Source organism: Adiantum capillus-veneris, chromosome 1, assembly GCF_014529385.1.
Source record: "Adiantum capillus-veneris isolate H3 chromosome 1, ASM1452938v2, whole genome shotgun sequence".
Taxonomy (NCBI): Eukaryota; Viridiplantae; Streptophyta; class Polypodiopsida; order Polypodiales; family Pteridaceae; genus Adiantum; species Adiantum capillus-veneris.
Genome location: NC_140931.1, coordinates 92107210 through 92251388, shown reverse-complemented (window position 1 = coordinate 92251388; position 144179 = coordinate 92107210). Strand labels below are relative to the sequence as shown.

At 43.4% G+C, this 144179-nt stretch overlaps 1 protein-coding gene across 2 annotated transcripts; it reads left to right on the top strand.

Annotated features, from left to right (window-relative positions):
• Positions 1–66082: 66082 nt before the first annotated feature.
• LOC147465184 (uncharacterized) lies at positions 66083–133435 on the top strand. 2 transcript variants are annotated; one of them, XM_086511263.1, is made up of 6 exons: positions 66083–66294; positions 91491–91597; positions 91816–91885; positions 132550–132647; positions 132722–132850; positions 132949–133435. In XM_086511263.1, exons 1-6 carry the CDS (start codon positions 66228–66230, stop codon positions 133054–133056), a joined length of 579 nt encoding a protein of 192 aa, XP_086367389.1. In that variant the 5' UTR covers positions 66083–66227; the 3' UTR covers positions 133057–133435. The 2 variants fall into 2 exon arrangements, with proteins under 2 accessions (XP_086367389.1, XP_086367380.1); XM_086511254.1 differs by having other exon boundaries at positions 66085–66294; positions 91479–91597.
• Positions 133436–144179: the final 10744 nt, after the last annotated feature.

Sequence of the window (144179 nt, the reverse complement as noted above, 5' to 3'; positions counted from 1 at the left end):
CCATACAATCAGCACAACCAGCCGATGATCACACACCAACGTATCTCCGCTTGGTAGCCATACATATGGCACACAACTTTGGCCAGTGTATTGGCCTCGTACATGCCTCTAACGACACCTATCTAACATCCATCGATAGACGATGGATCTCCTATCATCGGCAAGTTGTGCCATACAATTGGCACAACCAGCCGATGGCCACACATTTACTTATCTCCACATGGAAACCATACATGTGGCATCGGCCAGTCTCTCGGCCCCAAACATGCCTCTGATGGCACCTATCCGACATCCATCGATGAGAAATGCTAGCACCCGCAACTTCAAGTTCTCCACGGCCTAGTCATCGACAACCACCTATGACAACCACATTTGATCGACATCGGCCTCTCTGCTCACCTACATGCACGTTCTCCAATAGCATCTGAAGCACATTTGGAGATACCTTAAGGGTACAACAAGCAAGTTCTTATGTTGTGGGAATAATGATGCAACCATAGGGGTTACACGGATGTGGACTATTTGGATATTCAAAGATCCACATCTGGCTATGCATTCCTATTTGCTAAATAAGCCATGTCATAGAGATTGTCTCCAAGATTGCACTTTTTCCTCCACTACAGAGGTCAAGTATGTTGCACTTTTTGGTGCTAACAAGGAAGGTGTATGGTTAGCTCATCTAGTGGGAGACCTTGGCATTTATCCGACTCTAGTGTTGCATTGTGATAGTCAGAGTGCTATTGCATTAGTGAAGAACCCTGTGTTCCACTCCAAATAAAAGCACATAGAGGTCATGTGATATGGGACATGTTGGCTAACAAGCACATCAAGATAGTCAAGTCTCGTATGGATGACAACCTTGTAGATGCTCTCACAAAGAGTCTAGCCTCATAGCAGTTTGCACATTGCATTGAGATTATGGGTGTAGAGTGAAGCCATTGGAATGCTTCATGGTTGTACATACATAGGCCACTTAGGCCACTTGGCCTTCAAGTGGGAGTTTTTTTGGATTTATGCCAACTATCCAGAGGCCCATTACTAACATATCATTACTAACTCATTTATTCTATACTTGAATATAGAATAAGAAGCATGAGAGGATAACACACTCTTTGTGCTTCACCCACTCCATGCTCTCCATCCTCACATAGTACTAAACTCACGCATCCATGCACATTCACTCTTCACCATGATTGTGACTACGACCTCTTTGCCTATAATAACAACCACTAGACATTTACGCATCGCCATGCCCACTAGAACCAAGAGATTGACATTGTATCTCTTTGGTGAAAAATTTGCTAGTAACATCATTGAATGCAAGTTTCCCGCTACATGCAAAGTTACTTATGGTTGTGTTAAACGTATCCCATGATGATGACAAAGAGCATAGCAAGAAGGTGGATTTCATCTTATCATCAAAATTGAATCCCTTTGAAGGTAAAAAGCTCTTGAACTCATGCAAATGAGAACTAACATTGATACCCTCTTTCATGTTTAAATGTATAAGTTTCTTCATTAGAAACACTTTGTTTGAAGCACTTTTACCATTCCATGCTTAGCATAAAGACTCCCATAAATCTTTCGCATTGGTATTGTCCATAATAGTGAAGAATATGGATTCACCAAGGTGCAAGCAAATAGTCACTCTAGCATGAGCATCAAGCTCCTCATATTGATCATTAGTGTAAGCATGCTCTTTCAATGATGATGTAAGACACTATTTGATCAAGATGTCTACCATGCATCGTTTCCAAATCATGAAGTTGTGCCATCAAACTTCTTGATGTAATATTAATCTTTCTCAAAAGAACCAACCATAGCTGCCAAGACCAAATACAAGAGAATCAAACTTTGGATTTATGAAAAAAATTCAACAAAGTCTAGTTTGCATGGAGAACAAAATCTCAACAATAGCTCAACAATATATCAAGCAAAAGAATAAAAACTAGGCATAAACTGCAAATCTCACTGACAAATGATTGCCAATATGGCATCAAAGCACCTCCCCTCTATACATAGCCTATGGTGAGGATACCAAAATAGGGAACTCCTACAACCTATATCACCAAAGGTATCTCAACATTTGAGAATACCCTAGCACAGTAAAACCTCACGTAGGACCTCCAAAAAGCTAAGCAGACACAAAACACTAGCGATAGTCTTAGAAAGGGCTCTTTTGGTCCGAGTTTATGCCCAGTTGCAAATCTTCCGCCCATTGCATATTAAAATGTTGCAAGACCTTGTGGATATACATTTCATTAGACAACTCTAGTATTCCACATTTTTTATCCCTCTCGATATGCATAACAAGAAAGTGACTTGCATCTCCCAATCCTTCATAGAAAACTACATGCTAAGTGACTTCTTCAAGACGGCAATCTTATCTTTATACTTCCCATGCCAATGAACATATCATCGACATAAAGTATCAAGATAATAACCATCATTTAACTTTTGTCTATACAAGCAGTGATCTTCTTGGCTCCATATATAACCTTGGGACCGCATGTGCTTGTCAAATTTTTGTATCACTACCTTGAGCCATGTTGTAGGCCATACAATGCTATATCCTCATGAAAGAAAGTCATTCACATCCATCTGGATAAGTTCCATGTCCTCAGTGGTGGCTACTAGTCCAAGCACAAGATGTAATGTAGTCATCTTAACTACTAGAGAGAAAATGTCATCAAATTCCACATCTTTCTTCTGCTTGAATCCCTTAGTAGCCAATCTAGATTTGTACTTAGGCTCGGGATCTTCTCCCGTGTACTTCTTCTTATACACCCATTTGCAAGGCAAGGCTTGTTTACCCTTTGGCAACTTTGTCAGCTTCCAAGTCTCATTTGCCCAAATCGAGTTATACTTCAATTGCATTGCCTGCTCCCACTCATGACATCTTCTATCTGAATAGCCTCTTCGTAGCATGTAGGCTCTCCACAATTAGTGACCGACAAATATTCTAACCTTAGTTGAAAACACTTAGGGGCATGAGAGACTCACATAGATCTCCTCATTGCTTGATTGTTAGACTTTTGTCTCTCTGGAACACTACTAGTGTGGGTACCTCATTAGTAGACAAAGCTATTTGTTTGATCTCACTTGAGGCTACATCCTCGAATCTGACCTTGCAATACTCAACCTCCTTGACAAGCTATCTATGCATCTTTGATGACTCATTGAAAGATAACTTGTGAGCTACAAATGACCTTTCTGGATTCCAAGTGCCAAAGATGATAGCCCATCTCTCCATTTACACCATTCCGATAAAGATGCATTTGTGTGATTTGGGTCAAGCTTCTTGCATTGATCTTTAAGGACATGTGAGAATGACTCACACACAAATACACATAATATGTCATAGTTTGGCTTCTTGCCAATCCACCTCTCTTGCAAAATCTTATTGTTCAATGGCGTACTAGGCAAGGAATTGATGATGTAAATTGTTGTCATAAAATAGCCTCTCCCCAAAACTCTGGTGGTAAGCTTGCCATAGACAACATGGTTGTGAGTCTCTCTTGATTTGTCATATGCATATGCTCAACAATGCTATTCTGAGTAGGTGTGTATGGCATCGTAAATTGTCATCTAATGCCTCTTTTGCAACAAAAATTCTTGAACTCATTGGAAACGTACTCTCCCCCATTGTAGTGTGCAAAGCCTTCAGCTTCTTGCCTACACATGAATATAACTATTTAGGAGAGGGTTACTTCTATGCTAATCATGGTAAATTTATCGCAAGAGTTTTGGGGAGACGTTGCCATGACAACGATGCATATAATCAATAGGTTTCCTAGTACACCATTGAAGTACAAGATTTCACACGAGATGTGGACATGCAAGAAGCCAATAATGATAAGTTAGTGTTTGGGTGTGAGGCATTCTCACATGTGCCTAAAGAGCTTAGAAAAGAGTTGGACCCCAAGTCACACAAAGGCATCTTCATTGGCTATGGTGCAAATGGAAAAATGGGTTATCATCTCTAGGACCCAGAATCTCAAGGAGTTATTCATAGCTCACAAGTGATCCTTAATGAATCAAAGATGCATAGATAGCCTATGAAAAAGATTGAGTATAAATCGCAAAGTCAAATTGATGGATGTAGCCTCAAGTCTTGTTACGCAAACAACTTAGTCTACTAGTGATGTACCTACCACTAGTAATGCTCAAGAGAGAGCTAATGGTGCTCCTAAGAGAGCAGAGTCTAGCAGTCAAGCAGTAGTGAGATCTTGATATGTCTCTCGTGTCCCTGAGCATTTTCAACCAGGGTTAGACTATTTGTTGGTCACTGATTGTGGAGAGCCTACATGTTACCAAGAGTCTATTGAGATGGAAGATAGTGTGAAGTGGGAGTAGGCAATGCAATATGAGTATAGCTCAATAATGGCAAATGAATCTTGAGAATTGACAGAGTTGTCACAGGGAAAACAAGCCTTGCCTTGCAAATGGGTGTATAAGAAGGAGACCCCAAGCCTAAGTATAAGGCTAGATTGGTTGCTAAGGGTTTCAAGCAAAAGAAAGGCATGGATTTTGATGAGATTTTCTCTCCAATAGTCAAGATGACTACATTGTGTCTTGTGTTTGAACTAGTAGCCATTGAGGACATGGAACTTGTCTAGATGGACGTGAAGACGGATTTTGTTCACGGGGATCTTGATGAGGATGTTTACATGAAACAGCCAGAGGGTTTTGAAGTCAAACTTGAGGAGCCTACTAGTGCATAACTAGTGTGTAGATTGCGTAAGAAATTTTATGGACTAAAGTAGGGCTCAAATGGTGCATGAAGTTCAATAAGTACATGCAATCCCAAGGTTACGTAAGGAGCCGGGAAGATCATTGCTTGTATACCACAAAGCTGAACGATGGTTCACTTATTATCATGATACTTTATGTTGCTGATATGCTCATTACCAAAAAGTCTAAACACAAGATTTCCATCTTGAAGAAGTCACTTAGCATGCAGTTTGCTATGAAAATTTGGGAGATGGAAGTCACTTTCTTGGTATGCGTGTCAAGAGGGATAGAAAACATAGAATAGTGGAGTTGTCACACAAAATGTATATCCACAAGGTCTTGCAACATTTTAATATGCAAGGGGGAAAGGCTACATTGAGTACCCCAATGAAGGCATATGAAAAACTTAGCAAGAATAATGCTCCCAAGTCTAATGTTGAGAAAGCAAAAAAGGCCCATATTCCTCAGTAGTAGAACCACTTCCTTTGCCAAAGGAGTTGATTGTCAATAATGGTATGAATTTGAATTGCGATGACAAGAACATCCCTGTAATCCCCTCGGCTGTTTGGTTCAAGGTCAGGTAGCATTATTTACTGCCATAATCTAGCGTCCTGCCACATGAGTGTCGGGGTGATCATCTCATGCGCGAGGTTTTCTACCACCTCATCTGGAGTGATCATGAGAGGAGGGCAGCCAATTCCAACACTTTCAATTCACATTGCAGAAATTCTTTGTGCGAGGGGTCTTTGACTTTTGAGATCCAGTGCTGAATTTCATCCTTGGCCGAATCCGAAATGGATGTCGTGGCTAGATCTGCAAATTCCTGCATTGCTTTTCCAGTGCTTGTAGTTGGCACATCTGTTTGGTGAGCTTCGAATGTGCATTTCTCCAATCCTCCTTCTTGCTCAAAGTCCACTGGGGCTGTTTGTTGAGGCTTTGCTTGAATTGCTTTCAGAGTCTCCAAGTCCCCTCTTGCCTCTGTCAACTGCTTCCTCAATTCTTCAATTTCCTCGTCTTTGGATTTTTGCAGTACCCTATGTCCTGCTATCATGATTTGTCTATCATACTTTTCCTGAGCAAGGGACTAGACCTTTAACCTCTCGATTCAAGGAGGTTGATCTAGCATTCATGGTTGAGGAGGTGGGTGTCTCTTGTATGGCTAAAAGCTGGGTCAGAGTCCTGTTGACCACAATGTATGACTCTTGCAGCTTTTCATTATGTTCCCTTTCTTTGGTTAGTTATCTTCCTCCCTTGTGAGTAAGTTCCTTCCCTTGTGAGTTATCTTCCTCTTCCTTGGTCCTAGTGGATTCGTCAGATGATTCGAGATCATCTTTGCCTCTTCTTTCTCTCTTAGCTCCATCTTTTGTTTGAGCTCGTTTTGGATACGTTACCGCATGCCACTAGCAATCTCTTGATTCTCCTGGGCTTGTTGTCTTTTTTGCTACTTGATCTGTTCCAGAGTTGTTGTCTGCATACATAGCAACGGAATGTTTTCTTCTTCTTCTTCTTCTTTCTCATCATCAGCTTCTGTTCCTTGACTTCTTTTGTCTTCATGCTTCTCTTGGCGGATCCATTCCCTCAGCACCTATGATTCTTCCATTATTCTCTTGGCTTAAGTAATTGGGATGGCCTTTGCCGCGCGGGTAGTTCTCTTCTTCAATCTTGTATATCCTAGGGAGAACTGACTGTCATGCTCCTCTTCTAAAGATTGGTACTCTGAAGAGGTATCTCTTTGTTGGGACCTAGCTTCCTAGCTACTCGGAGCATTCGACTTTGTTTTTTTGCTGTTAGTGTCCTTTCTGGTTTCACTTTGCCTTGTTTGCTTAGCTTTTGGTTTTGGCCTCATGGATGGTTCGGTGTTAACCGTCATGCACATTCCTATCACCTACAACGGATGCCATATTATTTATTTGGTAGAGTCAGGTACCGGGCTTGTCGGTCCAATAGGAAAAGGGTAAGAGTGATCGCCGATGAGAGGTGCACTCTAACAAGAACATTCAAGGGATTAGTTGGCTAAGCATGGGCGCCCAAGTGTGAATGGGGCGAGCTCATATAAAAGTCAACTAAACCTAAAATTCACTCATTCTCTCATTTGTGCAATTGAAGAGTGCTCTTGCTCCATCTCCATCTTCTTCTTCTTCATCTCCTTGTGTGTGTGTGTGTGCGTGTGTATGCGTGAGAGAGAGAGAGGGGGAGAGAGAGAGAGAGAGAGTGTGCGATCGAGCATTGTGGCGGCACGACGGCGGCGAGGCGGTTGAGCACGGCATAGCGGCGTCTCCCTCTTCTTCGCGGCGAGGAATCCTCCACGCAGCAAGCGTAGAGCGGTGAGTGACACACCATCGCCATCTTTGAGCTCACTAGTTTAGGCTTTTTGTGTGCTTGGAGCCATTTGTGGCTCGCACACAGTGTATCGGCAAGTTCCTTGCATTGACACATGTGACAGACGCGCACATTTTTGGCGCCGTTGCCGGGAATGCCATACACTAAGCTTGAATGGCACTCTGTGCTTCTTTTGTGGTGCAATTTCAATTGTAGGAAGGGTAGGGAAGGAAGGTGTGTGTGTTGAGAAGAAGGATTTTGAATTGCTACTGTGTATTTCTTTGTTAATGAAGTTTTGAAAGGTTACTGTGTTTTCTCTGTGATAAGGTCTTAGTATTAAGGTTATTAGTTTTGTGTAATGCAAAGTACAGTAAGTAGGAAGTAGATCTGTGAGAGCTAACGAACTGTGTTAATGTGTAACAACAGGTGTATTAGTTGTAAGAAGGTAGGTAGAGTGTGTGCGTGCTCGCGTGCAGGCCGCAGCGACCTTATCCAAAAAAAAATTAAAAAAAGTAAAAAATTTTAAAGGTATGACCAGGATCGGGAATATCCCCCAGACCTAAGCCCAAGCTCACACTCAGGCTCAGGCCTCAGTCGCCCTTTAAAATTACGTATTTTAGCTTCACACATAGCTGAAAAATCGACTTTTTTGAGGACCAACGGAGCTTCAGGTGACCGAACGTTGTGCTGTAAAGCACACTGCAACCCTCTAAGTGATATACTCGTTTTGAGCTATCACACACTTTAATCAAAAAACTGATCATTCAAGAACATTAAAAAACATAAAAAAACGAGTGAAAATGGACGCCAAAAAAAGTAAGCGGTTAACCTTCGAGGTTATTCGCCGACGCTTGTAGGGTGTCAAAGGCATGTGCATCTGCGCTCTGGTCGTGTACTAGAGATGGAGCAACTAGAGAGAATTTCGACTTACGCGAGTTCTCAATATCCACCTACCTTAGGTTCCGGGCCCTCGGCGGGGACCCAAGGTAGTACAAACCCAGACCCGAACATAGCGGCTAGTGACTCTTCCTCTGACTACGACATCATGCAGGGTTTCCCAATGCATTATCCCGATAGCTTAAGACAAGACATGCATGCCATGGGCCCACGGTCCGGGCCGAGCGTGCTTAGCCGCTTGAAGGAAACCTTTAGTAGAGCCACTCGCTCCGAACATGGAGCTAATGATGTAAATGTGGGGGGTGGGGAAATAAATTCTCCATTCATGACCAACGTAGACCCTATTCCCTTAGAGAATGTGCACGTGAGTACTTCATTCATTGCACCTCCTGACTCTTCAGAGCTATTCCCCTCCGAGGTCATATTATCCGATGGTAGAAGCCTTGCCGAAGTGCAAGAGGTTGAGCGATATATCCTTGCAACAAGGGAAAAGGAAATCGAGAGCTTATGCAAGGCAGAGCAACGAAGAGAGTTAAAAGCGAAAGCCCCTATATCAATATCCTTGCTAAGAGAGCAATCAAGTGCTCTTGATTTAGCAACCGCTAAGGGCCAACCCCTAGAAAGCAACATTGCATCTAGCTCAAAGGACACCTCTAGCACCTCAAGCTTAGATGGAGCGTTCCTAAATGAGAACTGGGAGAACAAACTACAAATGGAAATTCTAACCAACCTATACATAGGTCACACCTATCACATGGTTGGTTAGATGTCCTACAATCCACAACGGGTGCTACTAGTGTGGAGGATCAACAACAAAGAGTTTGTGAGGTCATCCAAAGGGTCATTGAGTTAGAGAGACAGAAGAAGAGGATCAACATGCCTTCAACGGGTCTCATGAGATTCTTGGATACAAGGAAGGCTAAACAACCAACCTTATCGCAAATGGAGACTCCCTCGATAAGTCCGATGGATCCCCCATATGTTGTTTCGCCAGGGGTCTCGGTGCAATCCGAGCCCACAAGTGATAGTTTTACCTTTCCAAGTCTAGTTCATCTTTCCCTTGATGACACCACGGCTACCATGCCTACCCCAATGATGGGCATGCGGAGAAACACGCCATGGACCTCATTTGTTAGTAAAGCACCACTACATGGTAGCTCAATGCCTGCAACAGTACCTACAAGTGTGTACCAATCGTATGCACCTATGGATCATCACAGTCATGTAGTCCCTACCCCTCCCATTGTTTCAACAACCTATGCTCCACAACCACAACACCCAAGTTCTTATTTCCATGGGACTATACCGGCTAGCATTAGCATGTCACATACGACGTCTGCTATGCCTAGGGCCACACATATGAACCTTGGGCCACCACATGGCACAACATCGTACCCAACGTGGAACCCAAGGGCTTCCTATGCGCCAAGTCCAATGCCAATACCTACTCCACATGTAGTCTCTGGAGCGCCTTCACCCACGATGCCTGATCACTTAGGTGACTTGGCAACATTTGCTCAAGCTATTGGTCGATCTATTGCTGAGAATATGCGTAACATGCCTGATAGAGATCCTAGAAGTAAGGCAGTACAAATAGCCAAGCTCACACAAAAATTTAGTGGAGACGGGGATGTGAGAAAGCATATCAAAGTGCTTGAACAAATATGGGATTCTCTAGGAGAACACAATGACCTGCATAAGATTAATGCTTTAAGCCTAACCTTAAGTGGGAAAGCAGGGGATTGGTATAGAACCCTAAGGGTGGAAGAAAAAAAGATTTACCCTACTCTTAGTAGACTGTTCTTGAAAGAATACATACGAGAGGGAGTGCTTTGGGGAGTAGCCTCTCAACTCCAGAAAGCCCAACGAGAGGAAGGAGAGTCGGTGAGAAACTTTATTAGTCGCTTGAAGCATTTGAATTCTCATTGTAATCCAAATGAGCGCTTCAATAATAATCAATTTCTTGATAGATTCATTAGGGGATTACGACATGAGGATATCTACAATGGCCTAGTCATTAGAGGTATCACCATTTGGGAAGCAGTCACCACCAATGCGATCCAATTGGAGGATAATTTAATGATTCAAGGAGAAAGAGTGTCTGTTGAGACTAAATCTATTAGCTCGCAAGCATCAGGGCATCAGCCAATGACCTTATAGCCTATTGCTAAGGAGCCAAAGATATCTGAGATGACTTTAGCAGATCTCACCAAGGCTATTCAAGAGAGTCTTAGAGATAATCGTGCTCCGCAAAACAATCATATGTATCCAAGAAGGGAGCAACAATGGTGCTCAGTATGCTATGGACCGCATAGTACCAGTGAATGCCCTACGTTTAGAGTAAAATTCAATGGGAACTGCAATGCCTGTGGGAGGTATGGTCATCAAGCTAAGGATTGCATAGTATTTAAGCGCACGATGGCCAATAGACCAACCTTAGCATGGACAGACACACCTTGAGTGCCTGCATTGATGCCGGCCCCCGGGGGTTTCACTCTATATACAAAATGGGATGCCATGTGCGGGCAAACAACTTTGATAAAACCCCTATATACGACCCATATTAAGGAACATGACCCCCCTTTTTACGCTTATACAACAATCAATGAAGAATACTACCATACCCCTATCTTACATGTAAAATTTAGGTCTCACATTATCTAACTAAGTAAAACTATTCAAAGAGTGTGTAGCATAGCGAATGGCAATGCACTACGGAACCACTTCTATTGATCACTAGATGTATCCTCAATGTCTCTTAGCTGGACTTTCAAACTATGTGCCCAATCATCCTGCACTCTGTCTATTTGTCCAATTCTGACCCATCCAAAGCTGGTGTAAATCAACCCTTGGCCTGCTCCAAATCAGCCCTTATCTATGATCGACTTGATGCAAAATTTGATGTGTGACCTAATAAAAAACTTTCCGAAAATTCATCCGAGTTATAGTGCACACCGGTGACCAATTGTTACAAGTAATCAATGCAGTTCAGGGTCCCCCCCCCCCCGTAAATATGATACCCCCCTTCGTTATTTTTAAGCTTGGGAGGTAAATTATTCGGGGCCTTCCCCTAACTTATACGCTTATGTAACTTGTACAAAAACCCCCCTCCTCTGCACTTACGTGGTGAAGTAAGTTTTCCATGGTGAATCCCCCGAGTACCGGCCCCACCTCTTGAACAACCAGCACAACACATGGTCCCTAGGGCCCAAAATGTTGTTCAAACAACACCCTTACCACCTCCAGTGCTAGGACCGCAACCACCACATCCGAGAATCACTTCTTTGAATCAAGTGGGTTGTGAGTCATCTAGTGATTATTTGGAAGGCTGTGAGGAAGATATGGACCCTAATATTTCCTATGGGATGGATGTGCTTGAAGAAAGTCCACAATACCACATGGAGGACTATTGGGGACAATTCAAACCTGTATATCAAGTAGCTACTCTTGCGGCAAGAGGCCAAAATATCAATTACACTGCTAAGAGACCACCTCTTCAATGCTATGAGTGTGGAGGTCCACATCGTGTAGCCGAGTGTCCTATTAGGCTACAAAAGAACGCCACGCTAATGCAAACCAATCAAGCGAGCACATCTACAATGCCGATACTCATGTGTAATCGATGTGGCATAGATCATTTGATTGCCCAATGTCCAGATAATCCAAATGCACCAAAGATCACGCCATTAAACTTGATTGAGGTTATCGAGGAGCCATCACAAAGTACACTTGTGGTACCAGTAAACGTACTCACACGATCGATGCTCCAAAAACAAAATTATATTCTTGAGGAAAGAGACGCAGCATCAATTGCCCAATCTCAGAAGAAGAAGAAAACTCGAAGGAAGAGATCGCAAAAGGCAGCGAAGTCAGACCCCAGTTCCAAGACCAACATCGGGACTGGTGACGACCCTGTATAAATGAACGACGCTGAAGAGGATTCTGATTTAGGTGAAACTATGGAGACCAAAACGACCACTAAGATAGAAACCAACAAGGAAGATCTTCATGAGCCACAATGGCCAGGATCCAAGAAGAAGATAGGAACTTATCCAAACCCTGCAGAGGAGATCGAGCGAGTCAAGCAATCAAGGAGTTTGGTAGAAGATACCCAAAGGGATCTAGAACCAGCACCTAGCCAGATCCAGATTACAGACACCGTTTTCCCTACGCAACACAACCTCACCAAGTCCATAGACCCTTAGCAATACCTAGTGTCATCCAAGAAGAAAGTGACTTACAGTCATGGGAAAGTGGGCGTACTCATTTCTTGATGTAAAGAATGTTTACAGAGGGACTACTTGATCCTATCAAAGAAATGGAGATCCCATCTTCCGCACATCAAGGGACTGAAGTCCAAAAGGTGTCGTTAAACATTGCCAAATTGATGGAATTCATGTCTTCAGAAGTTAGAACCACCATCATGTCCAAACTATATAAAGACCCTGAGCTAGTCTCAGCTCTTCGAGCCTTCCTCAATGGAGAACTGAAGTTTGGGCTACCACAATTTGCACAGATGGATGGAGCTGGGGAGATGCCAATAGAGGAGGAACACTTAGATCCACAACCCAACCTAGATGAGAACCTTGTTATAGAAATACATGTTAACAAGTTGGGAAAATACTTTGAGGGTGATGAATCCAATGCAACCATACTACTAAGGGATTAACTGTGAAGGGAATCCTTGATGGTGGCGCTGGGGTTAGCATTGTGACTAAAACCTGCTGGCAAACTATGGGAAGACCTCACCTTGCGACCACAACCATAGTAGTGAAGATGGCCAATGGGTCTATTGTTAAACCTATTGGGATGCTAGAAGATCTCAAGATCAAGGTCTTTGAACATAAAATAAGAGTTACCTTCATTGTTATGGATTTCTCCAAGCACAGTATGGCATCGGAGATGATCTTAGGACATCCTTTCATGAGGGAAGCAAAAATGGTGCATGACTGCTCTAAAAACCATGTCTACTTGCAGTTCCAAGAGTCTGTTATTTGAATAGATCTTGTAACTGGTCGAGCACATCCTCTAGGAAATAGGTCATAATTGATCATAGATCTGACACCACAGTTCACTCAGCCCCATTGCAGTATTGTTACACGTGTAAAGAGGACACTAATGTTGGGCAAGATTCTCCTTATATGGATGACTGAGTCAGACAATGTGGATTGGGTCCACCTAGCAGCAACCATAGACACTTGTGGAAACAGGGGGACAACACCTGAGGGGGATGAAATGCCCATACCCTTAAATATGCTACAAGCAATGCATATAGCTTCTGACAAGACTCATCCAATATAACGAAGAAAAAATACAAGTGGGTCCCTAAAGCTTCTTTAGCGACCATAGCTAGTGCTAAAAAATAGAAGCCTTGTAAGAAACGTCCAACTCGCCCCAAAAAATGTAAGGAAACGTGGCGTTGGATTCCTCAACGACTATTGGAAGCCCAAGGCTACTATCAAGGAAATGATCAAATCTGGGTGCCAAAACATAGATTGTGTTCTTATCTGTCACCTGACCCATGTGTGCCCAATCTTGTAGCTCCAAAACAAATTGACGATCATGGAAAGAAACAAATTACAAAATGCTACACACCCGCTCTAGAGCTAGTTTGGGTACCGAAGAAAGAACAATTTGTTCCACCTAGCTCAGGAAGGGGGGAGTCCCATGAAGGTTCTAGATCCTCATGTAATGCATCCATAGAGGTAAAAGCTTCTCCACATCCTCCACCTACAATAGTGCACCTCCATAAAGCTACAAAGGAATCCACACCTCCTAGTGTTCAAGTATCAACTGATGAACCACTTCAAGCTCGATCCTGGGCGAGTACCTTACCACCCTTGCAACTCGACGAGGCACCTAAGGTAATAGAAAACTATTGGCAGAAATCCTCACCTATTACCAACTGGAACATTTGGTATCAAAGGGTGACGAGCACATTTCAAACGGTATGATTTACCCAATGAAGGGGGGAGTGTTTGCTGACAATCATCATTCACTCACTCTCCTCTCAACCTTCCTTCCTGACCTCTCAATCCCCCAATCTTAGGGAATGTATATATAAAGCCTTATACTCACAAAAAACAAAAATAATAAAGAGCAAGAGCAATTAGCAAACGAATGTGCACAATAAAAGTCAAAACATTGACCAGACCTACACATTCACATCCGGTACACTGAAAGAGAAACCTATGTCATCAAACACCTTTGATCCTCATCACGCAAGTGATGGAGGGTAGGTAAGATTAGTATGATAGGAGTGTTTCTGTTTTAGAGTTTAGTGATTAGCAAAGTTCTTTTTTCCCACTGATGTGCCTCCTAGAGGTATTCTTTGTGTTTCATAGTGTGTACATTAGGATTCGGACCTTCATGGAATCTTTCTCTCGTTCACACTTCAAATCAAGCACAACCATCAACACAAACAGGTGTTTCTTGTCCATTAGCATTGCCCCTTATCTTTTTGCATCCATGTTTGTCTGCTTTGATTGTAATTGGTAGCATAATATTCAACGCATTTGCTTAGTATCAAACATTAAATTCAATGTAATTTTTTGTCATAACCACTTGTCTAGGTTTAAAAATCAAGCAGTCCGACTAAGCTAGTTTGACCAAGCTAGGTGTTAAAAATCTTCTCTTAGTACCATGGGGAATGCCTTCCTAATAATCAATGGTTACTTAGGTTCTTAATCCGATTTAGGCAGCATTGTGTGAAATGTACTAGGGCTTTCTAGTGGGCTTAGCCCCTATTGACCTTTAGCTTAAGTATTATAAAGGGAGTTTACTAGTGTGATGAGCCTGGGGAGGGTAACAGTGTTATATGACCTCCCAAAGTTCAAAATTAAAATGCTGAAAACGAAAAAAAAAAATCAAAGTGCCACAATATAAAATCTAAAGTGGAAAGAGAAATCTTAGCTTGATTTGGTACTTCACTCACATGTATCGCCTATGGTACTAGAGCCTAGAGGTTCCCACTGTGGGCGCCTTTCCTTGAAAGCAAAAAACCCAAGGCATACAAAATAAGCACACACATCAAAATTGAAACAATATGAAAAGACTTTGGGGGGTCAAAGAAAAGGAAATAAGTCAGGTGATGATTTCATGAGCAATTTCTTTTATCGTAGCTTAACTACAAGGTCTTCTAGGTATAGCCTCTAGTCAGCCCTCGGACATGAAATACTTGGCTCTCACGATTAAACAACTCAATTGACCAGAGAAAATTGAGAAGATTGCCCATGGTATTAATAGTCAATCTTTAGTGCCTTTCGACCGTTGAATTAGCGACCCCGAACTTGTTTAGTTTTTTACCTTCCCAACTGTTTATGCATTTGATTGTATTGTAATTTAATGTTTATCGCTGACAAATGGTTTAGAATTATGCTACCAATCAATTTGTCTGCCTAAAATTGCATATGCTTTTTAATTATATATCAGAATGCAATTACTACACCAATGTTGTTTGATTTTGCAGTGACTGAAGAAGGCTAAGGACATTCATCTCAAATGCTCTTCCACCTCGATGAACGAGCTTCAACTCAATAGCTTCCGAGGATGAAATCTACATCACGAAGGGGGGCATGTTAACCGTCATGCACATTTCTATCACCTACAACAGATGCCATATTATTTATTTGGTAAAGTCAGTTACCGGGCTTGTCGGTCCAATAGGAAATGGGTAAGAGTGATCGCCGATGAGAGGCGCACTCTAACTGGAACATTCAAGGCATTAGTTGGCTAAGCATGGGCACCCAAGTGTGAATGGGGCAAGCTCATATAAAAGTCAACTAAACCTAAAATTCACTCATTCTCTCATTTGTGCAATTGAAGAGTGCTCTTGCTCCATCTCCATCTTCTTCTTCTTCATCTCCTTGTGTGTGTGTATGCGTGAGAGAGAGAGAGAGAGGGAGAGAGAGAGAGAGAGAGAGTGCAATCGAGCATTGCGGCGGCACGACGGCGAGGCGGTTGAGCTGGGCGTAGTGGCGTCTCCCTCTTCTTCACGGCGAGGAATCCTCCATGACAGCAAGCATAGAGCGGTGAGTGACACACCATCGCCATCTTTCAGCTTACTAGTTTAGGTTTGTTGTGTGCTTGGAGCCATTTGTGGCTCACACAGTGTATCGGAAAGTTCCTTGCATTGACACGTGCGATCGACGTGCACATTCGACCATAGGTCTTACAGCTCTTTTAGATTTGTAAATCAAATCTATCTGTGCTTTTTCGGGTGGTAGATCATCAATGATCCCTAATGCTTGATAGAAAATTCCAGTCAGCATTGGTCCCGCATTCATGTAGGTCTTGCTTTTTTGGCTCCCCTTTAGATTTGCTTTGACGATATTGTCGAGGAGATAATATTCGAAGTTGCAGCTGACCACTCTTCTCTCCGCTAAGCCCATAGCCATTACTACTGCCATGTGCAAAAGCGGTTTCGTGTATCTTGGTGGCTTTTGTACGTTGAAGTGTCCCGATATGAGGCGCAATGGCAATTCGGTTTCTGAGTAGATCAAATCCTAATATGTCAACTTGTGGCCTCTTTGCTTCAGGAAAGCTTTGTCGTTGTCTATTGCTTTTGTCTTTTGCAATAGATTGTGTGTCCCTTGCTGCAGATGGAGAGCTTCATTAATTATTTTTGTTGTGATCTTAACCTTGATTGTTGCCCCATCTTTGTCAGTCAGAACGGCTTCCCCATTGTACTAAATTGAGCTTATGAGTTCATGAGCTCGTCTAAAGTCCGTTCCCCAAGGCGGTAATCGTAGGAAGCTATCCAATTGTAGGCATCTGCCCCCTGCTTGAATTTCTGGCTTTTGGTGCAGTGTCCACATTTCCCTTGGGAAGATAGTGGTCTTCACTATTTCTCCATCGGCGGCTAGAAATATTTCGATAAATATGTTAGCCGATATTGCTTCGAGCACCTGTTCAATGATATGAGCCTTCTCATTTGAGGAGATATCTATTATCTCATAAGGTGCAGCTTCCCACTCCCTTTGTGCTTTCCTTTGAGGAATCATGTGGTCAGTTAAGCATTGCAAACAAAATTTAGCAACTGATCGGAACTGTCGAAAAGTTGAAGAAAACGCAAACTTTGACCATAAAATGAAAAATGAACATTACTTTGTCAAAACTATCCCAAATTTGATCAAATTTCACTAGTGCATCTAGGATTACTATAAGCACAAGGGTATAGTGTAATAGGTACATGGATTACGATCCATGTATGACAAAATTTTTAAAATCTGATGATACCATCTAGTAGGGTTCATCTAGATGGTGCCTTGGTCCAAAAATTTTGGGATTTGGATCATTGGTTTGGTCCTTAGGCTAATTTTTGGAAATCTTTTGTAGACTTAGAGAAATTTGGCATTTTGAAGTGCATTTTGGAATTCACATGGCTTGAAACTTCATGGCTTGGATTTTTTGAACATACTTGGTATGGATTTTCCTTTGGTTGGGTAAAAAGGTACATGGATCACAATCCATGTTGGGAGGAATTTTGATACAGTTTCTTGGCACATATGTTCCCATAGGTCTTCCTAGTATACCAATGAAATATTTTCAATTTTGGACATGTTTTTTCTTAGTTACCCCATTTCCTACTTTATGGCCATGTTTTTCCGTCTTGACCATATATGTTTTTTGGAACCACTATTGGACACATACTTTGCCTCATATATGTTATTGCCTCGATTCTCGATGATTTGTGCCTGTAATTCACAGCTTTGCCTAGCTCACTATCGATATCCACCAGAATCTAAATCCATCAGAGGGGAAAATTTGATCCAGGCAAATTGCACCACTTTCGAGGTAATCTTTTGCTTGGTTTTGATCCTAAAAACACCTTTAAGTTACATCTCCTTGATGATAAGCTTTGAGGAGAGTGTGAAGCTTCCCAATTGGCTAAAGCAGCAAATGAAAACTCCTCAAGAACTCTGCTCCTAGCCCTACTCCATGAGTTTTTTTCTGGAAGCATACCATTTTTTTCCTTTCCATGAGTTTTTGTTGGAATCATACCATTTTTCTTTGAAAATGGCCAAAAGACCATTTGCAGACTTACGGTAGCAACCCAATGAGGATTTGATGATTTTAAGAGCAATTTTTGTGATTATTTTTGTAGCAGCTGTCATATTTTTGCATCCCCAGCCTAGTGAACCACTCCTGCCCTGAATTTTGGCAAAAAGGTACATGGATCGCGATCCATGTTGGGAAGCATTTTGCAATTCCAGCTAGAGGAGGTTGTTCCTGGCCACCTGTGGAGGCTTCTGTATAAATTTTTCTAAATTTAGGGTTTGAGAAACATGGATTGCAATCCATGTTCCACCACCTTTTGCAGATGTTTTTGCCCTGCCTGATTCTGCCAGCTACTAGGGCTCTACTGATGAAAGGTTTTTGGTTTTGGGTGAGTTTTGAAGTCCCCCAATGGTCATGACAGTTTGTAGATTGTGTGACTTTGTATTACTCTGATCTGTTGTTTTGGCAATGTTGATGTAGTATGGGGCATACATACATGTTCTTGTAGGTTGAATGATCATAGCTCTCGGATCCGGTGTAGTAAGAGCTACCGAGGTAGTCGCAGTGGGCAGAAACAAAGCCAAAAACCCTATGCTTCTCTCTCTCTCTCTCTCTCTCTCTCTCTCTCTCTCTCTCTCTCTCTCTCTCTCTCTCTCTCTCTCTCTCTCTCTCTCTCTCTCTCTCTAAATGCAAATGAGCTTATGTTGCCCCATTTGACTATATGTTCCTAGTCTACCTGGAATGCCCCATTCATACTTACCTCCATTGATCATATCTTGTTGTTCATGTCACCTACGGTTTGAACCGTTCTTCATTCTGATCTTCTGCCAACAAATGACGTTCAATCTGCAGTTCTGATCCTTTAGAAGTTGGCTCAAAATTCATCGTGTGTCAAATCTTTTTATATTTAACATGATCGAAGTCCTTCCTTTGAAGTTTCGGCGTTTCCTTTCAAAAGTCAATTCTGACTTTCCTGGCTCGCGTTTCAATTTTTGTTGATTATGTATCGTTTTTTTCTTTTTAGTAAAAGAAAATTATTTATAATTATTATTGGTTGGCCAAAAATTAGCCAAAATTAGTGTAATCTCTCATACATACATATTCTTAGCCCGGTATTAGATGGTGTCGGTATGGCTCATTATTTTTTTCGCTAAGAGTTTATAATAAGGCTTTGAAAAGCTTGTTTTAAAGAAAAAGAAAAGAAATGATATGATAATAATATATACAAAATGATAATCCTACTGCATTTTTCCCCCTTCCTAGTGTGAGTCATCCCAAACGAACATGTGTTGAAGTGCATTGGAACAAAGAATGTGTCTATGCATAGTCGTATAGTGTGGCTCTATGATGCGAATGGAGGATATGCATGGGGAAACAAAATTTTGTGCAAGAGAAGGGTGATGACAACATGTTCAGTGGCTGATGATGGCGAGGTTACATTGAAGCTGTGTGATCCCAACAGTAGTAATTGTAGAAGACGCGCCCTGTGTTTGATGGTGACCTACAGAAGTTGTGATCCTGCTTCTTGTTTTGATTGAGGGCTTGGTTTTGGTCGCCACTCAAATTGCTTTGGTGTGCTTTTCCTTGAAGAGGCATCTTGTGAGAGAGTTTGTTTTATTTTCCATACCCACTTAACGTCTTTTGGTTGTCGATGTTGATGTTGGGTTGGCCTAGGTTGCCTGACAAAAGCCTTGGGCAGTTTGTCGAGGTCGGATTTCTATTGGGGCAATGTAGGCTGACTTGTATTGCTTTGTCTTTTTGGTATCTACAATTTTTCCGGATTGGTTTGTGTGATGGAATTTTTAACCCATATTTTCCTGACCACGGTTAGAGATATCAATGAATTGGAGCAAGTAGTGATTGTAGAGGTTCCCATACATGGTCTGTTTGTACAAAGGGTGTGGCGAAAGATTGGTCCTCTTGTCTGAGCTGCAAGGTATTGTCTTGCCAGTTTGGTGTGGCTTGATAAGTGCGCATCCACAACACTCCCAGAATAACTGCTTCATTAAGATCCTAGTCCTCGACCACATAAAATTGATGAGGATAAATTGTTCCATCAACAGTGATGGTAAATTTACGTGTCCTAAACTGTCCATTGTGCCTTCCTTTGCCACTTTGAACCCCATCATGTTTGGAATTAGAGGTTCCCTTGTGAGTTTTCTGAAAGTGGAGAAGTTAACAACATTAGCTCTACCCCAGTTTCCACAAATGCTCGCTCGTAGTGCCATCAGCAAGTTGTAACCTAATGTGTAGATCCATGCCACCTAACCATGTAGCCTCCACTTGTATGGATGCTATCGGAATAGTATTGATACAATCATTCTGTTGTGCATTTCTCTGAAAGTTTGCTTGCTCCTTGCGCTTTAATATTCTAATTTTGGCTTCCTATTGTGCTTGTTCCTGAATGTCATGTGCTTGACTTCTGTGCTGATCTGCTGCATGTATTGTTTCTAGTTCTTCTTGAGTCAGCGGAAGAAGATATTTCTTTAATCTGTAGCTACTCGTTCAATTAGGCATCTCCTCACCTGCTAATGTTGTAGGCTTGATGGTGTCGCTTTGTGATATATCATGTATTACAAAAGGTCCCATCCCTCGCTTTTTGAGTTTTTTGGAGTGTTGTTTGAGGGTATAGTTAAAATGTAATCCCCTTTTTGGAACTCCTTGCCAATCACATGTTGATCATGGAAAGCCTTCATTTGTTTTTTTTTAGCATATATCCCAACTATTGCTCTCATTCTGGTTTCATCTAATTGCTCCATGGTGTCTAGTCTTTTTGATAGCTCGAGGCCCGTCCACCCTAATTGTGTTGCAACTCATAGGGTTTTTATTAAGAATTCCATGGGTAGAATCGCATTAATCCCGAACACCAGGTTAAAGGGAGCCGTCCCGATGGAAGTTTTAAAAGATACTCTATAAGCCCATAGTGTAGTGTGTAACTTTTGATCCCAATCATTTCGTGAGTCACTGACTATTTTGGTGAGTATCATGCATAAGATTTTATTGGTACTCTCCGCTTGCTCGTTAGCTTGCGGGTGATAGGGTTCTGATTTGTGATGGACAACCATGAATTCATCAAGGAGGCTTTCAATGACGTTGTTTAGAAAGTGCGTTCTCCTATCGCTCACTATTTCTATGGGTAGACCATATCTTGTAAAGATATTTTTGAAAAGGAACTGAGCTGTCGTTCGTGCATAATTTTTCTATGTGGCATTCGCTTCCGCCCATTTTGTCATGTATTCTGTTGGTACTATGATGTATTGTGTGTGCGACCTGTATCCTGGAGGTATGATGGGACCAATAAAGTTGATGCCTCATTTGGCAAAAGCGCATACCCCCATCATTGGCCTTAATGGCATTTCATCTCTCTATAGTAGGGGTGGTTTTGTGCATTGACATTCATCACATTGTTTGACATAGGTCTCTGCATCCCTAAATAGGGTTGGCCAGCATATGCCTAAGTGTAGCACTAGCTTTGCCGTTTTATCAGCAGAAAAATATCCTCTTGGCTCACTTGAATGCCCTTGTTCTAAGATAACGTAATATTCGCTTTTCGTAGCACACAATCGTAGTCGTCTTTTCCCCGCCTATACAGTTGGTTGGTAATTAGCAGATACTGTTTGGCCTCTTCTTCTACAGTTTTCATTCTTGCCTTCACCCATCCCTCAGGGAAGGTCTTGTTTCTTAAGTACTCATTTATGTGAGTACTCCATTTGGATGCGTGTACTACTCGAAACAGGATGGCTGTGGGATTCTGCCGCACGTATCGAAGCAAGGAACTTGCCTAGCACTGTGTGCGAGCCACAGATGGCTCCTAGCACGCAACTAGCCTAAATTAGTAAGCCCAAAGATGACAATGTTGTGTCACTCACCGCTCTACGCTTGCTGTCATTTTCGTGGAGGATTCCTCGCCACGAAGAAGAGGAAGCCGCCGCTGCTCCGCGCTCAACCGCCTCGCCGCCATCATGCCGCTGCAATGCTCTCTCTCTCTCTCTCTCTCTCTCTCTCTCTCTCTCTCTCTCTCTCTCTCTCTCTCTCTCTCTCTCTCTCTCAAGAGCACACACACACACACTAGTATGCAAAGGAGATGGAGCAAGAGCACTCTTTTTGCATTGCACAAATGAGAGAATGAGGTATTTTAGGCTTAGATTGACTTTTATATGGGCTTGCCCGTTCACATTTGGGCACTCACACTTAGCAAATCTTACCTAAACATTATAGGTTCCAGTTTTAGAGTGCGCCTCTCATCGGTGATCACTCTTAACCATTCCTACCTGACCGACAAGACCGGCCAATAACATAATACACTACTAGTGGGTCCATCAAGCCCGGCCCATGGTGACATAAAAGGTGGTCACTTGGTGGTAACATTCCCCCCTTCCTGATGTAGATTCCACCCTCGGAAGCTAGTGAGAGAAAGCACGTTTTGTCCATGTTGTAGAGCATCTGGATTTGAATCTGCAAGGCAAAGTCATTGTTTTATGCAAGTGGAATTATATGGCAATAAATCATTAGAGGAATGTAAAGTACATGTGGAAATGAGTAAATGCAAGATTTATGAAATGCTAAACCGTCATTAAGGACAAATAAATTGCACTTAGATGAAATAGATTAATCAAGAGTTTTGGGCTTATGGGTGAGTTTATCAATTAGTTAGCTATGATTAAGGTTAAAACAACTACTCTAGTACTAGCTAAGCTAAGAAGATTATCTAAATGCAAGATTCTCTAATTGTGCTTCTTAGCTTTTATTAGCCAACTAGCTCTCACAACTCCAAACAAAAGCTTGAAATTTTAACTGTAAGCTCGATGGAAATCTTTTAAATGTCACTTTTTTTTCTTTTTTTTTTGGCTCACAATCATTTGACGTGTGTGCTTATTTTGTATGTCCGGGGCTTTTTGCTTCTCAAGGAAAAGCGCCCACACTGAAAACCTCTAGGGCTCTAGTACCATAAACAATATATGTGAGTGAAGTACCAAATCAAGCCAGGATTTCTCTTCCAGCATAAGCTTTTTCATTTGTGGCACTTATGTTTTTTGCTTCCATTTCCTTAGTATTCTCACTAATGTCTTTTGTTGTTTAAGTGAGCAAGCTTCTCTATGTCTAAAGCATTCCTAAGGTCTCAAACACTCAGATAATTTTATCAACTAGGTCTAGTGGTCAAGTAAATGAGTTAACCTAAAGTCACAGTCTCCTAATCTCAAGGCTCATCTATAAGATTAAAATCTAGTTCAATCAGCTTAAGCAAAGATAAATTTATACATCTATAATGGCAGATAACAAACATAACTATTACAATCAAACAAACCATGAAAAACCACAATTAGCAATTATACATATCCAGTAGTAGTACACCTCGATGTATGGATTTGCTCATTCGTTGAAGCAGATGTCCTCAGCCATGTGGATGGAAATCCATATAAGTCCTACATAACAATATCAAACAACAAGGCACTATACCTCTAGGAGGCATGTCAGTGTGAAAAAATTAAAACTCCTAGAAAAAAAACTCAAAACACAATCCAGACCCCTAACCTACCTATCTGTCATCCCTTTTAGAATCAAGGAAAGAGGATATTAAATAAATCGGGTGGCATCCCTAAGGCTACGCCTCCATCCTCATCATCTAGATAAACGAAATCATTTTTCATGAGGCCATAGTCTTCTTCGGTCTCTATTATTTCTTCTTCGTCATCCTCTTGCACAAGTGTATTAATCAAGAACTTGGCTATACGTGGATACTCATCTTGTGCAAAAGAATAAGCATGTGCCACTAGAGAAACATTCGGTACTGGGTATGATCACTAGTTATCCATAGACGTATCAGCCATTCTAACTCCTCAAAATTTCTCTCACGCACAAGTCTCTCTACCAAATCCCATTTGCAACAAAGTACATGGTAACAGATGTGAAACACTTGAGAAAAATAAAAAGGGAACCTTTCATCAAAAATAGAAGCGCATGCCTCTGGTGAACTAGCCATCTCTGAGAATATAAATAGATTTGGTTAGGTCTTTAAAACATAAAAGTTGTTTTCGTATGCTGCTTGATGTGACATGGTGAATTTGGACTTAGGTGTAGGATCTGATAGGGTGCTCTCTTGTTGTTAGTCACTCTTGCTCTTTTACTATTTGTTATTATTATTATATTTGCTAGAACTAGTATAAGGCTACGTATATACAGTCCCTCAATTGCAGAGTTCAGATTTAATGGAAGAAAATTTAATAGGATGGGGATCCAAAATATTGATGTGAGTGAGGACTCCCCCCTTCCTTGGGTTAGTCATATTGTTTGAAATGTGCTCGTCACCCTTTGAAACCAATTGTTCCAGTTGGTAATAGGTGAGGATTTTTGCCATTAGTTTTCTATTCCCTTAGGTGCATCATCGAGTTGCAAGGGTGGTAAGGTACACTCCCAGGATCGAACTTGAAGTGGTTCATCAGGTGATTCTTTAACACTGGGAGGTGTGCATTCCTTTGTAGCTTCATGGAGGTCCACTATTGTAGGTGGAGGATGTGGAGAAGCTTTTACCTCTATGGATGCATTACATGAGGAGCTAGAAGCTTCATGGGACTCCCCCCTTCCTGAGCTAGGTGGAATAATTTGGTTTTGCCTTGGAACCCAAACTAGCTCTGGAATAAGTGTGTAGCATTCTATGATCTTTCCTTTTCCACGGTCTGCCATTGGCTTTGGAGTTACAGTGATTGACTCACATGGTTTTTTAGGTGATAGGGAAAGACACAGTTTACGTTTAGGTACCCAAATTTGATCATTTCCATCATAGTAGCCTTGGGCTTCTAATAGTCATTTTGGAATTCATCGTGATTTGGTCTTGACTCTCCTAGAGCGCGCTCTTGGTTTTCCATGAGAAATTTTTCGTGAAATGGATGGAAGGGTTGAGGTATCTGGAAGTAAGGCCTTGGGGACCCGTTGATATGTACTCTTAGGTCGTGCAGGTTGAATACTTGCAATATTGCTGCTTGCTGCAACTACAAGTGTTGAAGTGCTAGGTTCATGGGCAGCCAACAAGGACGAGTTAACCTCTTTGGTTTGTGAATCTTAGCTATCCTGCAACTTCACTAGAGTCTGCAACATAGGTGACTTTCCTTCAATGATAGGGTAAGAGTTGGTGGTCACGTCATGACACTACCAGTACCCCAATCAATAGTGCATTTGGTTGCCAACATCCAAGTGCTCCAAGGTTTATATTGCCCTCCATAGCTCCGCGAGGATGACTAGAAATCTCTGAACTACGCTTCCATTGTCATAGACCCCAAGGGTCTAAAGGACTCCAAGAATAGTAGTTTTCTTTTTATTAATACCCTTGACTTGCATCGTACTCTCGGATAGGGCTGATTTTCCTAATTGACACCAAACTCCATAGGATAAAAAATTGTGTTTAGCTCCCGTATCTACTAAGTCATTATATAGCACTTTCCCATAGGGACTATTTAGCTCAATTGGATATCGTATGGGTGGCTCGGTTTCTAATGAATCGTCATCAGTGTCCTCAAAAATTGCCTGCATGATTCCCAGATCAGCCTCTCGTTGACGTCTAAGACGTTGCTGTTCTCGAGCCTCAACTCTTGCTTGAATTTTTTAAAGCTCTATTGGTTCCTTGGCAACCTTTTTTTGATGGCTGGCTTGCAACTCTTCTTGGCTTAGAGGATCATAATATCTTTTGAATTTACTCCCATTAAGGAACCCAATGGTTCCAACTCCATCTAGAGTCTCCACACAAAGGGTACCTTGTGGGGAAATTTCACACACTCAATATGGTCCCTGTTGGAATTAGGGTTGCAGAGAAACACACACAGCTTGGAGAAGACGAAGGAAACTCAAGGCACACAATAGAGAGTATATTACTTAGTGTGCAATGGAAAGATAGATAGCCCTAGAGTGATGGGCGTATATACAATGCACGGGGGAAAAAACCTCCTAAAGAGGGAAAAAATGCCCCGGCGGTCCTAGTGTGTTCACACACATCACTACCACATGTATATGGTAACAAATCCCCCCTGGAGTGATGCGGTGAACGAGAGCTGGCACATGAGTAAAGGGAAGTGCCATGCCCTGAGGACAGGATCAGTCCACAAAGGGGAGTAAGCCCAAAGCTTTGCGGAAAGCTTCAAGCTTCTCACGAGACAATGCCTTTGTGAAAAGATCTGCAAGGTTGTCCTGTGTTGGCACATAAGCCAAGCTGATCTCTCCTGCTGAGAGCCTCTCCCTGACATAGTGGTAATGCACCTCAATGTGCTTTGTGCGAGCATGAAAAACTGGGTTCCTCGCAACTGCCAATGCGCTCTGACTGTCAGTGTAGATAGTGTTGGCAGTGTCCTGTCCAACACCCAAGTCAGCCATAAGGCGTCTGAGCCATACACACTCAACCGTAGCTGTGAAGACTGCCCTGTACTCAGCCTCACAACTCGAAGTGGCCACAGTAGGTTGCTTCTTGCTCAACCATGATATACAGGAACTGCCAAGCATGAAACAAAAACCACTTGTGGACACTCGCGTGTCAAAACAACCAGCCCAATCTGAGTCCGAAAAAGCATGTAAGTCTGGCGGCAATGATCCCCCCTTGGGATAAAACAAGCCAAGATGTAAAGTGCCACTGAGGTAGCGGAAAATCCTCTTGACAGCCTGCCAATGCTTAGACCCTGGGCTATGCATAAATCTGCTGACCTGCGAGACTGCAAACTGAATATCTGGCCTCGTGTTGCATACATAAATGAGGCAGCCAACAGCAGTTTGGTAAAGAGTGACATCAGCAGGATCGCCAGCATCATGTAGACTCAACTTCAAACCTGTTTCCATGGGAGTGGCAATAGGTTTGCAATCCTCAAGTCCAAACTTACATAGCAATGTCTCTATGTAACTTTTCTGACACAAGGCAATACCACCATCACACTGCTTAAACTGTATACCCAAGTAATGATGCAACAGCCCCAAATCTTTCATCTTGAAAGTAGCATTCAAATCAGCCTTAAATTCAGCAATATGTCTCTCATTTGGTCCAGTGATCAGCAAATCATCAACATAAAGAACCACAATGAGAAATACATCATCCTCACGCTTTACATACAATGTGCTTTCTGTTGGACTGTTACGAAAGCCTCGTTTAACCAAATGAGTGTCAGCTTTCTCATACCAAGCACGAGGAGATTGCTTCAACCCATACAAAGCCTTCTTACATTTGCACACTTTGTCCTCTTGTCCTTTTATGACAAAACCGCGAGGCTGCGTTACATAAACTTCCTCAAATATGTCACCATTCAAGAAAGCAGTAACAATGTCTGATTGATGTACATCCCAACCAAAATGAGCTGCCAATGCACATAGAAAACGCACAGTAGTCATACGACAAGTGGGAGCAAAAGTCTCTTCATAATCTATGCCTTTTTGTTGTGCATAACCCTTTGCAACAAGTCGAGCCTTATGGCGATCGATCTCACCATCCGGCTTGCGCTTCAACTTGTAAACCCACTTCGTACCAATGGCCTTTTTGCCAGGAGGCAAATCACATAAAGTCCATGTGTCATTCTCTATAAGTGCATCATATTCTGATTTCATGGCAGCAATCCAATTTTCTGAATTCTGTGCTTCATCAAAGGACAGAGGCTCCTCAACATCATGTAAACTAGACACAGCCAAAGCATAACAATCTGATGCATAAGATGCATGGCGAGAGCCTGAACGAGTACGACTAGATAAAGGTGCATCCAATTTAGTGTCACGCAAAGTGTGCACCAGCCATTTTGGCATACCTCTAGCCTGCTCATTTTCAGCCCTTTCCTCATCAAGTACATCATGTACATCTGCATCAGTAATAGGCTGTTCTAAAACATTTTCAGAAACCCCCATAGGCTGTACATTTGCCTCATTGGAACTTACATTTGTATTTCCACCACTGAAAAGAGGCAACAAAGTGTCATAAATGTCCTGTGAGCTTACATTACTGTCTCTAGTACATGACAGCAAGGGTTGAACAGAATCTTCCACAAACACTACATCCCGTGAAACCAGAATACGTTTTGTTTGCGGATGATACAACCTGTAACCGTTGCTTTCAGCACTATAACCAACAAAAATACATTTGACAGCCTTATCATCCAATTTTCTGCGCTGCACTTGTGGCACCAAAGCATATGCCAAACAGCCAAAAACACGCATGTGCTCAATAGAAGGTTTTCTATCATGCCATGCTTCATATGGAGTAATAGACTGCAAAGCTTTCGTAGGACACCTGTTAAGTACATAAGTGGCACACATGATGGCCTCAAGCCAAAAAGAATGCGGCAAAGCTTGACTTTTGACCATACATCGTGCCATTTCCGTTAGTGACCTATTTTTCCTCTCAGCAACACCATTTTGCTGAGGTGTATAAGGCACTGTACATTGGCGTTTTATCCCACGACTAGCCAGAAATGCATTAAATTCATGAGACATATACTCCCCCCCTCGATCGGAACGGAGGGTGCCCATAGTACATTTTGAGACATTTTCAGCCATAGCCAAAAATTGTTTGAAGCACATAAAAACTTCGGACTTCGCTTTAAGCGAAAATACCCACGCATGCCTGGAGTAATCATCAATGAAAGTCACGAAGTACAGGTAATTGCCCAAGGACGGAGTTTGCATGGGCCCACAAACGTCACTATGCACAAGCTGCAACCTGCATGTAGCCCTAACTGAACCATCCTTTGGAAACTTAGAACGCTGCATTTTACCCAGAATACAGCCTTCACAAACATGTTTGATAGGTGCTTCAAGAGGCGGCAAAGAAGCAACCATATCAGATTTCTGCAAACGCAGCAAACTGGCAAAATTCAGATGACCAAAACGTGCATGCCAAAGTTTTGCATCTGAAATAGCCCTTGAATCTGCAACAGCATTTGCAAAATTTTGTCCACACTTGTCATACAAAGTGAGCTTATACAGCCCACGGCACAAAAGCCCAGATGCAACAATTTCATCACCAAAATTGAGATCATGAACTGTACATCTGTCATCCACAAATTTGACTACAAGTCCAAGTCTAGCAAGTGCGGATACAGACAATAGATTCTTCTTGATCCCAGGTACATAAAGTGCATCAACAAGTGTGAAGGAACTGCCATTAGCAGCAGTGAGCACAATCTTTCCAACTCCCTAAACTGGATAAGAGGCGTTGTTGGCACAAGTGACTGAATTCCCATGAGGGACAGACTCGAGAGAGGTAAACAATTCACGATGTGAGGTAATGTGCTTTGTAGCACCACTGTCGAAATACCACACATGTGAATCTGCAGCAACTGACAAGCATGCATCATGGACAGCAGGATTGTAAGTGCACTCTGCGCTAAAAGCCCATTCTGCATCAACATCAGCATCACAATCTCCTTTCACAGAAGACTCAACAATGGCTGCATTTGTAGTGGAACCAGCATTTGCAATGGAACCACCCTCTTTCTTCTTAGCCTCTTTGGCCTTCAACTTAGGACACGACTTGATCAAGTGATCATTGGCTTTACAATAATGGCAACGCATCTTCTTTTTGCCCTTATCACCAGAATTGCCAGACGAAGTGCTGCCAGCAGAAGCATTAGGAACAGAATTTTTGCCACTCGCAGTAGAACCATAAGAAGTGGCTGCATTACTGTTACCACCCTTTCTTTGAGAAGCAATAAAAGCCTGTTCAACTGCACGCTGCCTAGTCCTGTTTTTTCTAGAAAGTGACTCTTGCAACAGCAATGTGCATAATGCATCAAACTTGACAACTTCAGGATTTCCTTGGGTCATCAGTCTCCAAGTACTAGCAAAAGTCTGGTAGGAATCTGGTAAGGCATCAAGAACAGTCTGCACAAGGGAACTGTCAGAAATGACTTCACCTGCAGAAATGAGTTGCTCATTGATATCCTTGACACTAGCAAGGAAAGTTTCCATATCATCTTCCTCATGCATAATCTTCGACTCTAGCTCTTTACGCAGCAAAGCAATTTTAGCCTCATTGCGGCTTGCATAAAGACCTGCTAGAATATCCCAAGCCTGTTTTGCAGATTTTGCTGAACGGATGTGAGGAATAATGGTGCGCTTCACAGACAACGCAATCAATGCATGAGCCTGCGCATCCTTAACATCCCAACGAGCTTGTTCTGCTGTAGGCAAAACAACTCTAACAGCTGCAATCCTTGCAGCAAGACCTGCAACATCCTCAACATCGCCTACATCTTCAGAACCAGGACGTACATCAATGCCCTGCACAATGTTCCAGACACCTTTTGACACAAGAACATGTTGCATCATATAAGCCCACATAGGGTAGTTGTCCCCATCCAACCTGTCCTCAGCAGCAAACATCTTGAACACATCTGTGTTGTTGTTGTCAGCCATGGTAAATGCTGCACCTGATGTGAAAACTGCCCGAAAATAGGAGAAATGGAGCGGGAACAACTTGTGCTATATAGCACAAACCGTAGAAGACTATAAGGCACGTGTTATGCAGAAAATGGCACTGACAGAAAATCTGCACAAAATGACGAAATAGCCTGTGCAGTACTGCCCGTAATGGAAACGGAGGCCGAAATGAGCCCAAATCAAAATTCTGAGCAGACCAAGCTCTTCGAGTTCTCCCAAAATATTTGTTGACCTGCGAACGCTTGCCAAAGCTCACTGAAATCGGAGAAAGTGAGCAGGCGTGTGCTGGAGCAGCTGGCGACTAAGCCCGGGAGGACGTGACCTGCTCTGATACCAATTGTTGGAATTAGGGTTGCAGAGAAACACACACAGCTTGGAGAAGACGAAGGAAACTCAAGGCACACAATAGAGAGTATATTACTTAGTGTGCAATGGAAAGATAGATAGCCCTAGAGTGATGGGCGTATATACAATGCACGGGGGAAAAAACCTCCTAAAGAGGGAAAAAATGCCCCGGCGGTCCTAGTGTGTTCACACACATCACTACCACATGTATATGGTAACAGTCCCTTACCAACGTATTTCAATTTTTTTCTTTTTGTTACATACCCCATACATAAGAACTTTATCACCGACCTTGATGTCTTTATCTTTTAAATGGCTATCAAATCACTTCTTTCTTCTATCCTTCTCTAGGGCATTTTGCACAGCTAATTATCTCTCTTCATCTAGCCTTTCAAGGATTATAATCGCTCAACTAAGGGTTTACCATTCCAACCTTCTTGAGAAGCTACTCGAAGACTAGGAATGACAAACTCCCATGGCATAACCGCTTCTTGGCCATACACCATCTTAAATGGTGTGCAGTTAATGGCAACTTTGTACGCAGTACAATAAGCCCATAAAGCTTATGTAAGCTTTAGGTCCCAAAATCAGTGCGATGGGCCTCAATTGTTTTTGTCAAAATGGAGATGAGAGTTTTATTGGTACTCTTAGCTTGGCCATTTTCTTGGGGATAATAGGGTGTAGACTTGTGGTGAGATATCATGAAGTTTGATGTGAGTTCTTTTATTACTTTATCTATAAAATGAGTTCCATTATCACTCAAAAGTTCAAAGGGGCATCCAAAACGTGTGATAATGTTCTCGAAGAGGCACTTAGCTGTTGTTTTTGCATCAATCTTCATTTGGTTACATAGTCGGTAACCACAAGATATATCGTGTTTGCGTGTTACGTGCAATCGAACTAATCGGTCCTACAAAGTCTAAGCCCCACTTTTCAAATGGCTGGGTTACCTTGATGGGATGTAGAGGCATCCAATCCTTTCTTTGTGGCTTCTTGAATCGTTGGCATTCATCACATCCCTTTGCAAAAAGTGATGCATCCTTAAACAGAGTGGGCCACCAATACCGTCACTGTAATATTTTTCGGGCAGTCAACTCTCCAGAAAAGTCACCACCTGCTACGCCCATGTGTACCTCTTGTAGAATATACAAATACTCATCCTCGCGGGCACAGCGTCTAAGAACATCATCCTTTCCTCTCTTATAAAGAGTTCCAGCCATTAAGCAATAGGGTTCGCATCCTTTGATTAACTTTCGAGCTATATCTTTTTGCAGCTCTTTGGGTGGAAAACCTTTAAATAAGAAGTTAACAATCTTTTCACTCCATTCAGGCATTGTCTCAATAATAAACAAAGCAGTATCAAGCAATTCATCATCAACCCCCGTAGGAGCTTCACCATTAGGGATACGAGATGTTTGATCAGCCATGACATGTTTCCTCCCAAGCCTCACAACAACGGTGAAGTCAAACTCAAGAAGAATTAACAACCATCGTGTCATTCGACCTGTGGAACATGGCTTGTTTACCAAATATAGCAATGCTTGATGATCAACATAAAACACAAACCTAGTAGCAAGAAGGTAATAACGAAATTTCTTTACTGCATAAATCATAGCTAGACCTTCTCACTCTGTAGTAGTGTAGTTTATCTCGGCATCATTTAATTGTCGACTTGCAAAGCTAATAGGGTAGTCCAGTTTATGTTCTCCTAGTTGAGTTAGAACACACCCAATAGCAAAGTTTGATACATCAATATGCACATGGAAAAGTATATTTCAATCAGGTGTTCGCACGATTGGAGCACTTGTCAGGGCCTTCTTTAATAACTCATAAGAATGATCACACTCCGGTCCAGTGAAACTCAATAAGAAGCTTGTACAATGGACGCGCTATCTCCACAAAGTTTAAAATAAACCGTCCATAATAACCAACATGGCCCATGAATCTTTGAATTCCTTTAAAGTTTGTAGGTGGTGGCAAATCGGCAATGGCTTTAATCTTCCTTCATTTGTGGAAATCCCGTTCTTGGACACTATATGCCCTAGAATGACTCCACACTTAACCCAAAATTGGCATTTGAAAGGGTTCAATGAGATGTGATAAAATCTGCATCTTTCAAATATTTTTCGTAGACATAATAAATGCTTCTCCCAAGAAGAATCAACACAAAGGTTGTCTAGGAAAGCTTCACAAAAGCCCCTTAGAAATTCTTTAAACACAGTGTTTATTAACCGTTGGAATGTAGCAGGGGCATTTTTAAAGCCAAAAGCCATAACACGAAATGCAAACACTTCAAACTTTGTGATAAAAGCAGTTTTAGCTTGGTCCTCTAATGCAATCGTGATTTGATTGTAACCAAAGTACCCATCTAAAAAGCTATAAGCTTCCTTGCCCGCAACTCTTTCAAGCACATGTTGTGAATTTGGCAAGGGGTAATGATCTCTCCTAGTGGCTACATTAACCTTCTTGAGGTCCACGCACACTCTTAGTTTCCCATTATTTTTTTGCACAATGACTATCGGAGAAACCCATTCAGAGTGCTCAATAGGGTATATGAATCCACATTGGATAAGTTTTTCAATCTCCTCGTGTACAATTTTTGCGTACTTAGGATTCACTGGATAGGGTATTGCTGGACGGGTTTACAATGCTGATCATGAAAATTGTTTTTTGCACCACAGAAGGTGGAACGCCCTTCATGTCATGATATGTTCAAGCAAAGATATCCTTGTATTCCTTGAGGAGCTCCTTAAGTACAGCCTCTTCAGTTTCAATAAGGTCTTGAGCAATAAAGACTAGTTTAGATTCCTCCCTGGTTCTGCTAATTCTATCTCTTTAACTACCACTGGACCATCATAGACTCCACTGCTTCCATCGGTAGGCATTCGTTGAGCTTTGGCGTACATAAACTTTTTGCTCCCCCATGGTGTAGGATTTAAAATGTTCAGGAGCCGGATGTAAGTCAGTAGGTTCTTGTTCTGATAGGGACCTTTCCTTTAGGTGTGCCTCCTTTTGTTGTTGAGCTAACTCTTGGTTTTGTCGTCTTACGGTTCGAGTCAATTTCGGTTTGGTAATCTCCAATTGGGCAAGGTCAATGGGTTGCGAGATACACCACCTGACACTCTAGAGATGTTCGCCCCAATTGTCTACTAGCTTTCGATGAGCATCACATGCCCCTACATAGCTAATCCATTCTGCAATAGATCTTTCTTTGTTTATCTTGGCTCTCACATTTGCTTGATATCGTCGCCTCTTATATGACCTTCATTTCTTATTGAGGTTTTGATTTTGGTAAACGTTTGAACCCAACTCGCCTGATAGGTCTTCAATTGTATCCTCTTCACTCTCCGATAAATTACCATAGACGTTTGTACTAGGCCTTGAGTGTTTAGTTCCTAGACTTGGTTCAGTGGTTGTTTCCTCTGTCTCTAAATCAATTTCTCCCTGAGATTTTGCATTTGAGGTGTATTGGTCTGAATCCTTAGAGGAATCATCAGTTTCACTCTCAGGTAGGTGTGCCTCTCTTTTATCATTAGAGGTTACATGCACTACACCTAACATGTTTACTGGTACAATTTGTGGTATCTCTTCCCCATCTAGTGTTACCCAGGTTGTTCCTCTAATTCCCCATGTATCTATAGTTGTTGCTAGGTGTACCCAATCAACGTTGTCCGACTCAGCCATTCCGGATAGGATATTCATATAAGGAGAGTCTCCCCCAATATATGTGTCTTCGTTACATGTGTAACACTATTGCAATGGGGTCGAGTGAATTGTGGTGTCCGATCAATTGTCAATGATAAATTTATTCCCTAAAGGATGTGTTCGACCGCTTAAATGATCAACTCGAATGACAGAGTCCTGGAACTGTTAACTAAACGTGGTTTTTGGACCAGTCATGCACATTTTTGCTTCCCTCATAAATGGATGCTCTAAGATCATCTCAAATGACATAGGATGCTTGGAGAAATCCATAACAATGAAAGTATGCCTTACCCTGTGTCCCAGGACCTTGATCTTGAGATCTTTTAGCATTCCAATAGGTGTAATGATAGATCCATTAGCCATTTTTACCACTACACTTGTGACTTCAAGGTGAGGTCTCCCCATAGACTCCCAACAACTCTTTATTACAATGCTGACTCCCGCACCACCATCAAGGACTCCCTTCACAATTAATCCTTTAGTAGTGATTGGTAGGGTTGCATTAGATTTATCACCTTCAAAGTATTGCCCCAACTTGTTAACGGTTATTTCAATTACAGATTCATGTCGCTCCAGGTCAGGTGGTGGTGCTAAATGTTCCTCATCATTCATTATCGAGTCAGGGTTCATATGTGCAAACTGGGATAACCTGGCCTGTAATTCACCATTCAGAAACACTCGAAGTAATAGGAATAACTTTGGATCTTTGTATAACTTAGATATGATAGTGGTGCAAATTTCTGAGGACATGAAATCCATCAGCTTGGCAACATTTAATGGCATCTTGTGGGACGTAGGACCCTGACAAGAGAATGGTGAAGATGGAATCTCCACTTCCTCAAGGGGGTCGTGCATTCCCTCACTAAACATTCTCTCTAGTAGGAAAGGTGTATGTCCACTTTCAGATGTCCTACCCTCACTCTCTTCCTGCATGATAATGGGTATGGCTAATGGCTTCCTGTTCTTGTGAGGTTGAACTTGTGTGAGGAAGACTTTGTTTGACATCTTAATATGCTTGGGTTCCAACTCTAATTCTTGTTGATTTTCTTCCACCAAACCCCTCAATTGTTGGATTCATTCAATTTTTGATGTTGGGTTTGGATAGGTTCTGATATTTTTCTTGCATTTCTCCATTTTTGTCTCTCGTGACTTATCTTGGGGGTTTGCAACTGGGTGGTTTAACTTTGAACACTCTTTTGGTGTCCGTCGCAATTCCCTCTTGCTTTCCTTAGCAATGTTGAGTCAATTGATCCCCTCTCATGATCCTCCTCACTGGCTCTTGCCTTTATAGTAACAATTTTGGTCTCCATGGTCTCTATCGAATCTAAGTCATCTTCAGGGTCATTCATATACATGGGATCCTCTCTTGTCCCTATGTTAGTCTTTGAACTAGATTTTGAGCTAGAAACATTAACGGATCTCTTTCTTCGTGTTTTCTTCTTCCTTGCTCGGCCAATGGATGCAGCATCTCTCTCCTCGAGGATATAATTTTGCTTTTGGAGCATCGACCGTGTGCGTGCATTCACTACTGCTATGTTTGTAGTTTGTGGTGTCCCATCAACAATCTCTATTAAGTTCAATGGTGTGATCTTTGGTGCATTTGGATTGTTAGGACACTGTGCAATCAAATGATCTATGCCACAGCGATTATAAGTGAGTATTGGCATTGCCAATGCACTCCCTTGACTTGTTTGCATTAGTGCAGCATTCTTTTGCATTCTAATAGGACACTCAGCTACTCGATGTGGTCCACCACATTTGTAGCACTGAAGAGGTGGTCTCCTGGAAAAAATATTGATGTTTTGGCCTCTTGCCGCTAAAGCAGTAGCTTGATATACAGGTTTGATTTGTCCCCAATGGTCTTCCATGTAGTACATGGGACACTCTTCGCAATTTAAATAAGTACTAGATGAATCGCAACCTATTTGGTTCATAGGTGTAACTCTTGGATGAGGGGGTTGTGGTCCTAGCAATGGAGGTGGCAACGGTGTGGTTTGGACCACATTTTGGGTTATAAGGACTATGTGTTGTAATGACAACTATTGCTCAACATGCGGGGTAGGCATCAATGCAGGAACTCTAGGTGAGTCTGTCCAGGCCACAGGTGGTCTATTTTCCATGATGCATTTAAGCATTAAAAAATCCTTAGCTTGATGTCCATACCTACCAGACGCATTACAAGTCCCGTTAAACTTCACTATGACAGTAGGGCATTCACTTGGGCCCAAGCAAATTGAGCACCATTGTTGCTCCGTTCTTGGATACATATGAGTATTTTGTGGAGCACGATTACCCCTAAGGCTTTCTTGGATATCCTTGGTGAGATCTGCCAAAGTCATCTCAAATATGGTTTACTCTTTTACAATTGGCTTTATCTTCATTGGCTCATGCCCTGATGCTTGCGAGCTACTAGACTTTGGCTCGGCAGACACTCTCTCTCCTGCAATCATCAAATTATCTTCTAATCGGATTGCATTCCTGGTGACTGCTTCCCAAGTAGTGATACCTCTAATGACTAGGCTGTTATAGATACTTTCATGTCGTAGTCCCCTAATGAATCTATCGAGCAATTGGTTATTGTTGAATCGCTTGTTTGGATTACATCAAGAATTCAAATTCTTTAAGCGACTAATGAAGTCTCTCACAGATTCACTTTCTTCTCTTTGGGCTTTCTGGAGCTGAGAGGCTACACCCCAAAGTACTCCCTCTTGTATGTGCTCTTTCTAGAACAATCTCCTAAGAGTAGAGTAGATCTTTTTCTCTTCTACCCTTAAGGTTCTATACCAATCTCCAGCCTTCCCACTTAAGGTTATGTTAGCTCCATGTTCGGAGCGAGTGGCTCTATTAAAGGTTTTCTTCAAGTGGCTAAGCACGCTCGGCCCAGACTGTGGGTCCATGGCATGAATGTCTTGGCTTGAGCTATCAGGATTAGGCATTGGGTAACCCTCCATGACGTGGTAGTCAGAGGAAGAGTCACTAGACGCAATATGCGGGTCGTCCTGAGTGGTACTACCTTGGGTTCTCACTAAAGGTCCGAAACCTAAGGTAGAGGAATAATGAGTGCCTACATAAATGGAGACACTCTCGATGTGCTCGCCCCTAGCACACGACCAGAGCATAGGTGCATGTGACCTCGACACTCTAGAGGTGTTGGTGAGTGCCCGTGAAGGCCGCTCACCTAGTTTTTTAGGTGTTTACGATCCAATTTTTGTATTTTTGGTCCCTTTTTTTTAACCGAGCCATAGAATATGGCATATGATAGCTCAAAATGAGCATCTTGGCTAGAGGGATGTGCCGTGCTTTACAAGCCCCGATTCGGTTACGTACAACCCTCGGAATCCTAAAACTAGTCTTTTCCTAGGTGGGGAGAGGACTAGAATTAGTAAGTCCAAAGGGTGAGTGTGAAGGGGATGGTGGAGGACTTGAGAACTTGTTCCACATGCCCTCCCTTCACTTGAGATCCTAATCTTTATATATAAGGTAGTGTAAGTAGTATATCATAAGACTGAGGTCTAAGGCTTAGGCTTGGGCTTAGGCTAGTGGGGAATGATCCCGATCCCTTCCTTTTAGGATAATAATTTTTTTGTTTTAATTCCCAAATTTCTTTTTGGTCCCAAATATCACGAGCGTTTTTTTTTTTTAATTTATTTTTTTACAAACTTTTATTTTTTGTTTTTTAGTTGGGTGGTCGTTGCGCGCGTTTTCGGTGGCCTCTTTGGGTCAGACACACACTAAACCTTTACCTACTCTCCTAACTAACCTAACCTTATCTCCTCTACAGCTAACTACTCTGCTAACTACTCTTCTGACTACTAACTGACAGTGAAGCTACCTACTCTATTAACTGCTTACTCATTCACTAGCTAACACACTAACTACTAATTGTGCAAATAAATAAAAATTGTGTAAAAGCAGACATTGGCAGAAAACAAGCTATCCTCTAACTATGTGAAGACTGTGTGCAAGCAGACATTGGTAGAAAACAAGCTAACTGTTTTATCTACTTACTCATTCACTACTAACACACTAACTACTAATTGTGCAAAAGATTATGTGCAAGCAAACATTGGCAGAAAACAGAGATTATACGGGAAATAAAAACTTGCATAAAATAACTTCTTCTTCTTCCTCTTCCTCTTCCTTCCTAACACAAACACTCATAGAAGAAGCACAAAGTGCCTCTTGAGCTTACTGCAGGGCAATTCCAGCGGAGCCAAAAATGTGGGCTTTTGCCACACGTATCGAAGCAAGGAACTTGCCTAACACTGTGTGTGAGCCACAGATGGCTCCAGCATGCAGCTAGCCTAAACTAGTAAGCTGAAAGATGACAATGGCGTGTCACTCACCGCTCTACGCTTGCTGTCATGGAGGATTCCTCGCCACGAAGAAGAGGGAGTTGCCGATGCACCGCGCTCAACCATCTCACCACCGTCGTGCTGTCGCAATGCTCTCTCTCTCTCTCTCTCTCTCTCTCTCTCTCTCTCTCTCTCTCTCTCTCTCTCTCTCTCTCTCTCTCTCTCTCTCTCTCTCTCAAGGGCACAACCATATGGATTAGTGAGGCCCTAACCCCCGCCCAACTCAAGATAAAGAAGCAAGAGTTGCAAAAGGTACGAGATGCACAAGCCGCAGGTAAGTATGCCGTCTATCGTGGTGGTAGAGCCATAATCGAGGAGTTTCGCACACAAAAAGCCACCCGACATCCACTTCCTCCCCCTTAACCATCCCTATTCCCCTAATCAACATTTGTTACAATTTTGTTGTATCACCCCCCCCCCCCCCCACACACACACACACTTCTACATGGGTTATTGCAGCCATTGTACCCTTTTAGATAGAGGGCCTTTATTGTACACGTTTTATTGGTCCCATAGGTCATATTTGACCTCCAAGGACGATAATGGAATCTATCTATCTATCTATCTATCTATCTCTCTCTCTCTCTCTCTCTCTCTCTCTCTCTCTCTCTCTCTCTCTCTCTCTCGCACACACACACACACTAGTACACAAAGGAGATAGAGAAGGAGATGGAGCAAGAGCACAAATGAGAGAATGAGGTATTTTAGGTTTAGATTGACTTTTATATGGGCTTGCCCGTTCACATTTGGGTGCCCACACTTAGCCAATCTTACCTAAACATTATAGGTTCCAGTTTTAGAGTGCGCCTCTCATCGGCTATCACTCTTAACCATTCCTGCCTGACCCACAAGCCAGACCAATAACATATTACACTACTAGCGGGTCCGATAAGCCCGGCCCATGGCTACATAAAAGGTGGTCGCTTGGTGGTAACAATGGCATGTTCCACTGGAGGTTGTTTTGTACAGATATCGCATGATTTTACATATGTATGGACACTGTGTTCCATGTTTTGCCAGTAGACTCCCAGTCTCTTTAGCCATTGGCATGTTTGTGTTTTGCCATTGTGAAACCCCGTATTTTGTATATGAGCCTGTTTGAGGTAGTAGTCTGATTCTTTGGGATGTACACATAGTCTCAAAATCCCATCCTTACCGTGTTTGTACAATCGTCCTACTAAAAGCTGGAGATTTCGTGTTTGATGTATAATTGATGGTTGTCTTTCTATCTGTTATGACAGGATTGTGAGTAGAGGAATGACCTATTCACTCCACCTTGGAACCATTTCAATGTTATACAAATCTGGAAGATCATCATTGATACTCGTAGGTGCTTCCCCATGGAACAATCGTGAAAGATGATCTGCTCGTGTGTATGTGTAGTCCGCTTTTTTACGACTACCGTGAAGTCAAACTCAAGCAATAGTATAAACTAGCGAACAATTCTTCCAGTGTTGCAAGGTTTGTTTACTAGACATAGCAGTGCTTGGTGATCCACAAAGAAAACAAACTTGTTTGCAAGAACAGAGTGTCTAAATTTTTTGACAACATATTCATTCCCAGACCTTCTCTTTCCGTAGTGATATAATTTTTCTCTGCGTTGTTTAGCTGTCGACTGGAGTAGCAAATGGGAAAATCCATTTTCTTCTCTCCTGGCTAGGTTAATGTACATCCTATGGCATAGGCTCTTTAATTGTCAATTGGTTGTAGCCTGAGAACCCATCCAAAAAACTATAGGCCTCTTTCCCTGCTACCCTCTCAATAACATGACCCATTATTGGCAGTGGATAGTTGTCCTTGATGGTGGCTGCATTTACCTTTTTAAGGTTTACACAGACATGCAATTTTTCATTCTTTTTGGGTACTACCATAATAGGGGACACCCAATCAGTGTGTTCAATCTCATAGATAAACTCTGCATCTTTCAGTTTGTCTATCTCTTCCTTAATTCACTTGGCAAAAGTCTCATTGTATGTGTAAGGACGTTGTCTGCATGGTTTGGCATCACTTTCAAGGGTATCGTGTGCTAATGCAAAGACATCTTTGTATTGCCTGAGCGTACCTATCAGAAATTGCTCTTCTTTGTCAGTGAGGTCCGTGGAAATGTATGCTGGTTTAGGTTCCTCGCCTAGTTTTGCTAAGTGGATGCATTTGACTTTTTCGGGCTCATCATGTGAAATTCCTGGCTCTTTGGGATCTCTTTTGGGTTTTTGCACCACAATTTTCCTATCTTGAATAGTATACTTCCTATAGTGGGAACGTGCATCAAATTTATCATCGTTTGGTTCGTCATCAATTTCCATGTATGTTGTCTAAACTTTCTTCAAAGCTCGTTTATGTTCATTGTATTTGTTTTTGCGCTCCATTTTGGACAACTTCGTTGCTTTCTCGAAAATGCTCTTCGTTTGTGGTTTTTTCTTTTTCAGTTTTGTTTTGGTTGAGTCAGGTTTCGTGTACCTCTTTGATATCCAGTCTTTGAGGCAATCAGTTGCTTCTACTAACCTAAACTGCTGCATTTTGTCGATTAACAAAGGTACTAAGTCTTCTTTTGTCTTGTTTCGCTTGTTTATGCGTTTATTCTGATATCTACGCTATTTTGGTTCGGAAAATCATAGTAGATCACCCGTCGATCCTTTCGTTTGATGTTCTTACTTGAGCTACTAGAAAGCGTGTTGTCTGCATTGTCCTCTAATAGCTTATCCGTCGAGTCCTGGTCAAGGTCTCTTACTGAGATCTCATCCACTATGCATCGGCAATCGGCAACCCATTCCTCGTCAGGGGACTTCCAATTCTAATTTCGGATCTAGACTGACACCCAACATCTGGAATGGAATGATATCATATCCTTCCTCATCGCAGAATTTGGTGAGGGTCACCTCGTTTACACACACATCAAGAGTGGCCATGATCTGTTGACATCCAAAAGGTTCGAACATCTCCTTTGGAAAAGGCTCTAGTACATATGCCTCGTCTTGTGTTGACCTATCAAGAATGCATTCGTCCTTTTTTAAATTACCACCCTTGAAAGCTTCTCATGTCCAATGGTGAGCTTTATTCTACAGCCAAGTCCGTATTCCTCCTTCTTGGTCAATTGTGCACTTTAGTTCTTCTCTTGGGGTTCATTCTACAACTCTATAGCTATGATCTGTGACACTAATTTTTGTAGTGACAGCCTTGTTCCTTAGATATAGTCGTATCCCCAATCTTGTACCATTTTGAGCTGACCCATGAATGGTCTGCCCAATATGATATGGAAATTATTGCTCTCATCAAAATTCATAGTTGCAAACGTGTGTTCATATGAAATTCCACAAAAGATTACTACAATTTGCTCCAGGATTCCAATTGGTCTCTCCAGATAACCATCTATTAATTGAAGTTTCATTCTAGTATTTCGTAGAGCAAGTTTCCCCCATTTTTTCCACATTGCTTTGGTGGCTATGGCTATTCCGGCCCCACTTTCCAATATTGCTACCGACTTAACCTCTTTGTACTCCATCAGCAGGGTAGTTTCCTTCTTCACCTTCACAATAATCTCCTACCTTGTTCACTGTTACTGGCTCATATTTAGCTTGTTTTGAGGTTTGGGCCTTCAGTGTTTTTGGAGAAGCATTGGGTGGTGGAATTACCAACCTTATTTTTTCCAATTTTTACTAACCTCCTCCCAAAGATGAGGTCTTATCTGCACTAACTCTGACAGAGTTAGTGTACAACAGATCGGGGATGATATCAGCTCATGAAGAGTTTGGTTTCCATCATCTTAGGATTGGCCTTCCATTGAGATGGTACTTTCTTCACCTCCGATCGGTTTCATGGTTACCAATAAATGAAGGTAAAGTCTTCAATGACCGCGGTGTGCTGTTTTCCAATATCATCGTACCTGCATCACCATATAGTGATCGGATATCATTTGGGTAGAGCTCATGTTCTAGGTGGATCTCTGTGAATAGGGGCTAACAGAATGTAGCACTTCCATCTTTTCTATTCCTGATCTGCTCCCATAGCTCTTGAGGCCATTGTTCTTCCACTTCCAAAATTGGCAATGGTGCTTGCGAATGCATTCCATCTGTCATATTGGTTGCCATCCTCTTATACAATGGTGTTTCGTTTACAGAATCTGGTTGGTCTTCCTTTCTAATTCCTCACTCCTTTAACTCTTGAATTTTTTCACCAAGCGGTCGGAACTGGTGGTTCCATAAGTGCTTGAGCGGCTTGGATGAGCTCCTTACACATCTTTAGCGTCTCTTTTTCATAGCCCGGATGAGGGTTGGTATAGCCGATGGTCTTTCTACATCATTCTTTTCCTTAAGGTCTCTTTCCCTTCTCAATTGTTCCTCTATTTGCAGTAATTTGGTTTCCAGAGCCGTTTTTTCTTTCTCTCTTTTGGCTTTTATCTTGTCTCGTTTTGCCTTCTAGGATTTCCTAGGGGTTTGGACAGACAAATTTTCTTTCTCCATTTGACTGGATGGGGTGTTCCTTGCAGCCTCATGTGCTTAGGCTCTCGTTACCGCGTTTATCAGAATGGTTGGTTATGTTTCTAATCCACTTGAGCTTGGCACAATCCCGTTGTCACAATCCCGATTTTGTTCATGGTCGTTTTCCCTTTGTTATCAGGGTTTTTTGGACAGTGTGAAATGAGATGGTCAGTTGTACACCCTTCACAAAACCCAAAAATTTTAGCTCGTTCTCCTTTGTTTGGACAAATCCTTGCCCAATGATCACCGCTGCATTCATAGCATGGTCCTACAGGTGGTGGAGAAGCTTGTGGAGCCCCCATCCATCGTCCAGCTCTAGGAGGATACCCCCTAGGTTTGTAGTTCTAGTTTGCCATGAACATAAGTATAATTTCATCGACCAAGTAATGGTTTTTCGTTGGTTGTGCTATGTACGAGGGCTCATGCATCTCTTTGGGAATTATCCATGGAATTTGTCCTTTCGAAGCATATGCATTCTCGTCAAACCCCCTCTCATAGGTTTTGTCCAAATCCTCTCGATATGATAGGCAAATTGGAAAATTTTTGCACAATCTATTTCAAGCAAGCTTGTCTATCCCCTTTTTGAAGGTTTTGTTGGGCTTGGTTCAATTTTGAAGCTCTGACCATCAATTTTTTAACGTTTTAGAGTGATGGTCTTCGACACCAAAATAAGGTTTGGACAGTTTTTTCCTTTTGGCCCCTAATGATGGTGCAAACTGTTACTTAACCTACTCCTATAAACTGAAATAAATCCACAAACATAAATGAATTTAGCAGTACAAAAACGCAACAAAGTGTGTGGTGGAACGGTCTTTTTCAAGCATGGGAAAATCAAAGAACGAAATACTCTCTTGTACTTCACTCACAACTTTCTTTGCTCATAATAAGGAGTAGCACTGGCTAGTCTCATACTCCAATCTCTACTAAGCACTACACCTACGTCTAGCTGCTTTACTACCTATGTGTAAGCGATATGGGTGTCAAAAGATTTGGAAGGGATTTTTTTGTACACCGAGTCACTCACCACCTAAGGATCATTTCCCCGACAGCGGCACCAATGTTAGCAGGTCGCCACGACGGACGTCTGCAGTATAGCTTTTTGTACTAACATAATGTCAATATGCAAGGAAGCGACTCGGGATGTGGCACGAAAACTTAATGAGAGTGTCAATCTCATCAAAGTGAACTCAGAGGGCTACTCATACTACGACAAAAGCAAATCAACCACTTCCTAGTCAGAGAATCAGTTTGCGTCCAATCTCAACGCTCTAGGTCATTACGCCTTTTCGGCATCCAAACAAATTCGGAATGCAATGAAACTTAAGGAAAGGTACTACAACACCTAGGGCCACAATCCTACCAAGTTTTGCAACCATGGAAAGGTACATAAACCACAATCCATCACAAAAAATGTGCAAAAAAACTAAAACAGAACTATACAAAGATCCCCCTTAAGCATAGAAACATTTATCCATGGTCAAAACATCAAAAAACAACCATTTTAACCTTCAAATCAATGCATTTAGCTCACAAGCAATGCATCGCAAACCACAACAGAATTGAGAATGGTTATACTTAAATTGTAGAGCAAGAGACAAGGAACATAATGTGCTATTCGAAAATGAATTCTGATTACCGGTCCAAGAGAAAAGAGGATTACAACTTGTAGTAGTAGCAAGAGGTTTCTCATAGTGAACATTCAAAACTCCTTTTAAGCTAATGATATCCCTTTGTCTAAAACTAAGGGTTTTGGCTAAGGGAACTTTCCTAGGCCATTCGGCCACTTACAAGGGGTGTCGACTCAGAGAGGCTGAGAGGGTATGCCAAAATATATTACAATTACAAATCTTCATTAATTGAATTACACCACTTCGTTCAAAAAAATGAGCGAGTATTACAGGGTTTGGTGTACATCCGTCTGTTACGTGTCAGTGCACTATGTCCACCAAACAACTTTATACATAACCAAAAACATAAAACAAGCGAGAGAGCAAGAGGGACTCCTATAGATACACCTCCCGAGACAGACTACTACATGTGCACGCGGAGAGAGAGAGAGAGAGAGAGAGAGAGAGAGAGAGAGAGAGAGAGAGAGAGAGAGAGAGAATGGGTGCAATCTCTTCCCATGCAAGAGTGAGCATGTTCCTCTTGCATGTAGTTTATTTATAGGTAGAGGCAATGCTTGAAAATGATTGCATTACTTCAAACTTGGACATAAAGTTAATCATTGCTCATAAAGAGCTCGCTCTAATAATAAACTATTTATATCTCAACTTATGAATAAACCATAAAACACTAGCGGTTGACACGGAGTCCGATGATGGCAGCTTTATTCCATCAATTGCTATCGCATTGTTGTCCTGTATGTACCAATAACATTGTAATGCTCATAAAATATACCAAATAATCCATAAACAATTTATCAAAATAACAATTCCATTATATACCCCAGGGCTGAAAGGCAATTGTCCTAAATTGTGACCAAATCAAACTAACGTCAGTGGTGGCCAGCCACTGGTAGAATGGTCTAGTAATTGGTGTTGCCTAAACCGACGGATCTACACTAATGGATGTGCTACCTAAATTGGAAAATTGGCACTAATGCTACCTAAATTGGCAAATATGCATTTAGCTTTGTGTTGCCTAAATCGGCGAATCTACACCAGTGCTACCTAAATTAGCGAGTCTGTATTTAATTTTGTGTTGCCTAAAATGGTGAGTTTGCACTAATGCTACCTAAATTGGTTTAATTTTGCGTTGCCTAAATTGGTGAATCTACAGTAGTGCTGCTTAAACCGGTAGGTCTGCACTTAAAAGAAAGGCACTACCTAAATCAGCAAATATGTGTCTCTCGATGTGTGGTATGCAAGTATCAAGTGATAGTAGTGCGGATGTAGCGATGCTTGAAAGATCCATTAACACTCTTCCAAGGAATAATTTTTATATTTTACCAAATATATTTTGTATTGTTTTCATGTGCGAGTAGTGGTGAGTTCATGTTCTAGAATTATTCCAGGAGTCATAATTTATTAAGGGGGGGTCAATGTGAAAGGGGTATTGGGAATTGGTCCCTTATGTGGTCTCAGTAAACTGACATGAAAGGACTTGTGTATTTTCTAGTGTGAGGGAATGCCCAAGTGAAATGCGTTGTTGTTGATCTTTTCAAGTATTCTAAATGGGCCATAGAATATAGGGGCCAATTTTACTTTGGGACGTTTTTCTACATGTTTCAATTTTTGTTTTTCTATTCTAAGCTAGACAATATCATTTCTTTAAAAGGTATCGGTCTTCTTTTCTTGTTAGCTTGTGTTGTGTATCTTTGTTGTGCTCTTTTAATGTAGTCGGTGGATTTTTGAAAAATATTTGTGTGGTCTCTTGCTAAAGTGTTTACTGTTAGGACATCAAGGTAATAGTAGATATAGGGATAGGAGTTTCTTACCATAGACAATTTCAAAGGGTGCTTTGTTTGTGGCCGAGTGGGGTGTCTTATTGTATGCAAATTGTAGCATAGGGAGATGTTGGTCCTAATTTGTGATATTTTCATTCATGTTTGATCTAAGAAGTTCCATGATTGTGTTGTTTGTTGCTTCTATTTGGCCATTACTTTCAGGGTGGAAGGTGGATGTAAAGTCCATGGTAGATCTTAGATTTTTAGCTAGTGCAACCCAAAAGTGATTTTGCAAAAGCGGTCATCTTGGTCAAAGAGGATAACTTTAGAAAATCCATGATAAGAGAAGATGAGTTTAAGAAAGAGTTTTGCAGCTATGGTGTGGATAGGATCTTTTTGCAAGGTACAAAATACACCTGCTTGTTAAAACGGCCAACTATAGTCCAAATCATAACATTTTGAGAGGAGGTAGTGGGTAGTCTAGTGATGAAGTCCATTGGGATTTGCTCCCAAGGACTGCTAGGAATAGGGAGAGGCATTAAACGACCATAGTACTTACCATGTTGCCGCTTAACTCTTTGATATATTAAACATTTAGAAACACATTTAGTTACATCGTGCTTCATGTCACTCTAAAAGAAGTGATCTTTACATACAGCAAGTGTAGATTGTATTCCTTGATGACCCATAGAGGGTGGTGCATGCATTTTATTCATTGCTAGTTCTCTTAATGGTGTTGTGATGCATAATTTCTATTGAAAATAAAGAAATCCATTTGCCAAAGTATAATGCTCAAAAGTAAGATCATTATTTTGATGTATTTCAAACCATGTACGTGCAAAATGAGAATCCATAGCATATGTGATAGGCATAGAATTGAAGGATTGCACTTCACTTGTTGAATATGATTTAAATAAATATGCTTGATTTTATTGAAAACACAAGAACAAGTAACAAATATTGTATTGATATCAAGTTTTCTACTTAACGTGTTTGCTCTTATGTTTCCTTTTCGCAATTGGTATTAAATCATTGGGTGAAAATTTTGAATAAAGCCAGGCCATTTTATATGAAGATCTACAATGATAGATTGTGTCAATAAATGTTTAATTGCTTGTTGATCAATTTTAATGAGGACTTTAGATTCCGTAAGGCAATTTTTCCAAATGTCAAGGGCATGGACTATTGTAAATAGTTCTTTATTCTATGTGTTGTACTTGGTTTCAAATGGTTTCAATTTTCTACTTTCAAAAGCAATTGGCTGATCATTTTGCATCAAACCAGCTCCTACACCTGAACCACTTGTTTCGGTAACAACTAGAAAGAAAGGTTGTGAGAAGTCGGGCAATTGAAGGATGGATACATGGGTCAAGAGGTATTTCAAAGTGTCAAATGATTTTTGTTGTTTAGTTCCCCATTTGAATGGTATTTTTTGGTGAAGAAAAGTGGTCATGGGTGAGACAATATGGGAAAAGTTGTAGACAAATTTATGGTAGGAGCCTGCTAAGCCCAAGAATGACTTGATATCATGCATTGTTTTTGGGGTAGTACAGGTCTGAATGGTTTCAATCTTTTTAGGTCAACAAAAATGCCCGTTTAAAAATCGATGTGGCCTAAATAATCACTTTTGTTTTTTAAAAAAAGTACTTTTCTCAGGGTTTGCAAACAATTGGTTTTGACAAAGCAACTCAAAAGAAATATGAAGGTGATCCTTGTGTTTTTGTTCACTGTGGACTGAAAACTAAATTATTGTCAAAGAGCACAATAACAAAATCTTGATAATCTAGGAACATTTTATTCATCATCTTGGCAAATGTGGCAAGTGCATTAGTGAGACCAAAAGGTAACACAATATATTCATGGTGTCCAAACTGTATACAAAAAGCATTTTTTTAAATGTTATTGGGGTGCATATGTATTTGAAGGTAACCTGACCTTGAGTCAATTTTGTTGAAAATTTTAGCACCTTGTAATTGATCTAGAAGGTCATCCACACGAGGATTGGGATATAAATTTTTGACAGTGACCTTATTTAATGCTCGATAACCTATATGCATGCAAAATGTTTGGTTTTTCTACAGGACACCAAAGGGAGATAAACTAGAGCAAATGAGACCTTGTCTAAAATTTTAGTTCTTTGTTTTTCGATTTCATGCTATTATAAAGGACTATGTCTATACGGAGCTCTGTGTGGGGGTTATCTCAATTTTGTGGTCTAATTTTCCTCGTGAGGGTGGAGGTAAGGGGGGTAGTCATCAGTAAAATAATGAGAATATTGTGAAATGAAATCTTTGTGTGTATGTGTGGAAGGTGATTGGTGGTGTTCAACTTGAGTAACGCATACCATATATGCTTTCCATGTTTGCGAAGTGCACGTTTTTCTTGTGTGTGTGATATGAGAAGGAACATGGTAAGAGATGTATCAATAGAGAAAGAGATAGGGTGGCCTTTGAGAGTGAAACACATTGTGTGTGTGTGGTAATGAATTTGGGGGTTATGTTGGTGTCGAAAAGGCATGCCCAAAATATTATCAGTGGATTGCAATAGTGAGATAAAGAAATCATGCTTTTTTGTGTAATTACCAATAGTAATTTCACGAGATCTTATTTCATGAGAGTCGTTGTATCTAGTTACTTGGAAAGCACATTTTACTTCATAGGCAGATGGTGTGGTGGTTAAATTTAATTTTCTAACCAGTTTTTTAAAGTTGAAATCGTGTGAACTACCATCATCATCGTGCAAAAATAGAAACAATGGAATTTTGAATTAGCCCTGTATGACGAAGCAAAGCATGAATAGAAGTTTCCCTATTTGGTTCTTAGTTTGGCTGTGCATCTGTCCAGTAGCATATATAGTCGTCCATGTCCTTCAATTCTTCTTTGAGGTTGTGCAGGCAAGTTGTGGGTTTTTTGGGCCTATATTGGCATTGATTGGTGCAATTTGCTTCAACATGGCCATATTGGAAACACTTGACGCATCAGACATTGTTCCAATTGGCAGGGGGGTTTTGGTTATGTTGTGGGTTTGGGTTACGAGGTGTAGTGTGGGTAGGTGTAATTATGGAGTTGTGATGTGAGGGATTATTATTTTGGCGTCTGCAGGGAAAAGGGGGTGGACGGATTTGTGTGTATAATATAAGTATACCTGTTGAAATTATTGCCATTACAATTGCGTTTGTGGTTGTACTTGTCCCATTGAGTGCGTTGTTGAAAATTTGGGTAGCTGTTTTGTCGTGGGCGCTCATGGCATACCTCTTGCACGATGGAATTTATCTCTTTCTCAACATCGTGAGTGAAAGATATAGCTTCATACAATGTAGTCAATTTGAGAGAGTTCATGTTTGACTGGATGTTGTTGGGTAAACCATCTTCATACTTATGTTGGAGGGAATCAGCTAGGACTTCTTCTACCATGTAGAGAAGTAGAAGACGCTCCCAAAAATGATCAATGTAATGGGAGACATTATCTTCTTGCATCCATGAAAATTTGACCTAGGCACGACAAGCATCAAGACTATATTGAGGGGGGGGAAAGGAATCTTTTACCCACTATTGGAAGCCTTCCCAGGTTGACGATTGTTCTGAGTTTTGCAAATATGCTCCACCAAAGTGAAGCTTGACTAGATTGATGATTAGTGGCAAAGTTAATTTTGTCTTTTTTAGTGAAAGATTTGCTAGCAAAATAATCATCGAATTGAATTAACCAAGGTAGTATAATTTTACCAATTTTGTGACCATTGAACTTGAAAAAAGAAACTGATTTTTGACTTGAGCATCGAATGTGGCCTTCAGAATTTTAATCATTTGCTCATCTTTGAGGTCGAGCCCTTTTGTGGTTGCTTTCTGCCAAGAGTCAATTTGCTTCATCTAATTCTTGTTGGAGTAAATATCCCTAATGCTCAAGAGTCGGTGCCGAGAGGGGTGAATTTTTGACCCAATCAAAAGAATTAATTGCATTGGACTCCATTGCGCAGGGGGATGTTGAGAATTACATTAGTCTGCTACAAATTGTGGTCCATAGTAGAGGGTTTTTGACGAATAAGCTCAATAATTTGCTTGCCATGCCTTTGGATGGAGTAAAACAACTCGTAAGCCCACCACCAAGCGTTGTGGAGCTCCCTGTAGTGGATAGAAGATGTAAGACCTAGGACTACTAGTGAGCCTATTAAATCTCACTTGTGAAGCATAGCGATGAATCCAATTGAGAACCGCTACAATATATCATGGAACATTTAACAATGGTAATGAATCAAATGGAAATGCCATGATGTATCATGTAGATGAATCGTGTTAGCCTAGGAGTATGCCATGACATGAATATATAAACCAAAACAAATGAAATCTTTGTAAAATCCCAAGTTTGGCTTAAGGGACTGTTTGTTCGGGTAAGCCCAAATTGCGGCACCATATGGGAAAGCCCTCTAGCCACCTAGGAAAGATGAGATAATGACATGGTCCAATAGCAAGAAGATGCAACCTCTCTAGCCAATGATTGTGAAGCAATAAGCCTACTTAAGAGGCTATTCTCTAATGAATCAATTGCACTTTTGAGTTTCTATCATTTGTGTCTATACTCTACCCTAATGCTCTTGCATTTGGCATACCCTAATCCTAACCTCCATCTCTATAACCCTAACCCTAACACCATGGTAAAGCTAAGGCTCCATCGTCCATAGACTAATGTTACACCATTGGTGATTAGGAAACACGCTTCCCAACACGCATAGCACTATGCTCACGCATCCATGCATGTGCACTCTTTAAGTGGTATTAGAGCCCCAGGTTGTGGTGCTACTCCTCTGCCGGTGTTTCCCTCTTCTCGATGAGCTTCACATTGGCTACATTGGAAATGGATCAAAGCTTGGAGCTTCCATGGCTATGGAGTCATTGTGAGCTCGACAGAGCTCATGTATCAAGGTGGCAAGGGGTTGAACTCCACAAGCCACAAGGGGAGAGAGATTCAGCTTTCTGTGAGCTCTCACAGAGAGAGAGAGAGAGAGAGAGAGAGAGAGAGAGAGAGAGAGAGAGAGAGAGAGAGAGAGAGAGAGAGAGAGAGAGAGAGAGAGAGAGAGAGAGAGAGAGAGAAGCAGGTCACTCAATTCAAGACAGATTGATAACAGGTCATTATTTTGCTCATAACTTGAGTTAGAAACTCATGTTTAAATTTTTTTAACCAAAATAAAGCTCTCTTTGAGCTATATGACTTTGTAGAAGAGCTTGTCAACTGAATTGTAGCATAGGTATGTTTGAAATAAAAAACATAGAGGCCATTTTCTCAGTATAGATTGTGTATTCGAGTTGAGTAAGAGGGGATTCATCTCACCTTCAACATTGAAGACCTCAAGGACACACGTTGGAGCAAAGAGAGAGAGAGAGAGAGAGAGAGAGAGAGAGAGAGAGAGAGAGAGAGAGAGAGAGAGAGAGAGAGAGAGAGAGAGAGGATTGGACTCTCTCTGGATTGGGCTCTTGAACACTTTTGGTATTGGCAACTTCAACGTAGTGAGAGTGTAGCTCTCGGGTTGTGACTACACATAGAGAGAGAGAGAGAGAGAGAGAGAGAGAGAGAGAGAGAGAGAGAGAGAAAGAGTGAGCATAGCTCTCTAGCCTCATTACAGGTCAGAGACACGGAGATAGGGACACACATATACAGACATACATGTTGTGCTTCAGTGGAGCACGGTTATTTCTCAGCTTGAGAGATATTTTTCCATAGCCATATGTGCTATGGTTATATGTATGCCTCATGTTTTTAGATCCTGATTTTCTCTGATTGTGAGCATAGCCTTGTTGGCTCAATAGGTCTCTGACACGTATTTGATAGCTTCATAGATTAGATAGTCATGTATGTCTCTTATGGTCACATTTGAGACACAAGCTCTACAATTGGATGCATACTACCATCGCAGTCTTTAGATAGACATAGGTAGCGGCTTCTAGACTAGATACAGGTCTTTTACACGCAGTATTTTCAGTTTGATAGTTCTATGCATAGTTTTAACACTACAATGAGAGTTCCATGCGTATGGTTTTTTTTATGTGTGAAAGCACATGTTTAGTGTTGTGAGCTCTTTTGAGAGTGTTATCCCTGCAGTGATCTGTTTCGCTTGAATACCTGATGGTGCTTATTTATGTGTGCTTCCTACATTTTGCAGTGATCTATACGACTCACATATGTTGTTTTGGTGCTTATTTATGTGTGTGTCCTACATCTTGCAGTGATCTATATGATTCATGTATGTTCTGTCGTGGATACTGCCTATGTATGTTGTTGCGAGCCTATTTTGGCTTGATTTGGTAGTCATCCATTGGTAGTTATCCACCTATTTTTGAGACTCTTTTTGAAAGATCCATTTTTGAGGTGTGGCTAGTAATTGAGTTTGTTGAACCTTTTGGAGGGCCCTACATGAGGTTTTATTGAGCTAGGGTGCTCTCGGATGTACGAGACACCTTCGGTAATACAAGTTGTTGGAGATCCCCCTACATGTGGCCTCTCTATAGGACATGTATAGAGGTGTGTAGGTGCTTTTGAAGCCTAGTTGGTATTCTTTTGAGAGTGTTTTTTGAGTAGTATATGCGATTTGTGTTGAAGTTTATAGCATCTCAAGTGAGCTGCCCAATGTGATCCCAATATTTATTTTGGCTTGAGGTATTTATTTTACTTATTTGTTACTATGGGTAGAGAAATTTGCTAAGGTGACTATAAGTACGCCTAGCCCCCATTGTATAATCATCAATTCATTCCCAAGGTTGGTTGGTTCTCTCTCTCTCTCTCTCTCTCTCTCTCTCTCTCTCTCTCTCTCTCTCTCTCTCTCTCTCTCTCTGATTTAAAAGAGGACATTGCTTATTTCAAAGGCGAAGGTGATGTTATTGTATTTGGGGATATGAATGCTCGCACAAAAACATTGCAACATGATACTCAACAATTTGATATGCCATACATTTCAAGGGAGTTGGAGGAAGTTCACTTGTATGATCGTACTTCAATGGATGAGAAAGAGCCGGATCACTATGGAAAGTTACTTTTACACATGTGTAATAGCACGGGTATGCTCATTGCCAATGGTGTATCTTTGTGGAGTGGAACCAATGGATTTACATGTAGAAAACATAATGGGGACAGTGTGATTGACTATATGCTACTCTCCGAAGCCATCATGTATCACATAAATAGTTTTATGTTTGGCCAATGGACCTCATAATCCGACCATCGGACCTTATGTATTGACCTTTCATGTGAAGAAGCAACTAAGCATGATAATCTCAGCCAAAGGGAAGAGAAATTGTCGCTATGTATGGATTTCAAACTGGCACCAATGTACATTGGAATGGTTGAGCAAAAGTTATGGATGACAAAGCTTCAATATGACGCACCATTGGAAACTAAATGGGAAGCTTTCAAGAAAGTTATTTGTTCTTGTGCCGGAGAATGTTTTGTCGTAAAGCATCTCCATGGTATCAACAAAGTTAGATCACACAAAAGGTGGTTTTGTAAAGAATGTCAAGATGCTCAAAAGTCCTTGATAAAGCTTGATGCAACTATGGACAAAGATAACTATCAAAGTCATTTGCATACATACAAGGTATTGATTCAAAAGAAGAGAAGAAGATGAGAAATAAAGCAACAAATTTTTCAAGTCCAAGAAAAGGCACATGCAAGTGGAAGATTTTGGAGAAACTTGAGGGGCAAGCGGGTTGAGAATTTTGGTAACTTGAGTCTTGTGGATATGTACACACATTGTAGACAATTATATGAGCAAGAAAATGCTGAAAAAATGTCATTTTATGGTTCACTTCCATGTATGCCCTCTTTAATTACTATTGAGCATGTATGCGGTGGGCTTGAAAAGTTGGCCACTCGCAAAGCGAGAGATCTTCAAGGTATCAAGCCGAGATGATCAAATGGATGGGAGATTTTACCCATGAGTGGATGTGTAATATGTTCAACCCACTTCAACATGGTATGCCTTATGATTAGAGTACTAATTGGGTTAAGCATTTACATAAAGGAGGGGATGTAAAGAATGTAAACAACTACCAGACTATAATGATTGGGTCTCTTATGGCAAAGTTGTTTGGGTGCATAATGGAGATGAAATTGAGTGATTGGGCCGAAGAGAATGACAAGCGTGCAAAAGGACAAGTGGGTTTTTGTCGATGCCATAGCACCATTGATCATCTTCTCACTCTTCGTGTTCTCATGGAGGAAAGTCGGTTGAAAGGCAAGCAATTGTATTTTTGTTTTGTGGACTTCAAGAAAGCTTTTGATATGATTCCATGTAACAATTTGTGGATAAGGATGGAAGAACTCTTAGTGCCAAGTGAGTTTATGCTTGCAATTTCTCGAATGTATGAGAAGGTGATTTGTCAATTGCACATGGGAAGAGAAATTTCAAAAAAAATTGTAAGCACTATTGGGGTTAAACAAGGATGTCGGTTGTCACCAACTCTCTTTGGTCTATGCATCGATCAATTGGAACAAATGGTGATTGAGTTTATGCAAGAAGAAGGCATTGAAGAGGTCACCATTTGCAATGCGGTAATCATGCTTTTGTTGTATGCGGATGATGTAGTGCTTCTAGCACAAACTTTAGAAGATGCACTAAAGCTTATGGTTGTCCTTGAGAACTTTTGCTTGCATAGTAGGCTGATTGTGAATGAATCCAAAACAAAGGTTATGCTTGTGAAAATCAGCCATAAGGAGAAGTCATGCATTGTGTACAACAATGAGACACTTGAAGTTGTTGAGAGCTTAAGTACCTTGGCCTTGAGATTCCGTCCAATCACAAGTGGCATGAATGTGCTATGTGTCGCTTGGAAGCAGGAAAGAGAGCATATTATGCATTCAAGAACATGTGTAATGTGGGAAACATCAAGTTTTGGGTTCTCAAGAAGTATCTTTTCAATGCATTGGTGACACCGGTTCTTCTCTATGGAGTTGAAGTGTGGGGCGGGAGCATCTCAAAGTCTACTTGGAAAGAGTTTGAGAATGTCCAAAAGCATTTTCTTACAAACTTTCTCCAAGTTAAGACACAAACACCATATATGCTCCTACTTCTTGAGTCGGGATCTCTTCCAATTGAGGTTATGGGCACGGAAAGGGTTGTGGAGTACATGATAAAGATGTGTCAAAACCCCTCACATCGACTTCCTACAATTACATGGGAAACAAGCAAAAAAGTTCAAAAGACATAAAAGCAAGATCTTGAGCACGGGATGGATTCAAGTCATAAAGAAGTGGTTTGGGAGATGGGATGCATTACACTTGCTACATGATGCTTCAATTGACTCCCAAGTGAATGAAGTTTTTCCACAACGCCGATGTATTACGGCTTGGGAGAAATCTGGTGGGTCACGCTTCATACATTACACCACTCGTATTTCCCCCAACTACAAAGCCATGTTCTTCACTGAAAGAGGAAATTGTACTCACACTTACATGCTTGAGCCTATCCCCTTGTCAGCGATACGCACTATCATAGCCATTCGGCTTAGCTCTCATTTTCTTCGATGCGAGAAAGGGCATCGTGGCAATGGAGAAGAGTCAAATCGACTGTGCACATTATGCTCATTCCAAGTTAGAGAGTCTGAGTACCACACACTACTAGAGTGCTCAACTTTTGGTCACATCCAAACTTGCTTCTCTCACATTTTCACCCATGACTTAGACCTACACACTTTCCTCTCCCAGCCATAGTGTGGGCTCTCCATTGCGACTCTCATCACCACAATTTTGGAGCATTGAGAGTCACTCATCAGCCATACACATACTACATCACATATAGCTTTGGTCCCATAGGTTACATTTGACCTCCGAGGACGATAATAAAATCTCTCTCTCTCTCTCTCTCTCTCTCTCTCTCTCTCTCTCTCTCTCTCTCTCTCTCGTATTCCCCTTGTTGCTCTATGCTTCCACATCATTTGCTAGAGGACAGAGGCAAAGGCAAGCTTGACAAGGATGGAAGTACCAGTGCTCAATTAGCTGCCTCTGTACCCACAAGGATCAAGACTCATTGTTATAAATGTGATAAGATGCTTTGTTTGGCTCGGGAGTTTGAAGCCAAAGACAAAATCAGGAACTCAAAAAAGGACAAAGGGAAAGGCAAGCTAGATAGAGATAACGATGATAAAGAATTGATAGAGGAGATTGGCATGGCACATGTGGTGGCAGCCCACAATGGCCATAGTGCTATATTTCTAGTCAGGTGGTGGTTGTCGCAAGTAGCTTCAGCCAAAGAGGGGCTTGTGAGCAGTAGAGAGAGGCAACATGAAGCTCCCTACAAATCATTTGGAACCTTCTAATGGAGTTCAAGTTATTGGTGTTTGAACCTGTGGGTTGGAGTTCGAGTTATCGATGTTTAAACCTATGAGTTGGAGTTCAAGGCTAATGCATATGGTAGGGATCCAATTAGACGTATCTAAAACACTATGGATGAGCGCACCAATCCATTGTTGTTGGCTGGATTATGGACAACATGTGTTTCAAAGTTCATTGTCTGGAAAGTCTGGACATAATGTGCTCACAATTTATTAATGGATATTCTTGGATGTATTGTGTTGTACAATTCAATTTCTATAAGGAAACCAATGCTCAAGATGACATTCTTCTAAGGTAAAAAGTTGAGGGTAGCATAACTGAGGTGTATCATAGGTTAGCCACTTTTGGGGTGTCCACGATATCTTCTTCATCAACTTGGTCTTCCTACATATGTCCACTATGAGTTTCACAGAGGGTGTTAAAGTGTATAGCATCCCAAGTGAGCTACCGAATGTGGTCCCAATATTTATTTTGGCTTTAGGTATTTATTTTAATTATTTGTTAAACTCTCCGTATGGAAACTTTCTAAGGTGACTATATAAGTACACCTAGCCCCCATTGTATAATCATCAATTCATTTCCAAAGTTGGTTGGTTTTGTACTCTCTCTCTCTCTCTCTCTCTCTCTCTCTCTCTCTCTCTCTCTCTCTCTCTCTCTCTCTCTCTCTCCCCGTAGATTCTCCCCATTGCTCTATGCTTTTGCATCATTGACTTTGATAGTTGATGCCCTGTTAGCACTCTTTTAAAATGTATGCATTGATTTTCTTGTTTCAAGTTTGAGATTTGGCTCCCGTACAAAGGAGATTGTCAAAAAAATTGCAATTTTTTTGTCATAAATCCTTAGTCTCACTCTCCTGCGTTTGCTTTTGTCAATTATGGTTGGATCTTCTAAGGAAGAAGAGTATTATATCAAGAAGTTTTATGGCACAAACTTCACGATATGGAAGCGGCGTATGCTTGATGTCTTGGTCAATAAGGGCCTTGCAACACCATTGAAAAAGCACAGAGAGGGTGTTTACACTGATGATCAGTGGGAGGAGCTTCATACCCGTGCTTTGACAACCGTTTGTGTGCACCTTGGTGAGTCCATTTTCTTTATGCTAATGGACATGACTACTACAAAGGATTTATGAGACTCATTATGCTCAACTTGGGATGGAAAGAGTGTCTCAAATAAGGTTTTTTTTTGTAAAAGCTCATGCATTTGAATATGAAAGAAGGCAGTAGTGTCAATTCACACTTAAATGAGTTCAATAGCTTGTTTATGCAACTTACATCTAAGGGAGTCAATTTTGATGATGAAATTAAAACTATTTTCTTGCTATTTCCTTTGCCTTCGTCATGGGACACATTTAACATTGCCATTAGTAACTCTGCACCTGGTGGTAAGCTTACTTTCAATGATGTTACTAGTGATTTGCTCACGAAAGAGATTAGACGTCAATCTCTTGACACTAGTAGAGATGGCAATGCATATACAGCTAGTGATGGTCATCACAGGCAAAGAGGTCGTAGTCATAGTCACAATTGATCACAAGAATGCTCATAGCAAGAGTCGTGGATGTGACCTGCAAAACATAGAATGCTATCATTGCTAGAATAAAGGCCATTTGAAGAAATATTGCTGCATATTGCAACATGAAAAGGGTAAAGCCATTGTCAAGTTTGACCCTCCTAAGAGCAGTGTGAAGATTGAGAGGCTCAATGTAGTTGAGTCTCCACCAGCTGAGGTTGTTTCTGACGTGCAAAAGCCGTCAGATGTCTTAATTTTCATTGCTGACTTCAATCCATATGCATTATTGGCTCTTGTTGACAAGTGTTATATGCAAAATTGGATCATTGACTCAGGTGCCAATTTCCAATCCCCATAGAAATAGCTCTCCAGTTATGCTCCTATGCATGGTTTGGTCAAGCTAGGTGACTCGTATCAATTTGACATTTGTGGGATTGGAGATGTGAAGTTATGTATGCATAACGGCATTGACTTTATGCTTTGAGGTGTTAGCCATGTGCCGAAGTTGGTTAAGAGCTTAGTGTTAGCCGATCAACTTGATGATTTGGGCTAGTCTATAGGTTCTGACAATGGTTCTTGGATTATTTGCAAGAAAAATTGGTTATTTTGAAGGGACAAAAGTCTGGCTCATTGTACTCTTTGTATGTTTCTTCTATGAAAGAGGATTCCATTTATGTTGCTGAGCTGCCTTCTACTGAGTTGTGGCGTAGTTGTCTTGGTCACTATGAGTTAGAAAGAAATGAAACAATTTCAGTGTTTGGACTACTTGCTTGTCTTGAACTATTATGATTTTGGCTTGTGTGAGCATTGCATTTACGGAAAATAGACTAGGATTACCTCTTCGCCATTGAACAGAGAGTTAGGGAATCCTTTATACTTAATACATAGTGACCTATGTGGACCTATGCCACATAAATCTCTAGGGGAATTTATATTTCCTAACATTCATAGATGACTCTAATAGGAAGGTGTGGGTCTACACCTTGAAGAGGAAAGACAAAATCTTTGCTATGTTTCAAAAATTCCTTGCAATGGTAGAGAATAAATTTCAACAACTCCATTCTAAGCAGGTGTGTACGGTGTAGTAAACTATCTTCTAATGCCTCGTTTGCTATAGAAGTCCTTAGCCATAGTGGAAGCATACTCTCTCCCATCGTCACGGTGCAAAACCTTCAACTTCTTGCCTATTCTCGATCATAGCTAGGAACTTCTAGAACGTAGCAGAAAACTTTGTCTTTCCTCTTGAAGCGGTAGACCCACATCTTGCAAGTAGAGTCATCTATGAAAGTCAAGAAATATAATGCCTTCCCAGAGACTTATTCGGTGTAGGCCCACATAGATCACTATGAACCAATTCGAGAGGATTCCCTAATTTTTTATCCAATGGTGATGAGGTAAGCCTAATCTATTTCCCATATATGCAATGCTTACACAAACTAAATTGGAATAGTTTAGCACAAGGATATAGCCAAAATGTCGTAATTGCTTTATTCCTTTTTGGCTCATATGTCCAAACCGGCTATGCCACAACTCAGTAGAAGGAAACTCGGCTACATAAATAGAATTCTCTTTCACACTAGAGACATACAAAGAATACAATGAGCTAGACTTTTGGCCTTTGAGCATGACCAAGTTTCCTTTTCTGATTATCCAAGAACCATTGCAAAACATTGTAACGTATCCAAGATCATCAAGCTCTTAGTTAGCTTTGGCACATGTCTAACACCTCAAAGTATGGACTCAACTACATGACGTATACACAAATTCATATCTCCAATGCCACATATCTCAAGCTGATGACAATCACCTAGCTTAATTGAACCATGTGTAGAGGCATAACTGAAGAACCACTTCTTGTGAGGAGTAACATGAAAACTAGCCTCTGAGTCAATGATCCAATTTTGCGCATAGACTTTGTCAAGAGCTAATAACAACTCTGGACTTAAATCAGAAGTGAAGACTAGTAAATCTGACGCAAGCAACATGTTGGGAACAATATCAACATGTAGAGACTCAACAACGTTGAACTCCTCTACCTTGACACTGCCTTTAGGAGGTGCAGGACTTACGACATTGGCTTTACCCTTTTCTCTTTACAACAAACAACAATATTTTTTCATGTGTCCTTTCTTATAAAAATGGTAGCATTCAATGTTCCTCATGTCATGTACATGACTCTTGCTACAGGTATTCCTGCAATCTTGAGAACGACCGCGGCCGTTATTACGACCTCTCTACCTTTTATTGTTTTTATGACTACTTCCACTAGCCATATGTGCATCACCATGCCCACCAGTGTCAAGAGATTGACATCGGATCTCTTCTGTGAGCCAAGCACTAGTAACATCACTGAAAACAAGCTTGCCCTAAGCGAGTTACTAATGGCAATGTTAAACATATCCCATGATGCAGGTAAAGAGCATAGTAAGAATACGATTTCCATTCCATCATCAAAATTAAGCCCCTTTGATGTCAATTGTGCAGACAAGCTATTGAACTCATTTAAGTGGGAACTGACACTGCTACCTTCTTTCATGTTCAAACGCATGAGCTTCTTCATAAAGAAAACTTTGTTTGAGGCACTCTTGCCATCTCAAGCTGAGCATAATGACTCCCATTATTTCTTTGCAGTAGTCTTGTCCATAATCATAAATAAAATGAGCTCAACAGAGTATAGGAAAATGGTCGCCATAGAACGAGCATCAAGAATCCTCCCACTCATCATCACTGTAAACACCCTCTTTCAATGGAGTTGCAAGGCCCTTATTGACCAAGACATCAAGCATACATTGCTTCCATATCGTGAAGTTTGTGCCATGATACTTCTTGATATAATACTCTTCTTTCTCATCATTTCTAGCCATGACTGACAAGAGCAAATGCAAGAGAGTGAGACTAAGGATTTATAGTGAACTTTCTATGGAAATATTGACAAATTTAGATCAAAAACTCAGCAAAATTACTGCAAAGTCAATGCAAAAGAGTGCAGTAAGCAAACTAGAGGACTCGCAGGAAAAAGCCGACAGTGTCTCCTCTGTACGGAGATCAAATCTCAAGAAAAACTCAAGCTAAAATCACCACATAGAATATCAAGTGTGCTCTCTAGGCATAGACTAGCATATACTGCTCAAAAGAATTGTTGACGATTGCCAACTTGGCATCAAAGCACCTATACCGTCTATACATATCCTATGGGGAGGCTACGAATAGGGATCACTAGCAGCCTAATCCACCTCACATTGGGTAACCCGAACCCTAGTGCGAGGCTTCAAAAAATCTCATGCAGCGACCCTCACAAAAGGCTATGCAGACATGACTAGCCACAATCTTAGAAAGGGCTCTTCTGGACCGAGTTTCAAAAACGGTCGAGACTACCAAAACAAGCCAAAATTGACTCCACAAGGATGTACAATGGCAGTATTCGCAACACAATGTACATCCAAAATGTGAAATTATCACTGCAAAATTGCATGACACGCGCTCAAATAAGCGCCAATGAGTATGCAAGCAAAAGCACAAAACAGCTCATTGCGGGGGGAGTAAAGCGCTCTCATTAGAGCACAAGCACTCTCAAGTGCTTGTGCTCTCAAGTGCTAGTCACATAAGCACTCTCAAGTGCTAGTCACATACGCATAAAAAACTCCCGCTTAAACTGTAACGGTTGTCACTGCCAAAGATGCTAGCAGATTTGCTACGTTTAGAGAACCTATGGCTATCCTGTGCATGTAAAAACTATATCTGAGAGCTCTTTCTGAGAAGACAATACCACAGAGAACATACATCATGGCCAAATACGCATATGGAAATCCAAATCTTCTCTCAACAAATGCATAGATATGGTGCTAATAGCAATCTGTAACCCACCTCTCATTGTTCACAAACTGTCTTGCTCTTTATAATGCCAGAGAGCATGTAAACATCTATAGTCAATGTTTCCTAAGTCGATGCCAATGCACTGAGTGCCACTCCTTTATGGAAGAGGCACCTCACCCGTGCATGTCGATGTCGGAGGAGAAGTTGTCAATGCCTCAAGTCAAGAAAACGGGTTGTCCATGCCGAGAATCGGAGTGTGTGTGTGCCGTACTATGCACATAATCCCTCTTTCTTTTTATTAAATACCCTTTCTCTTTTTTATTGAGAGCGGGTGTATTCAAGGCCTTCAATGCTGAAATTGAGATGAAGATTTCTCTCTCTCTCTCTCTCTCTCTCTCTCTCTCTCTCTCTCTCTTCCCCCCCCCTCCACTCTCTCTCCTTTCTTACTCAACTTGAATGCACAACCTATCCTCAGAAAATAGCTTTTGTGTTTTCGATTTTAAACACACTTGCACTTCAAACCAGCTGATAAGTTCTTCTACAAAGTTGTAGAGCTCAAAGCGATCTTTGTTTTGATAAAAAAGATGTTTTGAATCGAAGTTATATAGCTCAAGTTATGAGCAAAATAGTGGCATGTTGTCAATCTTCCCTAAACCGAGTAGGTTGCTTCTCTCTCTCTTTGAGCTCACAAAAATCTCAATCTCTCACCCTTTGTGGCTCGTGGAGTTCAACCCCTTGCCACCCTGTTGCATGACCTCTATGTGTTGAGATCACAATGCCTCCATAGTCATGGAAGCTCTGAGATTTGATGTGTTGCCAATGTGAAGCTATGTTTGGATAGGTCCTCCCTCTTGCCTTTGGATGTGTCCTCCGACTGCTTGTGTCATATGAAGAACTAGAGCTAGTTGATGAATCTTCAGTCAAAGACTCACTAGAACCGGAACTTTGATTCCCTCACTGGCCCTTTTCCTTCTTAGCCTGCTGCTTAAATTTTAGAGCTTTGCACCAGATCACTAAAATGTATAATTGGTGCTGGTACCTTTTGTTCTCTAAGTTTCCCACTCAAGAGCCAAGATTACATGTGTTTCTTTGATGGAGGCTCATTCAGCTGTTTGGTTAACTCTTTAATTTTCTTTGAATAACTCCTTACTAAAATCTTATCTATTTCACAAAGGATATCCTCATCCCCTTGATTCTCACTATATTCAAGCAAGAAGGCCTCTTTAGCTTGATGTATGTCTTAAGCTTACATGCTAGATAATGATAGTATCATTTTTATGTCGCATCCTTCAGATTTTGTGGAAAGTATTATATCCAATCGTCTTCATCTATGTCCTTTAGATCAACATACTACTCAAATGCCTGAATATGAACGTCTCGATCATCCCTTCGGCTATCTTTGAAAGTAGAAAATGCTATTTTCATATCACTATTTTCATGTCTAGGTTCCACATGATCATCTAACCCGATTTCTCAACGTTTAGGCTTATCATTGTGATCTGGTTCTCTCTCTCGATGTTTGTGCTAGTCGTGATGGCCAGTATCTACCTCCCATCTCTGATTATACTCGTCATCAATATATATGATTGTATTGGCTTCCTTGATCAACTAGGTTTTGTTCGAGAATCTGATTGCCAATGTCTATGTCTTCCTGCATCGCTGGTGTCATTATTAATTTTATCTTTCCCTTTCTCAATTGAATGACGAGAGCTATTTGACTGAGAGTGTCTTTCAACTCTTTTTGAATGTTGTCTTCTGGCATTCAATGGCCCTCACCACCTCCTCAGCATCTTGAGTTTCCTCCAGTTTCCTCACCATGAAAATGCCAATGGTCATCATCGTACGAAATTATGAGACATTTCACTAACTTATTGTTAATGAAATTATGAGAGGCTCCATCATCTACCAAGATTATCACCTGGTGACCTTGGATATACATGTGGGCCAAATGTAAGTTTGCACATAGAGGCCGTGATACAACACTCATGAACCACTTTGGGATGTGTTACCTCCACATTGGAATGACAAGAAGAGGGTTCCAGGGGAAGAAATTGCACCATGTGCACCGCTTTCTCCTCACCTAGGCAACATATTTTCCCTTAGGACATTCCTTTTTTCCACGCCCAATTTCCATGCAAGTGAACCATAACTTCTCTTTCTTTTATTTTTCAAATTCCTCAATTGAAAGATGGCCCCTAGGTCCCTTGGGCTTTTTGGATGCATCAAATGAGGCTACCATGAATTCTCTTTTATTATGTGCTTGATGATTACCATGAGATGGACATGCATAGGGACTATCATGCATATGCATGTTATGCAATGAAAATTTATCATTATGATCATCGTGAATATGTGCTTGCACTATAGCTTGTGTTTTGGATCCTCGGTTTTAACATGCTTCTTAAGCTCAGGAGCTAACCCACGAATAAACCCTCGTACCTCCTAGAAGTCGTCTAAACCCTCTAACTTGAGGATAACATCCCTACAATACAAGATATATTCTAGCAGTGTCTTATGCTGCCGCATTGAACACTTATCCCATGCTAACTAATTATTTTTTTCTCATTAGTACAAAGAAATTCATTTTTGAACACATCCTCAAAAGTAGCCCATGTGTGTGGTATGACTTTCTCCTTGAGTGATTTCCAACATTTATAGGCTTTTCCTCATGGTGTCAAGCTAGTTTGTAGTGCCTTCATTTCTTATGGAGTTCGACAAAGCTAGTGAATATCATCCCATTTACTAAGGAAGATATTTATCGTATCTTCGTTGCGTTCTTTCTCCTCCCCACAAAAGACTGGTGGTTTTATATTTTTCAATAGCTCATCCAAATCTTTCTGAGTGAGAATTTGCAATTGGTCCGAACTGGAGCCATGCTCCAACACGACATGAATCAAATTTTCAAGTCTGGAGTCCAAAAATTCCTGGACAACTTACTTGCAGTGCTCGCGACCTCCTAAATTCATTAATTGTACTACTAGATCAGATAATTTAGTGACATTCTCATCCAAATATGCAAAGTCCTTTTCTAACATAGACATGCATAATTGCAGTGCCCTAAATTCTTGAAGATCAAGCAACTCTATCTGGTTGTTTGTGCCAATTGTCGTGCGGGTATTCTCTATGAGAGTATCCTGTTGTGGGAAAATGGTAGGCCTAATGGACGATGGATGCTCAAAATCAAAGATATGATGCATGCTTATGTCTAAATTCATGGTGCAATGTGATTGTGCAAGCGCTATTTTTATTACAAACGGTTGAAAAGCAACGTCTTAAATTGTGTACAACATTTCAGAGGCACCATGCCCATATCGCTCCTTGTTGCAAGCAAGCACTGCCAACAAGTGGCCATCACTGGTGAGCCAACGATGGCATTGCCCATACGTGCGCACACATGGGGAGAGCTCTATTTTAATATAGACTTAAGATAAAGCTAACAAGGTGAAAGTTCACTATGGTCTACATAATGCTATTAAGAGGAATTTAATAATAAGAGGGTTCTGTGTGACAAGAAAAATGAGAAAGCAACATTAGCATTTACAAATTTTTTTGTCATAATAAAGTATTGTACTATTTGAAAACAAAAATAACAATGATTTATTAGATTACAATATTTTTCAAAATAATAAAAAATAATGACTAAACTAATATTCAACGGCTCTCTTAAAAAGAGAGTACACAAATGTCAACACCTCTCACTAAGACCTAGAAAAAATATTAAATCTTGTTTTTGCCATGTGACACTAATCTTCAAGCTTCATCCAATGGTTCACAATTGCACCAAAAAGCCAACTCTTTACTGAGGCTCCTTATGTAGTCCAAAAAATACTTTGTATCACAATTGAACAGGCTCCACCCTATACCTCCACTCCACACTACTTGCAAACAAGCAATGTCATTCAACTACATGCAAACTCAGCGATTTTCGCCGCATGTGCGCACCATTTGAAGAGCAAGCGCTGTAGCAAGACGATTGGAATGGCATGTTGTGCTTCCAGCAGCTCCGGCACTGTAGGAAGCAAAATCGACTGGCTGCAACAAACAGGTTGCTTTCTTTTGGTATCTGCGTCATGCAGCTGCTTCTAGCATGAGCTTTTTGTAGCTGTTCTTTGCTTGTTCAAACTTGTGATATGATTTTTCTTCTTTCTGTTGACACGCTTGCTGCATGTTGTGAGGTTGAACTCTTTGCCGCCTTCGCCCTTTGCAAATAATTACTTCATTGCTCTTTGTTTTAACTTAGTGATAATGGCTTCTCTAGCTTCATGGCTTGATCAAGGTCTAGCGAAGGGATTAGGGCCTGGCTTTTCTCATAGAAGGTGCAATTTGTCCAATAATCCAATAATCTGGCTTAGATCTTCCAGCATCATGAATTATGGAGTTAGGGTCTACAAACTTGTTCCCTTCTTTGTCTAGTAGGGATACGATTGTTTTTGCACTCCCAGGGATCTCGCGCATCAGGCGCCCTCCCGTCTTCATTGCTCTGTCTTAAAGGGCATAAGGCATAAAGAACCCAAGGTTACACATGGGTTCTCGTGGAGAATCTGATAAAGATAACACCTCGTAGGGGGAGGGCAAAGAAAAGTTGAAATCCGGTGCAGGGATTGAAGAAAAGAATGAAGATTTGAGCAAATTTCGACAGAGAAGTAGAGCTCAAGATGCGTGAGGCCGTTGATGCTCCCCCCAAGTTAGGAAGAAAGCTGAAAGAAAAGCCAAGTGCAGAAAAGTGGAAACTGTACTCACAGATAGAGGTAGATAGAGCTGTTGACAGGAAGATGAACCAGACAATGAAAGGCTTGAAGCACTCTCGGAAGAAGAGAAAATCGGTGGATTTTTTCGGTTATTCGAGCCGGAAGTTGAGTTTCGACGTGGCAAGCAGATCCAAGAAACGTTCTCGTTTCGAGGATGACTTTGCCTTTAGAGAGTTTCGACAGTTTGTCGTCCTTTAGTTCCAAAGAGGATGAGAAAAGGCGGAAGAAGTGGAGAAAAAGCGAGAAAAACAGAAGTATAGAAGGCATGGAAGGTCATCTAGCAGTTCAGAGGAGGAGAGCTCGTCCTTTTCTTACGGTGACCAAAAGAGCAAGAAGACCAGGGAGTTCAAGGAAGAGGGTGTCAGGTTTGAGACGTTTTCAGGCTACTAGGTTGAGACGTTTTCAGGCTACTAGGACACTCATCGAGCCCTTGAGTTTGGACGACAGTTTGACGTCGCCTTCTCTAGAGGTCGGTTCTCAAAATACTCCAAGGTGTAAAGGGTGACATTCTACTTGAAAGGAACTGCACAGACACGGTGGTCTACTCTGCTGTTACGCAGAGAAGCACGTGCGACGTGGTTAAAATTCAAGAAAATTTTCACTTCAACTTGGATACCAGATGAAATATGAAAGAGATGTCATCACGGCATCACTTTGAGAATGACTAAGAATGATACATTGGATGACTACTGCCAGAGGTTTTGCGATACTTATCTGCCATTGTCTTTGTTTTGGAAGATTACTTTGAGAAACCAGATTGAGCGGTTTTGCTGTGGTTTGCCAAAAGAGATTGGAGAGTATTGTCTAAACCAAAAGTTTGAGTCTATGGAGAGACTTATGGGACATGCTAAGCGAGGATTCTGAATGCATGCCAGCTCATTGACTTATCCTACGGACGGGATATTATCCATCTCAACAGGGGAAGAGTTTGCTAGTGAAGAGAATGAATCAAGGGAAGATTACTTTGAGAAACCAGATTGAACAGTTTTGTTGTGGTTTGCTAAAAGAGATTTATCCTACAGACAGGATAGTATCCACCTCAACATGGCAAGAGTCTGTCAGTGAAGAGAATGATCAGGAGAACCGGATGACAGCTGATCACAGGATTCTGGAGTAATGAGAGAATCAGATGGTAGCACATCCGAGGGTTCCGACGAACGAAGGGAATCAGATGCAAGTTCATCAGAAGATTCAAGAGAAGAAAGGGGATCAAATGATAGTGCATCTCAAGGTTCCGAATCAGAATCTCAATGTGACATGAAACATTTCGTGGTTTCGGTTGTTTCGGGTTTTCGAGGTTTTGAAACATTTTGTTTCATAGCGTCAAAAACATGAAACAAGTTTCATAAACAACATTAAATTATATATTAATAAAATATGATTAATATGTATACAATGTAGCACACATGACTCTAGACTTTAATGTCCACGAGAGAGAGAGAGAGAGAGAGAGAGAGAGAGAGAGAGAGAGAGAGAGAGAGAGAGAGAGAGAGAGAGAGAGAGACGTGCTCACTGCTTAGAAGCGACTTCATGTCACAAATGCGGGCACCACGTGCCAATAGAAAAGAACAGACTGAACAACTTTAAGCACTTCAAATAACAACTGAATTGAAATGGAGAGAGAGAGAGAGAGACGACACGCGACACGGAGTGGCGGAATTCCACCCCAGAGAGTATTGGCCCCAAACCTTGGCGCCCCTTTCGGTATTTCTTTATATTACTGCTGATTCGCAAAGTACAACAGCCGGGGAGCACCTCCTTTGCAATCTGCGCGCTGAAGAGTGCCAGAGAGGGCCCTCAAGGCTCATATTTAAAGGCCCAAAGCCTAAAAGCATCAAATATGAAAAGCTGACTCCAAAAAATCACTTTCCTAAAATTTCGGGATTTCCCTAAAAATCCGACGCGAATTCCGGGACGTCCGTACATGTGCCACATCGTCATATTTTGATGTGCAAAGTCTTTTGAGTGTGTTCTGCTTTATTTTTAATGCCTTTATGCCACTTGGGGCCCCATCGGACGGGGTCCCCATAAGTTGGTAGGACTTCTTTTGTTGCTTGTTCTTCTTAGGGTTTCTAGAATTAGGGTTTGCAGGTTTTAGGGTTAGGGTTTCCAGAATTCGGGTTCAGCAGTTAGGGTTACCACGTCCTCACTCTGTGACACTTCTTCTACTGCTTCTTAGGGTTTAGGCACCTCGGCCGGCATCTGTAAGTTGGCCCCATTCTTTAGGCTTTGACACGTCAGCAATTTGTTACATCTCCCCTTCTTGAAAGAGAGTAATCGTCCGCGATTACAACATATATGCAAAACAACTCAAGTTAGCTCAAAAATTTCCGAGGGACATTCCGAGGGACAATCAATTTGCTCTTTTTATTAAGGAGTTAGCTTCTCCTTTCTGCTCTTTTGATCAAGGAGTTAGCTGCTCCTATCGGCTGTTTTGATCAAGGAGTTAGCTTCTCCTTTCGTCCAGATCGGAACTCTTGATATTCCGGCGTAGTAAAATTAGCCATCACACCCAGACCGTACTGATCTTCCTCGGGTGTCTTGATGCACTAAAATTACATACCTAGGCAATCTCATCCAATTAGGAATATTCAGTAATTGACACATCACAATGCAACACAAATGCTCACATATGCATGTTACAAGACACAACAAACAACGCCGCTGAGCACTCCTCCGAGACAAACGGTCTACGGTATGAAGCTACTCAACGACTACCTCGTCACTCCCCCCGCAAATAACCTAAGAAGGTCCGGGCCATGAGCTCAGAGGACTGTACAACCAAACGCTCCCCAGACCGCAGTCTGCGTCGCTCGGAGGTTCAAGCATACAACGAAACGCTCCCCAGGCATCGGCCTGCGTCGTTCCGAGGTTCAAACAATATCAAGACAGTATTTCTCACTCCTCCACTCGGGAGTAAAAAATCACCAATCAATGAAACCGGCATTGAAACCAAAGTCAAACATTTCAAATCGGCACCAAGACAGGTTCAAAACAGATATCATCCATTTCAAACAAATTCCAAACAAGATCACCAAACAAGATCAAACAGAACTTAAACTTAGAAAGCAATCTCGACATCAATCGAGCTCGAAAAGTCGACTGACTTTCCATCTTGAAACCTGCACCAAAAATTAGGGTTAGGTTCCTTCCATGAGGTCGTAGCCGAGCACAACATGGTCCATCAGCTCTTGGACAGACAGTGTTTCTTTGGCGGCGATGGTAGTCCCAAGAGATAGCAATCACACTAAACCTCCAAGGTCATCTGCTCGTGAAGAGACATCTACTGAGAGATGTCGAGAAATTTCAATTTATAATCTGCTAGGGTTTCCATGGCAAGCATTTCAGGATACCCCACTCTGCCAGAAGTTGCACTCCGAAGGAAGATGTCAGAAACCATATAACTTCGGGCAAAAATTTTCTTGAAAGCTTGCCAAGTACTTGGAGTCTGCTGCTTGGTAGCTATAGACATCAACATCTGCATGGCACTGCTTCTGAGAAAAACAGTGACTTGAAACAAATCTGGATCCTTCTCTTGCATGGCTTATGCCATGTAAGACATGAGCGGTGAAGACGGGAGCGCGCCCGATGCGCGATGAAGTAAGGGTGGGAGTGGCTGATACCTCAAATATAATTCAATTCCAATAGCTTTGTCTGCTCTTTTGTAGGACCGGTATGCTTTCAGAAAAGCACACGCCTGATGCTCTGATACCACTGTCACAAATGCGGGCACCACGTGCCAATAGAAAAGAACAGACTGAACAACTTTAAGCACTTCAAATAACAACTGAATTGAAATGGAGAGAGAGAGAGAGACGACACGCGACACGGAGTGGCGGAATTCCACCCCAGAGAGTATTGGCCCCAAACCTTGGCGCCCCTTTCGGTATTTCTTTATATTATTGCTGATTCGCAAAGTACAACAGCCGGGGAGCACTTCCTCTGCAATCTGCGCGCTGAAGAGTGCCAGAGAGGGCCCCCAAGGCTCATATTTAAAGGCCCAAAGCCTAAAAGCATCAAATATGAAAAGCTGACTCCAAAAAATCACTTTCCTAAAATTTCGGGATTTCCCTAAAAATCCGCCGCGAATTCCGGGACGTCCGTACAGGTGCCACATCATCATATTTTGATGTGCAAAGTCTTTTGAGTGTGTTCTGCTTTATTTTTAATGCCTTTATGCCACTTGGGGCCCCATCGGACGGGGTCCCCATAAGTTGGTAGGACTTCTTTTGTTGCTTGTTCTTCTTAGGGTTTCTAGAATTAGGGTTTGCAGGTTTTAGGGTTAGGGTTTTCAAAATTAGGGTTCAGCAGTTAGGGTTACCACGTCCTCACTCTGTGACACTTCTTCTACTGCTTCTTAGGGTTTAGGCCCCTCGGCCGGCATCTGTAAGTTGGCCCCATTCTTTAGGCTTTGACACGTCAGCAATTTGTTACACTTCAAGCGAGCACGATTAAAGAGATGTTCAGTATTGATGAAAGTTAAAACACATCCACTAGTTTCATGAATCATAACTGATGCATCATTGATTCATTTAGCAGAGTACTTCTAGTGAACAAAGTTCAAACTTAATTTTATTTCACAAACCATAAGTTTTAGGGACCACAATCATATGTTGACTGGAGCTAGACCTTAAAAAAATTGGAAAAAAAGCCCCAATTTTAAACATTTCATAAAAAATGCATGTCCGTTTCATAGGTTTCGGGGTTTCATCTGCCTGAAACGCGTTTTTATGTCACACTGGTTCCGATGATTGAGATTGACGTGCCAATGGACAGGGGAGGCTAGCGAAGCTACCCATTGGTCCTAGGGCACAAATATAGAAAGGAAAGGGAATCAACTGGTAGATCAGAGAATTCCCCAGATCCAGGTGAGGTGCCAGTGGACAGGGAGCTTGAGGAGCAACCTGAAGTGGAAGGGCTTTCTTCCGATCTTTCACTTGAGAAAAGGTGAAAAATTTGACCATCGTGCCGCCATCTTTGAAATCCTTTGGTTGGCTAAGCGTCCTGGATGTGGATAGTAGGGGTATCCATGCGGGCTCCAACCATTGTACCCAGGTGGCGGTGGTGGTAGGGAAGGTGGTGGCAACGGCAGTGGCAGAGGCTGCACCATGTTCCGAAAGACTCCCCCGATTGGAACTGAGGGCTGAGAGGGTTGCGATTAGAAGCTCTGTACTTTTTGGTGTCGAAGGAGGTGGTACCCCATGAGCATCAGAGGGGACAACATGTAGTTCAGGAATTGTTGAAACCTTTGCAGCATCGGGAGATGTTGAGGATTCCACGGAAGTATGTCTGTCAAACGATTTTTTCATTTCTTTTTTTAAGAATCTAAGTAGATCCTCGTAGACTTTTGAACTTTTGAAGGGAAAAGGGGGATATCGTACGTGGAAGAGAGAGGGCAAGTTTTGTCTAAAAATAATGAAGCAGTTCATTTTGTATTTCAATACAATCAGTCTTCTTACGGAAAGCTACAATTTTTTTATTAAAAAAATTCTCAAAACCATATTTTGGGAATTTTGAAAAAATTGAAGGTCATTACTGGGATTTTATGACAGAATATCGGGGTTGATTTCGCACAGGATGTCGCGTGCACAGAGAGAGAGAGAGAGAGAGAGAGAGAGAGAGAGAGAGAGAGAGAGAGAGAGAGAGAGAGAGAGAGAGAGAGAGAGAGAGATCAATGCAACTAGTGTCGAATAAGCTCCATGAAGACAATATCATTTGTCGGTGGCAAGACAAAGATAGTAACGAGCTCGATGTCATTTGTCTACACGCCGGACAGTGCAGCATGTTGGAGGTGGGAGGAAACTACGCATCACAAGACATGGGGGTTTCTCCATGGCGTCGGGAGCAAGCAACCATTCTACAGTCGGGACTCTCTCTCTCTCTCTCTCTCTTTCTCTCTCTCTCTCTCTCTGTCCATTGCTGGCCCGTGCATCCCTGTTGTATAGCACGCAAGGCACCCTTGATCATCGCTCAAGGATGAGCTGCAGAGCCTGGCGTGCTACAAGTCGGTTCTGTGTGTGTGTGTGTGTGTGCAGATCGACGTCTGGCGAACGCTCATCGCTTGAAGAGGATGTGGACTGTTTGGCGAGGCTGCTAAAGGTAAGGGGCAAGATCTCTCTGTGTAGGAGGTTGAAGCTAGAAGCTGAGCGTGATTGCAACGCATTGTGCCCGCCGGATGAAGTTGTGGCCATTGGAGGAACCGACACGCGCACAAAGAGGGAGAGAGGGGGCGGGATGACGAGGCAAGCAAATATTCTGCGACCATTTTGTTGCTAGTCGTGCAGAGCAAGCCAGGCTTGGGGAGGTTCCATCGATGTGCAGACTAGGACTCACACAGAGAGGGGGCTACGGATGGCAATGAGAGCATGGAGAGCGTGGGAACTGCGGTAGAAGTTAGGATTTTTGCATTGTAGAAAGTGAGAGAGAGAATCTCTCTCACTAATTAATTAATAAAGTGCATCGTAGACCCATTATGATAAGGTATATTAGTATACGCTACACGGAAGTATGTGGCAAAGCTTGTTGAGAAGAAGTTGCAGATACTCTGGAGAATCCAAAAACGCCATTGTGCTCTATTTGTTCTTTGTACTCTCTCTCTCTCTCTCTCTCTCTCTCTCTGCCTCTCTTTCATCGTGTTCAGTTTTCTCAATCGAAGTAAAGTAACCTTGTCTTTGTGCGAAGTACTAGATCTGAGCTAAAATCCTAAACCCTACCGTTGCACCTGACATTGGTATCAGAGCTCTAGATGTGCTTTGGCTTCGCGAACTCGAGGAAAGAATCAAGAACCCAAGGAACTACCTTATAATTTTTTTTCTCAAAGAAGCCTTGTGTCCCTGCCCCGGACTTATTAGCCACTCCCACCCTTAGGCCATTGTGCTCGGGTGTGCTTGTGTCTTCATCGCCATGTCTTTGAACGAAGATCAACAATGGATACACGGAAATTGAGATCTTGAGTACCAAGATTTGCTTGCCTTGTATGCGGATATGGAAGGAGTTGGAGAAAGGATCCCTAGCCCTCTTTTGCACTCGCATTCGCATATAGCGTGCATCCACTTCCGTCGACATGGAAACTTTGGATATACCTCCGAGCACCCTCACTTTCCATCTTCACCTGCTATGTTTTCACGACAGGACAATTTGAGTGGTAGTACTTGCTCGCAAGGCAGAGTCAATATCAAGGCTGGTATTCTGCGACAGTAGTAAGGCTATCTAGTAACTCGGCTGGTCAGTGTTTACATCGTAGCAGTAGCTACATCTGCAGTATCCGCAAGTGGAGGAGTTTTCATCGGTTTATGACTCCACAGGCATCAGAAGCATCGGCAGAAAGAAGTTCGGTAGTTGTGTCTCACCTTTACCAGGTGGGATATCACGTGCCCTTTGCATTGGAGCCACATGGACAAGCTACCGCTTCAGGTCATCATCGGTCTTAGTTAGCTTAGGATCTAGCATGGCATATTGTGAGCCTCTAGAAGGACATGCATGATTAGCAAGATTATAGTTGCATACCCTTACTTGCACAATACAATCACTTGAGCATATGGGCATATGAACAACCACATAAGTCATTAGTAATAAGTGACTTTGACATGACAAAAATAGAAAGTAGGCAGGGAAAATGGCTTAAAAGAGTACAAAAGAGACACTTGGCCTTGAGTTTTAGGATATCAAAACCGAGTAGCCCAAGGGTTGTCAAAGGTGACAGTGGAAGATGCAATGAAGACAAGAACTGGCTCGTGAGCCGGTGGGCACCTCGACTTTGATCTAGAACACCTGCAATACCAAACACATGAACAAGGTACACATGTGGAGAAGAGAGATCGGCGAGGTAGATAGAGACGGGACATTTGAGGATGAGAGAGAGAGATCTCTGGGAAAGGCTCTTAATGCTGATAACAATCTGCTCATACAAGTGACCAAGGGTGGTCCGGCATAGAACTGACATGCCACTGCATAGACCCGAGGTGCACACAATTGCGGCTGCTACTGACAGTGCCAACCGCTCTTGCACAGGAGACCACTGACACAGTCTCCACATGGGCATCACCTCCAACATGCTCTGAGGGCATAGATCTAGTGCATCTCCTCCTCGCTAGATCTAGATGTAAGGTGCAGCGGAAGTGAATGTGAACTTTGCTCAAGATGAGTGCTCCGAAATGTGCTCAAGGGTTCCTTTTACTTATGGAAGGAAGAGCCTTCCATTTCTTTAATGAGAGAGTGCAAGTGATCACAAACAAAGTGGATAAACACTGTGAATGAAGGTGCTAAGATTGAGATATAGAGAGAGAAGAATACGACACGAGAATGTTGTCAAACCCTCCTTCGAAGGCCCCACTCTCTATGGCGAGAGCGGTCTACTATTGATCGCACAAATCTCTACAATGCAATGGACTTGCCGCCGAAGTCGACGACTATGAGGACGACGACGACGAGACGGGCTGAAATCTGAAAACGCAAAGGGCTGAAACCTGCAAATCTATATTTGCTGAATTCTGACTCTATGTCGGTGACGACGGCGATGATGACGATGCAACGACGACGTGCTGAAAACGCAGATGCGGAAATCTGCGTTTTCCGGGCTGAAACTGCAAACTTTGATGGATTTGACCGTGCGGCGAGGATCTGCTGCCGGAAGGTGTAACAAACTTGGACACTCCAAGTCAAGAATCTACCGCGACACCACAAATAAACACTTCAAAAGAGTTCACAGTTCACAATTGATTCAACACTGGCCCGACGGAGTTCTGTGCCTAAAGATATTGGCCCCAAAGATTGGTGCCCCTTCCGGTATTTCTTTTTTATTAATCTGTGTTCAAAGTACAAGAGTGCAGGCAGGCGCTCACTCTCAGACTCTGCGTCCAGATGTCCCGAGTTATGAGTCCCTGCCTGCTTATTTAAAGAGTACAAGGGATGCCAAAAGCAGAGCCTCAAAAACTGAGAAATTAAAAGCTTTAAGTTAAAAGCATCAAGGCTCTCTCTCTCTCTCTCTCTCTCTCTCTCTCTCTCTCTCTCTCTCTCTCTCTCGCATAAAGATAAAGCGAAGGAGTTCTCTCTCTCTCTCTCAACTTGCGTGGAATAAAGCAAGGCCCAAAAGCTGCCATTAATTTGCCCACGCAAAAGTTACCGAAAAATCCGTCGTAATTCGCGGGCGTCCCCGTACTGCTGCCACGTGGCAAAGCTTCCGCAAATCGCGGGCATCCGTACTGCAGCCCGGTATAGTCAGCCACATGAGCACGTAGGGTTCCCACGCCAGCCACATCAGCATTTAGGGTTCCCACAGGGAAGAGAGTGTATGTGTAATGGGCAGCCACGTCACTAGTTTGTGACATACCCCCCTCTTGAAAGCATTGTAATCGCCCTCGATTACGCTTGCAAAACAGACAGAAGCCATAAACTGCCTAAGCAGACACTGACTATTAGTACCGACGCACTAGGAACACACATCTAGCACATGTACCAATCGACAATCACATCACACGACATCACAGGACATCACTAGACATTCATTCGGATCTTCGACCATGATTTATCGGCAATACAGTTAGCAATCGCATCTAGATCTATTCAAGACCTCATAGATGCCCGATTGACTAACCCCTATTGCAACCATGTCTATTCGAGATCATTTAGACCAAAATGCTACAGTCATTTCGTCTATCAGTTCTTGCACTTAAAAACAACTCAAGAACAAATCGGTTTTATATTCAGGAATTCCATTTCAAAAAGTCATACAGTAGAATATTGTCAGCTCTCAGTATCCCTGAAGCTCAAAGAGACATCAGTGACTCTAGTAATCTAAAAATCAAGGCATCTGTTGACAAAGGACCAGAGTAACTCCCCTCTTGTGCATCCCACTGCACCAGATTTGCGGCCAAGCTGAATTCTGGGTTCCTTTTGGAATAGACTATGCTAAACCGAAAGCTTCAAGGTAAAGTTTCACAATTTGAGATTGTCTGCTAGGTCCTCCTCCTCCATCCACTTCGCATCCAATGCAGGATAGTTCTTGAATTTAACCAAGAAACGCCTTCTGACTTTACCCTTATTCTTTCTGTCCTTATGTGCCCAAATCTGTTCAGGAACAAGGATCTCCTCGTTTTCTTCCACTTCGGGATGCTCATCGGGCTCCCCATCTTCGGGCACATCACCTTTAAAGGTTTCAAGAGACTCACATGAAATGCATTGTGAATCCTCCAAGTGTCAAGCAGTTTCAGTTGGAAGGAGACATCATTGATCTTTTCGAAGATCTGGAAAGGTCTGTAGTATCTCATACTAAGCTTTGGAAAAAGCCTCTCCTTTCTCTTTTTCTTTCTCAGGCGCGCCTTCTCAAAACGTAAGAGCACCCAATCATCCTTCTTCAATTTCAAATCGCGACGATGGCGATCTGTTGCCTTTTTCTGTCTTTCTTGAGATTTTTGCAAAGCCTCGCGGAGCTTGACAAAAGCCGTGTCCAAGTCGCGTGTATACTCATCAGCTTCAAAAATCTTATCTTTCGTGCTTAGGAAGGGTGGAACCTTCGCAGCACCTTCAATAATCTCAAATGGCGCCTTCCCCGTCGAAGAATGTATCGTGTTATTGTCGGCAAATTCCACCAAAGGTAGATACTTTTCCCATTGAGTCTCTTCTAATCCAAGATATAAAACTTTAATAAATCTATAACCACGGAATTGGCAATCTTAGATTGCCCATCACAGCGTTGTTTCCGTACGTACGTCCGGCTGCATTCAGTACCGTACGGTACTTCGTACGGATTCATAGTACGATTCCGTACGTGCAGTGCTTTAAAAAAAAATTTTGGCTGTCGGTTCCTTATCCGCCTGGTCGGATTGTTTGGGCAAGGCTTTTTATAAGCCAACCTATGCTATACCTCTTATTACCGCAACAGAGTAGTAGAAAACAGTCTCTGGAGTCTGCACAGTGTCTGCATAGAGACCAAGGAAGGGTGGAACGCCACTGATAAGGTTCTTTCCTCCCTCCCTCCCTCCCTTTGTGTTTGGAGTCTGCAAGCCTCAAGGAGGCACTCTAGAGGCCTGACCTCGCGAAAGATTGTAAGTTTTGTATTCAACTTTGAAGTGTGCGTTAATTGTGTTGCAGAGTTATCATGCCTCTTCGACCTAATCCTCTTTGGACCGAGCACACCAATGTCCTGAGAGTTGTCAACACAGGAGGCCAAGCAGGTTCAGGGACTCGCACTTGGGTGTGCAAGTACTGCGGAGAGCAGATGACCAGTACAATTACCAGGGTTTTGAAGCACCTCACTGGTATTGGCACCATTGGACATTGTGGGGGTTGCGAGGCTATCCCGCAAGCATTGAGGGATGCCTTGATTTTGGAGCATTTTCCTCCAAGATCTACTGCATCGTCACAGTCAGGGGCAGATCCTACTGCGGAGGAGGTCGATGCACGGATTAGAGATGAGCAGGAGGAGATCCTTCGAGAGTTGCACAGGGAGCTAGAGAGCGTGGATCGCCGGGTCACTAGATCTCGCTCTCGAGCTTACAGTATTCCTCTTCGCATTGCTGCTACAGATCCAAAGGTTGCACACAGAGAGAGCATTCGCAGAGGAAAGTTACCCGTTCAGCCTGCTCGTAGACGAGCCAATGAGGCTATTCGACTCATCCCAGAGTTCAGAGGCTGATGATCCAGATGAGGGTGATGCACCCCTAGCATCTGTGCCAGAGGAGAGAAAGCCCGATTATGATGATGAGGGCAATGTCTTGACAGATGGAGACATGCTCTCTGAGTCTTCATCAGCCTCTGATGATGATTTTGAGTAGTAGTGATTGCCCAGCGCTTTGGGTCTTGGGACTTGGACAGGGCTCATTTATGCTTTTTATTTTGTTGCTTGAGCCACCCAGACTCTTTATTGAGTGACTATGTTATTTTTGTATCAGGATTCAGCATTCAGTTATGTACTTTTGACTTACACTATGCCATGTGGTCTGGACTTGATTCTAGCGGTTACTTAACTTGTGGGGTGATTTTAAGTGTTTTTTGAAAGTTGTGGCTATGTTTAAGTATTGTGCAGTGTTTTTAAACTAGATAGGTTTTATATAAATTTGAAATTCTTTGTATTTTTAGCTTTTAAAAAATATACTACGAATTTTACGTACCTTATGGCCCAATCCATACGGTACAACGTACAGCACATACCGAACACGTATCGAATACTACGTACCTTACAACCTTGGCCCGTCAGTCTGCGGGTGGGAAGATGACGAGAATTGCAACTGCGTGCAAATGTTCTCCCAAATTGCCTTCCAAAACAAACTTGTAAATCTAGGGTCCTTGTCGGAGACAATCGTCTCAGGCATGCCATGTAATCTGAAAACGTGGGCCACAAACAATCTCACTAAGTGATCCGGCTTGACTGTTTTCTTCACTGGAATGAAATGAGCCTGCTTGCTAAATCGGTCAATAACAATCCAGATACCATCGTGACCATTCTGTGTTCTCGGGAGATCAAAAATGAAATCCATTGCAATACTTTCCCAAGGGCGGGTGGGTATGGGCAAAGGCTGTAACAATTTCTGTGCTTTATGCCTGTCAAACTTGACCTTCTGGCATACCAAGCACCTGCGCACAAACTCGTCCACATCCTTCTTAAGTCTCGGCCAAAAGAAGTATCTCTCTACCCCTTTCAAGGTGGTAGCAATGCCGCAGTGACCCGTAAAAGGCGGACAGTGGCATTCAGTCATAACCTTTTCCCTCAACGGCTGTGTAACGCACAACATGGTTTTCCTCATCAAGTAGCCATCCCAAATGGAATATCCCGGTACTGTCTCCCCATCCCGTATTCGTGTAAAGATATCTGCAAAATCTATATCTTTGGCATACTGATCGACCATATCCTCGAAGCTCCTATGATGAATCGCGGAAATAGCCAGAACCAACGGCTTCCGAGACGAAGCATCTGCCACCAAATTCTTCTATCCCTGAACATGGACAATTTGGAATTAAAACTATGAAAAGATGTTCGCCCACCGCATCTGCTTTTCCGATAGCTGCTTCTGTGACAAGAAGTAGCGCAAACTCTGATGGTCTGTAAAGATAGTAAAATCCGCTCCGAGTAGGTAGTGCCGCCACTGAGTAAGAGCATGGATAACTGCAAAAAGCTCTCTCATAAATGTGTGCTGTCAATTCCGGCCTTGAGAACAATCGGCTCTTGTAAGCAATGACATGGCCTTCTTGCATTAAGACCGCACCAAGACTACGACCACAAGCATCACAATATACTTCAAATGACTTCTGCAAGTCCGGCAAAGTCAAAACTGGTCCAGAGTCAATTTCTCTTACAAAGTCTGAAAGGCAATCACCTCTGTGGGTCCCCACGAGAAAGGGACTCCTTTCTGTGTCAAGATATGCAAAGGGGAAGCAACCTTTGCAAACTTTCTAATGAACCGCCTGTAGTACGAACACAATCCCAAGAAGCTTCTAACTTCATGGACATTCTTCAAATCACGCCAATCACGAATAGTCTCTATCTTGGCTGGATCCATCTGCACTCCTGCTGCTCACACAATGCGTCCCAAAAAGTCTATCTCTAGTAGAAAAAATTCACTTTTCTTCGCATTAATCAGTAACTTGTGATCTCGTAATGCCTGAAAGACCTGAAGCAGATGATCTCTATGTTCTGCCTCATTCTTGGAGAAAACAATGATATCGTCGAAGAAAGTGCCAACAAATAGCCTGTACTCTCGAAAATTCTAGTCCATCATGCAGTTAAATGGCGCGGGAGCATTGGTTAGGCCAAAAGGCATCACCTAAAACTCAAATAACCCAAAAGTCGTCCGAAAAGCTGTCTTGTAGACATCTCCCGGTGCGATTCGGATCTGATGATATTCACTTTTCAAGTCGACCCTGCTAAAGCACGAGGATCCCTAAAGTTGGTCAAGTATATCATTGATTCTAGGAATCGGAAATCTGTTCTTGATGGTGATTTTGTTGAGAGCTCTATAATCGATGCACATTCTCCAAGATCCGTCTTTCTTCAAAACCAACAACACTGGAGAGCAATATGGTGAAGTACTAGGCCGGACAAGACCCTTTCCAAGAGGTCTTTCACTTGGTTCATAATCTCTTCATTCTGGGCTCGGCTCACACGGTAAGGTGGCCGGTTCGGTGGTGTGCTTCCAGGTATCAGATCAATAGTATGATCTTCAGGACGAGCGGGTGGTAACTCGCCTGGCAGGCCCTCTAAGAAGCAATCGGCATGAGAGTGGAGAAAATCTTGGTGTTCTTTATCAAGTTCAGTTCTATCCTCATCACTCAACTCTTTCAAAAAGATCGAGTAAACAAACAGATTGGATTTCATTAACTTTGGAATGGCCGAAGCCGATACAATAGGGACAGACTCGCCCTTAAGTTTAATATCAAGTACAATTGTTCTGTCCTTCTCTGTGGTCAATGTCGCTTTCCTCGCCCGATAGTCGACCACGGCGTTGTTCTTGTGGTACCAGGGAATTCCTAAGAGGACATCACTATATTCCAAAGGCATTATGTAAAAGTCCTCATGCCCCAAATACCCCTGACAATGCAACCGAAGTTTGCCAATGACAGGTGTAATGGCTATGTCCCTGCCGGGTGCCGCTAGAACAGCCTCAGCAAGTGGTCCCATCCGATGGAGAGTGATCTCGAGCCGCGCCGCCATTCCGGTGAAATGAAGTTGGCCTTGGCTCCTCCATCAAAGAAGATTAGGGCTTCTTGGTCTTTCACTTTGCCCCAAGCTCGGCAAAGTTCTGTACTCTCGTCCAATGTGTTGAGATTGGTACCCACGCAATCTGGAACCAGTCTTGTTTTCATCTTGCCTTTTCATCCACATTCCTTAGCTGCTCTCAAACTCTCAGGCCTTTCGTCGTCCTTGTCGATCTGTTCTTTTGGTGCCTTTTTAGGGCACTTCACGGAGATATGTCCAGTTCCCCGCATCCAAAGCACTTCCCTTCCCTGATGTAGCGAGCTCTCTCTTGAGGAGTGAATTTGGGTCGTGCATCTTTCTTTTCTGGATTGCTCTTCCTCTTTCTACTTTCATTTCTCGAAGTCTGTTCGGCTCTGTGTCATGATCTCATCAGTGGGGTAGGTCAAACTGCCAGAGTGAATGGCAAAACCCCATTTTGCATGACTCATCAACTCGTGAATGGAAGCTGACTTTTGTTCCAAGTAGTGATCTCGGATCTCTGTAGGTAGACCCAAGGTAAACCGCTCAATCTGTTCCTTGAACGAGATCTTGTTTAATGAAGAGGCGGTTAGAAAAGAGCTCCAGAATCTCGTCCATTGTATCTTTCTTGGTCATCCGAAGATGGTTCCAAGCAGTTCGTATATCTCGTTCATACTCTCGAGTCAGCCAAGAAGAAATAAAAAGCCTCTTGAATTTCAACCATTTAATTGGCGCAATCTTGTTTAATAGAATCGTGGACCACTAAGTTCGAGCATTCCCCTTAGAGTAAGAGGCAGCTCTCCAAATCTTAAGAGTGCTCTGAGTAATACCCTCCCGCGAAAGCGATGTCAAACTGCTATACAAAAAACAAAGCCTTCGAAGCATCTCTATAACCAGAAAACGTGTCAAATTTAATTGGCCGTCCACCTTCCTTAAACTCTCGGACTTTCTTGCTTTTGTCTTCCAGAAAGTCATACTTGTTGGCTTTATAAAAATTCTTCTTCTTAGCATAAAAGTTGCTGTTGTCAGAGTCTGAATTGTCTGAAGACGAGTCCTCTGTAGAACTGTCACTCACGGGGCGAGATTTAGACTTCTTTGCCTGCCCTTCCGAAGCGTTGCTTCTTGCTTCGCTTTTTGCCTTTTCTGTATTCTTCGCTCGAGTCAGATGAGCTAGAAAAACTGTCAGAAGAAGACGAAAAAGAAGAAGAAGAACTGGGTACTTCTTCAAATCGAACACGTTACATGCTTCTTTTGCTTTCTTGCCTTTTCAAAAGTAGACCGAGGACCCAAATAACTTGGGAAGTCAGTGCCTTTCTTCTGATTTTTGCCGTGCTTTTCAGCTTTGTTCTGCGCGTCAAAAAGCTGAGCAATTCTTGCATCAACCACCTCTTCTAATTCTTTCTCTGTATACTTCTTGAGGGTAGGAGGTTTCTTGAGAGCAGATTTGGGGGGTGGTTTTGTGGTCTTCTGCCACTGCGTATGCACCTCATTGAAAGAGGTCTCGCTCATATATTTTGCAAATTTTGTATCCTTCGCATCATTGAGCATCATCTTTGTTGCATCGCCGATCAATCGTTAGACGCTCCATCTCTTGACGCTCCGCCGGAGTAGGCCGAGGCGGGCTGTACTCCTTGCCTGAATCTTCGTTGTGATCCCCTCCCGCATCTCCGGATGCAGAGGGAGTCGGCCGATCTTTGCTTGAAGCCATAGGTGCCGTGGAAAAAATTAGGGATTGGATTTTGCGTAGAAGAGAAATCGGCCGTGCTCTGATACCACTGTTATAGACTTGGTCAAGAATCTACCGCGACACCACAAATAAACACTTCAAAACAATTCACAGTTCACAATTGATTTAACACTTGCCTGACGGAGTTCCGTGCCTAGAGATATTGGCCCCAAAGACTGGCGCCCCTTTCGGTATTTCTTTTTTTATTAATCTGTGTTCAAAGGACAAGAGTGAGGTAGGCGCTCACTCTCAGACTCTGCGTCTAGATGCCCTGAGTTATGAGGCCTTGCTTGCTTATTTAAATAGTACAAGGGATGCCAAAAGCAGAGCCCCAAAAGCTGAGAAATTAAAAGCTTTAAGTTAAAAGCATCAGGGCTCTCTCTCTCTCTCTTGCATAAAAATAAAGCAAAGGAGTTCTCTCTCTCTCTCTCTCTCTCTCTCTCTCTCTCTCTCTCTCTCTCTCTCTCAACTTGCATGGAATAAAGCAAGGCCCAAAAGCTGCCGTTAATTTGCCCACGCAAAAGCTGTCAAAAAATCCGCCGAAATTCGCGGGCGTCCGTACTGCTGCCACGTGGCAAAGCTCCCGCAAATCGCGGTCATCCATACTGCAGCCTGGTATAGTCAGCCACGCCAGCACTCAGGGTTCCCACGCCAGCCACATCAACATTTGGGGTTCCCACAAGGCAAAGAGTGTGTGTGTAATGGGCAGCCACATACCAGTTTGTGACAGAAGGTGAGATCTGCGAGGTTCGGGACTTCTACTGCGATGTCTAATTGCTGAAAACTGAAAACGCTGATGCTATCTGTGGTCTTGTCGCGATGGAACTGCAAAACGCTAGGAGGTTGTGCTGATCCGAAAACACTGGGCTGAACTGGGGTCTTGTGGCAAAAACGCTAGGCTTGTGCTGTGATCTTGCGGTCGCCAGGCTGATCTTCAATGCAAAAACACCAGGGGGCTGATCATGCTGAAAACGCTAGGCCTTGATGGGGTCTGCTGGCTGAAAACGCTATGTCTCTTGACGGGGGGATCCTGTTGAGATGGTGCCTGTTGAACGCGAAGTTCCTGCTACCTCTTCTGCTAGAAAGTGCTAGCACTAGGTTTTCTTATATACTTCACTTGCTAATTTGCCCTACCTAGTTCCCAACAAAAGTCACTTAAAAATAATGCTGAAAACGCTAGGCCTTGATGGGGTCTGCTGGCTGAAAACGCTATGTCTCTTGACGGGGGGATCCTGTTGAGATGGTGCCTATTGAACGCGAAGTTCCTGCTACCTCTTCTGCTAGAAAGTGCTAGCACTAGGTTTTCTTATATACTTCACTTGCTAATTTGCCCTACCTAGTTCCCAACAAAAGTCACTTAAAAATAATAAGTGAAAAATGTCAAAAATAGGGAAAATAGGTCTATGCACTGTAAAAATACTCCCGATGGGTTCTGATGGAAATCTGATGATCATGCTGTGTGCAACCAGAGGATATGCATCTACTCTAAGTGTTTGGACATGCACGGTCTGCGAATAGACTCACAAAAGTGCCAGAACACTTCGTAAGCTAGGCTAACTGAACTGAACTGAACCGAACCCTTGCCATGAAGTAGCTTGTCCACGTACACATAGGGTTAGAAACTTAGATGTGCACGTGACACTAGATGTGGATCTACATCTTGGTCGAGGAAACCTGCCACTGCATGATCAGAAGGCTTGTGGGAGGCCGCCGTGAAAAAGCACTGCACCGTAGAGGTGATCGCCGAGCACTGCATCTGCTGACCATCATCGCGCATGCTGCCCTTTGCATAGGCCAAAAATGCCAGGCATGGCTGGCTGCCTACTGCCCAAAAACGCAGGTAAGGGTGCTGCCCAGAAAACGCTGGGCTGCCACCCCCTCCTGCCACCGGCTGCTGCCCTTAAAGGGCTGTCCATATAGGGCAGTAAGAGCCTATGTGTCCATGGAACAAAGCCAAAACGCGAGCTAAACATGGCTAGACACAACCCGACATGAGAAACCTACCTCACAATAGCCGGGCACAGCCACAAAACAGTCCTCACTCCCTAAGACTTGTCCTTGGGAGAAACTGGGTCCGACTGGATGAACCAAGAGGAGATGCTTGAACTCTAACAGAAGCATCCAACGCCCACAACACCTTAGGGCATAACTTTTCCATCACCAACACCCCAACATCTTCAACATTTTTGCGTCAGTTCAGCCGAGCGTTTTTGCACCAGTTCAGCCCAGCGTTTTGCAGTTCTACAACATCAGATCAGCCTAGCACTTTTGCATGAAGCATCAACATGAAGTATTCAATATCAACATTCAACATTTAGCCATTGTATCAGCATTTGTGCAAGTAATCAAAGCAAGTACTTGCTCGGGCAACAGAGCAAGGGGGACCCTTGAGGGTGGTTGGGACCCAACATGTGGCATCATCTCTCTCCTCTCTCTCTCTCTCTCTCTCTCTCTGCCTCTCTCTTTCATTGTGTTCAGTTCTCTCAATTGAAGTAAAGTAACCTTGTGTTTGTGCGAATTACCAGATACGAGCTAAGATTCTTAAACCCTTCCACTGCCCCTGACAACATTAGATAGGCGAGAGGACTCGTATTGATTGGGCTAGATGGGATGACAGGCCATGAGGCTCACTACACTTTTGGTGCGATGCTTTCTTGGTTGGTGCTAGGTTATTGGTGCTACGTATGAAATCCGTAGAGGGGTTGCTACTTGTATGAGAGAGATTGATGAGGCTATTCCACTTGACTAGCATGGCTACATCGGGAAACCGACTCTTTTACCTTCTCATCAAGGCTGGTTGGTGTACTTCAATCCTCGCTCGGGAGTCCTGATTGTTGCTCAGCAAAGGTCTATTGTATTTAGCATTGTTGAGATAGGCCATCATGGACGTCACGTCAGATTGTAGTTTTGGGGTGAGGTTCTACCTGATCATCAGTTGATTGCCCATTGGCAGTGGTAGGCTCTTTCGAGAGGAGATCATGTGTTGACCCTTGTTTTCACTACTGAGGAGGCACCACTTTGGAGATTGTGGATTTGGCAGGGAAAGTCCCTTGTTCAGCTAGATTGGGATCCTAGGGAGTGACAACAGCCTTTGTTGTGCGATGATGGAGCCCCTCTATCCTTTTTTGAGTATGTTGTCCCCCTTCTATTGCAGACTTGGCACCCAACTCACCGTTCACGCTAGTTAGAGGTATGGTAGGATCAACACATCCTCCCGGCTTTCCAACGACAGTTTTGGTCATGTATTTGGATCCTCAGGATCAACTCGCAGGGTTTTTTTTTTCATGTGGATGATAGCATGTCACAAATTGCTAACGTGTCAAGCCATTGAAGAACGGAGCCACTATGCAGATCCCGACTGAGGGGCCTAAACCCTAAGTGAAGAGGCAGAAGCAGCAGAAGATGAAGCAAGATCATCACACACACACATACACACACACACACACAAAAGATACGTAGCCAGCTGATGACGTGGTAGACCTGTACGGACAACCCGGATTTCGCGCTGGCTTGTTGACGTGGCAGACTGTACGGAATCCCACATTTCACGTTGATTGCTGACGTGGCAGACTGTACGGATTTCCGTAATTCGTACTGACTGTTGCTGGCATGGCATTGTACGGATTTTCGTAATTTGCACTGGTAGCTTTTGGGCATCTGCTTTTGGACCAGATACTTTTGAGTTTGAAGGCTTTTCATGTAAATTTCCTTTAATGGCCAAGGGCCTTTAAATATGACTCTAGGTCTCATTCTCTGGCATGCTTCTGGACGAAGGTGCAAAGGATGGAGTACTGACTTGTACTTAGTTGTTGAAATATAAAGAAATACCGAAAGGGACGCCAAGGTTTGGGGCAATACTCTCTGGGGTGGAATCCCGCCACTCCGTGTCGCGTGTGCTCTCTCTCTTTCAGTTTCAATTGTTATTGAAGTGCTAAAAGTCTGTTCAGTCTGTTCTTTTCTATTGGCACGTGGTGTCCGTTTTGTGACAGTGGCATCAGAGCATCAGGCGTGTGCTTTTCTGAAAGCATACTGGTCCTACAAAAGAGCAGACAACGCTTCCAAAGTCTATTGGAATCTTATTTGAAGTATCTTCGGGTCCTGACCCCGGAGTTATTAGCCACTCCCACCCTTACTTCATCGTGCATCAGGCGCCCTCCCGTCTTCACCGCTCATGTCTAACATGGCATAAGCTATAAAGATCACTTGCAAGAGAAGGATCCAAGATTTGTTTCGAGTCATTGTTTTTCTCAAAAGTAGTGCCATGCAGATGTTGATGTCTATAGCTACCAAGCCGCACACTCCAAGGACTTGGCAAGCTTTCAAGAAAATTTTTACCTGAAGTTATATGGTTTCTGACATCTTCCTTCGGAGTGCAACTTCTTGCAGAGTGGGGTATCTTGAAATGCTTGCCACGGAAACTCTAGCAGATTATAACTTGAAATTTCTCAACATCTCTCAGAAGGTGTCTCTTCTCGAGTTGATAACCTTGGAGGTCCAGTGTGATTGCTATGTCTTGGAACTACCATCGCCGCCAAAGAAATACTATCTGTCCAAGAGCTGATGGACCATACTATGGTCGGCTATGACCTTATGGAAGGAACCTAACCCTAATTTTTGGTGCAGGTTTCAAGATGGAAAAATTAGTTGACTTTTCGAGCTCGATTGATGTCGAGATTGCTGTTTTTTAAATGTTTGAGTTTTGTTTGAGAACTTGTTTGGTGATCCTGTTTGAAATTTGTTTGAAATGGATGGTATCTGTTTTGAACCTGTCTTGGTGTCGATTTGAATTGTTTGACAGGTTTTAATACTGGTGGACTTGTAAAAAAATCCATTAGTCTAAAGATTCCTTTATTCCGTCTCTTTTCATCGAAGGTGCTCCCTCCCCTCCCTCTGACCATCTGCTTCGCCATACCCCCCCCTGCGTTCGCCCCCAAGCCTCCCTTCTCTGCCATCAGCCTTGCTATGTCCTTGCTCTATATTTTCCATTGTCCCTTGCTCTCACTCGTCTTGCTCTGCTCTGCCTCCCGATCTTCCAGCTTGCCCTGCAGGTATGTATGGAGAGCGCTCTCTCTCTCTCTCTCTCTCTCTCTCTCTCTCTCTCTCTCTCTCTCTCTCTCTCTCTCGGGGGATAGTTTCACCGGCTGTCAATACGACGACGCAAAGGAGGGGTAGGAGGGGGCTCGGTGCCATGCAATTAACTGAGTCAGCATGCAAGGCTGTCAATACGAGGACGCAAAGGAGGGGTAACTGAGTCAGCGAGAGATGAAAGGGAATTTCCTGAGATTCCGCTACTCAATGATTTTTTGAAATTGAGGATATATATTGGTTTCATTGATTGGTGATTTTACTCCCGGATGGAGTAGTGAGAAATGATGTTTGAGAATGCTTGTTCATACTCATGGTATGGACCCTTGTGGTTATTTGCTAGGAAGTATTGAATGATTGAAAAGTGTTGTTTTTACTCATGGCCCGGACATGGATGGTTATTTGCGAGGTGAGTATTAAGAAATCTGAGTAGTCGTTACTCTCAGCGCCTCCAAACGATGCAGGCTGCAGTTTGGTGGACGTTTGGTTGTAGAAGGCCTCTATATCTCATGGCCTGGACCTGGATGATTATTTGCGGGGGGAGTGTTCGTCGGCGACTTTATGTTTATATTTCTTGTAACATGCATATGTGAGCATTTGTGTTGCATTGTGATGTGCCAACCACTGAATATTCCTAGTTGGATGAGATTGCCTGGGTATGTCATTTTAGTGCATCAAGACACCAGTCGAAGATCAGTGAGATCAGTGCGGTCTGGGTGTGATGGCTAATTTTACTACACCGGAATATCAAGAGTTTTGATCTGGGCAAAAGGAGAAGCCAACTACCTTGATCAAAAGAGCCGAAAGGGAGAAGCCAACTCCTTAACAAAAAAAAGAGCAAACAGATTGTCCCTCAGAATAACCCTTGAAAATTTTTGAGCTAACTTGAATTGTTTTGCAGATACGATTACATCGCGGTACGATTACGTTCTTTCAAGAAGGGGGGATGTCACAAATTGTTGACGTGTCAAACCATTAAAGAACGGAACCACTGTGCAGATCCCGACTGAGGGGCCTAAACCCTAAGTGAAGTGGTAGAAGCAGCAAAAGATGAAGCAGGACCATCACACACACACACACACACACAAAAGATACGCAGCCAGCTGATGACGTGGCAGACTTGTACGGACAACCCGAATTTTGCGTTGGCTTGTTGACTTGGCAGACTGTACGGAATCCCGCGTTTCAAGTTGATCGATGACGTGGCAGACTATACGGATTTCCGTGATTCGCGTTGATTGGTGCTGGCATGGCACTGTACGGATTTTCGTAATTTGCGCTGGCAGCTTTTGGGCATCTGCTTTTGGACCAGATGCTTTTGAGTTTGAAGGCTTTTCATGGAAATTGCTTTTAATGGCCAAGGGCCTTTAAATATGAGGGAGGCTAGGGCTCATTCTTTGGCATGATTCTAGACGAAGGTGCAGAGGATGGAGTACTGGCTTGTACTCAGTAGTTGAAATATAAAGAAATACCAAAAGGGGTTCCAAGGTTTGGGGCCATTACTCTCTGGGGTGGAATTCCGCCACGATGTGTCGCGTTTGCTCTCTCTCTTTCAGTTTCAGTTGTTATTGAAGTGCTAAAAGTCTGTTCAACTTGTTCTTTTCTATTGGCACGTGGTGCCCGTTTTGTGACAGCACATGTGGTATTGCTTGTTGGCATTTGGGTTGTAGTCACTGGTCATGATTCGACATGTCAAAGATGAACTTTAGAGCCCGAGTCCTTGAGGCACTGTTTGTGGGTTTGTCCATATGCACAGCCAATGTGGATGGCAGTTTGTTATTTGTTGATTAGAGTGGGCATTAATGATGGGTTCGTGATGTGGGAGGCTGTTGCATGGCTTTTGCAATTTCCGGAGTCACACACCTTTTTTTAGGGCTTGCCAATAGATTAAGTCTTCACGCTTACTTCCTTAGGATATAGACTGGGCACACTACAAACGATCCTAGATGCATGTCATTGATTGGACTTCTACCAGCGGGGGATAGATTTCACTAGGATATGCAGCATGGGGCTTTGGACCATGTAGAAATCTCGATGTGCTCATAGTACTCCCCTGTATTCACCATTTGGTCCGGGCTGTTGCATACTCTTTGTAGTGAGTGGGATACTTCACCCAGTCCTCCAGGGCAGTGGAGCAGGGTAGATGCGCCTTTCTTCACACATAGGCGAAATTGTCAGTTCTTTTCAGTCGGGATCATGTCCACATCACATGGCATAATGCACCTCCTCAATGCTTCATTTTACACCCATCGTACAGACCACCTTGACGTTTACATAGTGTGCACATTGTTACATGGCTTTTGTACTTCCTCTGGGTGATAAGCCATTGAGCATCTCTAGAGGTCTCTTTTGTACACAAATTACAGCCCCTTTTCTCGAAAAGCGAGAGAGAGAGAAATGAAAATGAAATGAAATGAAATGTTATATTAACGTCTTCAAAAGGCCAAAGTGACCTATGAGACCATAAAGTTACAATGTGGTGGATCTGATACAAAGTCAGAGTCAAGGTAACAAGATGACAAAAATGAAATGACAAATGTCACAATAAAATACTATGGAATCCTAAACTACTAGGTGTGAACTAAGCAGCTAGCTGGGATAGCTAGATCACGAGAGATCTAGCATCAGTCGCTGGCGGATCTCATTAATCTCCTCCATGGTCAGTAGTCTGACCGGGCGTCGTGCATGTCGAGCCAAAGTGATCCGAATCCTCTGATGCAGCCTCCGCCGATGCTGTGTAGTCCTCCGTAGTCATGGGCATCTGGATCTCCCCAGCTCAGTCGCTCGGTCGATCAGTGTGCCTCTGGTGTGAGACGACGAGCTGTGCTGTGGTAGTAACTCCTCCGAGTGTCCAGTGGCAGCTCTAAAGAAATCTGTGATCTGTCTCTGAGATTGGCTAGAGAGAGAGAGAGAGAGAGAGAGAGAGAGAGAGAGAGAGAGAGAGAGAGAGGGGGGGGGGGGGGGGGGGGGGGGGGGGGGGGGGGGGGTATGTGTCACCTCCATTGATGCAATGATATTTTCAGCTACATTTCCAGCAAGAGTTCAGCTTAGATTGAAGGGTTCTTCTCTCAAGTTCTCATGCTATCCATCAGCCAGTTTGAAAGGAGCTCTTAAGCGTGGAGGACTTGTAACCCACAAAAAGGTTGGTGCCATTCTACTGCTTATCTTTGCTTGTCACCTCTTAGGTAGTCACACATACTAGTCTTTGTTTTAAGAATGAATTAGTGCAAATTGTTTATGATATTAATTTAAAAGGTTCGCAAACTTTTTTCCAAGTGATATAATACTGGAATATGTAAGTGAATTATTTATAACGTGATGCTTAGTTAATAATTTAAATAGATGCCCTTTTTGTTGCAGATTTTGTTGAAGAATGAGGGGAGTATTCCTACTGCTTTCAGCTCTATCACCAAACAAAACAGTTGTACAAGTAAGGAAACCCAGGCATATTCTTGAATTATGAATAGCTTGTGCTCTGCTTGACAATTCATGCAATTGATGTGGAGTGTCGTTAGATAACCCACAACAATCTATCCACACAACATTATGTCATGTACCTTATATTTTGAATTGTTGCAATTGCCAGGTATTCATTATGCACTGTCTGCATTTTATCAAATTTCGTGCATTCATCCGTTGAATCCTATTTTGTTTGGACTTTTTCAAACCAAAACTTTTCTTGAAAAGGTACATCAACGTACTTTTTTTTTATGCTTATCTATGGTCCTAAGCATATGTTTTTCTAATACTATCCGAGCTCTTTGTTACATCCCTTGACATCAAGATGGCTCTTTGTAACATTGCCCACCAAGAGCGAACCAACCCTTGGTCGTTAGGTGATGAAGGCTTGAAAAAGGTCCAAAAAATAGATCCCTAGCTCACAAACACAAGACTTGAACGGTGTGCGTGTCGAAAGTGTCAGTGTCAGTGTCATGTGACACATCCAACCCCATGTGTCCGTGGACAAGCTGCAGCATGATCAGGGTTCAGTCAGTCTAGTTAAGTCTAGATTAGCAGTGATCTTGCACTTTTGTGAGTCTATTCGTAGACCGTGCATGCCCAGTCACTGAGTGTAGATGCATATCCTCTGGTTGCACACAGCATGATCATCAGTATTCCCTTCAGAATCCATCAGATTCAGTTAGGGGAATTTTCTAGTGCATTTAGCCTATTTTCCCTATTTTTGGTATTTTCACTTATTATTTTTAAGTGACTTTCCAACAAAATTAGGTAGGGCAATTTTGCTAAGTTAATATATAAGCAAACCCAAGTTAGCACTAAATGGCAGAAGAGGCAGGAAGAGCACCGTTCAACAGGCACCTTCTCAGCAGGACCCCAAAGGCTTCTAGCGTTTTTGCTCCACAGCATCTTGGCTAGCGTTTTTGGACAAGACACCGGAGATCAGCCAGTGTTTTGCATTGGCAGAGCCACGGCGACAAGACCACAGCAGATCAGCCTAGCGTTTTTGCATTTGCAGAATCCCGGCGATAGAAACTCCATTTTCAGCCCTAGCGTTTTTGCATCTGCCAGCAACCTCAGCGTTTTGTAAATCTATCGTGACAGAATCAGCCCTAGGATCAGCGTTTTCAGTTTTCAGCAATCAGACATCGGAGATCAAGTCCCGAACCTCGTAGATCTCACCTTCCCGTAGCAGTTCCTCGCCGCACGGTCAGTTTCCGCAAGGTTTACAGTTTCAGCCCGGAAAATGCAGATTTCAGCATCTGCATTTTCAGCGCGTCGTCGTCGCGCCGTCGTTATCGACATCATCACCGACATAGAGTCAGATTTCAGCAGATATAAAAACGCAGCAGATTCAGCCTAAGCGGTTGCAGATACACCCCCATTTTCAGCCTTAGAAAACGCAGCCAAAACAGTCATTTTCATCCATCCAACAGTCCCGAATTTCAGCAGATAGAAGACCACAAATTTCAGCCATCAAGTCGCTGTCGTCATCACCGTCGTCGTCATCGGCATAGTCCAAGTTGCATCAGTCCATTGCATACGCATTGTACCACTTTGTGTAGTCAAAAAGTAGAAAACTCTCGTCGACGAGAGTGGGGCCTTTGGAGGAGGGTTTTACAACGTCTCTGGTGTCGTATCTCTCTTCTCTCTCTATCTCTCAGTCTCATACACTTGCACGCACATTGTCCATTCACTTTGTTCGCGATCATAACATTTTCCACTAAGAACGGAAGGATCTCCCTTCCATAAGAAAAAAGGAACCTTGAGCACAGTTCGGAGCACTCATCTTGAGCAAAGCGCAAACTTTCATTCCGCTGCACCTAACAGTCAGCGGAAGATGGATGGAAACAATTGATAACTGTCATCTGTAACGGGCAGCTGGTTCACCTTTCGGAATCTTTGTGATCAGCCTTTCAAAAAAAAGAAAGAACAGCTAATACAATACGAGTAGATAAACACGTGTCTGATCACTAGTGTCGGGAGAGGTTGTCTAGGTGGAGGGGAGAGAGGAAATATTAGATCTTATATGGGGCTGTGACGGATAACCATGAGGGAAAAATGTGCGCAGGATCTGCACCACCGTGGCTGGTCTATCTTTGCACATGAAAGGAAACCACCTCAATGGAATAGATTGGAACCTACACGAGAAGGAGAGAGTCGTTAAGGGAAGCCGGTAGGCTACTGGACCAAAAATGCAAAGATGGAGAGTACTTCCAATGAGTGTTATAATGTTGATGAGAGAAAAAAACGCTAAGGAGAAAGAGACAAAGAGGGGGTTACGACCCAAAACAATCTATGACAAATAGGTGTGCCGTTACCCAATATATAGTGGTGCTTGATGGCTGCTAACTCCCCTTAAATGGCTCACAACCCTTCAAATAAGGAAGAATTATACGGAGAGTCATGGACCAAATCTGGGAGCCCTTTGCAAACCGTATGAGATATAGTCTTGAGCAGAACCAAGATGGCAAGTAACACATCAAGCCAGCGGTACAAGCCGGGCATGATCCATATGAGAGAAACCACCTCAGGTAGGTGGGTAAGCCAGAGGAATGTGTGTTCCTTTCCAGAGGTAGCGGATATGATCCTGGCATGCAAGGCCTTCCAAATGATCTGATGCAAAATCAGCAATGAATCTCTTCTCCGTAGACACTACACAAGCACTTCATCTGCGAACAACATACATCAAGTTCATCCTAATTGGATTGGCAAAAAATCTAGTTGTCAAACCTCTCTCAAACTTGTGAGACAAGCGCAGAAACAAGCCGTAACTTGAACTTCATGACCTGATTAAAATGGGATCTCTGTTACTATGTCAAAGAGCCACAAACTCCAAGACAGATCTTGGCTGAAAAAATTATCGACAAGGGAACTTTTGTGACAAAATCAAAGAAGATCTCCACCAGCCCCTCTACACGGTCGCAAAAACGCAAATGAGAGGATGTCTCTAGATGAGAACACAGCCACAAGCAGCTTAGCCCTACTACTGGCTGGAAATAAGCCCTCCAATCAGCCTAGCGTCTGGTTTAAGATGAGATCCAACACATACTGAAGTACTGTATCAACACCAGGGCTTTGATACATGTCAAAAGTGGAAGCAGAAGATGGATGTAAACCACTACCACTAGCGGCACCGGTGCAATTACGCCTCTTCTCTGCATTGCGCAGCTGGTACAGCTCCTGGAAACAGTATGAGCAGTTGGGCACATGAGCTCCTCTTCAAATTTAGTCTCTAGCCTTGAGAGGTAGTCTAAGTGGAGAGAGAGAGAGAGAGAGAGAGAGAGAGAGAGAGAGAGAGAGAGAGTCTCCCCCCCCTCCCTCCCCCCCTCTCAGTGGGCTGTTGCACCAAAAAGGCAAAGAGGGGCAAGTGTTGGCAACGGGCTGCAATGGTGCAGATGAGAGAGAGCAGGTGTTATGTCCCGTTTACAAGAGAGGAGATCTAGCTTAGACGCTATCGGGATAGGCGTCAAGTGTCGAAGACACACCGAACATCGTTGTGGAGCACTCCCCCAAGACAGACAGTCCGGTATGAAGCTACTCAACGAGTACCTCGTCACTTCCTCCGCAAATAACCTGAAAAGGCCCAGGCCATAAGTTTAGAGGATCGTTACAACCAAACGCTCCCCAGACTGCAACGTGCGTCGCTTGGAGGTTCAAGCATGCAACCAAACGCTCCTCAGATCATAGCCTGCGTAGTTCGGAGGTTTTCCAACATACAACAAAATGCTCCCCAAACATCCCGTCTTCGTCATTCGGAGGTTTTTTAGCATACAACGAAACGCTCCCCAGACATCCTGCCTGCGTTGTTGCGAGGTTCAGACAATACCAAAATAGCATTTGTCACTACTTTACCCGGGAGTAAATCACCAAGCATTGAAACCAGTAATAAAACCTGAATTAAAACAATTTAAATCCACACCAAGACAAGTTTAAAACAGATACTGTTCATTTCAAACAAATTCCAAACAGGATCGCCAAACAATTTCTCAAACAAAATTAAGAAAACTGCTAATTCAAATTGAGAAAGCATTATTGACGTCAGTCAAGCTCAAAAGTCGATAGGGCTTCCGTTATGAAACCTGCACCAAAATTGGGGTTAGATTTCTTCCATAAATTTGTAGCTGACCGCAACATGGTCCATAAGCTCTTGAATAGTCGAAACAGGTCTTAACAGACAGTGTACTTGTGGCAGTGATGGTAGCCCCAAGATATAGCAATCATATTGGACTTTCAAGGTTATTGGTTCAAGAAGAGACACCTGATAAAAGATGTCCCAAAACTACAAGTTGTAATCTGCTAGGGTTTCTGTGGCAAACATTTCAGGATACCCCACTTTGCCAGAATCTGCACTCTGAAGGAAGATGCCAAAAAGCATGTAACTTCAGCCAAAAATTTTCTTGAAAGCTTGCCAAGTCCTTGGAGTGTGCGGCTTGGTAGCTATAGACATCCACCACTGCATGACATTGCCTCTGAGGCTCGAAAAATCTTTGATCCTTCTCTTGCAAGTGATCTTTATGGCTTATGCCCTGTAAATCAGAGCAATGAAGACGGGAGCGCGTCCGGTGCGCGATGGAGTAAGGGTGGAAATGGCTGATAAGTCCGAAGTCGAGACACGAAGGTTCTTTAACAAAATTCCCAGCACGAAGATTCTTGCTTTGTCTGCTCTTTGGTAGGACCGTTGTGCTTTCAGAAAGCACATGCTTGAAGCTTTGATACCACTGTCACGAGAACAGGCACCAAGTGCCAACGGAAAAGAATAGATTGAACAATTTTAAGCACTTCAAATAACAATTGAACTGAAAGAGATAAAGAGTGCACGACACACGAGACAGGGATTGGCGGAGTTCCACCCCGAGAGAGCGATGGTACCAAACCTTGGCGCCCCTTTTGGTATTTCTTTATATTGCTTCAACTCGATACAAGCCGGAACTCCATGCTCTGCACCTTCACCTGGAAGCGTGCCAGAGAATGAGTCCATGGCACATATTTAAAGGCCCTTGGCCTATGAAAAGCAGTTACATGAAAAGATTCAAGCTCAAAAGCTGGCTCTCAAAAGTTGCCCAACATAAATGACAAAAATCCATACACTTGCCACATCAGCATGCTGCAGCGCGAATTGCAGAAATCCATACAATTTGCCACGTCAGTAGCCAGCGTGAATTCCGGGTTGTCCGTACAACTGTCATGTCATGAGTTTTTACGCTATCTTCTATGTGTGTGTGTGAGTCCAGCTTTATTTATTGTCTTTTGTGTCACTTGGGCCCCATTGGACGGGGTATCGTAAGTTAGAAAGTGGGACTCCTCTTTAGAAATAGGCCGCCTTTGCAAGACTTTGCAATGCCGAATAGTTCTTAAACTAAGAACAACCGTATCACTTTACCTTTCACTTTTCTTTCCATGTGAGCCAGTATTTGTTCTGAAACAAGAATTCCTCAGTCTCTTCCACTCAGGTTGCTCCTCAGGCTCCCTATCCACTGGCACCTCACTTGGATCTTGGGAATTCTTTGATCTACGAACTGATTCCCTTTCCTTTCTTTCTTTGTGCCCTGGGAATTGTGGGTAGCTTTGCTAGCCTCCCTTGTCCATTGGCACGTCAGTCTCAATCATCGAAACCCTGAGACGCGCTATCATCTGATCCCCTTTCTTCTCCGGAATCTTTTGATGAACTTGCATCTGGTTCCTTTAATTCGTCAGAACCCTCGGATGTGGTACCATTTGATTCTCTTACTGCTCTAGAATCTTGTGATCAGCTGTCATGGTTCCCCTGATTCATTCTCTTTACTGGTAGACTCTTGCCATGTTGAAGTGGATACTATCCTGTCCGTAGGATAAGTCAATGAGCCGGCATGCATTCCAAATCCTTGCTTAGCATGTCCCATAAGTCTCTCAATAGAGTCAGACTTCTGGTTTAGACAATACTCCCCAATCTCTTTTGGCAATCCACAACAAAACCACACAATCTGGTCTTTGAAAGTAATCTTCCGAAACGAAAACACTGGCACATAAGTATCCCAAAACCTTTGTAGTTTGAAGATAGAGGTGGTTTGCATATCCCTGCCAAGGTGGACAAGTACGGCAAGGCCTTGAAGTGTATGTGATGATGCTAAGACTGAAGTGCTCGATTTATGGTACATGTCGATCTTTTCAGATTGTCAATCGGAGTCTAAACGACCAAGATGTGAGCAATTAAAGTTTTCTCGAGGGTCGGTTCTGGGATGGCTTGCATGATGTGGAAATCCAGATTCTCTTTGTAATCAGCTAGCTCGAGCGTCAAATCTGGAACCATCTCATTCCATGCATCCGTATCCTCGCCACGAGCCATCTTCACGCAATACTCATGGTCATTGTCCCACATCTGTAGGCGTAGATTCTGCACCAATTTTGCATCCAGAAGAAAATTGTGTGAGCTTCCATTATCAAGGAGTACGGTCACGTCGTGACCATTGTTCTCGGGGAAACGGAGAAGATTGTGCTTATCAAACACTTTGGTGCTAAAAGTACAATTAGTGCATGAATTGTGCGCTAAGTGATGGATTTCAACTTGAATACATCAGAGTTATCTGAGATCTTGTGAATTTGAATCGAAGGACGACCTTGCGGTTTCTTTGGCTTCTTCTTGGGGCAATTGTCACAAGTCGGGCACCACATGCCAATAGAAAAGAACAGACTGAACAGACTTTTAGCACTTCAATAACAACTGAAGTGAAAGAGAGAGACGACATGCTACACGGAGTGGGGGAAATCCACCCCATAGAGTATTGGCCCCAAACCTTGGTGCCCCTTTTGGTATTTCTTTATATTGCATCAACATAGTACAAGCCGGTACTCCAGACTCTGCACCTTCTACAGGAAGCATGCCAGAGAATGAGCCCATGGCCTCATATTTAAAGGCCCTAGGCCCCAAAAGCAGTTTACAGTGAAAAGCCTTCAAACTCAAAAGCATCTGGTCCAAAAGCAATGCCCAAAAGGTACCAGCATAAATCACGGAAATCCGTACAACTGCCACGTCAGCAGTCAGCGCAAATCGCGGAAATCCGTATAGTCTTGACACGTGACACATCATCATGTCAGCGCAATTCACAGGATTCCCTACAGTCTGCCATGTCAGCAAGGCAGCGTGAAATCCGGGTTAATCTTCTGCTGCTTCTGCCTCTTCACTTAGGGTTTAGGCCCCTCAGCCATGATTTGCAAGTTGGCTCCATTCTTCAAGGCTTGACACGTCAGCAGTTTGTGACAACAATCTTTGATTTGCTGGCTGTCACAAAGTGATGACGTGGCATGACCATTTGGCTGAGAAATGGCCAAGTTAAGGAGAGAAACGGAGCAGACTAGCGTGAAGAACTTATGAGGCACGGACCGTGGGGCCCAGAACCCTAAAAAATAGAAGCTTGAACCCTGAAAGGGATTTTCGTAAAATGCGCTGACGTGCTGACGTGGCAGATCATACGTATGTTGACATGGCAGAGCCGTACGGAGTTTTCATGAATTGCGCTACAAGGCCACGTGGCAGGCTGTACGGATTTCTGCAAATTACAATGGCTGCTTTTGGAAATCTCCAACGCTAGCTTATGAGGACCAGAGCTTTTGGGTGAAAATGCTTTTGAACTGATTGCTTTTGGGACTCTGCTTTTGGGCCTCCCTTGTACTGTTGGGGCCTCACTTTGTAGAGCATCTGGACAGAGAGTCTGAGAGGAGAGGTCTCTCTGGAGTTGTATTTTGCAATGATAAATGATAAAGAAATACCGAAAGGGGCGCTAGACTTTGGGGCCAATACCTCTGGGCACGGAACTACGTCGGGCCGCGTCGATTCTCTCTCTCTCTCTCTCTCTCTCTCTCTCTCTCTCTCTCTCTTTATTAAAGTTCAATGATTTTGAAGTTTCTGTTTGTGTGTTGCTATTGATTTCTCGCTTGGAGTGTCTAAGCTTGTTACAGTGGCCCGTTTGGCCACACTCGAAGCAAGCCCCCTTCTTTACTACATCAACAACCGCACCATTCCTAGATTTCTTCTTCGTCTCCTGAGAGGGTCTCGATAGGGATTTGGACCTTTGCTGGAATCAAGGTCGCTTCCTCAAAGTGCCCTCGTCGGATTGGTGGTCTGAACTTCTTTTCTTCTCATAGTTCGCTCCATTTATTAAATGGAACGTCTTAGCTTTTGCCACAAGATCCTTGATGTTAGTCGGGGCTTTGTCTTTGATTAAGGCCTAACGGTAATCCTCATGTAATCCCAACAGTACATGTGCACAGCATACGTGGAATCCACCTTGCAGAAGGTGAGTGCTTCCTTGAAAGTTGTCGTGTATTTAAGAGTCTTCATCGAAAGACTTCGTAATTTTGCGTCAGTGTAAGGTGCAGCGGAAGTGAATGTTGAACTTTGCTCAAGATGAGTGCTTCGAACTGTGCTCAAGGGTTCCTTTTACTTACGGAAGGGAGAGCCTTCCATTCCTTTAGTGAGAGAGTGCAAACGATCACAAACAAAGTGAATGACACTGTGAATGAAGGTATTGAGACTGAGAGATAGAGAGAGAAGAATACGACACTAGAATGTTGTAAAACCCTCCTCCAAGGGCCCCACTCTCTATGGCGAGAGAGGTCTATGCTATTGATTACACAAATCTGGTACAATGGTCTAGATGCAATGGACTTGCCGACTACAATGATGACGGCAATGAGAGGGGCTGAAAACTGAAAACGCTAGGGGCTGAAATCTGCAAATCTGCTAATTGCTTAATTTTGACTATGTCGGCGAGGACGGCGATGGCGACGACGCGACGACGATGTGCTGAAAACGCAGATGCTGAAATCTGCGAACAGCGGGTTGAAACTGAAAACGTTGGCTGATCTGACTGTGTGGCGAGGATCTGCTGTAGAAAGGTGAGATCTGCAAGGTTAGGGGCTGTATTTGCGGAGTCTAAGTGCTGAAAACTGAAAACACTGATGCTAGGGCTGATTCTATCGCCGGGAATCTGCAAAATGCTGATGATGATCTACAATTGCAAAAACGCTAGGCTGAACTTTGTGATATGTTAACGCCAGGGCTGATTTGCTATTGCTGAAAACGCTAGGCTGGTCTTGATGGCTGAAAACGCTAGGGATTCTGCCGGTCTTGCTGAGGGGACACTCCAAGTCAAGAATCAACCACGACAGCACCAAATAACCACTTCAAAAAAGTTCACAGTTCACAATAGATTTGCACTGGCCCGGCGGAGTTCCGTGCCTAGAGATATTGGCCCCAAAGACTGGCGCCCCTTTCGGTATTTCTTTTGTATTAATCAATTCAAAGTACAAGAGTGGTTGGGTCTCACTCTCAGACTCTGTGTCCAGATGCTCTGCAGAGTGGGAGTCCAATCCACATATTTAATGTTTACAAGGGATGCCAAAAGCAGAGCCCCAAAAGCTTAAAAATAAAGCAATGGTTCTTTTTCTGTCTCAAGCTCTCTGGAGCTTATAAAAAATAAAGCAAAGTTCCTCTCTCTCTCTCTCTCTCTCTCTCTCTCTCTCTCTCTCTCTCTCTCTCTCTCTCTCTCTCTCTCTCTCTATAATTGCATAGAGCAAAAAGCTGGCCATGCAATTTCTTGAAATCTCCTTATTTGGCGCCGCAAAAAGCGGGATTCTGCCATGTCATCATGCCTGCGCAAATTTCGGGATTCTGCCATGCTGCCATTAGGGTTAGGGTTAGGGTTTTTGCCAGGTTTTAGGGTTAGGGTTAGGGTTTTTGGCAGATTTTAGGGTTTGCAGGTTTTAGGGTTAGGGTTTCCAGAATTAGGGTTTTTAGCAGCAGTTAGGGTTTCGGCTCTCGGGCAGACACGTCATCACTTTGTGACATACCCCCCTCTTGATAGCATTGTAATCGCCCTCGATTACGCCGGCAAAACAGACAGAGGCCATAAACCGTCTTAGCAGACACTGGCTGTTAGTACCTATGTACTAGGAACACACATCTAGCACATGTACTAATCGACAGTCACATCACATGACATCACTAGACATCACATGACATTCAACATTCATTCGGATCTTAGACCATGATTTATCGGCAATGTAGCTAGCAATCGCATCTAGATTCAATCGGGACCTCATCGATGTCCGATTGACTAACCCCTATTGCAACCATGTCTATTCGAGATCAATTAGACCAAAATGCTGCAGTCATTTCATCTATCAGTTCTTGCACTTAAAAACAACTCAAGAACAAATCAATATCATATTCAGGGATTCCATTTCATAAAGTCATACAGCAGAATACTGCCAGCTTTCAGTATCCCTCAAGCTCAAAGAGACATCAGTGACTCTAGTATCAAAATCAAGGCATCTGTTGACAAAGGAGCGGAGTAACTCCCCTCTTGTGCATCCCACTGCACCAGATCTCCGGCCAAGCTGAATTTTGGGTTCCATTTGGAGTAGACTATGCTAAACCAAAAGCCTCGAGGTAAAGTTTCACAATCTGAGGAGTATCTGCTAGGTCCTCCTCCTCCATCCACTTCGCATTCAATGCAGGATAGTTCTTGAACTTAACCAAGAACCGCCTTTGGACTTTACCTTTATTCTTCGTATCCTTATGTGCCAAAATCTGTTCAGGAACAAGGATCTCCTCGTTTTCTTCCACTTCGGGTTGCTCATCATGCTTCCCATCATCAGGCACATCCCCTTTGAAAGGTTTCAAGAGACTCACATGAAATGCATTGTGAATCCTCCAAGTATCAAGCAGTTTCAGTCGGAAGGCAGGCTCCCCATCATCAGGCACATCCCCTTTGAAAGGTTTCAAGAGACTCACATAAAATGGATTGTGAATACTCCAAGTATCAGGCAGTTTTAGTCGGAAGGAGACATCATTTATCTTTTCAGAGATCTGGAAAGGTCCGTAGTATCGCATACTAAGCTTTGGAAAAAGCCTCTCCTTTCCCTTTTTCTTTCTCAGGCGTGCCTTCTCAAAACGTAAGAGCACCCAATCATCCTCCTTCAATTTCAAGTCGCGACGATGGCGATCCGTTGCCTTTTTCTGTCATTCTTGCAGCACGTTTCACTCATGAATGAGCACGAATGTATGCGGATTTTCATGAAAAGCTGAAAAGTATACATTCAAGGAAGTCACATTCCATGTCTCTTCCTTGGCATGACACATTTGTAGAAAGAGCACATGAAAGTATGAACGCCAAGCATCGCCATTTCCGTTGTAAAATTGCCACAGTTGATTGCTTTAGATCATAAGAGAAAGATTCGATCTCATTGTTTGCGTGTGTGTGGTGAACGGTTTGGCACTCCGTCTCTTTGATCATCTACATTGCATGCACAGTCTTTGAGAAAGACCAGATTTTTTCCACTCACTTTACATGGAATAGGTATGTTCATGTTTTTGTATTGGAAGTGGTTTCAGGAATTTTCAGCCATGGAGATTCTTGAAGAAGAAAGAAGCATGACTCTCGACGAAGTTGAAGCATCGAAGGAGCCACAAGAGACTTTGTGTCGCTTTCGGTGCAGCCTAAAGAAGAAGGCATTGCAGACCTTTATGAAGTTCAAGTATCGCGCGACCACACATTAGAGTGGGCCGACGGAGAGTCCCTTCCAGGATTCCGGATGCTATTGGCGATCTTCCTCGATGCCATACAGTTCGGTATCAGTACCTCACTTTGAAAAGGAGGGGATGTCATGTGACACATCCAACCCTATGTGTCCGTGGACAAGCTACAACACGACAAGGGTTCAGTCAGTCCAGTCAGTTTAGATTTAGATGGTACTGGTACTTTTGTGAGTCTATTCGTAGACCGTGCATGCCCAGTCACTTGGTGTAGATGTATATCCTCTAGTTGCACACAGCATGATCATAAGCATTCCCATCAGAATCCTTCAAGGGAAATTTTCAGTGCATTTAGCCTATTTTACCTATTTTTGACATTTTTACTTATTATTTTTAAGTGACTTTTGTTGAAAAGTAGGTAGGGCAAATTGAGTAAGTTTGTATATAAGCAAACCTAGGCTAGCAATAATTGGCAGAAGAGGCAGCGGGAGCACCAGTGCTCAACAGAAACTTCTCAGCAAGACCTTGGTGGCAATTTTCTCCTCCAAGCCAAAGACCCCCTTCCGTAGCGTTTTTGCATCAGATACTCATCGCCATCCACAGCCTCAGCCTAGCGTTTTCAGCAAGAAGATCATCGCCAGCAAAAGCTTCAGCAAACCTAGCGTTTCGAGATTAACCATGGCGATTTTCAGCAATGAAGAACTGTAGATTCAGCCCTAAAGTAGATGCAGATTTTCAGCCCTAAAGACCAGCAAAATCAGTGTTTTCGACAACAGCAGATTTCAGCCCATAGCGTTTTTGGGACAGCAGATAGAAGATTGCAGATTTCAGCCCTTAGGTCGGTCTCGCCATCACCGTCGTCATCGCCGACACAGCCTAGACTTGCATTAGTCACATGCATTCAGTTTGTACCAGTTTGTGCAATCATAAGTAGGCCACTCTCGTGGATGAGAGTGGGGCCTTCGGAGGAGGGTTTTACCACGTCTCTGGTGTCGTATCTCTCTTCTCTGTCTGTCTCTCACTCTCATACACTTTCACGCACAGTGTCCATTCACTTTGTTTGCATCCATTGCACTCTCTCATTAAGAATGGAAGGCTCTCCCTTCCATAAGAACAAAAGGAACCTTGAGCACAGTTCGGAGTACTCATCTTGAGCAAAGTTCAAACATTCATTCCGCTGCACCTTACATGGATGAAGGCCAATACTTTGTCGATAGCACCAAAGGTGCCATCATAGGTGAGAAAAGATATACTCTTTTCTCCCTCTTTGAATTTCTTGAGCTTTTTGGGACCTTCGCCATGCAGGGTAAGATTTGCGATGTCCTCCCCTCTTGTATTCTCTAGGGGAATAGCGATAGCTTTTGTCAGAAGAAAAGGAAGATGAAGAATAAGGGGAATTAAAATGACGTAAGCAAGCAAAGTACAAAATAACACAAAATAAGTAGGTTGATAGATGGGATAATTATTTGTACAATGCTTCTTTATTTATAGATGGAGTAATGTATGTAAGTAGTGGAGGTGGCTAATGCTAATGCATCCACACAGGTAGCTATGTTTAATGTGCATGAGGAGCTTTAGGACAAGTGTCTGCTCCATGTGGCACGTTTCCCACTAAATCGTGTGTGAGTAACACCTTTAAACCTACTTCCATCCTACGCCTATGTGAACAACCCCTTATGGTGCTAGTCTCACATTTTAGTGGAAAATGCCTACACCTAGTATGCCACATGGAGCAGACACTTGTCCTAAAGCTCCTCATGCACATTACACCTAGCTACCTATGTGGATGCATTAGCATCTTCCACCACCACCACTGCTTGCATGTATTACTCCATCTATAAATAGAGAAGCATTGTACAAATAATGATCTTATCAATCTACGAATTTTGTATTATCTTGCACTTGAATTGTTTACGTCATTTTTAATTAGCGCATTAACTTAAATATGAATGCAACTAATTACTACCCGTCATAACCAAGCCTTACAAGTGGTATTAGAGCGCAATGTAAGGTTTACTTATCTATTATTAGCTTTCTTTTGATTAATAAAAACATTTTTTTTTGTTGTAAATATCTTTCTTGTCTTCTTTTTTAGGTATCTCATTGTACGCATGATAAGTGGCATAGAAAAGTGAGATTTACAGCAAAGTGTCTTGGTTTTGTCTTTTTATTTAATAAAGTCTTTTTTCTTTCACGTCCGCTCTGTGTGTGTGTGTGTGTGTGTGTGTGTGTGTGTGTGTGTGTGTGTATCTTCAAGCATTATCCTTGCAATAGAGCTAACCATCGACCCCAACTCATGTGGCTTCCCTTCAAAGGGCCGGCCGGCATCATCCTCAGGCCACTTCGCCAGCAGCGTCCTCCAATTACTTCCCCAGTCTCACCTGCTCAGTGCTCGGACACCATTGTGCGCACACCTGCTCACAAATCTGAAGGCTCAGCTAACACCTGCATTATCTTGATCGCCTCGGATCAAGGCTCTAGCACCGTCGTCCCCAAGTGGTGTTGCGCTACCAAATCTGCTGGCCTCACCAATACGTGCTGCCAACAAACCTCAAGAACTGGATGTTGTCCATTGGCTTGCACAATCAGTGCCTCGGTTCATTGCATACTAGCTGTTGTCGTCTTCACCTACTGGCGACATCCACCTAGGGCTCTCGAGTCTTGCAGATCGTGCTGCCTAATCAACTCAACACATCATCTCCCACAAGTGTTATTGTTCTTGGTGCTATTAGCCACACCGCTTGCACAACCGTCGACAAATCTCATCAAGAACTTGAAGAGGACGCATCTCGCAAGTCGCCAAGCCCAAGGCAGCAAGGCTTGCCTCGACCATTTGTGATTTTCCTTGAAGTAAAAGGTTCTCTACTCCCGGCCGCTCTCTATCTGAGCATCGAGCATTGTTCTCAAGCTACTGCATGCTAGTTGATTGGAGACATTGCGATGCTCTCGAACACGCAAGCCCTCACTGGGTGCGAGACTCGTCATCACTTCCCTCAGGCAGCTCTGCTGGCAATCCCATTTGGCAGCCTATGGCACTACACACGGCTCATCATCACTACTCAACTCTGTGCCTATTGCACTCCTCGCTTGCATGCATTGCTTGTTGCCTGCGAGTTTGACACATGTCAAAAATTCCTTGTTCATAATTTGCAAGTTTAATTGTCCGAGCCATGAGATATAGAAGCCTTCTAAAACCAAACGCCCCAACCTGCATCGTTTAGAGGTGTTGAGAGTAACCACTACTCAGACTTCTTGATACTCCCCACGTAAATAACCACAAGGGTCAGGGCCATTTGTATGTGCAAGCATTCTCAAATAACAATACTCCACCTGGGAGTAAATCACCAATCATTGAAACTAGTATTAAAACCAGAGTCTAAACAATTAAAATCGGCACCAAGACAGGTTTTAAACAGGTTATCCATTTCAAACAAATTTCAAACAGAATCACCAAACAAGTTCTCAAACAAAATTCAAAAAACTGTTAAATCAAACTCAAAAAGCATTCTCGATATCAGTCGAGCTCAAAAAGACGACTGGCTTTCCATCCTCGAACTTGCACAAAAATTAGTGTTAGCTTTCTTTTATAAGGTTGTAACCGACCGCAACATGGTCCATAAGCTTTTAGATAGACAATGTTCTTGTAGCAATGAAGATAGTCCCAAGATATAGCAATCACATTAATCCTCCAAGGTTATCGGTTTGAGAAGAGACCTCTACTAAGAGATGTCAAAAAATTTCAAGTTGTAATCTGTTGGGGTTTTTGTGGCAAGTGTTCAGGATACCCCACTCTGCAAGAAGCTGTACTCTGAAGGAAGATGTCAGAGGGGAGATAACTTCGGGCAAAAATTTTCTTGAAAGCTTGCCAAGTCCTTGGAGTGTGCGGCTTGGTAGCTATAGACTTCCACCACTGCATAGCACTGGTTTTGAGAAAAACGGTGGCTTGAAATGTCAAGGGGAGCCCTTTTCTTCCTTTTTTTCCTCTCTTCCTTTTCGGAGTAACGAGGAGGAGGACTTTGGGTTGACCGTTTCCTCTTAGGAGGAGTTGGCGACCGTCTAGACCGCCGTCTTCGTGGAGCCACATCTTCAGAGGAACTTAGGGATTCATTACTTTCTTGTTCTTTCGATTCTTTCTCTCGTATGGGAGAGAGTCTTCTTTTGGGTCTCATCAAGAGGCCTCCTAAGCTCTCTCTCCTCTTGGATAGAAAGGGAAATCCCATAAGCATGAAGTTGTTAAGTAACTTCGGCTTGCAAAGCAGGGTTGTCCATAGCTTGCTGCAACCTAGTAACAAGATAATTGACAAACATGGGAGCATCATCATTAGCACCTTCATGCGCAAAATCAAAGTTATCAATGTTCATTCTACTCTCTTGGTTATTGTCAGCCATGCTAAACTTATGTATAGATTACTTTGTGCTTTGGTACCCTCAAAAACCTTAGTTGCTACTCTTCTTTACCTTTGAAAATCGGTTCTCAAGGAGCCACACCCGTGGGCTAAACACTGTTGATTGCAAAGACTAGTGGAGAGGGTCTAACATTGCTCAGTTGATTATGGTTCCTGTTGACCTTGCTTGTAGCTCAATAATGGTAAAGCCAAAGGCAAGCCCCAAGAGGCTCCATTATTAAGACTGTAGTTCCCAACGGTGTACCTCGAACTAAGTCCTTCTCAACCAAGATAATAGATCCCTGTCCCACTTACCCTATTGCAATAAACATGCCCAACCTTTCATGGACAACTTAAGGACCTCTCTTCTTAAGCAAGAAAAGGGAAACCAATAGCTCCGATACCAATGTAATGGAAATGGCCTATGAACTTTGAGAATAGCGGAATTAGGAGAATTAAAGAGAGCATTTTTGTGAGAGTACTTTGAGAACATAGAGGATGAACTTAATTGACGGTAGCAACATAATCATAGTACTTAATTAACTTGGCATGAACAATACTTTTGCAAGAGAGAGAGTTTAGAGAACTTGACAATAGTTGAGGATCGGATTTATGTGGAGCCGTGGTCCCCCCTCCAATAGGCATTTGTATTATAGATTCTCCCATCAAGAGAGACTTGGTACAATACAATCTTTGTGTTCCTTGTGACCTAGGTGATGCAATGAAGATGGAAAGCTTCATACATCACGAGCATAACAAGACTTTGTAAAAAACATTATCTATCCCCACCCTCAGTCCCAAGGCCTCAAACACCTTCAAAGGTGGAGAGAGCTAGCGGGGAATGAGGGTAGGGAAGTGGAAGAAGAAACATTCATAGGAGAAAGAAATAGTTCCTCACTTATCATCACTCTTCTTGCTTGCATACATAATAGCATAGTAATGAAGATGGAGAAGATGGCAAGCTTAAGCATTGAAGCATGGCTCTTGGTTGGATTTGTATTCCATAGCCAAGAGTGTTGGTGTAGGCTCTCAACTTCTCTACTAGCTTGGAGAAGGAGATGGAGCTCTTGCACTTTGCACTTCATACAATGAAAGTGTGTGTGTGTGTGAGGGGGGGGGGGGGGAGAGTATACCCCCAAGCTAGCCCTCTTCTTTCTTTGGTCAACCCCCTCTTCTAGCACTATCTTGCACATGATTGGACCTCCTCAAGCTTAGCCAATCAGAGGCTTAGTGCATATCAAGCAACAAGGATAGCCTTGGGACAAGTGTCCCGCTTTCCCCTTGAGAGAGAGAACTTGATAAATGCATAGATAATTAATTAAATTAACTAAATTATCATTGGACCCCTTGGGAGGTTAACCAATAGGCTTTAGGCACACTATGAAGGCAACATGAAGAGGAGGTCGACAAGTGTCCCTGCTGCTTTCTTTTTACCAAGGATGTCTTGTGTGAGGGTGTATGCGCTCTCTCTCTAGCCCCTAAAATAGGGCTCGCCTCCCCTTGTGTAGGGATATGCATTGAATTTTGAGTACCTTACCCCCTCAAGCACCTTAGCACCTTAGTCATTAAGCACCTCAAGCACCTTAGTCAGCAAGCACAATAATCATCTCAAGCTTAGGCTGGGTTCCCACCTCAAGCTCAGCCCTAGCTTGCCGAAGGTCAAAGGACTTTTAACATGAACCTTTAGAGGTCTTTAATGAAGTTAACCCTAAGGTCTTTAAGCTCCATTAGCTAGCCTTGCTCTTTGACAAACCGTCTCTCATTTGGACCCCTTTACCATTGGCCCCATGTTGAGATAGATTTGTAAGCACATTTCTATATTCTAACCCTTATTCCTGTTTATTCTCCCACATTAAATGATCAGTTTAATATAAGAAAATCATTTGGGTTTGTTAGATATTATATATATATATGTTTTTTTTCCGAGAAAGAGATCCTTCTATTAGTTAATGAAAACTGCCCTTAGGGCTACATCCACCTCTGTAAGAGAGGGCTACAACAAGCATGATGGGGAGACTCTCCCAATGAAAAAACAGCATATATACAATGAGGCTAAATCAAGAGATGGGAGGAGGGAAGAGCCACACAGGTGGACAGTAGTGCCATCTGAGCACCCCCTGGACTATGGTGTAGAAAGGCCCAGGGCGCCAGAGTCGAAGGAAAGCCTCGCGGCGCTCCTGCATGCGGTCGGAGCTACCCTGTAGTCCCTCAAGCTGTCCTCTGAGAGTATGGATCAGCTCTAGCCAAAAGTCACGAACAGTCTATGCTAGTGGCAGAGGGCGAGCCTCAAAGATGCGGAAACAGCGGACCCGCCAGATGAACCAAAGTGTCAGGCCACTGATGAGCTCCAATACTCCTCTCTCTCACTGCACCACTCCTGTGGAGTAAGCTCTGTAGCATGCTGGAGTGTAGGTCGCCCCCCCTGCATCACTATCATCCTGTTGGTGGAAGATAGCTCAAACTGAAGTGCCGGGCCGGTGAGTGTGGACCAGGCCGCTGCCCCCCAAGTGTACTGTCGAGCCGTGGAGAGAGCAGGCATCAGCCGAAGAACTCGGAGCCACACCTGCTGGGCCGAGGGACAGTCCCAAAGACAATGACGTTGACTCTCCACCAACTGGTCACAGGCTGCACATGCGGCCGAGAGACCACAATGCACAAGCCAACTCCCTACTGCCGTGGCTCTGTGTGCAACCAACCACTGAAACAAAGTGACGCGCCTCGGCTGTCTGGAGTCCCACAGCCTCTTCCAAAAGTCTGCCAAGAACTCGACTGAGGCCCTCCTCCTGCCAATGACGTGCTGCAGCGGGGCGGGCCTCTCTCTGTGCTGCAAGTATATGACGTCCAAGCCGAACAGTGTACTAAAAGAAGGGGACTCCTGGGCGGTCTGCAGAAGAGGAGGGGTCCCTCCATAGCCACTCACCAGGATCCCACTGTACTCGTGCCAGTGGACAACACTCCCAAGCCCATAGCCTCAAGTGTCCAGTCTCAAGAGCTGCTGGGTCAGGGTCTATGACGCAAGTCCTCCCACAGATGCCCGCAACTCGGATCCTCTGGAAATAACACTCTGCTACCTGCGGGGCCTCTACTGCAACTTGCTGTAATCGTCCCCCACCCTGAAGCTCGAAGAATAGGGCTGGGACAGTCTCTGAGCAGGCCCTGACTGAAATGAGAACCTCTAGTCGTGTGAAGGCTCCCATCCACCGGGGTGCTACTGGCTCGAGAGGCGTGAGCCACTCAGCTGGAACTGACTCTGAGATGTCCTGACACATACTCTGCACCCCTCTCATGCCCTGTAGGTAAACCCTGCACCTCCTCTGACAAACCTGTGAACTCTAGCCAGTCACCTAGAGAGCGCGCTGGACCTGCTGCCATGGGACCCCAAGAAACATGAGGCCGACTCCCAACCAAGTGGCCTCTCTGAGTGCTAACCATGGGGTTCTAGACGAGGGGTTGCCGTAGGCGCTCCTCCGTGCACGTCGGCTGTCTCTGCTCTAGGCCACGCCGTAAGAGCTCCCAAGATCGAAGCAAACTCACAGCGAAGCGGTCCTCCAGTCTCCTGCTCAAACCAACTCGGCGCAACTCTGTAAAGATCCATCTGGTCGAAGGTTGTCAAGGGTCTCCTGATTGAGGCACCCTGGCACGAAGCCTCTGCAGCAAGAACTCCTTCCAGGGCTCCTCGCCTGGAAGAAGTCCTCTGACGACGAACTTCCCAAGAAGGGCTCTGATCTGCTGTGCTGGATCAATGATCCCAAGCCCTCCCTGAGAACAAGGAAGTGTGATGACCGACCAAGCCACCTTGGCTCGGTCAATCTGAGTGTCACGACCTGACCAAAGGATGTTCCTGATCAGCCTCTCAACCTGACTGATACAAGAACTCGAGAAGATCTAGCAAGAAGTGATGTACCACATAGTCGCCAACAACACCTGGTTGGCAACTACTGCTCTACCAGCCAGTGAAAGTCGTGAAAGTCGTGCTGAGCTCCAATGTAACAGCTTTCTCATGATGGACATGAGAAGAGGAGCAATCTGCAGCTCAGGGGACAAGTCCAAACCAACCTGACAACCCAAGTACCGAACTGCAGTCCCTGGGGGAATCCACCTGAAACCCTCTCCTGGCATCCAATCTGGCACAGGAGCACTGCCAACCGAGAAAGCCATTGTCTTTCTCCAGTTGATCAGTGCACCCGATGCACAACAGAAGGTCTCCAAAGCCTGCTCACATCTGTGTAGATTGGCCTCCTGGCCCTCTAAGTACAAGGCTGAGTCGTCGGCAAACTCAGCGTCCAGAAGCTCATCCCCCCGTATAGGGAGTGCTAAGCCCCTCAGACCAACCTGCTGTGACACCAAAAATCTGCTCATCGCCTCCGCATAGAAGAGAAAGAGAAAGGGGGCAAGAGGACAACCCTGTCTGACCAATCGTGTGAGCATGAAGCGCTCACCTCTACCTCCTGCCAAAAGCACCTGACTGTGAGCTTGTCTGTACAAAGCTGACACCCCTCTGATCCAAGCATCTGAGAAGCCCATCCTGCGTAGGGTGCCCTCTAGAAAGTCCCAGTCAACTCTGTCGTATGCCTTCTCAAAATCGAGAAGAAGAATCACAAGGTCCTCCCCACGGAGCCGTGCCAGGGCAGAAGCCTCCCAGAAAGTGAAGATGTTGTGAAGGATACTGCGTTCCTTGACAAAACCTGTCTGAGTCTCATGTATAAGGCTCTCCAAAAGTGGCTGAATCCTCAAACTCAGAGCCTTGGCAAGAATTTTGTAGGCTGAGTTGAGGATGGTGATGGGGCGCCACTGTCGAATCTCATCCAAGGAGCCACCCTCCTTTGGAATGAGGTAAATCAGGCCCTCACTCATGCTATCCGGCATCACTCCTGTGTGCAGAATGTACTGAAAGGCACTACAAAGATTTGGGCCAAGCAGGTCCGAGTACTCCAAGAAGAAGCTGGGAGTCAGCCAATCCTCACCTGGACAGCTACCACGAGGGAGGGCCCTAAGAGCTGTGTGCAGCTCCTCAAGCTGAAGAGGCATCTCTAGCCTCTGGCGCATCTCCTCAGTCACAAGACAAGGCATCTGTGCCCAAACCTGCTCCCTGCATGCATCCTGCCGCTCTGACTGGGGCTCAGCCGACAGTAACTCACGGTAAAAGTCAGTAGCAACTGCACGCATATCCTCGGGCTCACAAACAACTGACCCATCGGGACTCCTCAACTGATTGACCTTGGCATGCGAGTGCCGAGGTCCCACTGTCTCAAAGAAAGCACCTGTCACTCTATCACCCACCTGAGTCCACTGAGATGCCTGTCGGTGAAAGGCAAACTCATGACGCCTCTCCTCTGTGCAAGCAAGCTGCTATCGAGCATGCTGTAACTGCTCCTCCAACCATGGACTGTCTGAATGCTGCTCCTGCATCCTCTGTAGTGAAGCAATGCCTTGTCTGAGACACTGCTCCTCCTCTCTTGCTGCAGCTCGTCGAGCCAGAGACTCCTGGAGAAAAAAGTGGCTAAGCTGAGCTAGGCCTAAGGCCTCTCTGTCTGCAGGTAGAGCCTGGTTGTCCATGCCCTCTGTCCAGAGAGCCTCTACCCTCTCTCTGAGTGCTGAGTCCAACAAGACCCGCTCTGGGATGCGAAGCATCGTGCTCCCATCCTTTGCCTGTCTGCCACTGTGAGAATCACTGGTGCATGGTCCGAGAAGGATGTCCCTGCCAGGATGCCCACTGATCCCCCCAAGTCACTGAAGTGGTCACTAGTGTAGAAGCGATCTATCCGCGATAGATTCACTCCTCCCATTCTGCGGTCCGATCTAGAGAAGGCAAGACTCTCTGGAGGCCTCACAAAGCCAGAATGCTGCCTTGTATCCGAGACCCTCAAAGTCATACACAACCTCTCCCAAGCTGCTAACTCGACTCCATGCACAGCAGCATGGCTGCCTCCGATCCCGTCAGAAGGGTCCTCCAACATGTTGAAGTCCCCTCCTACACACCAATGGTCAGCCTGTGGCAAAGACTCAACAATCTGTGACCAAAACTCTGCACGAGCACTCGCCACATTGGGCGCATAGATGTTCAGGAAGCCCACAAGGCCACCCTGAACCTGCATAGTAATCCACTGAGCCCTGCCTGGCACAATAATCCCTCTGCCCACAATGGCCTGCTGCAATGAGTCTGCAATAGTCATACATACCCCACCTTGGATGCCTCCAGGTCCAAAAGCAGCTGACCAAAAGGTATCATATCGTCCACGCAAAATCTGACCACATCGCCGAATGTGGCTCTCAGACAGATGGTGCTCCTGAAGCATAAGGAGATCAATCTCTCCCCCCACAAGGCAACGCTGAAGCTCTTGACGCAATCGGCCCCGCTGTCGCTGAAACTGGGGCCCACCTAATCCCTGCACGTTCCATAAGACGATCCTCATGGGGAGCGAGAGAGAACAGATGTTGCCGCAGCAGCAAGATGGGCTATCTTCGAGGCTGGCTTGGATGGGGAGTAATCCGCATCTGAGCGTCCTCTAGATAGGCGAGACTGCAGTGAGTGCCTAGCCCAAGCCCAAGTAGAGCGAGCCGTGCGTAAAGCAACCTCCTCTGTCCAGGAGTCCTCATGAATGTATACATAGCAAGGCAAACAGTGCGTATCAGCAAAAAAGTACACCACAATGTGCCTACATCCTGCTGAGTCTGGGGGTGTCACCGCAAACTTGGCCAGTGGCCACAAAGTCTGCAGCAAATCTGTAACTCCAAGTTCTCCCATGTGGTGAGAGAACTCGAGAACCTGTGTATGCAACCATTCCACCACTGAGTCAAGGGACCACTCTGTCTCGGTCCTACCACAGAGGGGGAAGGAGAAACCAACTGCTGAGTCCAAGGCCTCTGTCCCCCTAGCGGCGAGGAACAAAGCATGGACCCTGAAGTAGGCTGCCTTGTGGTCTGCTGCGGAATCGCCGAGAAAGCGAGTGAACCCGTAGTTGAAGAAATCCCAGCGGCGTCGGAGGTCAATGCTCGTCAGACCACGAGGGATAGCTGCAAGGGAAGATGTCTGAATCTGTAGAGGGGGCCGCAAGAAGGGCTGACCCTCTCTCGCTAGGCGACTCGTGGAAAAGGCGCTGCCAAGAGATCTCCTAGCTGCCGGCGAGGGACCAGTCTCCTGAGTCGACTGTGGTACTGGAGCAGGAGGGGGGGGGGGGGGGGGGAGGGGAAGAAAAGTGGGGTGGGGCGACAGAGGTAGAGGGGCGAGGTGGGGAGTGGACGTGAGCAGAGGGCGGGGGGGAGGATGAGGAGGAGGAGGGGAACTCTGAAGGTGGGGCGGCTGGCGAGGGTGAAGCGGAGGTGGAGGCTGGCGTAGGGGGCTCCTCCTGCTCAAGAGGACCAAAGTGGTTCCTAGTGGGAACCCACTGCTGCTGAGTAGGCACCTGAGGGCCACTCTGAGTGCCAGGCTGTCGCTGTGGCCCCTGGCGTCGACGGCCACGGGCCTGCTGCCACCCCTCCTCCACTGGAGCCCCAGGCTCGGAGGGTGGCTCTGAATCTGTGTGCCGTGCCGCTGGCTGAGGCTGCGGCCCAGCCTTGGTAGGCTGAGACTGAGGCTGAGGTGCAGGTCGTGGCCTCCTCTGTGGACAGGCCTTCGCTAGGTGGCCCATCTGTCTACAAATGAAGCACTGGTTCGGGAGACCCGAGTACTCCACACTCTGTCTAAACCAACCCCCACTCACCCGAGGCAGAAGGATGACCTTCGGGAGCGTGTGGGTATCTTTGACAAAAACTCTAACTGAGGGGATGCCAGCCGCCTTGGTAGCTACTGATGCTGGCGTACGAGGTGTCTCCAGGACAGTCTCGATGGCGGAGCCAATCTTGGAGAGAAGTGGTAGGTACTCCCTCTGTAAACCCGGAAAGCAGACTGAGATGGGTATGTCTGCCACCTCTACTAGCACATCCGAAGTCGGGTCAAAACCATGTCGCCACTGTCGAAAGTGTGCGCGCGATGCTCGAATGGCCAGTGCACTCATAGCTATGACCTTGGAGGCGATCTCGGAGGTCTCGAACTCGATCTGGTAGTACCCCCGTTCGAGAATCTGGACATCCAAAATCTTGCCCACCTCTGCGAGAAGGCGGGCCTGGAGAAGGTCTCGCAGCTCTCCTCTGCTAGGTCAGGTGCCGAGAACCTTGCAGATGACCGAAGTCGCCTGCAAACGCTCTACCTCTGCGGCAAGGCTCGCTTGCTCTGTCGGCGAAAGAGCAAGTCGAATGGTGGGCTCAGCGGGTCGGGCGAGGGGGCTTCAGGCGAGTCCCTCTGTGGCGAAGTTGGAGCCTCCATCTGTGTCTATTGCTGTGGCGTAAGAAGAGGACGGCGGGCGGAATCTGCAACTTGGCACGCAAAGCACTGCCCCAAAATGGACTCAATGCTGTAGGTACCGATTTGCAGGATGCAACTGGGAGGAAATAAAAAGCAGGCGCGCCGGGGGGGGGGGGGGGGGGGGGGTAAATGCCGGAGCGCTGGCAGCAAAAGGCGGGAGCGACTGCACCAAGGGAGGGCAGCTGGCGGCAGAGGTGGCAGGGGCGGAAAAGGCGGGCGGGGCTGCAGCAGCAGCAGTAGCGCGAGCTGCTACAGCAGGGTTAGGGCAGCGCGTGGGCGAGCAGAGCAGTGAGGGGGGTAGCGAGGGCTAGCCGGGGGGGGGGGGGGGGGCAGGCGGGCAGCGCTTGGCGGGGGGGGAGGGGGGAGGGCGAAGGTGTAGGGAGGGGATTACAAGTTACAACAGCAGCGAGCAGCTCATCTTTAGAATGGGAGCAAGTTCCTAAGACCTGGCTTCCAGATATTAGATTTTTTGACAAGTGGTTGACTCCTAACCCTTGTTTCCATTTATTTCCCACATTAAATGATCAATTTAATATGAGAAAATCATTTGGTTTGTTATATATTATATTTTATGACAAGTGGTTGACTCTATCGTAGTCGGTCATGAATATGTGACAAGCGCGTATCGCACGAAACTTAACCCGTTGAATTGACGTTAGATATTAGATTTTATGACAAGTGGTTGACTGTATCGTAGTCGGTCATGAATATGTGACAAGCGCGCATTGCACGAAAGTTAACCCGTTGAATCGACGTGCACTTTTGGAAAAGTCGCAGCTAAACCCAAAGCCTCAACATAAAGCTCTAACAACTGAGGAGTATATGTGGAGTCCTCCATTCACTTTGCATGAAGAGCAGAGTAGTTCCTGAACGTGACCAGGTATTTTGAGACCAACTTACCCTTCACTTTCCTTTCCCTGTGAGTTACGACCTACTCAAATATAAAAATCCTTCTACCTTAGGTTGCTTCTTGGCTTCCTGTGCAAAGTGATCCATCTAATAAGAAAGGGAATACACTCCTAACTTAGAATAGGGAAGAGACCGGGACTTGAAAGGCTTTCTTCTCGGTAGATGCATCAACTGCATGCATGGTTGAAACTATGGTGCCATTATCTGATGTATGCTGCCGCACGCAAAGGGTCTAGGAAGCTCATCTGAGTCCTAACATATCATACTTGGCCCCTTGTAGCCTTGGCCAAGAATTTGCACTTTGAATTGTCTCAGTTCCGTAAGGAGCGTAGACCAAATCTCGAACCTCCCCTTTACTCAGACGCATGTCAACTTTCCGACAAATGGAGGCCACTTGGAGCCGGTCGCTTTGGAACTAGCTTGCGACTCAAACATGTGGTGATTTATTGTGTGTACCACAGTTGGTAGGAATTTGCAAGTCTTCTACTTCCAGTCACAGTCTTCAACTTTGTTCTCTTGTCTAAAATGTCCTACGCAAAAGACTCTTTAATAGCTCCTCAAAAAATTAACTTTAAAAAGCAGTAGTGGGATACTGTTAGAGGTCCGATTCTTGTCCGGTGGTGGCTCAAGTATCTTGCAAGAGTGAGGGTTGTTTTGTGTTTGTGCCCGCCCGTATCTGAGGTAGACGTACCTTTTCTTGGCGATGCACTCCACGGTGTTGCCCACGCTGTCAAGAAGTGGTAGTACGGCTAAGAAAGCCCCGGGCCTCTGACTGTGAGAGTTCGCAGCAAAATCAAGCAAGTCGTAGAAGATTTGAAGCAAAAGACACTTAAAATGAACAAAACTCCGGCTATGAAAGCTTCACTCTAAAAAAGAACCAAGATTAACTCAAAACTCTTGTGTGTGTGATGATTTGGTGTAACCTTGCTCCCAATTGCACAGGTATAGTGCATGTTTGCTCTATCAAAAACCCTTTCTTCCTTCTTCAATCCTTCGTTGAGGCCATTTCATGGAACCTTCAACACTTCCATAGACAAGCTCACGCACCTTTTCGAGGAGAGAAGACCCTAATTGGATCCCCCACACTCTCGAATACAGGGTAGGAGTAGCACGGGACTACACTAGCACACCATAGAAGAAGCCTGTGTATCCCTTCATAGAGAGGCTTAATGAACTGATATTCTTCTTCAAAAGAGCTCCTCCAACTCTAATAGTCATGGCACCGTGAGTTATGTGGCATTTCAGCCATTTTTGGGTAATTTTTTACCATTTTATGACCATTTTTTGCGCAAATATTTTGCCTGTAAAAAGCCAAAACAAGCTGGGAAAAATCTTTGAAATTGTGGAAAAGTCTCCTTGGCGACATGTTGGACCTCATTTTTCCACTTGGCAAGCACTTTAGATGCATCGTTTATAGCCGCGCATAAGACATGCCATTTTTAGCCAAGATCGCCCGCAATGAACTTTCTAGGCAAAACGAGTGTGCCATCTCTATGCACTTGACATACATACATTTCTAAACCAAATTGGGCATGTTTTTATGTGATAAAACATGCCATAGTGTTACCCGAAGGGCCTCGCAGCCCTGGTATCTACACGGTGGCAACCGTTTTCACACATGTAACACTATGTACACTGTAGCATTTAGTCCCATATAACAAAAGGCAAGATTTGAGGTGAACAATTTGATTTCACATTATAAACGTGCCACAACACGATAACGCGATAGGCTGGCATGAGGTAGGATCCCTATTCCTAGGGTTTCCCTAGTCAAAGTTTCTAGTGTTTTGCACTTGTGCTACTAAATGTGTTTTTGCAAGTCACTTTCAGTGAGTTTACACATTTATTAACATTTATTGGCCTTTTTCAGGATTGTGGGGTTTTCTGACTAGGTAGGGCGCTTTTCTAGTTTCCCTGTACCTTGTACTTTATGGCATTTTGTGATCACTATGAAGATCTTTCAATGCTTTGGGCACACACTCTCTCTCTAGCGTTTTCTCACTCTAGCATTCTCTCTCTCTCTCTCTCTCTCTCTCTCTCTCTCTCTCTCTCTCTCTCTCTCTATGTGGCGTTTTTATTGATTGATCTCTCATCCTCTCTCCAGGGCTCCCTCTCCCATTGCTTGGACGCCCTACATGGGGGGGGGGGGGGGGGGTGCATGTCATTGTTGTATCCATTTGGTGGGCGGTACGCGCTAGGAGCTTGTATACGAGGAGATCTATCACAAGAGATATGAGATCTATTGGCTGCTCGGTCTCGAGAGGAGGTTTGCTCACGGTTGCGGACAGGATTATCACCTGATTTACCCTTTCCCATTGCACCTTCAACAGGCTCCTCCAAGGCATTGGAGCGGCGTAGATACTCTTTTCTGAGGAAATGGGTGAGATCTTCAATCCTTTTCAGTTTGGATCATGGCCACATCACATGGCACTACGCACCTCCTCATTGGCTCGATGTATCAATAGTACACATCATGTCAGCCCCATTTTGTATATCCTTTGGGTGATAGATTTGACGTGGGAACTGAAGAAAAGAATGAAGAATCGAGCAAATTTTCGGTGGGAAATTTTGCTAGAGCGGATCACAAACGTCAACTGCAGGTTGACACGTGTGTGAAAAGATTGATCAAGTATTCCAGAGACCCGAGATTTGCAAAACACCTGAAGAACTACTCGATTGATGAGATTCATGCGAGATGGTGAGAGGCCATTGATTCTCCTCTCTGGTCGGGAAGAAAGCTGAAAGGACATATGAGTGCAGAAAAGTGGAAATTGTACTTGCAGTAAGAGCTAGACAGAGCTGTTTATAAGAAGATGAACCAAATAAAGGAAGTCTTGAAGCACTCTCAGAAGAAGAGAAAATCGATGGATTTCCTCGGTTATTTGGGCCGGAAGTTGACTTTCGAAGTGGCAAGTAGATCCAAGAAGTGGTCGGGGGATATGCGTTCAAGAGGTGAGCCGGGAAGGCACAGAGCCTCTGGCTATGAGAGATGCTAGAGAGAGAAAATAGCAAACACAGATAGCTCTAACAACCACCATGATGGTAAATAAACCTTAAGTAAAGCTTAATTAGTAGCCAAAGCGGGTCGTTAACGGCATTGTAACTTGAATTAAATGAGGATTAAGGAGTTTAACCTCCTTACAAAAAGTCTAAGCGAACTTATCAACAAGATTAACAGAGCATAAGCTGAGAGAGCATTCGATGAACGATGATGGAGAGAGTGATGGAAACCTCTACAACCTCGAGCTCTCTGTGTAGAACTCTCTCCTCCTTCACCCCAAAAACAACACACCAACAACACCCAAAAATGACAAAAAGGTTTCCCTTATAGGGCGAGTTTTGCTATTCTTGGCCCTTCCTATTTATATCGATCACTTGTCCACTTTATTGCATGACCTCTGCTTTATCCGGACCTTCAGACTTTAGCCTTGCATGGGAGAGAGCCCCTAGTAGCGGCGGCATCTGTCACAAGATGGGCACCATGTGCCAATAGAAAAGAACAGACTGAACAAATTTTTAGCACTTCAATAACAACTAAACTGAGAGAGAGAGAGAGAGGCGACACGCAACACGGAGTGGTGGAATTCCACCCCAGAGAGTATTGGCCCCAAACCTTAGCACCCCTTTTGGTATTTCTTTATATTGCATCAACACAATACAAGCCGGTACTCCAAACTCTGCACCTTCTCCAGGTAGCATGCCAGAGAATGAGCCCATTGCACATATTTAAAGGCCCTTCGCCTATGAAAAGCAGTTCACATGAAAAGCCTTCAAACTCAAAAGCTTCTTGTTCAAAAGTAATGCCAAAAAGCTGCGAGCGTAAATCATGGAATTCCATACAATTGCCACGTCAGCAGTAAGTGCAAAACACAGAGACCTCTACAATCTGCCATTGTCATGAGACACATCCAACCCTATGTGTCCGTGGACAAGCTACAACATGATCAGGGTTAAGTCAGTCCAGTCAGTCTAGATTTAGAAGCGATCTGGCACTTTTGTGAGTCTATTCGTAGACCGTGCATGCCCAGTCACTTAGTGTAGATGCATATCCTCTGGGTGCACACAACATGATCATAAGCATTCCCATTAGAATCCTTCAGGGGAATTTTCCGGTGCATTTAGCCTATTTTACCTATTTTTGTCATTTTTCACTTATTATTTTTAAGTGACTTTTGTTGGAAAGTAGGTAGGGCAAATTGAGTAAGTTTGTATATAAGCAAACCTAAACTAGCACTATTTGGCAGAAGAGGCAACAGGAGCCAAGCTCAGCAGGCAACTTCTCAAGCAAGACCTTGGCGGTTCTCCCCTCCAAGCAAGACTCAGCCATAGCGTTTTTCCTCATCGCCAGCCGCTTTTCCCCTTGGCATTTTTCATCAGACACAAGACCGCATTTCCCCCTTGCCCTAGCATTTTGCATCAGCAAACCATCGCCGGCAAGGACCTTCTCAGCCCTAGCGTTCCCACATCCAGCATCATTGCCAGGAGTCTCCCTCAGCTAGCGTTTTTGCAACAGTTTCAGCATCGCCGGCAAAGCTGCAACACATCAGCGTTTTCAGCCATTGCCATCGCCACAGGAACCCCCATGCCTAGCGTTTTTGGTCATAGCACTAAGCAGATTCAATCCCAAGAAACCTCAGTTTTCAGCCTAAGACTTGCAGATTTTCAGCAACAAAGATCATCAGAAAACAGCCCCAAAATCAGCGTTTTGGGACTTGCCGCAGATTTCAGCCCATAGCGTTTTTGGAATTTGGATAGCAGATAAAAGATTGCAGATTTCAGCCCTTAGGTCGGTCTCGCCATCACCGTCGTCGACATCGACATAGCCTAGACTTGCATCAATCATATGCATTCCCATTGTATCAGTTTGTGCAATCATAAGTAGACCACTCTCGCCGACGAGAGTGGGGCCTTCGGAGGAGGGTTTTACTTCTCTGGTGTCGTATCTCTCTTCTCTCTCTATCTCTCAGTCTCATACACTTGCACGCACAATGTCCATTCACTTTGTTTGTGATCATAGCATTCTCTCATTAAGAACGGAAGGCTCTACCTTCCATAAGAACAAAAGAAACCTTGAGCACAGTTCAAAGCACTCATCTTGAGCAAAGCGCAAACATTCATTCCGTTGCACCTAACAGCCACGTCATCAGCCAATGAAAAATCTATAGTATCCGTACAACTGCCACGTCGTCAGCTCATGCGCAAGCCTTTGTGTGTAGGTCGTGCTTTATTTTAATCCTTTATGTCACTTGGGGCCCCATCGGACGGGGTCCCCATAAGTTGGTAGGACTTCTTCTTCTGTTACTTAGGCCCCTCGACCGCATCTGCAAGTTGGCTCCATTCTTCAAGGCATTGACACGTCAGCAGTTTGTGACATCTCTTCTTCTTGAAAGAGAGGAGATGTCAGCATATCTGCAAAACAACTCAAGTTAGCTCAAAAAAAATTCCGAGGGACAATCAGTTTGCTCTTTTTATTAAGGAATTAGCTTCTCCTTTCGGCTCTTTTGATCAAGGAGTTGGCTTCTCTTTTTGTCCAGATCGGAACTCTTGATATTTCGGTGTAGTAAAATTAGCCATCACACCCAGACCGTACTGATCTTCCACGGGTGTCTTGATGCACTAAAATTACATACCCAGGCAATCTCATCCAATTAGGAATACTCAGTGGTTGACACATCACAATGCAACACAAATGCTCACATATGCATGTTACAAGACATAGAAACATAAAGCCGTCGATGAACACTCCTCCCACATAACCTAACAAGGTCCGGGCCGGGAGATATAGAGACCTTTTACAACCAAACGTCCCCCAGACCGCAGCTTGCGTTGTTTGGAGGTGTTGAGAGTAACCATTGCTCAGACTTCTTAATACTCCTCCCGTATAACCATCCAGGTCCAGGCCGGGAGTCACAACAAAAATACTCCCCCCGTAAATAAGCACAAGGGTCCGGGCCATGAGTAAGAAAAAAAAAAAACACTTTTCAATCATTCAATACTCCCCCCATAGATAACCACAAGGGTTCGGGCCATGAGCATTCTCAAACATAATTTCTCACTACTCCACCCAGGAGTAAAATCACCACTCATTGAAACTGTAACAGACTTGGACACTCCAAGTCAAGAATCAACCGCGACAGCACCAAATAACCACTTCAAAACAATTCACAGATCACAATAGATTTGCACTGGCCCGACGGAGTTCCGTGCCTAGAGATATTGGCCCCAAAGACTGGCGCCCCTTTCGGTATTTCTTTTTGTATTAATCAATCATCAAAGTACAAGAGAGCGGTTAGGGTTTCACTCTCAGACTCTGCGTCCAGATGCTCTCAGAAGTGAGACCCTCACCACTTATTTAAAGGTTACAAGGGATGCCCAAAAGCAGAGCCCCAAAAGCTTTTAAAATCAAAAGCAATCATTCAAAAAAAAAAAAAAGATTTTCGGAAATTAGGGTTTCAGGGTTTGCAAGAATTTTAGGGTTTCTAGCTAAAATTAGGATTTCTGTTGTCCGCCACGTCATCACTTTGTGACATACCCCCCTCTTGAAAGCATTGTAATCGACCGCGATTACGCGTGCAAAACCGACAAAAGCCATAAACCGTCTTAGCAGACACTGACGGTTAGTACCTACGTACTAGGAACACACATCTAGCACATGTACAAAATTGACAGTCACATCACATGACATCACAAGACATCACCAGACATCACAGGACATCACATGACATTCAACATTCATTCGGATCTTAGACCATGATTTATCGGCAATGTAGCTAGCAATCACATCTAGGTCCAATCGGGACCTCATCGATGTCCGATTGACTAACCCCTATTGCAACCATGTCTATTCGAGATCAATCAGACCAAAATGTTGCAGTCGTTTCGTCTATCAATTCTTGCAGTCACAAGAAGTCAAGAACAAATCAGTATCATAATCAAGAAGTCCATTTCATAAAGTCATCCAGCAGAATACTGTCAGCTCTCAGTATCCCTGAAGCTCAAAGAGACATCAGTGACTTTAGTATCAAAATCAAGGCATCTGTTGACAAAGGAGTGGAGTAACTCCCCTCTTGTGCATCCCACTGCACCAGGTCTCTGGCCAAGCTGAATTCTGGGTTCCGTTTGGAGTAGACTATGCTAAACCAAAGCATCGAGGTAAAGTTTCACAATCTGAGGAGTATCTGCTAGGTCCTCCTCCTCCATCCACTTCGCATCAAATGCAGGAAAGTTCTTGAATTTAACCAAGAACCGCCTTCGGACTTTACCTTTCTTCGTATCATTATGTGCCAAAATCTGTTCAGGAACAAGGATCTCCTCGTTTTCTTCCACTGCGGGTTGCTCATCAGGCTCTCCATCATCAGGCACATCACCCTTAACAGGGTTCAAGAGACTCACATGCAATGCATTATGAATCCTCCAAGTATCTGGCAGGTTCAATCGGAAGGAGACATCATTTATCTTTTCAGTAATCTGGAAAGGTCCGTAGTATCACATACTACGCTTTGGAAAAAGCCTCTCCTTTCCCTTTTTCTTTCTTAGGCGTGCCTTCTCAAAAGTAAGAGCACCCAATCATCCTCCTTCAGTTTCAAGTCGCGACGATGGCGATCCGCTGCCTTTTTCTGTCGTTCTTGAGACTCCTGCAAAGTCTCGCGAACCTTGGCAAAAGCCCTATCCAAATCTCGCGAATATTCATCCGCTTCCAATATCTAATCTTTCGTGCTCAGGAAGGATGGAACCTTTGCAGCACTTTCAACAATCTCACATGGCGTCTTCCCCGTCGAAGAGTGTATCGTGTTATTGTAGGCAAATTCCACCAAAGGTAAGTTCTTTTCCCATTGAGTCTTCTGATCCGAGATACAAGACTTCAATAAATCTAAAATCACTGAATTGGCAATCTCAAATTGCCCGTCAGTCTGCAAGTGGAACGATGACGAGAACTACAACCGCGTGCCAATGTTCTCCCAAGTTGCCTTCCAAAACAAACTCATCGTCTCAGACGTGCCATGTAATCGGAAAATCATCGTGATCATTCTGTTTTCTTGGGAGATCAAAAATGAAATCCATTGCAATACTTTCCCAGGGGTGGTTGGGTATGGGTAAAGGTTGTAACAATCCCTGTGTCTTATGCCTGTCAAACTTGACCTTCTGGCATACCAAGCAACTGCGCACAAACTCTTCCACATCCTTCTTGAGTCACGGCCAAAAGAAGTATCTCTCTACCCCTTTCATGGTGGTAGCAATGCCGCGGTGACCCATAAAAGGTGGATAGTGGCATTCAGTCATAACCTTATCCCTCAACGGCTGTGTAACGCACAACATAGTCTTTCTCATCAAGTAGCATTCTCGAAGTGAGTATCATTGTCCATCATCCTGTCCATCATCCGGTTAAACGTCGCATGAGCATTAGTTAAGCCAAAAGGCTTACCAAAAACTCAAATAACCCAAAAGTCGTCCGAAAAGCTGTCTTGTAGACGTCTCCCGGCACTATCTTGATCTGATGATATCCACTCTTCAAGTCAATCCTGCTAAAGCACGAGGATCCCTGTAACCTGTCGAGTATATCATCGATCCTAGGAATCGGAAATCTGTTCTTGATGGTGATTTCGTTGAGAGTGCTATAATCGATGCACATTCTCCAAGATCCGTCTTTCTTCAAAACCAACAACATTGGAGAGCAATACGGTGAAGTACTAGGCTGGACAAGACCCTTTTCCAAGAGGTCTTTCACTGGGTTCATAATCTTTTCATTTTGTACTCGGCTCACACGGTAAGGTGGCCGATTCGGTGGCGTGCTTCCAGGTATCAGATCAATGGTTTGATCTTCAGGCCCTCTGAAAAGCAATCGGCATGAGTGTGGAGAAAAATCTTGGCATTCTTTTGATCAGGTCAAAACATATTCAACCTTTATCCAGCGTTCAGTTCTCTCCCAAAGAATGAGTAAGAAACTGAAGTTCATCAACTACAATCTCTAAGCCCTTCATTTATCAAAGTCGCTTTCTCGGCCCGGTAGTCAACCACGGCGTAGTTCTTGTGGTACCAAGGGATCCTGAGTAGAACGTCACTCGCGTGCCCTGAACACCTCTGTCATTGCAAACAAAGTTTGCCAATGCTCGGTGTAATGGCAACATCCCATCCGGGTGCTAGTCGAACTACCTCTGCCTGTGGCGTCAGTCTATCGGGCGTAATTTCAAATCGAGCCGCCAATTCCAAGTGAAAATAAGTTGGCCTTGGCTCCTTGAAAAGAGCTTCCTGATCCTTCACTTTGCCCCAAAAGCGGCAAAGTTTGTACTTTCATTCATTAGATTCGGTGTAGGTCCCACGCCATGTGGTACCAGTTCTGCTTTTCTATCTGCCTTTTCTGCCACATTCCTCAGCTGCTCTCGAACTCTCAGGCCTGTCGTCGTCTTTATCATTCTGTTCTTTCTGTGCCTTATTAGGGCACTTCGCGGAGATATGTCCCTGTTCCCCGCATCCAAAGCACTTGCCCTCTCTGATGAAGCGAGCTCTCTCCTCAGGAGTAAGCTTGGGTCGTGCATCATTTTTCTCTTGGTTGCTCTTTTTTTCTTTCTACTTCCATTCCCAGAAGTCTGTTCGGCTCGTTGTGTCATAGCCTCATTTGTGGGGTAGGTCAGACTGCCAGAGTGAATGGCAAAGCCCCGCGTCGCATGACTCATCAACTCCTGAATAGAAGCTGTCTTCTGTTCCAAGCAGTGATCTCGGATCTCTGTAGGTAGACCCAAGGTAAACCGCTCAATCTGTTCTCTGAACGAGATCTTCTTGAATGAAGAGACGGGTAGAAAAGAGCTCCAGAATCTTTCAATCAATAAGCATTGATTGTGTCTTTCTTGGTCATCCGAAGATGGTTCCAAGCAGCTCGTATATCTCGCTCAAACTCTTGAGTCAACCAAGAAGAAATAAAAAGCCTCTTAAATTTCAGCCATTTAACTGGCGCAGTGTTGTTTAAAAGAAGCGTGGACCACCAAGTACGAGCATTCCCCTTGAAGTAAGAGGCAGCTCTCCGAATCTTGGAGTGCTCTGAATAGCGTCGTCCCGCGAAAGCGATGTCAAACTGCTGTATAAAAGACAAAGCCTTCGAAGCATCTGAGTATCAAACTTGATCGAGTGGCCACCTTCCTTAAACTCTCGGACTTTCTTGCTTTTATCTTCGAGAAAGTCATACTGGTTGGCTTTGTAAAAGTTCTTCTTGTTCGCATAAAACTTTCCGTCATCGGAATCTGAGCTGACTGTAGACGAGTCCTCAGTAGAACTGTCAGTCTCTGGGCGAGATGTAGCCTTCTTTGCCTTTTTCTTGCCCTTTTCGAAGCTTTGTGTCTTGCTTCACTTTTTGCTTTTTCTGTCTTCTTCGCTCTAATCCGAGAAGCTAGAAGAACTGTCAGAAGAAGAAGAAGAACTGGGTACTCCTTCAAATCGAACACGCTTCTTCCATTTCTTTGCCTTGTCAAATGTCAACCGACGACCCAAATATCCCGGGAAGTCAATGCCTTTCTTCTGCTTTTTGCCGTGCTTTTTGCCTTTCTTTTGCACGTCAAAAAGCTGAGCAATCCGTGCATCAACCACGGTCTCTAGTTCCTTCTCCGTATATTTCTTGGAGGCAGAAGGTTTCTTGAGAGCGGGTTTCGGGAGTGGTGTTGTGGTTCTTTGCCACTCCATCTGTACCTTCCAAAGAGGCATATATTTTGCCATCTTCGGGTCCTTGGAAAATTGAGCATCATCTTTGTTGCATCGCCAATCAATTGACGACGCTCCATCTCTCTTTGCTCCGCCTGAGTAGGCCGAGGCGGGCCATACTCTCTGTCTGAATCTTCGTTGTGATCCCAGCCCGCATCTCCAGATGCAGAGGGAGTCAACTGATCATTGCCTGAAGCCATAGGTGCCGCGGGAAAAAAAATTCGAGGATCGGATTTCTCGTAGAAGAGAAATCGGCCGTGCTCTGATACCACTGTAACAGACTTGGACACTCCAAGTCAAGAATCAACCGCGACAGCACCAAATAACCACTTCAAAACAATTCACAGATCACAATAGATTTGCACTGGCCCAGCGGAGTTCCGTGCCTAGAGATATTGGCTCCAAAGACTGGCGCCCCTTTCGGTATTTCTTTTTGTATTAATCAATCATCGAAATACAAGAGAGCGGTTAGGGTTTCACTCTCAGACTCTGCGTCCAGATGCTCTCAGAAGTGAGACCCTCACCACTTATTTAAAGGTTACAAGGGATGCCCAAAAGCAAAGCCCCAAAAGCTTTTAAAATCAAAAGCAATAGTCCTCTCTCTCTCTTTAGAAAGCAAAATTCGCGTCGCTCATCATTTCAAAAAAAAAAAAAAGCCTCCGCAATTTTCGGAAAGTAGAAGTTCTGGCAGAAATTAGGGTTTCTGTTGTCCGCCACGTCATCACTTTGTGACAGAAACCAGTATTAAAACCAAAGTCAAACAATTCAAATCGGTACCAAGACAGGTTCAAAACAGATACCATCCATTTTAAACAAATTCCAAACAGGATCACGAAACAAGTTCTCAAACAGGTTTCAAACTTAAAAAGCAATCTCGACATTAGTTGAGCTGAAAAAGTCGACTGACTTTCCATCCTGGAACCTGCACCAAAAATTAGGGTTAGGTTCCTTCCATGACGTCGTAGCCGAGCACAGCATGGTCCATCAACTCTTGGACAGACAGTGTTTTTTTGGCGGCGATGGTAGTCCCAAGAGATAGCGATCACACCGAACCTCCAAGGTCATCTGCTCGTAAAGAGACATCTACTGAGAGATGTCGAGAAATTTCAAGATATAATCTGCTAGGGTTTCCATGGCAAGCATTTCTGGATATCCCACTCTGCCAGAAGTTGCACTGTGAAGGAAGATGTCAGAAACCATATAAATTCGGGCCAAATTTTTCTTGAAAGCTTGCCAAGTCCTTGGAAATGTGCGGCTTGGTAGCTATAGAATCAACATTTGCATGGCACTGCTTCTGAGAAAAACAGTGACTTGAAACAAATCTGGATCCTTTTCTTGCAAGTGATCTTTATGGCTTATGCCGTGTAAGACATAAGCGGTGAAGACGGGAGCGCGCCCAATACGCGATGTAGTAAGGGTGGAGTGGCTAATAAGCCCGGGGTCGAAGTACGAAGCTAAAATTTCCAATGAACTTTTGAAAGTGCAATCTTACTCTGTCTACTCCTTGGTAGGAGCGGTATGCTTTCAGAAAAGCACACACCTGATCTCTGATACCACTGTCACAAGACAGGCACCATGTGCCAATAGAAAAGAACAGACTGAACAGACTTTAAGCACTTCAATAACAATTGAACTGAAAGAGAGAGACGGCATGCGACACGGAGTGGCGGAATTCCACCCCAAAGAGTATTGGCCCCAAACCTTGGCGCCCCTTTCGATATTTCTTTAGATTGCATCAACACAGTACAAGCCGGTACTCCAGACTTTGCACCTTCGCTAGGAAGCATGCTAGAGAATGAGCCCTAACCTCATATTTAAAGGCCCTTGGCCTGAAAAGCAGTTACAGTGAAAAGCCTCCAAAACTCAAAAGCTCCTGGTCCAAAAAGCAATGCCAAAAGCTGCCAACATAATTTACGAAAATCCGTACAGTTATGCCACGTCATCAGCCAGCGCAAAACGCGGAAATCCGTACAGCTTGCCACGTCATCATGTCAGTGCAATTTTCGAAAATCTGCCACGTCATCAGTTTGTGTGTGTGTGTGTGTGCAGGTCCTGCTTTATTTTAATCCTTTGTCACTTGGGGCCCCATCGCACGGGGTCCCCATAAGTTGGTAGGACTTCTTCTTTTGTTGCTTGTTCTTCTTAGGGTTTAGGCCCCTCGGCCGACATCTGCAAGTTGGCTCCCTTCTTCAGGGCTTTGACACGTCAGCAGTTTGTGACAGAATTCCACACCAGAAAGTATTGGCCCCAAACCTTGGCGCCCCTTTCGGTATTTCTTTATATTGCATCAACACAGTATATGCCGGTACTTCAGACTCTGCACCTTCTCCAGGAGCATGCTAGAGAATGAGCCCATCGCACATATTTAAAGGCCCTTGGCCTATGAAAAACAATTTACATGAAAAGCCTTCAAACTCAAAAGCTTTTGGTCCAAAAGCAAGGCCAAAAAGCTGCCAGCGTAAATCATGGAAATCCGTACAACTGCCACGTCAGCAGTCAACGCAAAACGCGGAGATCTGTACAGTCTGTTCGTGTGTATGTCCTGCCTTATTTTAATCCTTTATGTCACTTGGGGCCCATCGGACGGGGTCCCCATAAGTTGGTAGGACTTCTTCTTCTGTTACTTGTTCTTCTTAGGGTTTAGGCCCCTCAGCCGGCATCTGCAAGCTGGCTCCATTCTTCAGGGCTTTGACATGTCAGCAGTTTGTGACAGCATCACTACCCCCCCCCCCAAACAAGGGTACCATGTCCTCAACAGAAAGGGAAGGCCTGGAGGGGCCCCCATGTGAGCGCGCCCCATTGGGCAGATTGCGTCATCACCACCAACGAGCCACCACCGTCCGACCAACAGAGTGCCACCGAACCACCACGTGCGTCAGAGCGCCACCACGCAGAGCCAGCCGACGGACGCCATGTCCAAGAGCTCCACGAGCTCTCACCCTCTCTTGAATACCAAGTACCCCCCATTTCCCAGCTACCGCAACGCATGTGGGTTATTGAGTCTGGCACGTGGCACTACACCATGGACCTCCACCCTTAGAGTTTAAAAGAATCTCTTGAAAATGTTTTTGAAAAATCTCTTGAATCATCAACACCCATCAGCATAGCATGTCTTCGGCAACAATCAGTGGCTCTTGCAACTCCTCAGACACATCATATGAGACTTGTGGACTAACCTATGCTTTGTCAAATACAGATTTATATGGCTCCGTAACCTCGAGCTCTCCCTGTAGAACTCTCTCCTCCTTCACCCCAAAAACAACACACCAATAGCACCCAAAAATGACAAAAAAATTTCCCTTATAGGGCGAATTTTACTATTCTTGGCCCTTATTTATATCGATCACTTGTCCATTTTATTGCATGATCCTTGCTTTATCGGGACCTTCCGACCTTAGCCTTGCGTGGGAGAGACCCCCCAGTAGCAGCGGCATCACTGCTACCCCCCCCCCCCCCCCCCAAACAAGGATTCCATGTCCTCAACAAAAAGGGAGGGCCTCGAGGTCCCCCTGTGTGAGCGCGCCCCATCGGGCAAACTGCATCAACATCATCAACGAGCCACCACCGTCCGCTTGACAAAGCGCCGTCAAACCACCACGTGCGCCAGAGCGCCACTGCGCGCAGAGCTAGCCAACGAACGCCATGTCCAGGAGCTCCACGAGCTCTCACCCTCTCTTGGATACCCTTAGAGTGGCTCCCTTCCATATAAGTACTCCCCATTTTCCAGCTGCCGCAACGCATGTGGGTTATCGAGTCTGCCACGTGGCACTACACCATGGACCTCCACCATAATTGTTTTAAAAAATATATTGAAAATGTTTTTGAAAAATCCAAATGCTCCCCATCTCTGAGGAGCTCCCATTTATTGCTCCATGCCCCATTTGCCAATGTGTAAAGCCCAAGGGGAAGATCATCATACTGGCTTGACTCCACGCGTGTGGAGCATTTTGAGTACTACATTTTTAGTCCATAAACTTTCACTTCTGACAACTTCAAACATATCCACTTTTAGCATCAAGAACATAGGTTTTGGCCCTTCAAAGCTGCATCTGGCATACATTCAACATTGAACTTGTTATTATCGAGCCCTGGTCATTGCTCAATAAACATATAGACTTCAAATAAGCTTAATCTGCATGCTTTTGTTCGTTTTTCCTATCGTGGAAGTAGAGCGGCCTGACAACATGCTTGTTTCGAGGATGATCCAGATTTTTCTCTGTCTTCAGAGAGTTCGGACAGTTAGTCGTCCTCTAGTTCCAGAGAGGATGAGTAAAGGCAGAAGAAGCGGAGAAGAATCAAGGAAAGTAAGAAAAGCAGATTTCTGAAAAAGTCTAGAAGGCATGGGAGGCTATGTAGCATTCAGAGGAGGAGAGCTCGTCCTCTGCTGACAACGAGCAGATGAGCAAGAAGCCCAAGGAATTCAAGGAAGGGGATCAGGCCGTTAGGTTTGAGACGTTTTTAGGCTACTAGGACACCCGTCGAGCCCTTGAGTTTATACAGCAGTTTGACATTGCCTTCTCTAGAGGTTGGTTCACGGAACACTCCAAGGTGTAAAGGGCGGCATCTTACTTGAATGGAAATGCACAGACATGGTGGTCTACTCTGTATGCTTGAACTACCGCATGCCTGCTACTAAGTTCGGCTATTGATTAACATCAATGTTTTGTTCGACCATGGAATATTCCTGTCAGGATGCTCCTGAAATTTGACGCATCAGGAACCCGTTTTTAGAACTAAAGTGAGGACTCGAAAATTATTCTGCTGATTCACAACTCATAAAAAATATTTACCTTTTGCAGCCTGTGGCCGGGGAGCAGCTTGCAGACTTCTGTATTCAGTTGCATTGTTGAATAGTTCACCTGAAGAGGAATCTTCTTCCTTGCCTTTAGAGGAACATGTAGGTAACAGCAGATAATGCGGATGATGGTTGTGTTATCTAAGTCCCTGGGAATCAGTCGATTGTTTATGCAGGTACCAAAGATTGATCTAAATCTTCCTCGAAGAAGACTTCAAGTCACTTTCACTTGTGATGCATGTGGTGAGAGGAGTCAACGGCTCATAAATCCTCATGCCTACGCTCGTGGAACAGTCTTTGTACAGGTTTGGCAATGAATGCATTATGTTTTGATTCAAATTATGCCAAAAGATGACATAAAATTTACTCTCGTCATGCTAAATGAACAACGTTGCTTTGTCAGTGTGCAGGGTGTGAAGTGTACCATAAGTTAGTAGACAACTTGGATTTGATTGAGGAATACGACTTCAGACTTGAAAGCAACCCAGAAATGGGTGGGCTGGAATCTTGAATGCTTTGGAGGAGGCCATCTTCAACAAACGGGGCCATGATGTGCCCTGTAGTGGTTTTAGCCTCCTGCTCAAAGGCATCTGATTCGATGAATTGGGCAGCCTGGTGGAGAGGGAGGGAGGTCAGGTTTGGAAGACAAGTTGTATTTCCGTTCTTGTAAAGGTGCCATGTATATGTTGGTGCGATGCCTTTCGCACTCTAATACTGCTGTGGCTTTGATGCAACTGAAGTTGAGTGGAATTGCGCAACTACCTCTTTAATATCATCTGTAGAGAAAATGGACATGGTTTTGGAACTTAGTGGCGGTTTTTGCAGCCACAATTTCCTTTACATCAGCCCCAAAATCATCTTTTACATCAGCATACCAGCTCTTTAATTAACTCTCTCTCTCTCTCTCTCTCTCTCTCTCTCTCTCCACTTTTAACGCTTGTGCCATCAAAGGTCAACTCCACTTGTGTCATAGGAGTAGTATCTTTCTTATGGAAAACAAAAATGTACCTTTTCATGATGAAAGGAGAGAGGAAGGTCATAGCACAAATAGAGCTTGATCATATTCTCACCAACCTGGCAAGGGATTTTAATTGAATTGAAAAGAATGAAGTGACACTTGCTCTCATCGGTTTCGGTCTTGTCGATAATCTAGTTCAGGAATTGGATCTTGCAAGGACAGCAAAGGACATTTAGGCATCTCTTGAAGTGATATTCTGTAGTAATATCAATAATTTAAAGTTATTTCTAAAACTGCATCTTTATAGTTTATAGAATTGTCAATGCTCTCAAAACACTTCGGAGGTACTAAGCCTTTTATTTCACCAATTGGCCATCCTAAAGTGTCCTCCAAATGACGATCACTAAAACACAATATACCTCAATGATATTGCAAAGGAAGAAAAGTTTGTTGAAATTATCACCACACTCAAAGTAGGGCAAGAAGTGAAGTATGCGAAAATGAATGCCATCCTCGGGGAAGTTGACAAGACACTCGAACCATAACAAAAGATATCAAGAAATGTAGTTTTTGCAAAAAGCTCGGTCATACTATTGACCAATGTTTCAAGAAAATATCAAAACAATAAGATAAGGAACATTATAATCTTGCAGTTAGCCTACACAAGACGAAGAGCAAGCTATGAAGATAACCATTGATCATCCTAGTGGTGATGATTCTTGGGCTTTTTAATAAGCTCATAAAAACTTCTCAAAACCTCATAAAATTTTCATCTTTTGTGCAACATGAATAAGTAAAGGATTCTTTCCCACAAGGTTTATTCACTTTAACTTGTCTATATTCATGTAGCTTGTTGTATTCACAGGGTTAAGATAGTGCCCATACTACTAGTATCAAGTAAGACCGCCCTTCCCATTTGCATCCAATAAGCCCAAATCACTTGGTCATTTGACATAGATTCTCTTAAGGGGTCTTGGGCACTATGGCCAAGAAACTTGAGCTATCAGGACACGGTCCCACCAACATGTGAGACAAGGGGATGTGGTTGAACAATGTTTGCTTCCAGGGGATGGCTATGTTGTAGTGCATTTTTCACATTGTTGTTTTGTAATCCAAAGAACTATGTTTCGATCAACTCTTTTTAGTTATATCATCTACAATCAAAACATATCTTTGCTTCTTGAAATTTTATTTTTGTGCAAGATGTAGTTTAGCTTTTGTTATCATTTACTAAAGAGACAGGTAAAACCTCACATGATACTTTTGATACCAAGTTACCTCTTTTCAATGGTAGGAATACAAATGCAAGTGATTTTGTTGATCGTCCTATTTTTTATACGAACATAAATGATGCACTTAATGATGATAGTGTTGAAAATGAGGAAGCTAGAGGTATGTCAAAATGGCTATTGCATACTTTGCATGACAATGAATTGGATGCACCTTTATCTAATCATACTCGTTCAAATTCCAATGATGTTTCTTGTGCATCAAATTTCTATGTTTTGGATGAGTCAAGTATGTACAATGAGAATGAACCTCTTATGTTTGATGAAGCACAAAATTCAGAAAATTGAATGGTTGTTATGAAAAATGAATACGATGCACTTGCAAAGAACAATACTTGTTCTTTATGTGACTTGCCTCTGTCAAGAAGGCCATTGGTACGAAGTAGGTTTATAATTTGAAACATAAGCTGGATAATAGTATGGATCGCTACAAGGCAAGGCTTGTTGTGCAAAAGGTTATGCTCAACAAAAGGGCATTGATTCTGAAGAAAGTTTTGCTCCCACTTGTCGTGTGACTATTGTTTGTTTCATTTGTGCATTGGCAGTTTCTTTTGGATGGGATGTACATCACTTGGACAATAAAACCACTTTTTTGAATGGTAACTTGTAAGAGGAAGTGTTTGTAGTATAGCCTCATGGTTTTGTCAACAAAATAAAGGAAAAGAAAGTGTACATATATAGTAAAGCATTCTATAGTTTAAAGCAATCTTCTCATGCTTGGTATGAGAAAATAAATAATCATTTGGTTGCACTTGGCTTTCAAAATAGTTCAACTGAAAGCACTTTGTATGTAAAACATGCGGATGATGTATTGTGACTAATTTATTGCTTGCCAATTTGAATGCGGCACATGTTGTTGAATTTAAGCTTGATTTAAATGCCACATTTAAAACATCATATTTGATATTTTTGCATCATTATTCAGTTTAAGCAGTGTAATAAAATTATTACATTATGTCAGACAAAGTATGTACAAACTTTCCTAAGCAAAGGTGGACTTGATGATTGGAAGCCAATTGTCACTCCTATGGAAACATGTTTGAAGTCAAATCTACATGATGATGAAGATCCTACAAATGTTATCCTCTACCGGACAGTTATTGGTTGCCTCATTTATGTATGTATTACAAGGCCAGATATTCAATTTCAATCTCACAAGTGAGCAAATTTATGCATAGCCTAGGTTTAAGCATTGGTAGGCATTTAAGAAGATATTTTGCTTCATGAGTGGCTCTCTACGTGTTGGGTTGTTTTATTGCCAAGGGGATCATTATCGCCAAATTTACATGTTTTTTATAACTCGTATTGGGCTTTTTGTTTCATGCTCAACAGTTGAGGCATATCATGGTTGAGCAAGAAGCAACCTATGGTGGCCACTTATAGTTGTGAGGCTGGGTACATGGTAAATGAAATCATGGGGAAAAATCCCATAATAAACCACAGGAAACATCTGGGAATAAAGATAATTTACCACGTGGTGAAGTATAGCTATCTCGATAGTGATCAAGTCTACATAGATCTGCCCAAAGCTCTGTCCACCTCGGAAAACCACCAAGTCTGATGTTGTTTATCTAACTGATGTAAAACATCCTCTGTAAAAAAATCTTGTAGCAACTCACAAAAGCCACGGGAATGTGAAACCCCTGGGTCATGCCTCCAAAACCATCCACATCCATTCTAACATTTCCTATTGCTAAACTCCAAAAAAGGATGCGGATCTACGGCACAACCAAACTGTAAGAGAGCCAGGGGGGACCCACTCACTATCCACCTCAAAAGCCAAGGGAAGGTACCGAGATGCACATCTCTTTGACCAAACCAGCTTCCCTAAAGCCTCTCTAAACTGACTGTCAAACAAATGTGCAAACTGCCTGATATCCATAAGGTAATTGGCCTCAACCATTGTTGGCTCCTATAAACCATAGGCATTGAGGATCATAGTTTGATCTATCCCAGTCGTACTTTCAAGGAAAGAAGTCTACAATCTACCAGGGGGTAGTAGACAACTTCAACTTTTCAAGTTGATTCTCATCATTATGTACACGGTTGACTATGTTGGTTACCATTACCTGCTAGTGAGAAGTTCCTACAAAGGGTCTTACCAAGGGGTTTGACCATGTAGATTCTACCCAACGGACTTGGATTGTGAATGCAACACCCAGGGTTTCCAGTGCAATGTTGCTTGAGTTTTTCAAAGGTGGGAGACGTACTCCTGTGTATTTGCATACGGGTACCTGAACTTTCAGTTCAATCCCCAGGGCCATGCCAATGGCACGTCGAAAAAAGTGTTTTGGGCCGAAGTGTCCAATGTACATTATGTTGTTATGAATCCACTTGTAGGATTCAAATTGGCACATGTTGTCACATGGGATACAACATGGTCTAGGGACTCAAGGAGTTCGGTTTATCCAGTGTGGAGCAATGAATGAGGGTCCCTCTCACTCTTGTCCGCAGAGTGTTTAGAGCTACCTCCACCCACAAGTACATCTTGTACTTGAAGGATGCTCTTTTTTAAACATCCTTACATGAGACATATTCCACATGTGGAGAATATGAGTCTCTGAACTGACACTGGGCCCACTATTTCAAATATGTGTCACGACAAAGTCCCTACGTGCTGGTCACATCTGTTTTCTAGACCATTTTTAGCATGACGTATCAGGAGCAATTTCGTGGCAAAAAATTATCGAATACTTAGACTGACTTGTTCAGGTACAAGTATTGCTAAACAACATTACAGATGGTTGTTTATACATATAGCAGGCTCTAAGCTGTTAATGAAAAAGTTTCATTGTTTGTACCTAGAAGTGATCAATGTTTCACCTTCTATTATGGTTCATGCATTTCAGCAAGGCTTGCAAAAGATTGCAACTCAAAGTATTTAGTTTCTTTTCAGAACTATTAACATTCCTTTTTAATGTGTGCTAGGCGCATCACATTTTCCATAAGTATTGGCAAGGATCACCATGGATATACAGGTTCGGATCTGGTTTTTGCTAAATGCATGCACACTAGGTGTTATGGGCCCTAGTGTTTAGCAAAGTCTAATTTGGAACAACATGCATATTTCTCAAGTTGTTGCTTATGAAGCATTTTTGCACTCTATGTGCAGTATCTCTATGAGATTACTTTTGGGCTACTAATCACCAATAGAAATCATGGCTCAGTTTGGGTGTTTGTGGATTTTTCAAGTTAACCACGGTGGTTATTCCCGACATTGTTGATTCCTCAACAATGTTACACCATATTGTGATTCCCATTTACCAGTCATTTGGGAAGACTGTCTGTAAACCGTGAGGGAAAACACACCTCAGTATTGTCAGTTATCCAAGGGGATAGGCAGATTACAAAGTGTAATATTGTGCTGAAGGATATCCAAAGTGCATACGTTAGCACCAAGTGATCCAATCAGTAAGCATTTATTGCTCTACTTGGAGTTTGCTTACCATAAGCTAAAGCATGTTTGCGATTAGGTTGATGAATTATGTAAGCAAGTTACTTTCATGGAAAGTGAAAAGAGGTACTCTTTAGGGTACATTTTTGTGTGATAACTCGTTTTGCATACTCATGTGTGTTCTAAATGGAGTCTACACACTATGATTGGATAGGAATCGGCAACACAAGACGGTTGCAAATGGACAACAATGTGAAAAATCAAGATGTTACTCTTGGTTTCATTGAACCTCCTGTTGAACCGTGTTCCGGTCAACCAAACAGTTGGATCCATGAAGGATGCCACTATAGAAAACATTAGTGTATCATCACTCTTGTTTTCGAGGACGAAAACGCTTCTCCAAGAGGGAAGTAATGTCATGCCAAGGGTAGGACCAGGCACGACTAAGGGCCAGGATGGACATGCAGTTAAGGGGGTCCCTATATTTAGAAGGCCAAGGGCCTATATAGGGCATGGCTTGGTGGTGATGAGCATGTTCAGTTCTTTGTCCTTTCATTTAGTAGATCGAGAATTGTTAGGTTAGCTATTTCACTTTGGCCATCCGGTTGCCGGTGATAGACCGAAGAGAAGTTTAGCCTTGTCCCTAAATTCTCAAAGAGACCCTTCCAAAAATTACTGGTCATTCTAGGATCTCTATCCAACACTATGGACATTGGCAAGCCATGGTATTGAAGATTTGTGATACGAAGAGGGTTGCCATTTGATGGGCTTTGATAGTCTTTTGGATAGGTATAAAATGAGCTTGTTTACTAAACCTGTCCACTATCGTCTATATTCCCGTATTCCCATGGATAGACTTAGGCAATCCAAAGATAAAATCCATGGATATGCTCTCACGTGGTGAATTAGAGATTGGCAAAGGTTGAAGCAATCCAGGTTGCTTCCCTCTATCAAACTTCGTCTTTTGGCATACCACACATTTAGAAACCTACTCTTGTATGTTTGCTTTCATGGTAGGCCAATAGAAATATGTTTCAATCTCTTTTAGGGTAGGTTGAATCCCTCTATGCCCTGCATAAGGAGGAGCATGAGATTCATACATTACTTTCTCACGTAGTGAGCTAGTAACGCATAGTCTATTGCCATAAAGAAGATAACCGTCTTGTAAAGTAAATGGTTCCTCTTTCTTCACTACTGCAAGGGTGGGAATCACATCTCTAAAATTGGGATCAATAGCATACTCATCTATCATAGAAGATAGATCATTGTGAGTTGCTATGGAAACCGCATTCACTCTCGGCCGTCTTGAGAGTGCATCGGCTACTTGATTATGCTTGCTAGCAATGTGAGCATTATGAAAATGAAATTGCAAAAGAAAATTTGCCCACCTTATTTGTTTGTCAGAGAGCTTGGTGTGCATCATGAAATACTTAAGACTTAGGAGTCCCCAGTAAATAGTGCTTCCATGAGTCTAAGGCATGTAGAACTGCGAGGAGTTCCTTTTTATATATTCCTAGAGCTTGCTCAACAGGGTCGAGTCTTTGACTTTCATAGCCTATGGCGTGCCCTTCTTGGAGCAAAACAACTCCAAGGCAATCACCACAAGCATCATATTGGACCTCAAATGGCTTTGAGAGATCCGATAGTGTAAGCATAGGCAAAAGCATTGTTCTCCTTGGAAAACCATGTATACTTAACGTTTTTCTTTGTTAGGTCATGTAACGGTCTTGCTATTAGTGAGAACTTTTCTATGAAGCGTCTATAGTATGCACACATACCTATAAAGCTTCTTAGTTCATGAAGATTCCTTGGTTTAGGCCATCCTTTTATTATCTCTAATTTTGATGGATCCTTTTGGATGCCATCTTGAGAGATAATGTGACCTAAATACTGAATCTCTTGTAATTTTTTTTCGATCAAAATAAACTTTATTCTCTCTTAAAACTTGAAATATTACCTGGAGGTGTTGCTTGTGTTCATCTGATGAAATAGAGTAGATGATGATATCATCAAAGAACACTCCAGTAAAGGTTCGGTGAGGCCTGAATAGCTTCTCCATCAAGCGGTTGAATGTGGCTGGTGCATTGGTCAAGCCAAAAGGCCAATGTATTCGTAAAGACCAAACGTAGTGCAAAATGTGGTCTTTACAATGTCTTGATGATCAACTATCCTTATTTGATGATAGCCGCTTTTTAGGTCAATCCTACTCAAGTAGGTGTAACCTTGTAGCTTATCAAATAGGTCTTCTACCCGTGGAACAAGAAAAGCTATTCTTGATAGTGATCCTATTTAATGCTCTATAATCGACACACATACGATATGTGTCATCTTTATTTTGCACTAATAGCACACGAGAACAAAATGGAGATGCGCTAGGGCTAACCATGCCCTTCTCAACTAACTCATGCACTTGCCTCATAATCTCCTCTTGTTGAGCTTGAGAAACTCTATAAGGAGGTTTGTTAGGCGGTGAACTTCCTGGAAGAAGTGCAATTGCATGGTCATCATTGCCTCGTTTAGGAGGTAGCTCACAAGGGATGTCATCAATAAAGACATCTTGAAATCCCTTGAGAAAATTGGATAACTCTAATTCCTTTTGATTGTGTATATTTTCTTTTGCTAAAACATTAGGTTCATTTTGAGAGTCTTTAACAAAAATCATGGACACGGAAATAGAGCTCTTTATTGACTTATTGAAAGCTTGCGTATGTATCCATTTCCTTAGTATCTATATACATATCTTTTTTCTTGAACCTAAAGGAGATTCTCCTTTCAGGGAATTTAACATTAGCCGCCATGCGATCAAACCATGGTGCCCCTAGGATTACATCCTCATGCTTGAGAGGAGAGATAAAGAAGTCCTCTTTGTCCACATAGCTTTGGACATGGAGCCTCAATTCCCCAATTAAGGGAGTGACTGAAGCTTCTTTCCCCTTAAAAGCACCATCTGCGGGTAGGACATTTCCCATCTCGTAAGCTTGCATGCCTAGCTTGGTGGCCAACTCTGTGGATATGAAATTGTGAGTAGAACCAGGGTCAAAGAGAATAAAAGCATCATGTTCTCTTACCTTTCCCCAAGCATGGCATAGAGGAGATCCTTTGTGGTGAGTTTCCTCCTCTTGGATTTCGACCAAGGTAGCTCAAAGAGGTTCACGGCGGGTGTTCTTTTGGGGACAAGCACAGTACGCATGCCCTTGCTTGCCGCAATTGAAACAGTGGTTATCCTTGCGATAACGCTCAAGCTCTTCTAGAGAGAGTTTATTTTTGCCTTTGTAAACTCCCTTCTCTTTAGCTTTGTTGGAGTTGCCCCTAGGAGACTTTTGGACATTGTCCTTCCCCTTAGGCTCATTGGAACCCTTGTTTTCCGTGGGCTTAGGATTTCTTTTAGCCCTGGTTTGGAAATTGATTCGAGAAGCCACCATAGTATGGTGTATAACCGCCGATATGGTGCATTCGAGAAGCCACCATATTATGGTGTATAACCGCCGATATGGTGCGTGGCCTTTGGGAGTTGACATACTCCCTTAGGAGACTTTTGGACATTGTCCTTCCCCTTAGGCTCATTGGAACCCTTGTTTTCCATGGGCTTAGGATTTCTTTTAGCCCCGGTTTGGAAATTTATTCGAGAAGCCACCATAGTATGGTGTATAACCGCCGATATGGTGCGTGGCCTTTGGGAGTTAATATTCAGTTAAGCCCGCACAAAATTGTTGCTTTTGCTCTCCAAAATCCAACTTCTTAAAGATAGTGGCTTTGAGTTGTAAGTCCCAAAACTTGTCTACATATTTGTGAATGGATTCGTAGGGAGAGAGCTTCAAGCTTCGCCATTCGGTGAGTACTTTTTCTTTGGCATCGGTGGCCAAAAACTGCTTCATAATGGAAGCTCTTAAAGCTTCCCATGTTTGTGGAGCTTCACCGCTGGCCCGTAGGCTATGGCCTGTAGGCTAGACCACCATTGCCTGGCGGACTTTTGAAAGTGCATAGCTACATGGCGTAGCTTAGAGGACTCCATGAAGCCCTCATCTCCAAACACCGCATTGAATTCTTGGATAAAGGCCAAGACTTTGTCCATAGCACCAAAGGTGCCATCGTAGGTAAGGAAAGAGATGCTCTTCCCTCCCTCTTTGAACTTCTTGAGCTTGGACGACCTCTTCCACGGGGCACAGGATTTCCTATGGCCTCTTCTTTTTTATGGTTCAAAGGTTGCACCATCACTTTCTTCAGAAGGTGAAGAATTTGAGGAAGATGGAGAAGAGGGTGACCTCTTTCTCGCCTTTTTCTTGCCTTGATATTCTTTGTCTTCACCATCACTTTCATAAGAGGAAGAGGATGAAGAAGATAGAGAAGAGGGTCTAATAGCTCAATAGTGGTTAAGCCATAGGCAAGCCCATAGGACTCCACTGTTAAGACCATAGCTCTCAACGGTGATGCCCCGTTAACTGCACAAAGGCAAGCGCACTGCAAGGTTGAAAAATCCCTATTCTACTTACTTACATGCAATTAATAATACCAACCATTTATAGCTAGCTTGAGTACCTCCCTTATTGAGAAAGAAAAGATAAACCTTGTGCTCTGATACCAATGTAACATTTAATGGCCTAGTAAATTGTGTGTAGCGGAAAATAGCATGAACATAGTGAGCATTTCATTAGAATAGATTCCTAATGACAATAACAAGAGTGCTTGCGTGGAGAGAGCAACAAAAAGCATAACACCTAGTTAGATAGCATGAACAATACTTCAAAAGAGAGAGAAATTAAGCAATTGACAACAGTTGAGGACCGGATTTTCATGGAGCCGGTCCCCCCTCCAAAAGGCTTTGTATTATGGTTTCTCCCATCAAGAGAGACATTTTACAATACAATTCTTTGTGTTCCTTCAACACTAGCTAGTGCAATGAAGATGGAAACTTCAAGCACTAAGCAAAACACTTATCAAACACAACATCAATTCCCTCACGGTCTCAGACCCAAGACCTCACACACCTTCGAAGATGGTGAGAGCTAGCAGGGTATGAGAGTAGATTGAGAGGAAGAAGGAGTACTCTTACGAGAAAGATGTACATCTCCTCACATAATCACTCATATTAGCATAGCTTAATTATAGCTTAGTAATTATCATGGTAGAGGAGATGAGTATGCATTGAAGCTTGGCTCTTGGTTGGATTTGCATCACAAAGCCAAGAGTTGTTGGTGTAGGCCTCCCTTCTCACAAGCTTGGAGTAGGTGATAAGCTTTCCATTAAAGCTTGAGAAGAGAGAGAGAGTCTTCTTACTCCACACATAGACTAGTGTGTGTGTGTGTGTGTGTAATGCAATAATGCCTTGAGAAAATCAGTCCCCCTCTCTCTCTTGGTCGACCCCTCTTGCTATTTGCTCATGCAGACACCCCATTGGACCTCCCCAGGCTTAGCCAATAGGATTTCAGGAGCATAAGATATAGCCTTCTGACATGTGTCCCCCTTTCCCCTTTTGTGAGAGCTTTAGGTAATTAATTAATGCAACTAAACTCTCATTGGACCCCTTTGTCTCCTAGCCAATAGGAATCAGGCAAGCCATTGGGTTGTTGAAGCTCATTGGACCCTTGGGAGACTGTCCAATAGTCTTCTAGGGAGCTTAATTCTTATTGGCTCTTTTATTAAGTGTTCTTAAATTAATTAAACTAGATTTACTTTAGCCTAATTCTCAATGGTCCACCTCCAAGGCCATCCAATAGGATTTAAGTACACCTTGTGGGCATCTGGGCTAGGGAGCTAACATGTGTCCCTCATTCCCTTTGTGTAAAGGGAGCTTGTGTGTGTGTGTGTGTGTGTGTGTGTGTGTGAGAGAGAGAGTTTCTCTCTCATCTCCTATAATTAGGGCTCGCCCCCTCCTATGTAGGGATGCATGAAGACTTTTTGGGACACACACAAAGCATCCAATTTCCCTAATGTTTGACCTTTGGACACATCCTTTGAATTTTGGAACCTTAGCATTTTGGAAGTTTTAATGGGTT

Coding starts and splice junctions, on each gene's coding strand:
- LOC147465184 (XM_086511254.1), top strand. CDS start 66,228: ATGGCATGTTGTGCTTCCAGCAGCTCCGGCACTGTAGGAAGCAAAATC. Junction 66,295..91,478: donor CGACTGGCTGCAACAAACAG/GTTGCTTTCTTT, acceptor TGATATTTTCAG/CTACATTTCCAGCAAGAGTT. Junction 91,886..132,549: donor CAAACAAAACAGTTGTACAA/GTAAGGAAACCC, acceptor TACCTTTTGCAG/CCTGTGGCCGGGGAGCAGCT.